Source organism: the organism of the source record quoted next, unplaced genomic scaffold, assembly GCF_019419815.1.
Source record: "Pyrus x bretschneideri cultivar Hongxiangsu unplaced genomic scaffold, Pyrus_bretschneideri_v1 Contig32, whole genome shotgun sequence".
In the NCBI taxonomy this organism is placed as follows: Eukaryota; Viridiplantae; Streptophyta; class Magnoliopsida; order Rosales; family Rosaceae; genus Pyrus; species Pyrus x bretschneideri.
In genome coordinates this window covers 2,020,183-2,162,345 of record NW_025999635.1, presented here as the reverse complement: position 1 = coordinate 2,162,345, position 142,163 = coordinate 2,020,183, and the positions used below count along the sequence as shown (strand labels likewise).

Here is a 142,163-nt window from a genome sequence, read left to right as displayed (position 1 = left end):
AAAATAAAATTTTCACTCCCCTCCCTCTTCGACTACTCTCCTCCATTCCCGACCCACCTCACTTCCCCACCCCTTTCCTCCTAAACCACAGTGGCGCCAATACCATTTTCCCAACCGCAACTATGGTCGCCGCCGCACCTCCACCGCCTCTGCCACCTACCCCAGCCCCAGATTTCTTCAACGACGTACCCCTGGGCTCAACCCCAATATGCTACATGACTTAATGAAGAAATGAAGGGACAGAAGTTTGAATTATAGATCTACCAAGAACCATGAATTTTTCTATCTAAATCAGAACGAAGAAGGTACAACAGATCCATACAAATTCGCCAAGAAAATCCACCCTACGTATATTTATATGACAAAAACTTCAAATTTATTATACCATCTTCGCCTTGTGCGCGATCTAATTACGATGTGGGGGAGGTAGATAGGTTCAACCGCGAGCGGCAACGACGGCTGGGGATGTGCCGACAGCGACATGGGGTGCGACATTGTTGAGGAAGGAAAGGAAGCCAGTGGAGGCGGAAGGCTCTTGCTCGTCGAGGAAGAGGTCCTCAGGAACCTTAAAGGTGCCGTGCACAAAGACAACTACGCCACCGACGGCAAGAGCGGAGATGAGGACGGATCTGATAGATGTGAGGAAGACGACGAAAACAGAGAGGCGATGAGGCCCCAGAAGTTTTGGGTTTCGGAGAACGTGTGGCCGAAGATGACGAGGGGCTGATCAGAGGTGCGGCAGCAGCAGTGGTTGCGGTTGGGGAAAATGGTACTGCGCCACCGTGGTGTAGGAGGAAGGGGCTGGGTTACATAGAGGACCTGTTCGTGAAGGAGGACTATAGGAGGAAGGGGTTGGGGAAGTGAGGGAGAGGTGGGTTGGGAATGGAGGAGAATGGAGTCGAAGAGAAGGGAAGAGAAAAAAATTTTGATTTTGATATATTTTTTTTTTTTTTGAAGTTTTAAAAATTTTAAATATCCATGTAGAACCATATTGACAGATAGCTTCCGGTTATTGCCCACATGAGTATCACGTCACAAGATAACAGCTAATTTAATAACAACCTTAACAGAGATATGAAGTTGTTCCAAAATTACGACCTTAGGTACTACTCTGGAATAAAAAAACTTGATGTATCAAATGTTGAAAATCTAGAAACTTTAGAGTAGTAAATTAAGATTAATCCTTATTTTTAAATATAAAAAATTTGAAATGCACATGAAAATTTTGGAATGACAATACAATTTAAAAAAAAGTATGAGATAAAAATTATCAGTAATTCTCTTGCAAAAGTGCTTAGGAATTCCTTATTATTTTTGTCTAAATTTTATGTTTATTTTCTTATTCAGACAATAACGCTTTTGCTAGAAATGAAAAACAAAAAAATTTCAAAAAAATTCAAGAGCTTTCTGCATATTCACTTGCAGCTGCGTTTTCTAGAAGCACTGGTACTTCCTCAAAAACCTCAGAACATCTAATTTCATAAAGCACTTTTATCTATTTTAGTCAAACACTATAAAAAGTGCTTTATTTAGTTCGTTGAATTCACTTTCAACACTCCCATAAGACATAAGGAGTTTAAATATTGTTAAACACAGCCTTAATCATACTCACTCTCAACTGATCAATACAAGAGTCTGGCGTAGATATTTTAAAATATAATGAAGGTTTCATGTTGAATATGATATTGGAAAGGATAAAAATAGGATTAGATACCATAAAGAGCAGGATGCTTCACCGATACAATTAATAGAAGGATAATTTTACATATGCACACTACGAAAATTTAACAACTATAACTTAGAACCTGAATAGATTAACAAAAACCAAAGGAGAAGAACCAAACTAGTAGAAAATTTGCCTTTTTCTAGATGTGCATTGTAGCGTGAAACCAATGATTTATCCCCTTGCCTCTGTCTCACACTCACGTGATTGTGAGAGATAGAGACAAAGGAATAAATTTCCGATTACACTCAAAGTTTTTCTCCTGGTTGACCTATGCTAATATTGGACCAGCTCCCGCAATTTTCTGAAAGCTAATTAGTATAAATCCCATGTAGCAGTCTCATTTGGCCATGGATTGTTTCCCAAGTTGTCTTGCTCCATGCTTTCAAGAAATCTTTTTAAAGGATCTGGTGTAGAGTGATCCCCAAATAAGCTCACCTCTTCCCATTCCTGTAAAGGAGGCATCTCTATATCCATCTCACCGTTAAAACCTTGGTTGGCAGCTGCACTTCCTATTTGTGGAAATATTGGTGATTCTGGTAATTGATTCTGGATATGTTGTGTGTCAACAGCATCATGTTGTGAAAATACTTGCAACTGGTCAACGAATGTGTTGCTATTACCTGGATGGAAAGTTGCAAAATCAATCATTTGGCTCCCAAGAGTTTCGATCTCCTCTTGTAAGTACGCGACCTGCGAGGAAGGACTGATGGGTAAATGGCCTACACAAATTTATGTATTGACATGTGTAAGTGAGAAGTTTGGAGTAGGTTAGCAGCATGGAAACCTGTTGTTGGAGTGCATAGATTTGCGAGACACATCCATACACAGGATCACGCATTCGAGCTAGCGCTTCATACGACATGGTGATGGCAGCATCACTTCGATTCTGCACCGGTAAGTGTAGTAGCAGCTTGGACACATTGCTTGCACCAAACACTTTGTGTACTGCTGCAAAGTGGTCTGCAGCTTGGTCGTAGCAGAAGTAAGGAGCGAAAATGCATTCGCTTGTGCATTTTCGCCGTAGGAATTTGCATGCTCCACATGAAGAGCCTAATCCTGCCATAGTCCTAAGCTTTTAGTACCAAACCTGTGACAAGGGTTTTTTCAGGTGGTACCAGAAATTGACTGGTGCATATCCAAAGTTTAGATTTAGTCTTTATAGCCATCACTCGAAAGGGTTTGAAGTATTCTTTTTGTACAGAGGACATCCTCATTTTAGTGAAAGCTATTGTTCTTTTGGGTCTCCTTTATGGGGTACATCATCAATCTCAAATTGGGTAAGCATTCCCTGATTAATTAATGCCTCTAAATTATTAAGGGTCCTTGTTCTTAATTAAATAATCTTCACGAATGAGTCCAATATTTGATGGAAGACCTAATCATTATCATCATAAGTTAGGCTCAAAAAATGAGAGAGCATAGCTCTAATTAGTACATTATTCTTGACTATCTAGTAGAGACAAGTACAATAGCCATACATTTCTTTCTCATATATGGAAAGTATATCTTGCGCAAAATAAACTTATGGGTTCTATAGATGTACCTTAATCAATCTTGTTTATGTAGCAATTGTGGATTATGACGGTTGGTTCAGTAGATCTATTCTCTTGTATTTGAGTTTAATTCATATCGAATTGTAAATGGAAAAAAAACACCTTATTAGTCAAAATTTGAGGGTTGCCAATATCAAATTGAACTACTTTGCTATAAGCTTCATTAATGTAATTAAACTATATTTTACTCTACTAAAAGTTCATTAGTATACTAGATGGCCATGGAATTCTCCTCTATTCCACTTACTAGGGCAACCATTCGACGAGTCGATAAGCCAGTGCATGAGGAATTCATGGAAAACACTGTGTTGCAAATTATAATATACCTTGAGCCAAAATCAAACGATGGGGTTGGTGGATTCTGCTGTGTCATTCTTCCTTAACTAATGAGATTAGAGTTCACATTCTTATTAATTCACCCTATTTTCCTAGCTTAGAGATTGGATGTAGAACCTGTGACTCATGGCGTCTCTACTTGTCGTTATGCTCCATTATTAACCTTGTTTTAAATCCATAATGCACGTCTTAATTAGGTCCCCATGTTTATATTTTAATCCTACATTATCAGGTTGGCTGTTGGCCACTTAATCCGGCCGGGTCGCTGCTAAGACGACTGTTCTTGTCTCTGGAACACCAAAAAAGCTTCAAAAATAGCAAGCTGCCAATCCCCCCACAAACCCTAGCTATCTCCTGTTTGACAATGAGTTGTAATAAGTGCTTAAATTTCTTCTTCGGGCTCTAGGTTATAAAAGCAGAAATATTCGGGCAAATAAGAGAGTGAGTTGGAGGCGACAAAATGCTATTTTCAGCAAAACGCATAAACTTTTCTGCTTTCTGTCATTTCACATATCACAAATGTGAAAATTCCTTTTGGAATCGAGTGAGAATTAATTGATGCATGCGAAAGGAATGTATGAGGGGGATGGTGGGGGCGGTAGCTTTCCGTTTTCGAGTTTCGAGTTTAACGATGAAAGTGTCCTTCCCTATCATGGCGTCCTTTACAGTTTTACCCAGCTGCAATGCTAGTAGCTAGGGTTTGTTAGCTTCGTTCGCATTTTTTGGTGCTCTGTTTGTACTTGTTTGTTACCAATACCAACAGGGTTGCTGCATGTGAATCCTTTTCACTTGTGTTCTTGATAAAATTTTGAGCTGTCATCAACTGAAGTAATTGAATACAGTTTCTCATTTAAATGCTACACATCACACTGCTGAATCTTGAGAGAGTTTAAGAGTTTTTAATCATAAGGAAGAAGATTTAGTTAAAAGAATCATGGGAGTTGTTAACCAAAAAAAAATAAAAAAGAATCATGGGAGTTGAAGTATGTGGTTTTGTGAGTCATCAGGATTAAGAGGTGTGATTTTCGCTTTTTTTTATGTTTTAATTTTAATTTTTATATAAAACAATATTCTACACCAAATTAATCTAAACTACGGAAAAAAAAAAAAAATCAAAATTTGGGTAGATCGGGGAGCGCTTTGATTACCCCAGGTCTTTGCTCCAGTCTTTCTATATATTAATTTGCTGGCTTTTCTTTCTTGCCCTACATATTCAACAGCAAATGGTTTCAGGGAGACATGAACCTAATATTAAGAAATGTTTTTAACAACGTTTCCGTTTCGTATGACATACCATCTTAATAATTAGGTGGCCAGTTATCCAACGGGAGGAGCTCGATGCTTGCTTTTGATATTAACCAATTATATATCGACACGTGCTTATTCTTTTTAAAAAGATATAAATAAATAAATTCAGAATAAGAGTTTGAATGTAATTAGAAGTTTCTACAAATGAGGAGTCTTTTATCTTTTTTTCCTTTTAAAAGGACCAATCTATACTTATATTAGTATTATGACTGACACACAAAGGTTGTCTCTTTTATATTCCCAATTAATTTACAGGATTAGAATGGAACATAGGGTTTCTCATGTTGTGTTCATGGGTGAAATAGTCTATATATGTCTTCATATGATTGAAGAGTTTTACTTGTGCAATTTAGTGGTGTGTCGTGTTATAAAGAGTTAAAGGTTGTATATAAAAGCATGCCTAAGCGTTAACTAATTAACAACTTAATATGGTGCTAACTGTTCGATTAGGTCTCCTCTACAAATTGAACTTATGATCCGTTCATTTTTTAGTGCTCATTCATATTATTCTTACTGAAATTGGAAATCATTTGATCTTTTAATTATTATTGTTTTTTAGGGAAACAAATGCAAATTCAGTTATCAAACAGATGCGTTTGTCTAGAGAGAGAGAGAGAGAGAGAGAGAGAGAGAGGGGGGGGGGGGTCTGGATGATAGAAAGGGGACCTAGTTATTAATTAGGGGCTTTTAGATCCAGGTCCAAAAATGTAGAGTGTTTTTAGGAGTGAGTCCAGTTATCTAATTATTTGTTTTTATTTCTTTTATACTCATTTTATATTTTCTAAAAATATTAAAAATCAATTAAAATCTTCTAATATTATGCATTTTCCAACTCCAAAAGAATATATTTAATATCTTATAACAAAAAAACTAATATACTAACATAAATTTATCTACAAAACATTCTACCCTAACTCAAGTAACAAATATATGAATGTATATAATACCTATACGTGAGATATGAAACCTAATTAAAATGTAGAATAAACATAACATACCTACAAGTAAGACACATTAATCTGTGACAGGTTGATTATAAAAAAAGAATTTGTCATATAGGTAGATAAATATAATTAACCTGTGATATAGGTTGATTATAAAAATTAAAAATAAAATCTATAAATGGGGTTTAAAGTAGGAGGAAGAACGAGAAATAACAAAAAGATAAATAAAAAGAAATAAGCAAAGAGATAATTGGGAAGAAATTTGATTTTTATAATAAATCTTATCATCGAACAGATAACTATTGATAATTAAATAATTAAATATAACAAATTGGACTTATTTTAATAAACTGGACTATTCCTACAATTGGCTCAAAAAATTGGACTTATATCAAGTTTCCCCTATTAATTATCATTGTAAATTGTATTGTTTATTTATTTATCAAGTCCAGTTAAATAACTCATCTTCAATTTTAATGAAATTTTGCAGGATGATCTTTCATTGATAGCGTAAAACTTGTCAGTTCAAATTGTAAAAAATATTGTGAAACGAGTTTAAATGAGTGATTAGCACCATATTAAATTACTAACTAGTTTGAAGAGTACCTTGTAATTTTGTTTTGTTACAAATGCTATTCTACAGTAATATACACTAAGAAGAGGAGAAGCTTTGAACTGAAGAAGTAACGAATAAAGAGGAAGCTTCTCTAACTTCCAGTACCAAAGCAATCCATTACTTATACTAGTTTGATAAGTTTTACTTTCACAATCAAATTGTATTATGTCGGGTTAACAAGTGGAATGGTTGATAGGCTTAAGATATGGGCCGGGCCAGGACTCTAAGAGGTTACAATCAGTGTACATTTCTGAGGCCAAGACTGTGGCTCAAGGGAACAAAATAACCAGCCCAATGTAATCTTATCTTGCCCTTGGATTCTCTAAACATTTTGATTTACTGATTTTTGTGCCCTGGCATAATATATACATTTTTGTTAAAATTCTTCCACAAATCCAATTTATTTATAAGGAAATGAAAATTGTTGCTAGTCACAAACATTTTATTCATGGTTCACCTTATCTCTTCATGCATCTTCATTCAAGAAAACAACAAAATAAAACCCCACAATAATAGACATGGGTTTTTCCAGTTTCTTCCATTCTCAATTCTGTGGCCAATAAATTGTCTGATTTTTATTTTTTGTCACAAAAAAAATTGCCTAATTTTTGGTGGAGAAGAAGAGAGCTTAAAAACTAACCTCAGGTCCTCAAGCACCAAGAAACGAGTCAAATGACTGAGTTTCCAAGCACTCTTTGTTTGACACGTGGCATCAATGCAATCTTCATTCTATGGTCTCAAACCATTCAACAAGCAAATCCAAACGATGTCAAATTCTGTACACTCGGCAACACTATAAAGGCAAACCAGTTCTCATTTCTTTTCCGCTCAAAACACAACAGCATACTGTGCTTGCAGGCAACCAGGAGTGCCCCCCCTCTGTCACTCACACTAGAACACAACCGTCCGATCCGCGAGAGATCATGGCCACTGCTGTCTCTACCATTGGATCTGTCAACAGAGCACCGGTATTACGCCTTTCCCACCCTTTTTATGCCTTAACTTTTTTGTGTGTGTTGTATGCACAATCATCAGGTGCTGAGAAGCTAAACAGTAGTAATTGTCATTAATTATATATTCGTTACCTACTTAGGGTAATGTTTTGTCACACTTATGTTTTCAAGTCTTCTAGATAAATACTTAAATTATTTATCCAAACTACATATACAACCAAGAATCAACCTAATAAATAGTTCATATTCATAGTTTTGGGAAACAGAAGTTATCATACCTATGTGAGTTTGGGAAACAATTTGTGAGTTTTGGAAGGTAATCACTACAAAACTAAAGGAAAACTAATCGTTGCACTTTTAATGAAGCTGAACCTGAATGGCTCTAGCAGCAGTGCTTTAGTTCCAATCTCAACCTTTTTGGGAAGCAGCTTGAAGAAAGTGAACTCAAGGTTCACCAACTCCAAGGTTTCCTCTGGAAGCCTCAGGATTGTCGCGAGTGTGGACGAAGATAAGCAGACCGACAAGGACAAATGGAAAGGCCTTGCCTTCGACACCTCCGACGACCAACAAGACATCACAAGAGGAAAGGGTATGGTGGACTCCCTCTTCCAGGCACCTCAAGGAACAGGAACTCACTTTGCCATCATGAGCTCTTATGAATACATCAGCACGGGGCTTCGCCAGTAAGTTCAGAGATCATATATATTCTTATGAATATTTCACGGTTCCAAATCCACGACCAATATAATTGTTTCTAAGTTTCGGATTATTACAGTTAACAAGATGGTAACGAGATGGTTCTTGAATAGGTACAACTTTGACAACAACATGGACGGTTATTATATTGCTCCCGCTTTTATGGACAAGCTTGTTGTTCACATCACCAAGAACTTCATGACCCTTCCTAACATCAAGGTAGATATCACTATCAAAGATTTAACTATGAGTTTCTTCCATAATTATATTAATTGCAGGAATTTAACTTAAATCATCACTTAACTTTGTTTGCAGGTTCCTCTCATCTTGGGTATTTGGGGAGGCAAAGGTCAGGGCAAGTCTTTCCAGTGTGAGCTTGTCTTTGCCAAGATGGGAATCAGGTCAGTTCATTTGTCACACGTGCTTTATGTCACTCAATTTAAATTGTTCATGTATTAAGACTTGAATGTCACACATTGAAAAGCTAAGTAACTAAAGGTTAGCTATTTCTTTTTTCAGTTTTCAGATTTTGCATGTTTCAACTTTTTTTTTTTTATTTGAACAGAAAACTCCTTTATTTTCTTTAGTAACTTTTTTAGAACTGAAATGTTTTTTTGGTAATTGAATACTACTTTTGTGAGTTTTCATATTTTAGTTTGATTTTGGTTTTCAAATATAATTTCTTTGAAAACTTAGAACTGAAAAATAGTTGCCAGTTTGGCAGTTTATGGTCACTTTGGTCAGATAATAAGCGCGCTTCTTGCTCAACCTAGCTTTTTGATGATATTTTTTCAGCCCTATCATGATGAGTGCCGGAGAATTGGAAAGTGGAAACGCAGGAGAACCCGCGAAGCTGATCAGGCAAAGGTACCGTGAAGCAGCCGACATTATCAGGAAGGGTAAAATGTGTGCACTCTTCATCAACGATCTTGATGCAGGAGCTGGTCGGCTTGGTGGAACCACCCAATACACTGTCAACAACCAAATGGTGAATGCCACCCTCATGAACATTGCTGATAACCCGACAAACGTCCAGCTTCCAGGTATGTACAACAAGGAGGAGAACCCCCGTGTCCCAATCATTGTCACCGGTAACGATTTCTCAACATTGTACGCTCCTCTCATCCGTGACGGCCGTATGGAGAAATTCTACTGGGCTCCCACCCGCGAAGATCGTATTGGAGTCTGCATTGGGATCTTCAGGAGCGACAATGTTGCTAAGGAAGACATTGTCAAGCTTGTTGACACCTTCCCAGGCCAATCTATTGGTATGCTAAATGTTTTCGTGTACCTTAATTAAATAGTCTGACATCCTGACATGTTAGGTAATTAGATAGTCATTCTGACACGATGTCATAATTTTGCAGATTTCTTTGGTGCCTTGAGGGCTAGGGTTTATGATGATGAAGTGAGGAAGTGGATTACGGGTGTTGGCGTGGATAGCATTGGGAAGAAGCTTGTGAACTCAAAGGAAGGACCCCCAACTTTCGAGCAGCCGAAGATGACCATCGAAAAGCTCCTCGAGTACGGAAGCATGCTTGTCCAAGAGCAAGAGAATGTGAAGAGAGTTCAATTGGCTGATAAGTACTTGAGCGAGGCTGCTCTTGGTGATGCTAACTCAGATGCTATGAATACAGGAACTTTCTACGGTTAGATCCTTGATATTTAGAGAGCTCCTGTGGGAGGTTTGGATCCATTAACTTGATTTGGTAAATTTACAAAATGTATTAGGGCCCACGAAAAAATATATGTATTAACGGTTTTGTAATTGTCCTTGTGTAGGCCAAGCAGCGCAGCAAGTGAATGTTCCAGTTCCTGAAGGTTTTTCAGTGATCCAACAGCAGAAAACTTTGATCCAATGGCTAAAAGTGATGATGGAAGTTGCTTGTACACATTTTAAGTCGTTTTCTTTTAGGTTATAATTGAGGGGAGGGTGGAAGGAGAGAAGCACTTTGTAAGGATGTTAAGGGTAAAAGTAAAAAAAAAAATTTTGTCTTCCTATGTCGGATTGGTGTCATGTAATCTTGTATTGTAATGTACACTACGCAATCTTAGTAGGCGCTCTTCTTCTTTCTTCCCGTCAGTTGTTTTAGGTAGTTCAGTTAGTCATGTTGTGCTGCTTATCTGAGTTTATCTCCGTCGTTTCTCCCATGGAAGTCTCTTCCTTTTGTTAATGTGAACCCAAATGCGAAAATATACATTTAACTATTTCACACCATCGTACATTTATATTTAAAAACTTAGCATGTAAGACCATATGATTGATACAAGCAAGGTTTAATTTTCGGAAAGATCGAAATTGGGGAATTATATTTCCTTTTTTTATCAGAAGGGAAATCTAATTCCAGTCCAAACTATCGCAAAGGAATTTTCTCTCAATTTAAAAATGAGAAATTTTATTTGAACCTATTTAACCTATTTCTATATCCAACTTAAACTTTAAATGTGAAATATTTTTATTATCCTATTGCATAATTACCATCAAGTACAAGATAAAATTAACAAAAAAAAAACAAGATTTATTAATAAACTCACAATCAATAACTAAACTCTAACCATTATGTAACTTTTAACATGCGTTTTGTTCTGGTAAAAACCCTAAGATGCTTTCATAAAGAAAAAATAAGCTCTTTTTGACGGTTGGAGAGTGATTTTGAAAATTTTAATCCTCCAACTAAAATATAAATTTGTCACATCCCAGACCGACTCCGCCGTAGTACGATATTGTCCGCTTTGGGCCCCGACCATGCCTTTACGGTTTTGTTTCTGGGAACTCACGTGAGAACTTCCCAGTGGGTCACCCATCCCTGGGATTGCTCTCGCCCGAACTTGTTTAACTTTGGAGTTCCGATAGAATCCGAAGCCCTTGAGTTTTCAAAAAGCCTCGTGCTATAGGATCACCCCCTCTTCGTTGGTCAATGTGGGGATGTTACAATCCACCCCCCTTAGGGGCTCGATGTCCTCGTCAGCACACTCGCACCACACGGCAGAGTGGCTCTGATACCAAATTGTCACATCCCAGACCGACTCCGTCGTAGCACGATATTGTCCGTTTTGGGCCTCGACCATACCCTTATGGTTTTGTTTCTGGGAACTCACGTGAGAACTTCCCAGTGGGTCACTCATCCCTAGGATTGCTCTCGCTCGAACTTGCTTAACTTTAGAGTTCCGATGGAATCGGAAGCCAGTGAGTTTTCAAAAATCCTCGTGCTATAGGATCACCCCCTCTTCATTGGTCAATGTGGGGATGTTACAATCCACCCCCCTTAGGGGCTCAATGTCCTCGTCGACACACTCGCACCACACGGCAGAGTGGCTCTGAAACCAAATTGTCACATCCAAGACCGGCTTCGCCGTAGCATGATATGGTTCACTTTGGGCCCCGACCATGCCCTCACGGTTTTATTTCTAGAAACTCACGTGAGAACTTCTCAATGGGTCACCCATCCCTGGGATTGCTCTCGCCCGAACTTGCTTAACTTTGGAGTTCCGATAGAATTTGAAGCCAGTGAGTTTTCAAAAAATCTCGTGCTATAGGATCACCCCCTCTTCATTGGTCAATGTGGGGATGTTACAATCCACCCCTCTTAGGAGCTCGATGTCCTCGTCAGCACACTCGTACCACACGGTAGAGTGGCTCTGAAACCAAATTGTCACATCCTAAACCGACTTCGCTGTAGCATGATATGGTCCACTTTCGGCCCCGACCATGCCCTCACGGTTTTATTTCTGGAAACTCACGCGAGAACTTCCCAATGGGTCACCTATCCTGGGATTGCTCTCGCCCAAACTCGCTTAACTTTGGAGTTCCGATGGAATCCGAAGCCAATGAGTTCCCAAAAGGCCTCGTGCTATAGGAGGTGGACATGTACATATAAGGCACATCACCCCCTCTCTGTTAATTGATGTGAGATGTTACAAAATTTATTTATGCGAGAGTTGAATTATTGATTTATTGATCGATATGCCATATACTAACATTCTGACTATTAGCTGTATAAGTTTATCAAGTATTTGTTGTTCCTTTTGGATACCATTTACTAAGTCTTCTACTTCTTAATTTACCTATAACCATAACATACTGCTTTTGTTATTGGATTACATATCAAATTGCTACTCCTTAATTCGAGAGTCACAATTTAGATAATAGACAACATTGATTGGCTAAGTTCCTCATGTTTGCGTTCATATAATATCTTACTGATAATATTAGTCTTTGCTTTGCAATCTAAATTCTAATTAGCCAAACCACCAACAGCTACGTTCTTTGCATCATTGTTTTTTGCATGTTTTCCAGCTCTTTTCATTTCATTTTGGTTTTTTATGTTTTAAATGGTTGAAAGATAAATTTACATATTTAAATTGGGTTGTGAGGACAATTCAGGCAATAAATTTGGGTCTAAAGATATATCGAAAGTTTAATTAAAAATAATATGGGTGTAAAGAGTAAGCTGAGTGTAGAAATAGATTCAATGGGTTAAAATAAAATTTTCCTTTAAAAATTTTCAATTTTTAACATCTATTACGAGAGATTTTTTAGTATGACCAGTACATAAGATGATACACCACATGTCACTATACAAATAGTGGGAAATGTATGCTAAAAAGTTAATAACTTAAAAAATAAAATTTTCCACCGCTTCTATTAAAACACGTGGTGTACCACTTGTATTTCTGTTACAATAAAAAAGTTCTCATCTGTCACATCCCGGCCCGGGCCCCCACCACAACCCGGGCCCGATCCACCACCGTAGCACTATATTGTCCGCTTTGGGCCATGACCACGCCCTCACGGTTTTGTTTCTGGGAACTCACACAAGAACTTCCCGATGGGTCACCCATCCTGGGAGTGCTCTCGTGCGCTACTCGCTTAACTTCGGAGTTCCTATGGAACCCGAAGCCAGTGAGCTCTCAAAAGGCCTCGTGCTAGGTAGGGATGGGAATATACATTTAAGGATCACTCCCCTGGGCGATGTGGGATGTCACATCATCTATTATGATTAAAAAAATTCTGAAATTTGTTAGAAAATGTTAAAACTTCCAAGTTTAAGATTTTTTTTTAAAGTAATTTAAAGTAGAATATACTGAAGATTTCGAAATCTCCAACTTATATGTAAAAAGCCGAGGAGGTAGCAGCTCACATTTTGGGCCTTAGGTATATGTCATGATTATGGTTTAAAGCCGATGAAGTAACCCATTATATATTGTCTTGGCAAAAAGAGATGCATTTGAAAAATTGACTTTCAAGGCAAACTTTCTTTACTGAGACGTGTTCTATGAATTTTAATTAACTTCGTGTTTCACGTGGTATGTTATTTTATTTAACACTACAATTTTAAATTCATCTGAAACGCGCACATCATGTTCAAATTAGTTATGCTGCTACTTGGCTCTCAAATCAAATGGGTATTATATATATTGAGAAACAAGTCATGAGCAGGCAACTGTGTGACTTTTGTCAAACAAGGCCATATAATAATAAATAATATCGCAAGAGAACAACCCGCAGTTACGAGCAGCTGTTGACTTAGGCAACCATGGAAAATGAATTTTGCACTCTTATTTTACTTACACATGTTTTTATATTTTATTTAACCTTATTATCGATAGAGTATTTTTTAAAGAAAAGTTAAAGAGCAAAAACAAGAGAATGATGCAAAATGAAGAAAAATAAAATAAATGAAAGTATGAAAATCACACAATCTAATTAAATCATATTTTGGAAAACCGATGAGAAGTTGTCCCAGCAGTTTTGTTAGACGCATAAGTGTGTTCTAATTAAAGTTGGTCTAAATGTGGCGATTTTCATTCTTATTAGTACATGCGCACATGCAAAGTGTGTTTGAAATATTTTACTTTTATTTTTAAATTTTGAAGGGGAGAGAATGTGGGAGTGGGAGAAAGAGAGAGAGGTTTTTTTTTTTTTTTAATTAGACATGATACAATCATTTTTAAGTGAGGCTTAAACAAAAAACAACAAAATTTAGTTTTGTGAAATTACATTACTATACTTAACTTTTTTGTTGATAAAAATATTTTTTTTCACCTTCTTTTGGTTGACAAATAAGGTTTCATTAATATGTAGTTTAGATTTTATTCATTTGTGATTGTTATTGGCAATCCAGAAATTTCATTTTGCACTACAAATTTTCTATAATTAGAAAGAAGAATACTTAGTGAGAAGTACATAAGTAGAATGAAAATTTTGAAGTGCTAATGACAGTTCTTTTTTGGTTTAGTAATTAAGTAAACAAAAAAGTCTCAAAACATAAAACAAATGAACGAATGCAAATAGATAAAAAGAGAACACGAAAAATCTTTACTATATTTCTTGCTCAAAGAAGTTAAGAGTGAATCGCAGTTGATCGAGTGTCCACTTTGAAATATGAACCATACTCCGCTATGAACTATATATAGAGTTAATGGGGTTGATCGAGTGAATCACTTATCAATTGACCAGTGGCTGAGCTGCTTTGCCTAGCCAGATCTGTGACGTCTCCTCCGGTGGATGCTATGGATACCTCTAAAAGCGGTGTAGTTGGCACCACGGTGTCGACTTGATTAGTGGTTTCCTTCACGGAGTAGTTAACTTTGTTTAATGTTTTGTGTTGTGTCGCTTCAATGAGTGCTGTGACCTTGCTATTACATAGGTGGTGGAGTGTGGTCTCGATGCTTTAGCAGTGGTTTATGTCTGCATTCGGTGCCTAATTTAACGCGTCTATCGTCTTGAGTGATCGATTATACCATTTGCTTATAGTTCTTTTGTGTGGTACGTACCCATGTAGAGGTTTTATCTCATTTGTTGATTATGGAATTTCTCTCCAGACCAAGAAATTGGTCACCAAAGAATATGCACGCATTTGACAACTCTAATAAATTTGATTTGTGTTATGAAAGCTCTATATCGTTAGAAAACTACATACACAGTTTTAACAAAACATATATAATCTCTAACAGATTATTTAATCGTCTGGGTGACTTCAGATGCCATCATAGCCGTAAGCATACAGTGGTTGAGCTCATTGGTCGTATTAACTTTTGTTAAAGTAGTATTCAATCTAGTAATCCAATTACGACCATGGCACTGAAAATGCAAAATGAAAATAAAATGTGATTTCAAATGGAAACACTGCAGACGTATGTCGAGAAGAAACGAAAAGATTCCCCAGCATTTTCTTGAATTCATTATGAATACGATTGAAGTTTGTTTAGCCATTTTCCTCACAACTTGCGTTAATTGGACCTTATCTCCATATCCATGACGAATTAGTTTGGTACGGGACAATAAGGGTATCTACCTTCTGGATGGACCTATCCTATGGAGTTCCATTCTTTTTGGGTCTCCTTGACGAGAGAGGAATCGGGAGGATCCTCGCTGGATCCTCTTTGTAAGAATTCTGGGATTTTTCAATCACATCCGTTTATCGTACATCGTGCGGTCAGTTTTCGTCTAGTACTGTTTATATTCAAATTTAAATAAAAAAATTTACAATGATTTCTAAGGCCATCTCCAACCGAAGGGTCCAGAGGGCCAAAAATAGTTCGAAAACCGTCTCCAACCGAGGGTCAGGCCAAAGGGCTCGTGGGCCCCACTGGACAAAAAAGGGCCAAAGGGCCAACTAGCCCGGGGCTAGGCCAGAATTTGAAAACCAAGGGTAACTAGTTGACGTTAGCTAGCTGTTTTTTTTTTTTTTAATTATTATTTTTTTTAATATAAATTTTATTTATTTATTTATTTATTTACACAAAATTTGTTTTAAAAATTGTAAAAAATCTTTTTTTCCCTTTAACTTCCTAAACCATTAAACATTACCTAACATTAAGTAACTTGAAACAACATTAAACAATATTAAACAACATTAAATAACATTAAACAACATAAAAATTATATAACATAAAATAAAACATTTAACAACATAAAACTTAAACATCATTTTTAAAAACATTTAACAATATAAAACTTAAACACCTACTTCATGCTTCTTTTGGCCTAAAGATGTGCAACAAGATCCTGTTGTAGGTACTTGTTTGTGGCACGGGAATGTATCATTCTATAGCGCCTCATGTACTCATTTAAAGAGATACTACCAGTTCTAGGATTGAAAGGAAAATTAGGCCCATCATATATTTTGAACGAGCCCTTCTTGACCTATTTGGATCGTCTTGGTCGTCATCGGACTCTCCATCAATATACCCATCTCACTCATCCTCCACAATCATATTGTGTAATATAATGCAAGACATCATGATGGAGTCCAAATTTTCTCGACCTTACCCTTTTCCCGGTTCGCTGATGATTTTCCACTATGCTTGTAGAATACTGAAAACTCTCTTGACATCTGTTCGGTATGCCTCTTGGTGTAAGGTAAACAACTTTTCGGCGTCATTCGTAGGGTTTGGAATTGCTTGGACAAGTGTCGCCCACTTTGGGTAGATGTTATCTGCCAAGTAATACCCTATATTGTACTGACGACCGTTGATGTAGTAGTCAAGTTAAGGTGCTTTACCTTCCATGAGGCTATTGAAGATGGGTGAATGCCTAAGAACTGTAATGTCATTTTGGGATCCAGATATTCCAAAGAAAGCATGCCAGATCAATGTGTCATACGAGGCAACCGCCTTTAACACAACAGTGGGCTTTCTTGACCTTCCGTTGAAGCCTCATTGCCATCCAGTGGGACAATTCTTCCAATCCCAATGCATGCAGCCTAATGACCCTATCATGCCTGGAAACCTATGATCTTCAACTTTGCAAATGAGCCGATCCAGATCTATAAGATCCCACATCGCCCAGGGGAGTGATCCTTATATGTATATTCTCATCTCTACCTAGCACGAGGCCTTTTGGGAGCTCACTGGCTTCGGGTTCCATTGAAACTTCGAAGTTAAGCGAGTAGCGCGCGAGAGCAATCTCATGATGGGTGACCCACTAGGAAGTTTTCATGTAAGTTCCTAGAAACAAAATCGTGAGGGCGTGATCGGGGCCCAAAGTAGACAATATGGTGCTACGATGGTAGAGCATGCCCGAGATGTGGTGGACCTCGGGCCAGGATGTGACAAGATCTTCTTGATTTGGCTCGCGGAGGTGCTCGTCTTTGTAAAGCTGAACAATTGTGTCACATAATTCAGCAAGAGTATCAAGCCATGTAGACTCAGACATACCATGGGTTTCATCCATCGAATCAGCTGGGGAGCCATAGACCATTATTCGGAGTGCAACAATAACCTTCTGATAAGATGTGAAACCAGGGCGGCCTACTTTGTCCTTCTTTTGTCGAAAGTATGGATTGACCTGCTAGACATCACGAAGTAAACACTCGTAGACATGACACCTTATCCAGAAGTGACGTCTGAAATCCTCTTCTGTGTACACCGAGTTGGGGTTGAAGTAGTTGTTCATCAGATTAACATGCATCATTGCTATGTTTCGTGGTTTGTAAGAGCGACCAACAACAGAGCCACCCCATTGAGGTTGTTCCTCAGTTGGCTAATACACCATGGCCGCAGCTATGGCTGCCACATATTGTGTGTTGCGCCATGCTTCATTTTCTTCATCAAACTCCTCATCTTCTCGTTTCATCTGCGCCCATTTTTCTTCTAATTTGGAATTGGATGAGGACACTCAGTTGGAATTTGAAGAGGATCCAAAGTTGGAATTCATTGCAAACTTGAATTGAAAGAGATTGAATTCAAAGGTGTGTGAATTATAACCCAATATCCACCCTATTTATAGCAAAAAAAAAAAATTCAAATCCAACGGCTAGCTGACGTCAGCGTGCAACGGCTAGCTTACGTCACTTAGCCGTTGAATTTGAATTTAAGTTGTAGTTTTTAAATAATAATTTATATTTGGCCTTATGGCCCTTTGGCCTCGGTTGGAGATGAATTTTTGTGACAGGGCTAAAACGAGCCTTATGACCTTTTGGCCCTCGGTTGGAGATGGTAAGAAATATGGTCTTGTACTGTTCATTAGAATATTAATTTCTTGGAGGGCCAGAGGGCTAAAACGAGCCTTCTGGTCAGCCTTCGGTTGGAGATGGCCTAACCGCATGATGTACGATGAACGGATGTGATTTGAGGATCTCTAGGATCCTCACGAAGAAGATCTCCGGGATCCTCACAAAGAGGATCCTCTCTCCACCGTGACCTATCCTAGTTTTTTTTTTTTTTTTTTTAACAATCATTATTATCTACACTAAAGGGAGAAGGCTAGCCTTACAATGAGCTAGCAATAATATGGTTCAAATTCGCCTTTAGCAAGAATCGAACTAAGACCTCTTACTTACCAGTGAAGAGGAATACTATTAGATTGTAGTACTAAGTGGCTTGACCTGTCCTAGTTGAGAATAAAGAGAATAATTGATCTTCTATTCATTTTTTTTTCTTTGTTTACAATGTTAAAGGGTTTTTGTTTGATAAAATAGAGAATTATTCGATAGTAAACATTCAGAGTAAGGCTGTATATAGAATGCATAACACTCACCCTCAACCTCTTTTAAATATAGAGAATTAACAGATCTGACACATTAAGTGAGACTAATATGATTAGATGGATGATATGAAAAATAAACTATTATAGATTGATTTATCATTCTAAAATGATTTTTATGATTTCACCTCAGATTTGGTTTAGTTTTTGTATTTAAGCATCAGGATTGGTCTAATGACTTTTAATTTCTGTTTTGTTGAGAGAGGATCGAGTTTAAATCAGACCCGACGACCAGGACTAGGTTATGCTCCAACTAACCCATGCATATTAGAAAACATTTCTAATAATCAACCTAACCTAGCCTAATCTCATCAGTAATCTTATGACCTAAAAGACTCAGACAACTATTCTAATATCTGTAATTGGATCCGTATCTAGTCGAAATCTTATAGACGACACTCGTTAAAAAAGAAAAGAAAAAGTACTTGTTGACCCTAAAAATTACAAAGCCTATGTGGCGTGCAGACCGAGTAACTAACAAGCTAACTACGTCATTCGGTTGAATGCGGGGCGTGCTAACTTGTCGACCGAGCTCGGCCGAGGAGTAAAATTTGTTGATGTTGCGTTAAGCGCGTTGCTATCTTCTTTATCTTGCGACTACGGTTGAGGAAGGAACGAGTCTCGGCCTTTGGATTCTCGAGCCTGAAGACAAGGTTGCTAGTTCTGCGAAGTTCAATATCAAATTTGGTTCTCAGAGTGCCGAATATAGTAACTTGGTAACACCTCACTTTGCCGAGAAGGCTAATGAGATGACCTTTGCCAATAAGGATTCGAAAATCCTTCTCTACCGAGACTTGGATAGATAACCAGTCGGCCTTGACGCAGTGCTGTTTATCCAAACTGAAGGTGCTTCACGGCCGGCTGATTTTACGGCAACAGTGTTGTTTATCCAAACTGAAGGTGTTTGTCGGTTGCCTTCACAGTGCTATTTATCCAAATTGAAGATGTGTCGGCGGAAAAAGAAAATAAAAAAATCTCAAGGTGTTTGAGAGGTTTGCGCAGGGCAATTGTGTGTTGAATTGGAGGTCTCTTCCATGTTGCAGGACCTCTTGTATTTATAGTGAAGTCTCTACTTGCAGCCTGATGGTATTTGTAGAATTCAATTGCAACTAAAACCCTTTGATAAGCCAATCCCTTTGCTAATAATTATCACAACCTGAATTGGTGCTAGTCATGCAGCATATTCGAAACGCCTAATGCCAACCACGTGCAATAGAACTCTCATTAATTTCAAACCCTCCATGCTGCTTGGCGGCTAAATCCTCCACGTATGTGAATTATGTATGTCGTAAACACCTGCAATTTAATTGCAATGCCAACCCCTGAAAGCCTTATCACATCCCATTAATGTTACCAAGCCTAGGCTACCTAGGCTTCCTATCTTAGCACCTTTAAACTTATCCATCCATGCATGCATCCTGACACTTCTTTCTTGAATACCAGCTTTGCAGCATATCCACACGTCCACACACATCCCAACTCAATTTAAACTATACCGCTTGCTTCGGGATATAATTCGCACCCTATTTACCTGGTTGAAAAAGATGCTAGGATAATTCATATTAAAAGATAATTATTATGATAAAAACCATAATATTATCCTTTAATAATGACAAAAATTATCTTCACTTTTCCATCCGACGATTAAGAGCTATATTCACTCAACGGCCTTGATTGCACGGACCGATAGTGTAAATTTTGGGTCCAAACAGTACTCAATTAGATTATCAAAGCAAAGAATCCTAGCTATTTTCCAACCTCACATTGCATATATCACTTTCGGTTCTGTTGGGGCATTGATTCAAACCAAACCATAACACTTTTCAATATGAATCACAAATAACATGTGGTTGAAATTGGGTGGTATAAAATCATACCAACATATATAGCAACTGAGCTCAAGTGCAATGCCAATGAATTCCTACATGCATGCATGTATCCACCAAATCTTAACCCTAGATACAAATAGGTCAAGAAACATTGAATAGATGTTCCACCTGGGCAACTATCGTCTCTAATGGGTCGTTGTTGGCTTGGCCACCTATTGTTCTTTTTGCTTTGCTGGGCATGAATATTACATATCGCTGTATGTACATTTATATATGCAGATTTTGTCTTCGTTTTATCTGTACGAATCTTTCTTATTTGTTTTTATGAATAAATTTAGAAGGCATATTTGCCCTAGTGGTTTCAATGTCATGCGGCCTACCTAAATCATTATTGGATGTGACATGACATCAATATTCCATGTGTTTTTAGTACTTAAAGATCAATTAATTTAAATTGTCAAATATGTGTCTGCACTGAATTAGTGTAAATAATAACAAATATTCGATTAATATTATTACGATGTTGCACGTCTAAATGCTATCAAACCACACATGCTCTAACCCTAATTTGCATAAGACCAAAACTGATATCCTCTTCTTTTTTTCTCTCTCGTAAAACTTACAAAAGCCGTTGAGAATCTCTAATTGAACTATATATCCTTATTTTGTACACAAAAATACGAAAACAATTGCTTTATTACTTTGATTTATTCCAACACAAATAAAAGAGCACGCGCGATAGTGCGCCACCATCACCATGAAATATATAAACATGTGAAACAAACGTTTGTGGTTTTCCTTTTATTTAATTTGAGAGTTGACAAAGATCAAACATCGTTTTGTGAATTTGTAAGGGAAGAGGATACTCTTCAGATTCACTTTGTGTGAATTCTAAGGATTTTCATATTCTAACTGTTTATTATACATCGTGCGGTCAGTTTTCTTTAGATACTATTTGTGTTTAATTTTAAATAAAAAAAGGAAAATTAATGAAAATGGCTTGAAAACTTTGAATTTTAACGATAAAGACAAAATAAAGATTAAAGTGAATAGTATCAGGATCGACTTTTTAGGGTAAAAATGTGGTTTTTCGTTAAAGTTCCCATAAAAAAAAAGTCAAATGATTTCTAACTGCACGATACACTATAAATGACTAAGATGTGGAGATCCCTAGGATCCCCACAAAGTAGATATGGATGGGATCCAATTCCATTTGTAAGTTGTCGTATTGCAGTTGGACAGTTCAATTACCGCCCATTGATCAACAGGAACATCAATCACCCAATAAAGAAATAAAGAAAGAGTAATGTTAGGTAGATCAAAAATTTTAATCAAATTTGTAGAGTAAATAATGTTTTACCGATAAAAAAATAAGTACGTTAATTAATACTTAATTAAAAATTCAAATCATTAATAATCACATTATTTGTTTGTCAAATTTTGACTTAAGAATTTGATCTTCTTAACATACTCATATAGAAATTGGTCATGTGTCAATGATTCCATGCAGCTTGCCTAGGTTTCAGTGGTGGTCGACTTTATGATATCGTAATTTGGCAACTTAATGACCTCCATGATAAAGTTATAGATAAAGTTTTCACCCGAGTAATGATGAATTTGTACCTACTCTTTTGGTATATACCAAGTTACAATCAAGCTTGTGGGAGAACAATTCAAAAAATAATAATAACTGAATTTTGTTAATAAAATATAATTTCAGCATACAGTGAAAACTATAACAAAAAATTACAAAAAATGATACTAACTTGATACTGATCAGAATACAACTATCTAATCCTACAATTTACACATTCTAATCTTGAAATTATTATAAACGTAAAAGCAGTTAAACTTACGTGTCATGTAACACAAAGTTAAATGTGAATTGTGAATTATGCACATATAACCTTAGTTGCATGAATGAACTCTCTAAATCATGTGTGCTTAACTCACCATGTAAGTAATTTTTTTTTTCAAAAAAATTACCATAGATTAGTAATAATATGATTCAAATTCGATAATGTCAAAAATTAAACTTGAGACATTTCTTATGTAAAGAAGAATATCACTAGACTGTTATACAAGTAACTAAATTATTATAAAGTCCAAAGCAACCAAATTTACCCGATCCACGCAACACAAAGTCAAATGTTAGCAACCAATTGAACACAAAATCTCATGTGAATCAAAGTTCTGGAAAGCGAATCAATGCGTGGTTCCAAATCCAAACCATCAAATGGCCTAAAGTGGCACAGTAGCCTGCAATCCTACTCACTCAGTCATCTCATACATCGAAATCAAATACCGGAGATATGCCTTTATCCCAACAACCCACCAACCCCAAAAATCCCCTGCTTCCTTCTCTTTCCCTTCCCTCCCCCACAACCTTCCAAGCAAACCACTAAAAAAATCGAATTATTGAAAACAATTTCAAGCACACCGACACTATATCAAGGTAATTCAGCACAATATACTGAAAACTCCATTGCCATCTGCTTAACCAAAACCCAGCAAAGACTCGAACTTTACTTCCTATGGTATTCCAAAGATTCATACTTTGCTGGGTTTTCCTCCTCTTCCTCCCAAACCCAGCAAAAACCCAGCTCGACCAAGAGCTCAACTTCAACGGCTTCAATGGCGTCTCCAACAGCAGCAACATGAGCTTAAACGGCGTCGCATCAATCGAGCCCAACGGCATGCTAAAGCTCACAAACGACACTCTCAGAGTCCTCGGCCACGCCTTCTACTCCGCCCCAGTCCGATTCAAAAACTCTACCGACGGCAAAGCCTTTTCCTTCTCCACCTCCTTCGTCTTCACCATCGTCCCGGAGTACCCAAAGCTCGGCGGCCACGGCCTTGCCTTCATAATCTCGCCGTCGAAGTCGCTCCCGGGATCCCTTCCCAGCCAGTACCTCGGCATCCTCAACGCCACCGTCGTCGGCAACTTCTCCAACCACATCTTTGCCGTCGAATTCGACACAGTCCAGGACTTCGAATTCGGGGACATCAACGACAACCATGTCGGAATCGATATCAACAGCCTGGCTTCCAACAAATCGACCCCGGCCGGGTTTTTCAGCAGTGGAAATTCAACGAAAGAGAACCTCAATCTCAAGAGTGGGCTGCCGATCCAGGCCTGGGTCGATTACGATTCGGTGAAAAATAAAGTCACTGTCATGCTTTCACCCGATTCGATCAAACCCAGATCCCCGATTTTAACATTCGATGTCGATCTTTCACCGATTTTGGAAGATTTTATGTACGTTGGGTTCTCTGCTTCGACCGGGATGCTCGCCAGCTCCCACTACGTCTGCGGTTGGAGCTTTAAGATGAACGGAGAAGCCAAATCTCTGGATTTAGATGCTCTGCCTAAACTTCCCGGCCCGAAAAAGAAGCATTCATTAGCGTTGATCGTTGGCGTTTCACTTTCTGTTCTTGTTTTCTTTATCTTGGCCGCCGGATTGGGCTTCTACATTGTTCACAGGATCAAGAACGCCGAGGTGATCGAGCCGTGGGAGCTCGACATTGGGCCTCATAGATTCAGGTACAACGACCTGAAGCAGGCCACCAGAGGGTTCAGGGATAAAGAGGTGATCGGGTTTGGTGGATTTGGTAAGGTTTACAAAGGGACACTGCCGAATTCGGAAACCCAAGTGGCGGTTAAGCGAATTTCGAACGAGTCGAGGCAGGGTCTGCAGGAATTCGTGTCGGAAATCGCCACCATTGGCCGTCTCAGGCACAGGAATTTAGTGCAGTTGTTGGGGTGGTGTCGCCGGCGCGGAGATTTGTTACTTGTGTATGATTTCATGCCTAATGGGAGCTTGGATAAGTACTTATTTGAGAAGCCAAAAGCAATTTTGAGCTGGGAACAGAGGTTCAAGATAGCTCAAAATGTAGCTTCTGGCTTATTGTATTTGCATGAAGGTTGGGAGCAAACTGTGATTCATAGGGACATAAAAGCAGGAAACGTACTTTTGGATTCTGAGATGAATGGAAGGCTTGGAGATTTCGGTCTTGCTAAATTGTATGAGCATGGAGCAAACCCTACAACAACTAGGGTTGTTGGGACACTGGGTTACCTCGCTCCCGAGTTGACTCGGACCGGAAAACCAACTCCGAGCTCGGATGTGTTTGCTCTTGGTGCTCTGCTGCTGGAGCTGGTGTGTGGGAGGAGACCCATTGAGCCAAAAGCCCTGCCGGAGGAGCTGATGTTGGTTGATTGGGTTTGGGAGAAGTGGAAGGCTGGTGCAATTCTTGAAGTTGTGGACCCCAGATTGGGGGCTGAGTTTGATGATCTGGAGGCTGTGGTGGTGCTGAAGCTAGGGCTGATGTGCTCAAATAATACCCCCAAGGCAAGGCCCACAATGAGGCAGGTGGTGAGGTACTTGGAGGGTGAGGCAGCGCTGCCGGACGCAGTGGCGTCTCCCGGGGCTTATGATGGGAGGAAGGGTGGTGAGTTTGAGGATTATGTGCATTCTTATCCCACATCATCAGGTTGTGAGAAGGCAAGTGCTTGGTCTTGTGATGATGCGGATGTTGATTTTGAAGGCGGTTCTAGCTCGCCTCCCTCGGTATCTGGTAGTCGTAGAGGTGGTAGTGACAGGTGCCCAAGCTAGCAGGGATTCTAGCGTGTAATGGGGGATTTATCCGCCCTGTCTCTATATCTTACATCAAGTCAGAGATAGAGGCAGGACAGAAAATTCCCATCTACGCTCAAGTTTTTTCTATGTAGGCGTGACAATCCCCTTTTTTTCCCTATGTATTTTGCTTGTTTTTCTTTTGTATGATTATAGTTGTGTTAGTATTTCTGTGTTGATGTATGTAAACTTGATTTTTGTGACACACCTTGTTGGCTTATTTCCTGCTGAGATCCCAAGTCTCCAAGTGGGCCCTCTTGGCCACCCGTGACCTTGGCTTTTTAGAGATAACTTGTAAATATGTTCTGGTAAATGATGTTTCTTTGACCTGCATTTATATCCTCCTCTTTCATCTTTGAAATTCATTGTGTTTATACAAGTCTTCACATCATTGATTATATCTTATTTGACGTCGACGACGAGGTTCTGTATTCGATTCTTATTTGAGGTTCTATGTTAGATTGTAACTTCCCTCAATTTCAGTGGTATAAAATATAATAAATAAATAAAATAGAACATAGAACACATGAGAAGAGCTTGCATGCTTGATGTCATGAAACATTAGAACATATAAAACCAGTACAAATTCATGTACTATCCGAAAATTAACTTTAGGCTTTTTTTTTTAAATTTTAAAAAATTAACTTTAAAAAAAATTATGTAGACTATCCGAAATTAATTTTATGACCATTTTAACCTAAAAATATTTAAATTCCGTTAAACATTGAAAAATCACTAAACCGACACATGAAACTTATGAAACACTATAGAAGAATATGAAACACATGATAGAAATGTATAAACATAAGATACACGAGCAAACACATGGTTTTGGAAGATGGTAGAAAGAAAAATTGGAAGAATTATAGGAGAAAAGTGAGTTTTGTGTGGATGTTTCAATAAATATATAAGTAGTTATAGAGTTTTTAGGTGAATTTTGAGTTAAATAATTTTTTATAATTATTTTAACAGTTGAATTTAAATTTGGGCCATTAGAATTTTTTTTGTTATTTTCTTTTTTACCTTTAGATTTGATCATATTCGATCTCAGTCGTTGAACTCAATAAATTTATAAATATAAAACCAAAATATTAACTAAATTAAATGTGGATCGTTGGATAACCAACAACCCATTGAATGTCAACCAAAAGAGTTGTTGGGCTCAATTCTATTGGCAGACAAGTGGGAGACAAAGTCATGTGGGTGAGGGCTCCACCACTAATCTTGGCTTAAATCCTGACCTAAATTTTGCTTTTTTGTAGGTTTTAGGTTTTAAGTCCAAATTAGAACTTGGATTGAAATGGATTGGAGGGAGAATAGGCGGGGAATTATAGGTTTTAGGCTATGGGTTGGAGTTAACCTAATAGAATAGCTCCCCAACCTATTTGTAAGGCATCTGTTGGAATTATTAAGTAATTATTGTCTAATGGTAAGGAAAGATCTGGTAGGTTTTTTATTTTTTCTTTGATTCTTTTGACGTGGGCTATATCTTCATGATTGAATTTGATATTTCTTGTACTACTAGTTTTCTGATATAAGCTACTAGTTTCTCTTGACAAATTTTGAATAAAAGGCCTTGCATGGTTTAGTTTTCCTAAAAAACTTTGTAATAATTTTTTATCTGCAATCATCAAGAACCTTGCAACAGAGCCATCAATAACATTAGCCCACCCATTTTGCTGCAAACGTCCCTGCTTCCCATGTCCTTTTGGTTCAGGAACTCCATGTAAACTACCACATAAAAATGAGGAAGCCGCAGTGGAATGGAACTCACTACCTGATTCGAGTTGTATCTAAGCCGAACTTCTGCGATTTCAGGCTATTCCAACCGCTCCTGTTCCCAGGCGATTTCTCGCCACATGCTTTATTATCGACGACCATGATGTTTTGATCTCGATGATCTAGAAGTAATAGATCTAGAGACCATAAGTTAAAATCTAATTGCAAAAAACTGACGTCAATAATATGAAATCAAAGAAATTATAGACGTTAATTCTTTTTTAATTGCTATCCAATTCACTCAAGCATTTACGGTGAAGAACTTTTAGAGGCAGAGCCTCTACTATGAAATCACATCCTCATATTTCACTATTTAAATACTGTATTTTGTAAATTTATGGCGTAGAAATTTTTTCAAAATTTGAAAAAGGATGAAAATGTCTCTATTGGGCTATGTGGAGTTTTATGTGGACGTATATTATCCTTTCATGTTTTGCCACACTTATTGGCATATTCCGATAGTACGTGTTGATACAAACGCGTAAGAACAAGCAAGATGTAATTGGGAGCCTACGGGCTTTACCTTTGTTGTACAATTGTATATTTGTGACAAACAGCAACCCCCTCCTCCACCGCCCCCCTGCGCGCGCGTTGTAAATATTGTTCATTTCAATACTAGTATTCATTTGTGTCTCTTGTTTATATCTCCTCGCGCCCCTGCACCTGGTCATCACGCGTTGATCTTGGATGAATGTTGGGATCGGGGCGTGACATCTGAAGTCTCCAATTTTTTTCTTTTGAATTGTCTCCAATTTTGAACAAACGCAAAAGATCAAACAGGTTTTAGAATATGGTTGTAATTCGGTTTTATTATGAGGATACTTCGGTTTGTTCAAGGTGATTTCCGATTTATTTGAAAGATATTATAAAACTTGACATTTGTGAAATTAGAGTACAAAATTTTGGCTATAAACAATAAAAACTCTAGCAATAGTGTATATTAAATATATATTATTGTATTATTATTCTATATAAGTAAAAAAATTAAGTTTTATTTATTTTTATTATGAGAGTTTCTTCTTATCATTATACATGTACTGTTGTCCAAAATTCAAATCAAGTAGTATAGTATTAGTATAGATAAAAAGCCATATGGTCAATTTTAGAGTCAACACGTAACAATGATTTTATTCTCTCTCATACAGTTATACTCATAAATGTTTTATCCTCTTAAAAATCAGATTAAACCATATTAAAAAACAAAAATATCGAAGTACTTGAAAAAACCAAACACATTAACACATTCATAATAATTAAAACCATTTTGTATTATGATTCACGAGGTTTGGTGGCAACTAACCATTAGGTCCTCCAACACAAATTTCAAATCCCCGTTCTCTACTTCACACAACTGGCGCGAACCAATGACCCGCCCACAATTACCATTCAAATGAGTCACGAACAAAACGAAAAAATGCAGATCAACCGACTCTTTATTCCACAATTACCATTCAATTGACCCATCCACATTTGCCGTTAAAAATGCGTCACGAACAAAACGAAAAACTGATTTTATTGAAATTAAAGGTCAAATTTTAGCTATATTTGGTAAAAAATCGACACTGAGTGTACCCACCTGATCCAGCGCAATTAATATACTGAAAACTCCATTGCCATCTGCTTAACAAAAACCCAGCAAAGACTCCAGCATTCCTTCGTATGGCATTCCGAAGATTAACACTTTGCTGGGTTTTCCTCCTCTTTCTCCCAAACCCAGCAAAAACCCAGCTCGACCAAGAACTCTACTTCAACGGCTTCAATGGTGTCGCCACCAGCAGCAACATAAGCTTAAACGGCGTCGCATCAATCGAGCCCAACGGCATGCTAAAGCTCACAAACGACACTCTCAGAGTCATCGGCCACGCCTTCTACTCCGCCCCATTTCGATTCAAAAACTCCACCGACGGCAAAGCCTTTTCCTTCTCCACCTCCTTCGTCTTCACCATCGTCCCTGAGTACCCAAAGCTCGGCGGCCACGGCCTTGCCTTCATAATCTCGCCGTCGAAATCGCTCCCGGGATCCCTGCCCAGCCAGTACCTCGGCATCTTCAACGCCACCGTCGTCAGTAACTTGGCCAACCGCATCTTCGCCGTCGAATTCGACACCGTCCAGTGCTTCGAATTCGGGGACATCAACGACTACCATGTCGGAATCGATATCAACAGCCTGGCCTCCAACAAATCAACCCCGGCCGGGTATTTCACCGGTGGAAATTCGACGAAAGAGGACCTCAATCTCAAGAGTGGGCTGCCGATCCAGGCCTGGGTCGATTACGATTCGTTGAAAAATCAGGTCACTGTCATGCTTTCACCGCATTCGATCAAACCCAGATCCCCGATTTTAACATTCGATGTCGATCTTTCTCCAATTTTGGAAGATTTTATGTACATTGGGTTCTCTGCTTCGACCGGGTTGCTCGCCAGCTCCCAGTACGTCTCCGGTTGGAGCTTTAAGATGAACGGAGAAGCCAAGTCTCTGGATTTAGAAGCTTTGCCTAAACTTCCCGGCCCGAAAAAGAAGCAATCGTCAGTGTTGATCATTGGCGTTTCTGTTTCCGTTATTGTTTTTTTTATCTTGGCCGTCGGATTGGGGCTCTACATTGTTCAGAGGATCAACAACGCGGAGGTGATCGAGCCGTGGGAGCTCGACATTGGGCCCCATATATTCAGATACAGCGAGCTCAAGCAGGCCACCAGAGGGTTCAGGGATAAAGAGATGATCGGGTTTGGTGGATCTGGTAAGGTTTACAAAGGGACATTGCCGAATTCAGAAACCCAAGTGGCGGTTAAGCGAATTTCGAACGAGTCGGGGCAGGGTCTGCAGGAATTCGCGTCGGAAATTGCCACCATTGGCCGTCTCAGGCACAGGAATTTAGTGCAGTTGTTGGGGTGGTGTCGCCGGCGCGGAGATTTGTTGCTTGTGTATGATTTTATGCCTAATGGGAGCTTAGATAAGTACTTATTTGAGAGGCCAAAAGCAATTTTGAGCTGGGAACAGAGGTTCAAGATAGCTCAAAATGTAGCTTCTGGCTTATTGTATTTGCATGAAGGTTGGGAGCAAACTGTGATTCATAGGGACATAAAAGCAGGAAACGTGCTTTTGGATTCTGAGATGAATGGAAGGCTTGGAGATTTCGGTCTTGCTAAATTGTATGAGCATGGAGCAAACCCTACAACAACTAGGGTTGTTGGGACACTGGGTTACCTTGCTCCCGAGTTGACTTGGACCGGAAAACCGACTCCGAGCTCGGATGTGTTTGCTCTTGGTGCTCTGCTGCTGGAGCTGGTGTGTGGGAGGAGACCCATTGAGCCAAAAGCCCTGCTGGAGGAGCTGATATTGGTTGATTGGGTTTGGGAGAAGTGGAAGGCTGGTGCAATTCTTGAAGTTGTGGACCCCAGATTGGGGGCCGAGTTTGATGATCTGGAGGCTGTGGTGGTGCTGAAGCTAGGGCTGATGTGCTCAAATAATACCCCCAAGGCAAGGCCCACAATGAGGCAGGTGGTGAGGTACTTGGAGGGTGAGGCAGCGCTGCCGGATGGAGTGGCGTCTCCCGGGGCTTATGATGGGAAGAAGGGTGGTGAGTTTGAGGATTATGTGCATTCGTATCCCACATCATCAGGTTGTGAGAAGGCAACTGCTTGGCCTTGTGATGATGCGGATGTTGATTTTGAAGGCGGTTCTAGGTCACCTCCTTCAGTATCTGGTAGTCGTAGTCGTAGATATGGTAGTGTCAGGTACCCAAGCTAGCGGGGATTCTAGCGTGTAATGGGGGATTTATCTGCCCTGTCTCTTTCCCTCACATCAAGTCAGAGATGGAGACAGGATGGAAGATTCCCAGCTACGCTCAAGTTTTTTCTATGTAGCAGTAACAATCCCCTCTTTTTCCCTTTTGTATTTTGCTTGTTTCTCTTTCTTTTGTATGATTATAGTTGTGTTAGTATTTTTGCGTTGATGTACGTGAACTTGATTTTTGTGACACACCTTGTTGGATTATATCTTACTTGACGTTAACGATAAGGTTTTGTATTCGATTCTCGTTTGAGGTTTTGTATTAGATTGTAACTTCCTTTAATTTCAGTGGTATAAAATCTCTTATATATAAAGCCAGAGCCCTAATTTGGGGTCATGGCTTCAACAAAAATATTTGGACAAAATTGCCCCTCAACCAAAAAAATCCAAAAGCAGCCCAATATAATATATCAAATACTGTAGGGATAATTTGGTTATCATAAAATATAATATAAATATAAGTGGAAAAAGAATAAAAAAAATAGAAGGATGAGTGAAAGTTGATAGTGCCCACGTGAAGTGGAAAGAAAAATATAATAAAAAGGCAAATCATAAATATTGTGTTCAAAACATCTTAAGAGATGCGTAGTGTCGGTAATAAATTAGTAAAGTTATTTTATTTTTTATTTTTTTAAATTAGTACCTTACAATAGGCTAGCAATAATGTGATTTAATCAGATGTTGTGAACAGTGATTTTGGTGTCATCAAGCCGTTCAAAACATCTTAAGAGGCGTGTAATGCCGGTTATAAAAAAAGTCTTTCACATGCTGATAATAATGTGAAGAAATTAGTTGTCAAATGATTGTTTATTTTTTTATTTTTTTTTTAACAAACGATATTATCTACACTAAGGTGAAGGGTGTAATACCCCGTATTTAAAAAAAAATGGTTATATAAATGTGTGTGCACTTACTTATATCTATTTCAAATGTGATGATTTTTTTTTTTGAATTTCGTTTTATATATTACTAGCTATGCGCGACTTACATGTTTTGAATGTATTTATATGCATAAATTAACAAAAGAAAAGTCAAATATTTGAAGTAAATAAATCATTTTAGATCATGCTAAAAGTAACCTATCATAAACCAATTAAAGCAGCTGAATTCACATAATAAAATCGGTCTCTATAGAATTTACATTAAGAATAGAGAAAATAATGTTTAATAAACAATTGATTGAATCACATTATTGCTAGCCATTGTGAGACTAAGCTCACCCCCTCATTCTTAGTGTAGATAATATCGTTTGTTAAAAAAAAAAAAAAACAATCATTTGACAATTAATTTAATCACATTATTATTCACGTGCGAAATACCTTTTTTATAACCGGCATTACACGCTTCTTAGGATGTTTTGAACGTGTTTAAAAATAGAGAAAATAATATTTAATAAACAAGTGATCGAATCACATTATTGCTAGCCCGTTGTGAGGCTAAGTCCACCCACTCCCCTTAGTGTAGATAATATAGTTTGTTACATAAAAAAAAAAACAATCATTTGACAACTTATTCAATCACATTATTATCCGCGTGTGAAAGACCTTTTTTATATCACGTGGGCACTATCAACTTTGTCATTTGTTTATTATTTTCTCTCTTCCCTTTCATTTTTTTATTCTTTACACATGAGACAAAAACTTTGGTGTCACCCACTCTGACAAAAGAATTGGACCAAAATGCCCCTCAGCCAAAAAAATTCAAAGCCTACCCAAAATCATATTTCAAATTATGCAAGGGTAAATTGGTAATTTGGCTATCAAAAATCTGATCCCCACTGTGATGCACTGTTCATCACACCTCCGGCTTTATATATAATAGATAAGTCCAAGAACTTGTATTTTTGACATGTAAGTTAGTAGGGATTCTTTCACTACAAAAATATATTTTTGTGCCTAACAAGTACTTTCATACTGAAATGTCTCCAACTAGAGAGGTTTCTATTTTTTTTTTTTGGCATCCTCGTCATAATTTTGTAACTTTGTCCAATAACTATATATCTTATATGTGTGTGTGTGTGTGTATATATGCATTAGTTTGATTGTTAGGGTTTCTACTTACCCTTTTCGTGCCAATAGCAACTAAGTTACCCTTGCTAGCCTTTTTGATCTTTAATTAGTGAAGTGTAAAAGGGTTAGAGAGTTAAGCTCCGAGAGGTGGGAATTTTCTAGTAGAGTTAGCTTGATTTTCTCCTAAGAATGAGGTGGAAGTTGGTAATTAATAGAAGCTAATAATTAGGGTGAAGAGGTGGAGTCTATAGCATGTATATGTTAGTCTATTTGCATGTAGGTGGCAACACTTTGAGGTATTAAAAGTGCTTACTCATCAACCTATAAGAATCTTAATCATTAGGATGATATTCACCACTCTAAAGAGAGGAAGATGACAACTTACTGTAGTTAGAACATTTTACGTGGCCTTTGATGATTACATCCATCTTGCATGATATTCATTAGTTCTTGATTAACTTAACACATGTCTCTTTGCCATTTGAAAACATCCTATTGTCAATGATTAACATCACATTTGGTGTGTTTCTATTGGAACACATATTAGGGCTAATGATTAGCTTAACATTTGTTGTTTTTCCATTGGACCACATATCATGGCTAATGATGAGAACAACACTTGGTGTCTTGCTATTGGAACACATGTGCCATGACTCATGAAGAAAAGAAGCAAACAAGGTTAATCTATACGTATAGAGCTTCAAAGGGAAGGAATTCAAGGGAAGAAACATAATCACTCACTGTATAAAGGAAGGAGGAGGAGAGAGCAAAGAAGGGGGGAAGAAAAGAGAGCAAAACCGTCCTTCTCATATCACTTTTCTTATATATTTTTGTCAAGGCTTTTAAGTCATTATCATGTATTTGTAAATCCTCATTACCTAGTGAAATACAAATACAAACACAACCGTAGTGGATGTAGCCAAATTGGTGAACCACTTAAATCTCCGTATTCCTTTGTTTAATTGCAATAAATTTGAGTTGAGTAAACCATTTATTAATAAAACGCTGCATTTTTAATAGAAACTTAATGGAAAAGGAGGATTGACTCAAGGAGGAATTGGTAACATATTGCTTATCATTTACATTAAAGATTATTACTTTGTTGTTAATATTACGATTATATTACTCTTGTCGCTAACAATTTGATTAGTGTTGCAGATGTTTTAAAGCATATGATTATTAATATCCTTGTTACATGGCATGTACATAAGCATTCTTGTAAAGTAGGAAAAAGAGTTAAGTTGTGTTTGAGATGTTAGGATATTCAAGGGCTGAAGTTTGCCTTGAATATAAAATAATGAACCTTGTATATGTCAGGCGTCGGGGAAAGGGCTTGAGTACACAACCGGTTGATTATAAAATAATGAAATCATGTATATGTCAGGCATCGGGGGAAGGGCTTGAATATACAATTGGGCGTCGGGGGAAGTGCCTGTATAATAAAGTGGAAACTGAGAATTTAATTACAAAAAATTGGGTTTAAGGGATGAACGGGAGTTAACTCATATTCTAAGATATTTGGAGCCAAGCAGTATAGGCATGGTATGGGATGTGCAGGCTTGGGTACCTTAGTTATGGGTTGACGGGTTTAGAAGGGAGTGAGTACATTCATGCATCTCATTGCATACATTTTATGTATTTGTAAGAGCTACTCATTTCAATTATTATTTTAGTTGGTACTTTTGTTATGAATTAATTTTGTATACTAATATTTTATTTCCGTTGCGTATTCAATAAATTATATGTGGTAAACTCAAGCTTTTATTATGTAAGATTTGTTATATGATGTATTGTGTAATCGTTATAATTTAATTTAATTTTCCACCATATCTTGGTTGTAGAATTTATTTCTATAGCTAAGATGTGGCTCACACCCTAACTCATGAATAGTCTTTATTCTCGGGTCGGATCGTGACAGAGGGGGGTGGGCTTAGTCTCTTAATGGGTTAGTAATAATGTGATTCAATCAGTTGTTCATTCAATATTATTTTTTCTATTTTTAAACATGTTCAAAGCATCTTAAGAGGCATGTAATGCAGGTTATAAAAAGGTCTTTCACACGCGGATAATAATGTGATTAAATTAGTTGTCAAATGCTTGTTTTTTTTTTTTTTTAACAAATGATATTATCTACACTAAGGGGGGGAGACGGTAGGCTTAACTTCACAATAGGCTAGCAATAATATGATTCAATCAATTGTTCATTAAATATTATTCTCTCTATTCTTATTGTAAATTCTATAGAGACCGATTTTATTATATGAATTCAACTGCTTTAACTGGTTTATGAGGGGTTTCTTCTAGCATGATCTAAGATTATTTATTTATTTCAAATCTTTGACTTTCCTTTTGTCAATTTACACATATAAATATATTTAAAACGTGTAAGTCACGCATAGCACGCTGTGCGCACGTGCATGAAGGCTAGTATATAAATAAATAAAATAGAATATAAAAAACATGAGAAGAGCTTTCACGCTTAATGTCATGAAACATTAGAACATATAAAACCAGTACAAATTCATCTCTTTATTTCTGAATACTTTTACATAACATCATCTGTGAAAACCAGGTCACTGGATGGGAACACATAAATCTTTCTAACAAGATTTAAATTGCTACAAACCATCTGCTCCTTCTTCTAATTAATAAAGAAAGGGATCCTTGGATCATCATTCTTAGGATTATACTTTCTTGCAGGTAACCTGACCACCCGCCTTTATGTCAGCTGTCGAGAGGTCAACAAATGCGATACTCTAACACATGTTGGAGCGGGTTTGTCTACAGTAGGTAGACCTGACAATTTCTTTACGACCTGTTAACACAACACAACACAACAATTACACGAAAATAACAGGTTTTGAATCAACACAATAACTAATGGTCATTATTGGGCCACCCATTAAGAACTCGTTAATGACGGGTTTACACACGAGTAACCTGTGGGTAACCCGTTTCGATCCATTAAAAAATTTATTTTGATGATTTTAAAGTTAAAGCTGCTAAAAAACTTACCATAGAATACAATAGCATAGAAGTTTTTATCATTTATAGTCAAAACTTAACCTCTAAATTCATAAATGTTGGTTTTTACATTATCTTTCAACTATAGCCAAAGGAGTGTGCTATCCACACACCCCTTGATAATTTCTATCCGTTGATCTTCTTTAATTCATCCGATCCGACGACCAAAAATTAAAAAGGTGTGTAAGAAGTAAAATGGGATGTGTGGATATCACACCCCTAGTCAAAAATCTGATCCAACTGACATAAATACCCTCAAAATTAAAACCCCTGTTATTTGAGATTGCCACCCTAAAATTCCATAATCTAAACTAGTCATTCAACTAGATTTTTCTTTTAAACTTTCCACTAGCATATCCATAGAGTCCTTCTGTGTTAACTGGTGAGTTTGGACCATCCTTTGCTAATAGAAAACTCCCCATCCTATTTCCAAGGCATCTGTTTGAATTATCAAGTAATCATTTGTCTCATGGTAAGGAAAGATCTTGTATGTTTTTTTTCTTTGATTCTTTTGACGAGGGCAATATCTTCATCATTGAATTTGATATTTCTCTTAACAGATTTTGAGTAAAAGGCCTTGCATAGTTTAGTTTTCTTAAAAAACTTTGTAATAATTTTTTATCTTCTAATTTATGTGGCATTTCTAACATTCCTTTACTAATATGAGGTGTTAGCTTAATTCTCCCACTGGATAAGGATCCTCTCCGGATAAATTATACCGAATCCCCATGATCAAAACATCCTGGCCGTCAGTAATAAATCGTGTGTAAAAATCAATCCCTCACTTCAACACTTTTTCTCCTTCCCTTTTCCTCTGCAATCATCAAGAACCCTGCAGTTTTGAAATCCTCAACAATCATCAATGGATCTACCATCAAATGAACCCTCTCTCTTCTCCTCTGGAAGCTGCTGCAAACACCCTTGCTTCCCAATAACATTAGCCCACCCATTCTGCTGCAAACGCCCTTGCTTCCCATATCCTTCTGGTTCAGGAACTCCATAGAAACTACCACATGAAAACGAGGAAGCCTCGGTGGAATGGAACTCCCTACCTGATTCGAGTTGTATCTAAAGCTGAACTTCGGCAATTTCAGGCGATTCCAACCGCTCCCTCTCCCAGGTGATTTTTGGGGCCACACGGTTTATTATCTACGACCATGATGTTTTGATCCCGAGGATCTAGAAGTAATAGATCTAGAGACGATTTGAAGACCGTAAGTTAAAACCTAATTGCAAAAAACTAACGCCAATAATATGAAATCAAAGAAATTATGGACGTTAATCCTATTTTTAATTGCTATCCAAATCGCTCAAGCATTTACGGTTGAGATTTGGGAAGTTGTAGAGGCGGAGCCTCTGCTATCAAATCTCGTCCTCTAATTTTACTATTTAAATACTGCATTCCGTATTGTAGTACTTTGATGCGTTTATATTTACGGTGTAAAATTTTTTTTGAAATTTGAAAAAGGACGAAAATATTTTTGTTGGGCTATGCGCAGTTTTACGTGGACGCATTTGATCTTTTCATGTTTTGCCACACTTCTTGGCATATTCGGATTGACACGCCCCAATCTCGATATCCCTAAATATTAAGGTAGGTATGTGCTGGCTGACACTCGAGGGTGACGAAGCCATTTTAAACACACATATAACTAAAACATTAATTAGAAAGAGATACACAAATGCAGAATCGTGTTCAGAGTATACAGCTAATTAAGAATAATGTGAAAGAATTATTATGGAAAGGTATGATCTAAGGAATGGAACCTACACAGAGGAGGCTCGAAGATGCCTAAGCAGAAATGCCTTGGCATCGGAATTGTGTGCCTCGATTCTAACTCTTGAGGAGACGCGAAACCGAAAAGGTGAGTGGACCAAAGTTTATAATAATATTGATAATACGAAAACTATTTTATTTCTGAACATGCTAATCCCTTATTTTGAAAATACATATAATACTACATAATAGGTTTTTCTGAAAACTTTAACATACCATGAAATGTGTTCGTAAAACATGTACATGTAAAATGATGCTCAATAATGGTGCTATCACTGCCAGAAGGCAAATCCGTAAATCTCATCAATAATGTACTCTCTAGGGGTATCATAGTCTCCTGAAGGCAATATATGTCCATCACCAAAGGTGAAGCTGTATGACACTGGGTTACCCAATGAAGAAACATCGTAAGCCCCATCATCTGTAGATGAAGATGTACAACTCCGGTTTACACAAGAGAAGAAAATATATACATCACACACTGACACTGGTTTTGATAATGAAACGCTATCCGACACTGCTTTCAGCAGTGAAGCTGGGGGTATGGCATAAATATCATCAACTCCTCATTTGCCCGAAGGTGAAGTTATACGACACTCGGTTACGCCAATGAAGAAACTTGGTAGGCCCCATCACCCGAAGGTGAAGCTATACGACTCCGAGTTACGCCGGAGAAGAAATATACATCACATATCCTCAACTGTGTCCTATGGCCATAGACATCTACTTACCCATATTGTGTGGATGTGTTATATGATAACCCACTAGATACGTACTGAAAACATATCTCAAAAATCTCATATCAAAATCCGGAGCTCTAAGCTCAAAACCTTATCTCATCAATCCATGATAGCACATACTCATAAATCCGTAAAATAAGTCATATTCGTAAATCCCTAGAAAATCCAATCATTCATAATCTTTTGTAAAACGTAATTTCGAAGAGTCCTAAATATCTCGTAAAAGCATTTAAATAAATCATAAGTTCTTCAAAAAGCATGAATGTAGAAATCCATAAAACATATTAGAAACATGTTCATTTCATGTAATATGCAATGCATGCAAACCTAATATTTTATAAAACCATGCAAGTTAAGAAGGGATCCACTCACAGATATTTTGTTGCCCAGGAAATGCCCGAGCTAGTGAGGATGAAGTCACTTCCCACCGATGCACCTAACCATAATTTGAGATCATTTAGTAAAACTATACCTAAACGATAAAATTTGGAAAAACGGACAACGAATTCGGATTCGGCACGTCGAAAGACCTCGGGGACCTCGAGTTTCCCCCATGTGTCGCCACACGAGCCGCCACGAGGAAAGAGAGAGGGAGTGGAAGTAAGGTGGTCCAAAACTTTTAATTTAAAAAAAAAAAAAAAGGTAAATATCAGTTTACTACCCTCAAGTTTCATGGTTTTCAACATTTAGTACATGAAGTTTTTTTTCATCCTAGAGTCATACCTAAAGTGTTAATTTTGGGATAGTCTCATACATCCGTTAGTCTGGCTGTTAAGTCTTTTGTTAACTGATGACATGGTGCCCATGTGGACAATGACTGGACGCCACGTGTCCATGTGGAAATTCAAAATTCAAAAAAAAAAATTTCCCACCCAAATTTAAAATATTAAAATAATATATATATATATATATATATATATATTTTTTAAACCAAGACCCTTCATCTTCCCCAATTCGATTTCAAAGTTCTCACCTCCACTCTCACATTCTTCCTCCTCCTCCTCCTCTTATTAATATCCAGCTTCCACACTTCCCTCGCCGGTGGTGGTGAGGGTGGTGTTGTGAAATCCTCGCGACACGTTGAAGGCGGCGGGCAGCTCAAAGAGTCGATCTGGTGGAGCCGGATTCTGCAAAAACACATAACGGCGTCTCGAAATTCCATATGGAATTGTTCCACCGCAGGCATGCTCGAAATTCCATATGGAATGCCAAATCTAACATAAACATATGGAAAACACGACATGAATGCCAAACCTAACAACAGGTATGCTCGAAATTCCATATGGAATTGTTCCACCGCAACCAATTGACATCTGAGGCACTGGAGGGAGCATTCCAAATGAATTTGTAGTAGCCTAGCAGGTACTAGTTGTACCATTTGTATTGCTGGTACTGGTTGTACAGCTGCAGGGCTTTAAGCAGCAGGAAATTGTCCATTGTTAATATTAAGAGGCTTATTTTGGTTATGCCCCTTAAAACTTTATTTTGATCTCATTTTACCCTTTGTAACTCAAAAATTACTATTTTACTCCGTAACTCAAAATTCTTTTCACTTTGAATTATGAACTATCTGTTCTCCCTGAAACTTATATACCGTCTCCAAAAACATATGTGGGACCCAACACCTAATAAGACAATGCCACAAGTCCAATAAATTTGATTATAAATCTCTATTATGCGTTAACGTTCAACAATCAGAAAATATTAAATTTAAAAGAAATTAAAGAGATGAAAAAAATAAAAAATAAATTGATTAGCCTGGCGCACTCATATCAAATCGACATAAGAAATTAATAGATCTAAGTCAATGTGGAGTGAATTTTGATTTTTATGGAGATGACTTTCAAGTTTCAGGGGGTAAATGGAATCAAAATCGAGTTCAAAAGGGCAAAGTGAAGCGAACTTTGATTTTTAAGGAGTAAAGTGACAATTTTTTAGTTACAAGAAGTAAAGTGAGATTAAAAACGGGTTCCAGAAGATGTAGCTAAAAATAAGTCATATTAAGATATATCAAATGGTCATTACGGGTTCATTTCTTAACCAAATTTTGCCCATAATATATCAAAATGAAGCTAGGAAAGTGTAGAATAAGATTATACTTATTTGGAAACCCAATGGTTGCTGGATATGATCGAAAAATGGCCTGAAAAGTTACTGGTCCGCGGAAAAACTAAGGAACTCGCCTGAAAAAAGGAAAACTTTAGACGTCCATAACTTTGTCAATTCTTAACCAAAATCAACGATCTATACATGAAAATTCATCCACTCAACGAGAGGAATCCAAATATGGTGGTTAGAGACCTCACCTTGGCTGGAATAGACGAGAAATTGGCCGGGAAAGTCGCGGCTTCAATGGAGGATGTAGGACTTGCAATTGGACTCTGATTTTCAAAAACCCTAGGTTGGATTCATGTTTCTAGGGATGCTAGGAGTGTTTTGATGGTGTCTATGTTGCAGAGGGAAGAGGGAGACACGGCGAGAGAAAGAGAAGGAGAAGCTAAGAAAGAATGTTTGATTGATGAGTAAAATAAAATAAGGAGAATGATTAATCGGTAGGTATGGTGGGTGAGAATGATTGATTTTTAAAGTTAGAAAGATTACTGTAGCAACATTATTCACTTTACAAATTTTCCCCAAATGAATAATGAAAATACTATAGTAACCCAACCGTTTTTCTTCATATGAATAGTAATTCATTTGATTTTTCTTCATATGAATAGTAATTCATCTGATTTTTCTTTGGATGAATAGTAACGAACTATTAAATTAAAAGCCGAATAACAACGTCCATGTCAGGTTCCACTTTGCCAACATGGGGATAATCGTCATTTTACATACTTGGGAAGGAAATGACATAGAAAATTAGAGATGGGTCGTCACGGTGAGAATCCTAGAGATCCGTAAATCGTGTCTGTTTATCGTACATCGTGCGATCAGTTTTTGTCAGGTACTATTTGTGTTTAATTTTAAATAAAAATATTTAAAATAATTTCTAATCGCATGATACACAATTCACGAATCTCTGGACGAGGATGCATCGAGCAGGAAGAAGACCAAGTCGAGCAATACAAGGACGCAATCAAGCAAGACGAGGATGCGAGCAACGATGGTATTAGCAGTCCGCTGGTTTTCGGAGTGCCTTGCTAAGACCGTTTAGCGATGAATTTAGTCAGGGCAAGTCCACCCTTATCCCATTAAAATTAGTCCCCCTAGAAAACAAACAACATACCACACTAATCTTTAATCTAGTCTAGTGAGGGCTAGTGGGGCCAAAGAAACATCCTCTTAATGGGTACGGAGAGAAAACATTCCAGGAGCCCACATAAGTTGAAAACATTTAAGTCTTTCGAAGTTTATTTTGTTTTGTTTTGTTTTTTTTTTTTTTTGAGAGATTTTGAAGTTTATTTTAAAACATACATGATATTTTTAAAATTAAAGGTGAAATTTTAGTTATATTTGGTACCGCTCTCCATTGCCATCTGCTTAATAAAGACCCAGCAAAGAATCGACCTCTACTTCCTATGGGATTCCAAAGCCTCTGCTGGGTTTTCCTCCTCTTCCTCCCAAACCCAGCAGAAACCCAGCTTGACCAAGAGCTCAACTTCAACGGCTTCAATGGCGTCTCCAACAGCAGCAACATGAGCTTAAACGGCGTCGCATCAATCGAGCCCAACGGCATGCTAAAGCTCACAAACGACACTCTCAGAGTCCTCGGCCACGCCTTCTACTCCGCCCCAGTCCGATTCAAAAGCTCTACCGACGGCAAAGCCTCTTCCTTCTCCACCTCCTTCGTCTTCACCATCGTCCCACAGTACCCAAAGCTCGGCGGCCACGGCCTTGCCTTCATAATCTCGCCGTCGAAATCGCTCCCGGGATCCCTCCCCAGCCAGTACCTGGGCATCCTCAACGCCACCGTCGTCGGCAACTTCTCCAACCACATCTTTGCCGTCGAATTCGACACAGTCCAGGACTTCGGATTCGGGGACATCAACGACAACCATGTCGGAATCGATATCAACAGCCTGGTTTCCAACAAATCGACCCCAGCCGGGTTTTTCAGCGGTGGAAATTCGACGAAGGAGAACCTCAAGCTCAAGAGTGGGCTGCCGATCCAGGCCTGGGTCGACTACGATTCGGTGAAAAATCAAGTCACTGTCATGCTTTCACCCGATTCAATCAAACCCAAATCCCCGATTTTAACATTCGATGTCGATCTTTCTCCAATTTTGAAAGATTTTATGTACGTTGGGTTCTCTGCTTCGACCGGGTTGCTCGCCAGCTCCCACTACGTCTCCGGTTGGAGCTTTAAGATGAACGGAGAAGCCAAATCTCTGGATTTAAAAGCTCTGCCTAAACTTCCCGGCCCGAAAAAAAAGCATTCATCAGCGTTGATCGTTGGTGTTTCTCTTTCTGCTCTTGTTTTCTTTATCTTGGCCGCCGGATTGGGCTTCTACATTGTTCACAGGATCAAGAACGCCGAGGTGATCGAGCAGTGGGAGCTCGACATCGGGCCTCATAGATTCAGGTACAACGACCTGAAGCGGGCCACCAGAGGGTTCAGGGATAGAGAGGTGATCGGGTTTGGTGGATTTGGTAAGGTTTACAAAGGGACACTGCCGAATTCGGAAACGCAAGTGGCGGTTAAGCGAATTTCGAACGAGTCGAGGCAGGGTCTGCAGGAATTCGTATCGGAAATCGCCACCATTGGCCGTCTCAGGCACAGGAATTTAGTACAGTTGTTGGGGTGGTGTCGGCGGCGCGGAGATTTGCTGCTTGTGTATGATTTTATGCCTAATGGGAGCTTGGATAAATATTTATTTGAGAAGCCAAAAGCAATTTTGAGCTGGGAACAGAGGTTCAAGATAGCTCAAAATATAGCTTCTGGCTTATTGTATTTGCACGAAGGTTGGGAGCAGACTGTGATTCATAGGGACATAAAAGCAGGAAACGTGCTTTTGGATTCTGAGATGAATGGACGGCTTGGAGATTTCGGTCTTGCTAAATTGTATGAGCATGGAGCAAACCCTACAACAACTAGGGTTGCTGGGACACTGGGCTACCTCGCTCCGGAGTTGACTCGGACCGGAAAACCGACTCCGAGCTCGGATGTGTTTGCTCTTGGTGCTCTCCTGCTGGAGCTGGTGTGTGGGAGGAGACCCATTGAACCAAAAGCCCAGCCGGAGGAGCTGATTTTGGTTGATTGGGTTTGGGAGAAGTGGATGGCCGGTTTAATTCTTGAAGTTGTGGACCACAGATTGGGGGGTGAGTTTGATGATCTGGAGGCCGTCGTGGTGCTGAAGCTAGGGCTGATGTGTTCGAATAATTCCCCCAGGGCAAGGCCCACAATGAGGCAGGTGGTGAGGTACTTGGAGGGTGAGGCGGCGCTGCCTGACGCAGTGGCGTCTCCCGGGGCTTATGATGGCAAGAATGGTGGCAGCGATGGCGGTGGAACGGGTGGTGAGTTTTGAGGATTATGTGCATTCCTATGAAGATATGGATACGGCAATACGATACGACATAACATGGTGATACGAAAAATCTCTAAAATGTAGGATACATTGGAACATATCTTGAGAACACAAGAATTCGAATTCATCATCCAAATTCATTTGATAAATCTAATTCCCTTGATATATATCGAAGAAGTGTGAGAGTTTTATTCAAAGTTTCAATTAGAGGTTAGTTCTTCATATTCATTAGATTTCAAAATAAAGTTTTGTCTCTTATTAATTTTTTTTTCTTTTAATTTCTGATTTGAAAGTGTGGAAGTATCCTAAAAGCATGATTCATGTATCTCACATGTGGAATATGTGTATCCATCAAGTCAAACTTAACCATAATACATATCAGACGAGTATCTAACAATATCGGATGCGAGATACGTGATCAAAGTGAAGTATCCGTTCATCATAAGTGCATTCTTATCCCACCGTTCACCATAGCTACATGTTTTGATGAGTTAGAGACTAATGGTCATTGATTTTCAGTTGAGGCATCATTGTTCCAAGTGGATTAAAGCTATGGGACCATCGCTGAAATTTTGTCTTTAATTCAAACAAGATTTATTATCATTTTCTCTAAATATCATAAGGCAGTTGAAATATTCAATATTTTCAAGTTAAAAAAGACATCTTTTTCAAAAATTCTATAATGCACTGGTGTATCAGATGTTGAACTTAGCTAAATAATTTTGACAATATCATGATGTAGGACAGCCATTCTGATTAGGATTTATTTATCCTATTAGCAAAACAACTTAAACTGTTGCAGTATTTATTATGCCATATATGTCCCCAGGTGTATACGCCTCTCGCTGCCTCTCTCCTCCTGTGAAAGGGGTACTTGCACATATAAAACTAGCTTAAGTTTTAGAATTCGTCATCGAACTAAAAATCCCCATCGACATGTGACATGCACATGAACTTCAAAGTTGAAATAAGCCATCAAACTCTTTCTTTTAAAGCCGCGATCCATCCTTTGCCGCAACGGACTCTAAAGAGATGATAAGAGAGAGAATCCAAGTCGTCGCTACATTCAAAAACTCTAATTAACGAATTTTAAATTTGAGGACGAATTCTAAACTAATGACCAAGTTCAGGAACCAAGTATATATTTTACTCTAATTTTTAAATTTACCCAAGATTAGAGTGAACAATTTCATCTCTCTATTTCCTAATACTTATACATTTCATCTGTGATAACAAGTCACTGGATGAGGACTAAAATGGAAAATTATATCTTGCTAACAACATTTTAATTGCTACAAACTATCTGCTTCTAATTATCACCATGTAACAACCCGTCCCGATTTTATCGGAACGAAATGAGTATTTTCGTGAAATTTGCATCTTGGGCTAGATCTTTTTCTTTTAAAATTGTTTTTGTGTGTTAAATGGTGTGCCCAAGCAACCCACCTGTGATCCTTGTCCCCCTGGCCCCTCTCCCCTCTTTTCTTTTTGGACCCGTGAGTCCCCACTCCCCTTCCTTTTTATTTTTTTGAAAAAGCTTTCTTTCTCTCTCTAAACTCCCTCTCGGCTCTCTCGATCTCAACCTCATTCGAGGGCTTTTCTCACCAACAAACAACACCACAACAACATCAACATCTCCACTAACACCCTAAACATCTCCATTAACACCCTAGTGAGCTTATAATCGAAAGAGAACACCCCGAACCCCTTCCTTCCTCTCAGCCTACACTATTCACCAAAGTTCTCCGGCTAGTTTTCTCCTCCTCCGGCGAAGGTAAGCCTTGAACCTCGTCCAATAGTTGTAGATCATGTCTTAGTGTATGTTTGGAAGTGGTTTTAAGAAGTTTTATCGATGTTTGGACGTAGGAACCTCACGGGGGAAATCTTCCCCAATTTTGGTCAGCGTGCAAGGTATCAATCTCTTCATCTCGCTGAGTAGTACAACTTTTCTTTTTGTTTCACCGAATGAGTCACAATAATATCACCATATTTGCTCCATGCACTGCCTTCCACCGAATATACATAACTTTTTCTTTATTTTGTCTTGTAATTCAGTGAAAACCAATCACCATCAAATCTCTCTGCCTATCTGTCCCAAGAAAGAATGTAGCATGGTGCCAAATGGCCACCAGGAAGTGGCCTACATGTTAACACTTCCTAACCCTACCGAAGCTATTTAAATATCCTGACTCTTGGATTTGACAGCCGAACTTCCAATATAAAACCCCATGGCCGACTCTTATACACACACACACACACACATACTTTGATAGTCCTCTAATCCCCCACTTTTCTTTTCTTTTGGACAAAGGAAAGTGAGGAAACCGCTTTATTGAAAAAGTGTGCAACCACCAGTCCCAACTTCTGTCAAGTGGAAAATCTAAGCAGGAGAATTCGCCACTTGTCCCTTGCATGCACATGCATACATGCCACTTGTCCCTTGCATGCACATGCATACATGTATGCATTCTATTTAATGTAGAAAATGAGAGAGCTGTCGCATCTCTCAACTACCGAGGTCGAGAAAAATGGCAGCTTGGCCTATCACCAATCAAGGTCAACAATTGGAGCAAATAATGGTCACCGACGACTAATAATGTTGCCCCCTTGTTTTCTTATGCATTGGCCTAAAAGGCCAAATGGTTAAGAAAATAATGTACTCTTTTTCTTTTTTTTTTTTTTTTTTTTTTTAACAAAAGGAAATGAAAACGGCTAAGTCATAATTAGGAGGATCTTGTCTTGAATGATCAATGAATGATTCGATGCCGCATTAAGGGCTATGTTTTTCTTTTGGGTCTTTTTTTCTGTTTTTCTTTTGGTTCCAAGTTTTTTATTGATTGTTATCTGTGAAACAGGAATTTAAGGGCTATGTTTTCAAGAGATCATGGGAGGTTACGACAAGCAAGGTTTCCCCATGAAGCAGGGAGTGTTGACCCCTGGCCGTGTTCGCCTCTTGCCCCACAGAGGTTGTTTTAAACTTATGCATTTATATCAGTATATTAGTTAGATATGAATAATATGAATTCTCTTTATGAATAGATGACTCCTTAATTGTGTTTCCTCTTTATGAATATATATGAAGTTAGTCCTACGCTTAAGGAGAAAAGAAAATTTTCGATTACATTTTGTACTGTCCCAGTCCTACTTTATTAATGGAATCCTTGTAACGGGAATACACGTCATTTTCTTTTGATGTTGTTGGCTACCTTGTGTATATAACGTTTGCAACTTGACACTAGGAGGTCTTTCACCAATAAGAAGGGAGCAACCACAACCATCAACAAGATCAAGGGACCGAAGAGGCCAACAATCTTCATAAACTTTAAACTTTTCATTTTGCTTTTGGTTCGTAACGTAATTTATTTTGAAACTTTGGTTTGTAACTAATTTTTTTGCTTTTGGGTTTGTTACTTCATTTATTTTGAAACCTTGGCTTGTAATTAATTTTTTTGCTTTTGGATTTGTAACTTAATTTATTTTTGTTGCATGCATGTGTAGTAGAATAGGCAGATCAAATTGGCTATTGTGAGTAGGGGATATATGCAATGATTTTGGTTTGATTTTATTTCTACAGAATAACTTGATCACTTCATTCATGCTTGGGAACTATAGATATGCAGAGTGGCTGCACACTGCACAGCAGCACAGACAAGTTATTATAGCCCAAAAACTGAAAAGCCCAAAATTATTTCGGGATTCCTGAAAATTTGGTTTAGGATCAGTCTTGAAATTGGGAATTCTGAAAATTTTGGTTTGGGAATCGAGACAACGTTTTTGGTTCAGTATCCCATATCGAACCAGTCCTAGCCGCATAGGACGTTCCTTGGCCCAGTATATAAGACCTTGATTTAAACAAGCCTGGTGTGAATTGATCTACTCGATGTCCCACTAGGCGTGCCACATGGGATGTTCCTCGGCCCCCTTTATTTTCTTAAGCATCGGCTGAGCAGCCGAATGGTTAAGAAATTTTTTTTTTTTTTTTTAGCAAACAAAAATAAAAGTGGCCAAACCATGAGGAGGAGGCCAACGATGCTTTATTACAAGCCGAAATCTTTTTATAAATTTTCACTTTGAGTTTTTCCAAGGCCGAATAGAAGATCATCTTCAAATATGTTCGACTAGACGAAAGATTTTTTTATCATCGGGCGTCGAATGTGTTGAACAATTATTATGCCCCCCCAGGCATAATAATTTCGCTAATTTCGGCTTTTAACTCAAATAACTTAGTCGAACAGGATTTCTCCATATCGGCTTTATCACAATAATCATATCGATTGGCGTGGTTTTTCTGACTAGGCCTATGTCTCCAATGACTATATCAATTGATGTGGTTTTTTCATCTAAAACCGTGTATCGGTCCTGTTCGTCATTGGAACACTCATCTGACGAATCATGTTTTGAGTCGATTTTTGGCTCAGAAACTTGAACTTTTCCTTCTAGGCCACCACACTTTCAGTTTCGACCGAGACAACAGGTGGCCTAGGTATTTCTTCAGCCGTCTTGACAATTTTCCTAGGCAGAAATTTGATTGTGGCCGGAATAGAAAATTGCTCCCATCTTCTATGCCACTTCTCAAACAGTTTTGCTCTCTCCTTGTGGCAATTTTCCAATTGCTTTAGGAGCTCGTACAATCGGCTACGTGGAGCCGAATTGACGTCTTGATATATCATATGAACTTCACAGTTTTAGCACAAGGGTCCTACTAGCGTGCCAAAATGTTGACCCTAAAAACTATCAAGCCTACGTGGCACGCAGACCGAGTAATTAATAAACTAACTACGTCCTTCAATTGTGTGCAGGGAGTGCCAACTCGTCGGCCGAGCTCGACCTAGGAGTAAAATGTGTTGACATCGCGTTGAGTGCACTGTTGACTTCTTGATCTTGCGACTGCGGCAAAGGAAAGAACATGTCTTGGCCTTCGAGTTCTAGAGCCTAAAGACAAGGCTGCTAGTTCTACGAAGTTCAATATCAAATTCGGCTTTCAATGTACCGAATGTAATAACCTGTGACACCTCATTTCACCGAGAAAGCTAATGAGATGACCTCTACCAATAAGGATTCGAAAATCCCTCTCGACCGAGACTTGGATAGATAATCAGTCGGCCTCGACGCAATGTTATTTATCCAAACTGAAGGTGCTCCGTCGACGGTTGATTCTACAGCAACAGTGCTGTTTATCCAAACCGAAGGTGTCACCGATTGCCTTCACAGTGCTGTTTATCCAAACTGAAAATGTGTTGGTGGAAAATCTCAAGGTTGTTGAGAGATTTCGCGTAGAGCGAGAGCTTGCGCAAGGCAGTTTGTGTGTTGAATTGGAGGGGGTCTTAATGTTGTTTGCGACTCTGTATTTATAGTGGCTGTATTTTGCTTAGCACAGCCTGATAACTTTGTAAAGTCCAATCGCCTCTCTAACTTTGTAGAATATCACCTGCTATGTTGATTCTGAACCATTAGATTGTGTGGAACCGCCTTAGCCATCCAATATCCCCCAATTTTCCTTGAAAATATAAAGATATCTTTCCACATGCATGGCCTGACCAAACGAATGCGACTTATTCCAACTAAAACTTCTCTTTTTCCACCATGTCGGTCTAGGTACAACCATACATACATAATAAATTACCTTTAATCGCAATATAATCTGATACTTTAAAGACCACCTTCCATCAAACTTATCATTTGACAGACTTCATGATAAGACAAAAGCATATGCCATCCAACTTTTGCACGGCATCAGTCAAACACCCATTCAATCTCATCTGTACCTCTTTGTTCTCTTATCTGACGAACATTTAATTTGCACGCAAATTGTTGTTTAACCAGATAAGAGTCCCAAAGCTTGAGATATAGTTTGCATCTCATCTATCTTGTATCAAGATAATTCACCATCAAAGGATAATATCATGATTAAAACCATAATATATCCTTCGATAATAATTATCTTAACTATTCTGCTATCCAACGGTTGAGAGCTAGGTTCATCAACGGCCTTGATTGCACGAGCCAATAGTGTAAAATCGGGTTCAAACAGGTTCAAATACAAAAAACAGAATACAACGATGAAAGTTCCGTTTCTGTTCCTAGAAAGGTAATTTCGGCGTCATAGTTACACCAAATACACCCAAAAGAACAAAGAGCTTCCATCTTTACCGGGATTAAACAAAATCGAAGGCTTGAGTTGATCTAATACATAAAAATGCTTATAAATTACGAAATACCACTTGAATTGGAACAACAATATTTATCCGACTTAGCATGCACGAATTAGAAATAGCAAAACAATCGAAAAGATTAGTCCCTCGCCAGGAAGCAGAGTGTCTCTAGCCCTAATTGCCATCTTCCTCCAAAAATCTCCAGCAGCACTCCTGTACAAATTTAGCTCTTTGATGATTTTATCTTGGACATTTGTATCAGGAACCAATCTCTCGATGCAGTCAAATGTACCCGAGACAATATCACCATGGATATCTCCTTCGATACTGTAAATATTTTGGTTAAGGTAGAAGCCTGCAGCATGAAGAGGAGAACGCCACAGCTGTTCCCATCGTTGATCTATGATATTCCAGTATACCATGTACTCCTCCCTCTTAACGACTTCTTTCTTAATTGTTTCTTTTGCTCGATACATTCCAGCATACACGTATCCCATTGCAGGCCTCTTCTCACTACCAACCATTCTCAAAACTCGCAAGAGAGGATCTGTTCGACGAATAATCAAGATGCATGAGGACCAAAATGACTGATTACTAATAAGGTCCAACATCTCCAGTACCCCCGGTTCCTTTGAATATAGGGAGTCCATCCACTCCTGCGAAGTAACCATACCTGTAAGTAGTGTTTTAGATCAACCAGTCTTTTTAATGTTGTAAAGTTTGTAGCGAGGCGAGTGGCGCCTGGTTCTACCATATCATTGCCAAAAGTAGACCTTCTGACCATATTCAACACTGCACTATGATTGTACACAAACTTTGTAATGGATCTTGCTTGTTCAATGACCGTATTTATCCACTCAACATTACCAAAATCTTCGAGTATTAAATCTAAGCACCGAGCTGCACACGGAGTCCAATATAGCGTAGGGAAGAATGAGAAGAAGAGGTTCATACCAATTTGGAGCTGTGTCGTGGCCGCAGTTGGTCGGAAAACGGCCTGCAAGTCTCGGGTTCTCGCGTGAAAACTAGGAAAGCCTTCCCGGAGTTACATCTGAATCCCCACGTCACCACATCAACCATTCGTGGAATAAATGTGATCGTACACAACGAAAGGAAGAAAAAAGAAGGTGTCCCGACGCTTACCTCGTCGACGATGATGGAAGCTCGCTGGAGTTCGTCGGGGTAAGGAAATGAACAATGGCCTCTGCCACTGTGGAGTGCCATGGCCTTGGCCTGGGTTCGAGATCGTGACTGGGAAGGTCTTAAGGTGGTGGTGGTGGCGAAGGAGCTCGCTAGAACGGCGAGTTGTGGTGGTGGTACGGTCTCTGTTTGCAGAGAATGAAATAGAGAAGTAGTTGAGAAAGATTGAGAGTGACAGCCTTACGAGGAGAGAAATGAGAGAACAGAGGGAAACCGGGAGAGAGAGCCGGGGACCAAAAACAGAGGTGGGCCCCACCGGCACACCAAACAAGTGCAAAAAGCAAACATGACAAAAATATCTCTCCTACTTGAAATTACCAATTTACTTTTGCTCCAAAATCTGTAAAATTCGGGACAGATGGTTACATGGATCCTCTAAAATATCATGTTTCCAAACAGAAAATATGAAAAAATAAAATTTGATGAGAATAATCGAGCGTAAATGTAAACGATAATTAACGGTTAAATTTTGATTTATAATTATATAATTATAGTTGCAATTTCGAAATTGAACCCTTCATGAAAGTTGTAAAACTTGTCATTACGAGCTTTTATATATTTTTTTAATATTTTTCACATTTCTACATTAATTAACATATATGTAATACTTGAAAGTCAAATGTCACATCCCGGCCCGGGTGGGACGACTTCCCGGGCCCGCTCCACCACCGTAGCACGATATTGTCCGCTTTGGGCCCCGACCACGCCCTCACGGTTTTGTTTTTTGAAACTCACACGAGAACTTCCCGATGGGTCACCCATCCTGGGAGTGCTCTCGCGCGCTACTCGCTTAACTTCAGAGTTCCCATGGAACCCGAAGCCAGTGAGCTCCCAAAAGGCCTCGTGCTAGGTAGGGATGGGAATATACATTTAAGGATCACCCCTGGGCGATGTGGGATGTCACAATCCACCCCCCTTAGGGGCCCGACGTCCTCGTCGGCACACTTCCGGCCAGAGACTGGCTCTGATACCAAATTGTCACATCCCGGCCCGGGTGGGACGACTTCCCGGGCCCGCTCCACCACCGTAGCACGATATTGTTCGCTTTGGACCCCGTCCACACCCTCACGGTTTTGTTTTTGGAAACTCACACTAGAACTTCCCGATGGGTCACCCATCCTGGGAGTGCTCTCGCGCGCTACTCGCTTAACTTCGGAGTTCCCATGGAACCCGAAGCCAGTGAGCTCCCAAAAGGCCTCATGCTAGGTAGGGATGGGAATATACATTTAAGGATCACCCCTGGGCGATGTGGGATGTCACATCAAATGTTTTTTTATGTTTTGAAGTAATATTTATGTGATAATGTGGTATGTATATACTAATTTAGCATTATATTTTTCATTTGATTATTTGTTGGTTTCAAATATATTTTTTACAACGGATAACGAGTCGGTTATATTACCCGTTAATATTAACAGGACGAGTTCAGGTTGGATCATATTACTTGTTTACTTTAACTGGTATTACATGATATATCTCATTAAGATATCAAATATGATACGAAAATTATATGAACACAAAAAATACGACATGAATGCCAAATCTAACAGCAGGCATGCTCGAAATTCCATATGGAATTGTTCCACCGCAACCAATTGACATCTGAGGCCTCTCTAGAGGGAGCATTCAGAATGGATTTGCAGCAGCCTAGCAGGTACTATTTGTATTCCTGGTACTCATTGTATAGCTACAGGGCTTTGAACAGCAGGAAATTGTCCATTGTTAATATTAAGAGGCTTATTTTTACTTTCTAACCTCAAAATTTTTTCCATTTTGACTTATGAATTATCTCTTCTCTCTGAAACTTATATGACGCCTCATAAAACATATGTGGGACCAAAGACGATGTCACAAGTCCAATAAATTTGATTATAAATCTCTATTATGAGTTAACATTCAACAATTAGAGAATATTAAATTTAAAATAAATTAAAGAGATGAAAAAAAAAATTAAAAAAGAAATTGATTAGCCTGGCGCACTTATATCAAACCCACATAAGAAATTAATAGATTTAAGGCAATGTGGAGCGAATTTTGATTTTATAGAGACGACTTTTAAGTTTCAGGGGGTAAATGGGATCAAAACTGAGTTCAAAAGGGCAAAGTGAAGTGAACTTTGATTTTTAAGGAATAAAGTGGCAATTTTTGAGTTACAAAGAGTAAAGTAAGATTAAAATCAAGTTTCAAAAGATGTAGCTAAAAATAAGTCATATTAAGATATAAATAAATTTGAAAAGAGACGTGCGTCGCGACGCCTCTAATTCATGGTACACTTCTTTGTGTTTTTGTGTGAAAATGATTGTTAAGGTCTTACCTAGGGTTTACTCTACAAAGTACAAAGAGAATTATCACTTCACCAATACCTGAACGGTTTTAAAAAATACAAATCTAATCATTTTGTAAGATAAATGATGTGATTGAAAATGATTGAATTAGTACTTAAATGTTAATTAACATACTTATTTATTATTTATAACACATCATTTAATTTACAAATTTAATTAAAATTTTGATCTCTTGTTACTTTCACATTTTCTGATGTAAAAATTTGATCTGAAGTCTATTAATTTAATTCAAACCATTTTCTAGATTGACGAGGTGAGGTGATAGCTCACCATTGGGTCCTCCATCACAAATTCAATCCAGTCCTCTACTCCAGAGGTAGATTCTCTCGTCACGTAAGCTCTCTCTTTTTTCTTTCTCTTCTACTTGAATGGTTACGATTAAATCATATTAACATTTCATATTAATTTTTTTATAAAAACACTAAAATAAAAAACGAAGTTTGAGAGGAGATAAGAAAAGATGATGAGAGTTCTCTCTTTTTTCTTTCTCATCTACTTGAATGGTTACGATTAAATCATATTAACATTTTATATTAATTTTTTTTATAAAAACACTAAGATAAAAAACGAAGTTTGAGAGGAGATAAGAAAAGATGATGAGAATAAAAGATAAGAGAATCCCACTCCACACGTGCTAACCCAATGACCCGCCGAAAAATAAGAACTGTTGGCCCACCGACTGTTTTATTCCGCAAACCCAATTGAGCCGCCCCCAGGTGCCGTTAAAAATACGTCACGAACAAAACGAAAAACTGTTATTTCTACACATTGGATTGGAAAATGTGGAAATAATCAAGATCTAAAACTCTAAAAGTAAAAAAAAAAAGCATAAAAAATAAAAAATAAAAAATAAAGAATATAAAAATGGAAAGTGTTATTAATGCTTTAAAAATCTCATTCTACATTGTATTTTTTTCTAAATATAGAAAGTTTAAAATATATAATGAGAAATTTGAAATGCCAATAAAAATTCTGATAAAAATTTCCAAGTGCATATGTAAATTTACAATTACTAATTTACTGGGTACGGAGAGAAAACATCACAGGAGCTCACAGCCTCACAGAAGTTGAAGGCATTTAAGTCTTCTGAAGTTTTTTATTATTTTTTCCTTAGAGATTTTGAACAGTTTTATATTTTTAACAAAGATATTATATACCAAAGGAGAAGTGGTTAGGTTAACCTTTACAATTAGTTAACAATAATATAATTTAAATTTATCTCTGAAAAGAATCAAATGTAAGACCTCTCATTTACAAATCAATGGAAATACCATTAGACTGTAGTATTAAGTACTCGACACTGTATCGTACTAATCCAGCTCAGTTAATATATTGAACTCCATTGTCATGTGCTTAATGAGAGATTTTTTAATATAATTAGTACAAAAGTACATTACATGTAATTAATGATGATATATGTATGTTATAAAATTAATAACTTAAAAAATAAAATATTTCACCATTCTTATTAAAATATATGATGTACCATTTATGTTCCTACCGCAGTTAAAAAATTTCTCGTGCTTAATAAAGACTCAGCAAGGACTCGACCTTGACTTCCTATGGCATACCAAATGTTCGTTCTTTACTGGGGTTTCCTCCTCTTCCTCGCAAACCCAGCAAAATCCCAGCTCGACCAAGAGCTCTACTTCAACGACTTCTATGACGTCGCCTACAGCAGCAACTTGAGCTTAAACGGCGTCGCGGCAATCACGTCCAACGGCATGCTCAAGCTCACAGACGACACTCCCAGAGTCCTCGGCCACGCCTTCTACTCTGCCCCAGTCCGATTCAAAAACTCCACCGACGGCAAAGCCTTTTCCTTCTCCACCTCCTTCGTCTTCACTATCGTTCCGGAGTACCCAAAGCTCGGCGGCCACGGCCTTGCCTTCATAATCTCGCCTTCGAAATCGCTCCCGGGATCCCTCCCCAGCCAGTACCTCGGCATCCTCAACGCCACCGTCGTCGGCAACTTCTCCAACCACATCTTTGCCGTCGAATTCGACACAGTCCAAGACTTCGAATTCGGGGACATCAACGACAACCATGTCGGAATCGATATCAACAGCCTGGTTTCCAACAAATCGACCCCAGCCGGGTTTTTCAGCGGTGGAAATTCGACGAAGGAGGACCTCAAGCTCAAGAGTGGGCTGCCGATCCAGGCCTGGGTAGACTACGATTCGGTGAAAAATCAAGTCACTGTCATGCTTTCACCCGATTCAATCAAACCCAAATCCCCGATTTTAACATTCGATGTCGATCTTTCTCCAATTTTGAAAGATTTTATGTACGTTGGGTTCTCTGCTTCGACCGGGTTGCTCGCCAGCTCCCACTACGTCTCCGGTTGGAGCTTTAAGATGAACGGAGAAGCCAAATCTCTGGATTTAGAAGCTCTGCCTAAACTTCCCGGCCCGAAAAAGAAGCATTCATCAGCGTTGATCGTTGGCGTTTCTCTTTCTGTTCTTGTTTTCTTTATCTTGGCCGCCGGATTGGGCTTCTACATTGTTCACAGGATCAAGAACGCCGAGGTGATCGAGCCGTGGGAGCTCGACATTGGGCCTCATAGATTCAGATACAATGAGCTGAAGCAGGCCACCAGAGGGTTCAGGGATAAAGAGGTGATCGGGTTTGGTGGATTTGGTAAAGTTTACAAAGGGACACTGCGGAATTCGGAAACGCAAGTGGCGGTTAAACGAATTTCGCACGAGTCGAGGCAGGGTCTGCAGGAATTCGTGTCGGAAATTGCTACCATTGGCCGTCTCAGGCACAGGAATTTAGTGCAGTTGTTGGGGTGGTGTCGCCGGCGCGGAGATTTGTTGCTTGTGTATGATTTTATGCCTAATGGGAGCTTGGATAAATATTTATTTGAGAACCCAAAAGCAATTTTGAGCTGGGAACAGAGGTTCAAGATTGCTCAAAATGTAGCTTCTGGCTTATTGTATTTGCACGAAGGTTGGGAGCAGACTGTGATTCATAGGGACATAAAAGCAGGAAACGTGCTTTTGGATTCTGAGATGAATGGAAGGCTTGGAGATTTCGGTCTTGCTAAATTGTATGAGCATGGAGCAAACCCTACAACAACTAGGGTTGTTGGGACACTGGGTTACCTCGCTCCGGAGTTGACTCGGACCGGAAAACCGACTCCGAGCTCGGATGTGTTTGCTCTTGGTGCTCTCCTGCTGGAGCTGGTGTGTGGGAGAAGACCCATTGAACAAAAAGCCCTGCCGGAGGAGGTGATATTGGTTGATTGGGTTTGGGAGAAGTGGAAAGCTGGTGCAATTCTTGAAGTTGTGGACCCCAGATTGGGGGATGAGTTTGATGATCTGGAGGCTGTGGTGGTGCTGAAGCTAGGGCTGATGTGCTCAAATAATTCCCCCAAGGCAAGGCCCACAATGAGGCAGGTGGTGAGGTACTTGGAGGGTGAGGCAGCGTTGCCGGACACGGTGGCGTCTCCCGGGGCTTATGATGGGAAGAAGGGTGTTGAGTTCGAGGATTATGTGCATTCTTATCCCACATCATCAGGTTTTGTGAAGGCAAGTGATTGGTCCTGTGATAATGCGGATGTTGATTTCGACGGCTGTTCTGGCTCGCCTCCCTTAGTATCTGGTAGTCGTGGATGTGGTAGTGACAGGTACCCAAGCTAGCGAGGATTCTAGTGTGTAATGGGGGATTTATCCGCCATGTCTCTATCTCTCACATCAAGTCAGAGATAGAGGCAGGGCGGAAAATTCCCAGCTACGCTCAAGTTTTTCCTATGTAGGAGTGACAATCCCCTCTTTTTCCCTTTTGTATTTTGCTTGTTTGTCCTTTCTTTTGTATGTTTATAGTTATATTAGTATTTCTGCGTTGATGTATGTAAATTTGATTTTTGTGACACACCTTGTTGGCTTGCGACTTGTAAATATATTCCGGTAAATGATGTTTCTTTGACCTGCATTTATATCTTCCTTTTTCATCTTTGAAATTCATTGTGTTTATACAAGTTTTCGCATCATTGATTATATCTTACTTGACATCGACAACGACGAGGTTCTGTATTTGATTCTCGTTTGAGGTTCTATGTTAGATTGTAACTTTCAGTGGTATAAAATATATAAATAAATAAAAATAGAAAATAAAAAACATGAGAAGAGCTTGCACGCTTAATGTCATGAAACATTAGAACATATAAAACCAATACAAATTCATCTCCTTATTTCTAAATACTTTTACATAACATCATCTGTGAAATCCAAGTCACTGGATGGGAACATATCAATCTTTCTAACAACATTTAAATTGCTACAAACTATCTGCTCCTTCTAAATAATAAAGAAAGGGATCCTTGGATCATCGTTCTTAGGCTTATAGTTTCTTGCAGGTAACCTGACCACCCACTTGTGTTAGATGTCGAGAGGTCAACAAATGTGATGCTCTAACACACGCAGGAGCGGGTTTGTCTACAGTTGGACTTGATAATTTCTTACACAACTTGTTAACATAACACAAAAATGACATGAAAATAACGGGTTTCAAGTTAACACAATAACTAATAGTCGTTATCAGGGTGCCTGGTAAGAACTCGTTAATGATGGGTTTACACGCAAGTAACTCATGGATAACCCATTTCGATCCGTTAAAAAAATTATTTTGATGATTTTAAAGTTAAGGTACTAAAAAAAAAAACTTACTATGAAATACAATAGCATAGAAGTTTTTATCATTTATAGTCAAAACTAGAAAGTTTTGGCCGCACGTTGTTGCGGGATTAGAAATTATGTGAAAAATTATGTTTCAAAGGTATAAACACATCAACATATATCACATCTAATTAAATTATTGCAACAACATATTGACATGCTTAATATGGAAATTCATAAACTATTTGACAATACAAAACCAAGCAATCGCTAAACATGAGAAATGGATCTTAGAAAGTATAAATCCTACCTCATATATATTAACACAATTAACAAATTCTCAGTGCATGATCACAAAAAGGTATAGAAAAGTAATTCAATTTCTAAATTACAAAAAATGGAAAAGATAAAAAAATGGTCTAAGTTCTCAGTTCTCATCATATCAAAAATTATGATATCGTTTTAACATGAACTTGGGTTGATTTCGGTTACCACCATTAATAAAGCTTGTGATTTCAACCTGTGCAAGCAAACGACTGAATTAGATGCAAGTCGACTTCGATTTAAGCAAATCAAAAAAGAAATGACGATCAAACTAACCTCTCTTCTTCCAATATGTAAAAGCTATCCTTGTTTTGCCTTTGTGAACAGTGCCCTTTTCACTCTCTACACACAAAAAGAATGAACTCAAAATGCTCAGCAACATTATAAAACTTAATAAATTATACGTATAAAATACTATATATGTATTTGGACATAACGTATAAAAATTTACTAACAGAATCAATTTCATATCCCGACTCGGGCGGGACTACTTCCCGGGCCCGACTCCACCGTAGCACGATATTGTCCGCTTTGAACCCTCAGCACACTCTCACGGTTTTGTTTCTGGAAACTCACACGAGAACTTCCCAGTGGGTTACCCATCATGGGAGTGCTCTCGCACGCTACTCGCTTTACTTCGGAGTTCCAACGGAACCCGAAGCTAGTGAGCTCCCAAAAAGTCTCATGCTAGGTAGGGATGAGAATATACATTTAAGGATCACTCCCCTGAACGATGTAGGATGTCACAATCCACCCCCCTTAGGGGCCCGATGTCCTCGTCGGCACACCACTGCCAGGGTTAGGCTCTGATACCAATTTGTCACATCCCGGCCCAGGACAGATCACTTCTCGGGCCCGACTTCACCGTAGCACGATATTGTCTGCTTTGGGCTTACCATTCCCTCACGGTTTTATTTTTGGGAACTCACACGAGAACTTCCCAGTGGGTCACCCATCATAGAAGTGCTCTCGCGCGCTACTCGCTTAACTTCGAAGTTCCAACAGAACCTGAAGCCAGTGAGCTCCCAAAAAGCCTTGTGCTAGGTAAGGATGGAAATATACATTTAATGATTACTCCCCTGAACGATGTAGGATGTCACAATCAAGCTTAAATTTAACAAAAGAAGTAATTATGAATTGAAATCAAATGATATTATAGTTGTTAAAAAAAATTACCTGACCAATTTTTACAAATAGCATCATAAATTGTTAAAAAAATAAGAAAAATCTAAATACTCAAACATGTAATTCAATTAAGAGAGGTGCATATTCCTAACCTTGCACAGTTAAAATTGCATTTTGTTTGAGGGGGAGAAAAATGATCAGATAAAAAAGGGAAATTTGCAAAGAAAACTCATTTCGAAATTCAAATATACAGTTCTAAACACAGAATATTCAAATCACAAAATTATCAACCCCAAATCGGCCGGAAAACTCACCAGGGATCGCAGCTTTTTCTGGACTTAAAATTTTCTTCGAATTGGGACCAGTTTTTTTTTTTTTTTTTTTTTTTTTTTTTTTCTGATTTGAATTTCTGGGTTGTCTCCCAATCTCAAAAGTATTTTGAACCAACCAGAAAAACCAATCGAAGTGTACAAAAACTGAATAAAAAGCTTGAGTAAGGCAGTAGTACATAATTAAGGAAGCATGATTGCCATAAGAGATATTCAACAAAAGTAGTGTGATCGTAAACTTTACAGAAGTATCTCAACATGTAGCATCTGCATACCTTCGCTTTCTTCAGACTCCTTTCCTTAAATTCATTTTAATTTTCATCAAATTCACGAACCTATGCAAGCCAAACAGTGTTGTTGGTGCTTTAAGAGAGAGAGAGACAGAGAAGGTAATGTTTCCGAGAGGAAAGACGAAATGGAAGCAAAAGTGGAGTTTGTTTTGAAGCAGACCCAATTCAGCTAACCTTCACGATGATCGACAGGTGGACAGCGGGGGTAAACACGTAATTTCATTGTGCTGACTACAAAAAAAACAATGGGCCACGGTGATCAAAAGAGGGGCATTTCGGTCAAATCACTGTTAATAAACAGTGTTCATCAACTGAATTTTAGTATATATAATTTAACCCCTAAATTCATAAATGTCAGTTTTTACATTATCTTTCAAATATAGCCAAAAATCTAATCAAATTGACATAAATACCCTCAAAATTAAAGCTCATGTTATTTGAGATTGTCACCCTAAAATTCCATTATCTCAACCAGCCATTCCCCTAGATTTTTCTTTAAACTTTCCACTAGCATATTCACACGGTATTTCGGTGTTAACTAGTGAGTCTGGAGCATCATTTGCTAACAGAATAGCTCCCCAACCTATTCCCAAGTCATCTGTTTGAATTATTAAGTAATCATTGTCTAATAGTAAGGAAAGATCTGGTATGTTTTTTATTTTTTTTCTTTGATTCTTTTGACGAGGGCAATCTCTTCATGATTGAATTTGATATTTCATGTATTACCAATTTTTTTTTTTATAAGCTACTAATGTGACAATCCGTCCTTACTTTTACAATTTTATTAATTTTAAATAGGCAAATTGACAACCATGCTCTAGAGATGAGATTGTTGACTTTCATTGACCATCAGTTCATGACTTGTACAAGCTACTATTTTATTGTAGTCTCGAAGTACTCGACAATAGGAATGCGTAGGCGTAAGCCAAATCGAAATCGGAATTGCGATGAAGATTTTAAGAAACTACAAATCTGAAAAGTATTTTTGCAAAAAATACCTATTTATTATTTTATATATTTCTCATAATTATTATATTATTATTTTGAGATTATTTTGTTATTAAATTATTATTTTAATATTATTTGAGAGTTGTTTTAAATATTTTATTAATTTATATTGACCTGTGGGGCCCACACCTCATTTCTTTACCCCTCCCGTGTCACCCTATCTCTCGGGACACCGTCTCTCTTTTTCGACACATCACATGTCCTTATATAAATGGTGGGTTATATGTGTTAAAAGGTTAATAATTTAAAAATTAAAATTTTTCATCATTGACATAAAAACACGTAGTGTACCATCTGTATTTCCGTTACAATTAAAGATTTCTCCTCTTTTTAAAATCTCACTTATCCTACTCCTCCTCTAGATAACTGCCGCCTTACCTTTCCTCTCCTACTCCATCTCTCCCTCTCCCGTGAGACCTCCTTCTTTTCTTCCTCAGTGAAATCCAGCGACGCCTGGAACCACTGCAACTCGCACCTCGCCTGCGAGCCACGTCACCATCACCCCCATCTAGTCTCATCTCTCTATTTCCGAGCCTAGGACCCAAACTCGAACAACTTCCAGACCTCGCACCGGAGACCAAATGAAATGGAGAACTCCGGCGAAGGTGAGCCTCGAAACTAACCTAAACCTTCTTGGACAACGTTTTAGAGTAGATTAGGGTAATTCTGAGATGTTTTGGTGATGCTTTGACACAGGAACCAAGACGAGGGAAAGTTGCCTAGTTTCCTACGAGAAACCCGGCGACTTCGTGCCGTTTTCCGGCCAATCCCGGCCATGGACAATCCCCTATTGGTATATTTCTTTTCCTCTCCTTTCGAGCTTCAAATTGGTATATTACACTGTTTGTTTTAGTTGAGTTTCTAAGCTAGGTGAAGCCTGGAAAATTTCCCGGCCCATTGTCCCCAGACTCCGGCGGTCGGCCGGAGAAGAAAAGAGAAAAAAATGAAAAAAAAAAAAGGGGGGGGCCCTTAAGCCCAAAAAGCCCGCCCCATATTCTTTTGGTCCAAACCTTAGGCCAACTGGCCCAAAGCCTTGGGCCGTTACCTGACCTAGTCCAATTCTAAAATGGGCCTAAAATATTTTAGAATATTCTTGGTGTTGACGTTTTTCCGATTTTCTCGGAAAACCCTCCTAGGTTAATTTCGATGTCCCAAGTGCGTTTTTTACATCCATTTAGTGAAATTATACAGTTTTAACGTAGTTGACCATCAGGGCATCTTGGTTGACTTTTTACAAAATTTGCCGGGTACCCTCCTTAACGTATTTCGATGCCCTGATTTCAAATCCACCATCCGTTTTTCGAAATTTGACCATTTTAAGATAGTTCCTTTATTAGCCGTACTTTGTACGAAAATGCGTAATTACATCAATACGTTATATTTACCTAAATGGTTTCGTTTCTAGGTGAAACGCTTCTCAAAGACTCTCGATGCTACAAGGCGGGTTCGACTCAACAACATGATCTATGAGTGGGTCTTTTCTTTGATATATATATATTGCTTAGTTTTCATATATACAATTAATAGTAAATTCTCTACATGATTGCCATGATTAAACTTAGGTTTATAAGAAATGCCTTATTGTTGGGAAATAATGAAATAATCCTACGGGATGCACATGTAAGATTACTATAAGAGGATGCCTTAATTATATTTATGGTCATGAATAGTATGATATTGACTAGAATTGTTGAATGGTTGTGGCATGATTATAATTATGTTATTTGCTCATCATTTGCTACACCGGTGTTGGTACTTGCCCAAGCCAGGGCCAGTCTTTCACGTGGATGTGCACATCGCACTGTATGCTCACTTTGGATCCATTGTAGGTGCCAATCCTATCATACAAGTTGCAATAGGTAACTTTGACTCATATGTACCGCGCATAACGCCAGTCTTCACGTAATTATAGTACTAGAGCGTATATCATTGTTACGCCCAGTCTCATGAGTTCATGCAGAGGTATCGATGACGTGGTTATGTATTCGATTCTCATTCGAGATTGTGTTAGATTGTCACTTCCCACAATTTCAGTGATATATAAAAGTATATAAATAAATAAGAGAACTGTTATTAGCACTCCAAAAATCTTATTCTACACTCCTTACAAGTGTATTTTTCTTTCTAATTATAGAAAGTTTGGAGTGTCAAATGAGATTTTAGGAGTGCTAATAACAATTCCCATAAATAAAAAGGAAAATGAAAATGGCTTGAAAACTTTGAGTTTTAATGATAAGGACAAAATAAAGAGTAAAGTGAATAGTACTAGGATTGACTTTTTAGTATAAAATTGTGGTTTTTCGTTAGAGTGAACAGTATCGTGGGTTTTTCGTTAAAACTCTCTAAATAAAATAAAACACAAAAAATATGAGAAGAAGCTTGCACACTTAATTTCATGAAATATTAGAACATATAAAACCAGTCTAATACCAATTAAATATTTACCCAAGATAAAAGTAAACAAATTCATCTTTTTATTTCTGAATACTTTTACATTTCATCATCTGTGAAAACCAGGTCACCGGACGGGAACATATCAATCTTTCTAACAAGATTTAAATTGCTACAAACTATCTGCTGCTTCTTCTAATTAATAAAGAAAGGGATCCTTGGACCATCATTCTTTGGATTATAATTTCTTGAAGGTAACCTGACCACCCGCCTTTTTGTCAGGTGTCGAGAGCTCAACAAATGTGATACTCTAACGGGCGCAGCAGCGGGTTGTCTACAACAGGCTTGCTCGAAATTCCATATTGAATCATTTCACCGCAACCGATTGACATCTGAGGCACTAGAGGGAGCGTTCCAAATGGATTTGTAGCGGGTACTAGTTGTAATGGTTGTACAGCTGCAGGGCTTTGAGTAGCAGGAAACTGTCCATAGTTATTCTGAATTGGCAGAGATGAGAAAGGCACGGAAACAGAAGGCGAAGCTGCTTCATTAAAACCCATTTGGCTGCTTGTACTGTCATCTGGCACTGTCGGTGCAGCTGAAGGAGCAGTGGGATTGAATTTGAAAGTTGTACTAGTGGAAGCCGGATCAAAGCTTGACGGATTAGAGATCAATGGAGGTAGATTGAATGTGGAAGTTGCATATGTAGAAGCCGGAGCAAAGCTTGACAGATTAGAGATCGATGGAGATGAGGTTTGTCTAAAAACTGAAGAAGTGCCCTTATCTCCCAATTGATGATAATACTCCCAACGGATTTGCTCGTGACTTTTTTCTTCATATCCTGGCATTGCTGATATCGACAACACTTTTTCAGAAACCTCCCAGCGGATTTCTTCGTGACTTTTTTCCTTATATGCTGGCATTGCTGATATTGACACCAATTTCCCGCCACCATTAGATTCACGAGTTGCAACATATGGCACAGCCACCATACTGCTCCCGCATTGTTGGTCCATAAATGCAGCTGTGCTCCTAAATATTGTTGATTGAGCTCCAGTTGAAGTCCCACTCCTTGTTAACGAGCCAAATACACCAGTTGAAGTTCCACTCCTTGTTTGCGAGCCAAATACACCGGTTGACGTTCTACCGCTTGTTTGCGGGCCAAATACACCGGTTGAAGTTCCTTTGAAGATAGAACTCCCAGTTTGCCAGCCCATTGCTGTTTGCATGCCAAATCCACCAGTTGAAGTTCCTCCAAACTGAGAACTCCCTGTTTGCGAACCAAATACACCAGTTGGAGTTCCTCCAAATATGGACCTCCCTGTTTGGCCGCCAATTGCAGTTTGCATGCCCAATACACCAGTTGAGGTCCTTCCAAACACAGAACTCCCCGTTTGCGTGCCAAATACACCAGTAGAAGTTCCTCCAAATTGCGAGCCAAAACCAAAAGGCATGGGAGCAAAACGATTGTTACTTGCGCTGCAAGTCTGCCCAAATTCCGACAAGGACCCAAACGGGCTGCTAGATGACTGCCCAAAAGGACTAGAAGAAGAACCCAACATCTTTTTCACGATAAGGAGGAAGTAACCGGCGTAGTTGGTGGAGGTTCTGAGTGAGTTTTAAGATGGAGAAAAAAGAGAGGGGCTCGTTCGTTGTTGTTGCAACGATGTCACAATCGGGACAAGGCAATAGGCATTTATACGAGTGGGGAGGCGCGTCGCGTACAAGTAAGCAGGGAGGCGCGTAGCGTTATAAGTGAAAAGTAAACTGGTGTCTTTCTCGTCGTAGGCCGCCGATACTGACTGAGTGGGTTATTGTAGCGTAAAGTAAGATTGTAATGTGAATAATGAAGGGCAGTAAAGTTATATTTTTTTTTTTTCAATTAAAATCTTTGCAATGAAATTTTAATTTATAGTCCTTCAACTTTAACTTAATCTAATTGAAGCAGTTATGATCTTTTTCGTTAACTCTATCAGAACTTTCATTAAAACGAGTAACGTTGGAAGAATCATTTCTCCAATTGAGTTAAGTTGAGGGACTATTTTGTAAATATTTTTATTTAGTTTCTCATTTTGCACTTTGATTTAGTCTCACATACTTAGCAAGTGACTTATTTTGATAGAAATTTTAACGAAGTTGGAGAAAATCCATAACTGCACATTTTAATAAGTTAAGGACTAATGATCATGGATTTTTAGTTGAGATCATAAGACAGCTACAATATTCAATATTTTCATGTTGAAAAAGACGTCGTATTTTTCAAAAATTCTATAATGCACGCTGAACATAGCTAAATAATTTTGACAATATCGTTGATGTATGACAACCATTCTGATTAGGATTTATTTATCCTATTAGCAAAACAATTAGATTAATGAATCTAAAAAATTAAATTGTTGCAGTATTTATTATGCCATATGTGTCACCGGGTGTATACGCCTCTCACTGCCTCTCCCCTCGTGTGAAGTTTTAGAATTCGTCATCGAACTAAAAATCCCCATCGACATGTGACATGCACATGAGCTTCAAAGTTGAAATAAGCCATCGAACTCTTTCTTTTAAAGCCGCGATCCGCCCTTTGCCGTAAGGGAATCCAAGGGGATGAGAGGAGAGATAATCCAAGTCGTCATTGCATTCAATAACTCTAATTAACGAATTTTAAATTCGAGGACGGATTCTAAACTAATGTCCAAGTTCAGAAACCAAGTATATTTTACTCTAATTTTTAAATTTACCCAAGATTAGAGTAAACAATTTCATCTCTCTATTTCCTCATACTTTTACATTTCATCTGTGATTAACAAGTCACTGGATGAGGACTAAAATGGAAAATTACATCTTTCTCACAACATTTTAATTGCTACAAACTATCTGCTTCTAATTATCACCTACAATGCACTGCTCTCCAAATTGAAAACTACCTTTGTGGACATCTACTTCACTACATCTTCCTCTGCTCGGTTGCAAAGAACAAGGCGATGATTCGTAGCCACAGGTCCTTGATATCGATAACTGACTCGTGGATAAGGCTCTAACGATTTTCTACGTTGTCTTCAACATTTTCCTCTTCACCGTCTTTCGCTCTACTAAAGATCTCATAATCGTCAAATCCTGCATATATCGACCAAGGTTAATCAGTGTACATTGTGATTAAGAACAAAGCTCAATTTGGTTTTTAGCATGTATCCACATCCGAGTAGAAAATTACCAGAGCCCAAGTCATCGGCTTCATCATTTGACGGCCCTAGAAGCATTGTGCTTACAGAGTTTGAATCGAGTTCCATCCAGTCGGAACTCCCATTGTCATCTAAGCACATGTCCTTCCCGGTAACCCAGTCTTCGGTCATGCTAATGTTTTCAAATGATATGGGATCCATAACATCTTGTCCGATGTTCTTACCAACCCTGTGCGAAAACAAAAATTGTTATTAGCAAAAGGAAAGGAATTTCTCCCCATTATATTTAAACAGCCATTCCTAATTCCATACAGTATTGCTTTGTGCTTACATTTGTTTCAGTCGCAAGTTATAATGAACAAAGATGAGGTCACTGACACGTTGACGCTCAAGGCAGTTCCTTGTGTTGTGTGCTTTCCCAAAAGGAATTTCATTTCGCCTGCAGCCAATCGAACTGCAAGTTTGACTGAGAATTCGGATTGCCAAGCGTGTCAAATTTGGGCAACCTCCTCCATATGTTGACCACCATTCAGCTAAGAGAAGTACATTGTGGATAAAATTAGCTAAGTGTGAGAAAGAGGTTCAAATACAAAAAACAGAACACAACGATGAAAAGTTCAGTTTCTGTTCCTAGAAAGGTAACTTCGGCATCATAGTTACACCAAATACACCCAAAAGATCAAAGAGCTTCCATCTTTACCAGGATTCAACAAAATCAAAGGCTTGAGTTGATCTAATACATAAAAATGCTTATAAATTACTAAATACCACTTGAATTGGAACATAAACATTTATCTGACTTAGCATGCATGAATGCATATCGAATGGCTTATTCGCATGTGCTAGTACTTATGGCATTGCTAGCTAATTCATGACACAGAAGTTAGAAATAACAAAGCAATCGAAAAGATTAGTCCCTCACCAGGAAGCAGAGTGTCTCTAGCCCTAATTGCCATCTTCCTCCGAAAATCTCCAGCAGCACTCTTGTACAAATTTAGCTCTTTGATGATTTTATCTTGGACATTTGTATCAGGAACCAATCTCTCGATGCAATCAAATGTACCCGAGACAATATAACTATGCATATCTCCTTCGATACTGTAAAATATTTTGGGGTTAAGGTAGAAGCCTGCAGCATGAATAGGAGAATGCCACAGCTGTTCCCATCGTTGATCTATGATATTCCAGTATACCATGTACTCCTCCCTCTTAACGAGTTCTTTCTTAATTGTTTCTTTTGCCCGATACATTCCAGCATACACGTATCCCATTGCAGGCCTCTTCTCACTACCAACCATTCTCAAAACTCGCAAGAGAGGATCTGTCAGACGAACAATCAACATGCATGAGGACCAAAATGACTGATTACTAATAATGTCCAACATCTCCAGTCCCCCCGGTTCCTTTGAATATAGGGAGTCCATCAACTCCTGGGAAGTAGCCATAACCTGTAAGCAGTGTTTTAGATCAACCAGTCGTTTTAATGTTGTAAAGTTTGTAGCAGAACGAGTGGCGCCTGGTTCTACTATATCATTGCCAAAAGTAGACCTTCTGACCATATTCAACACTGCACTATAATTGTACACAAACTTTGTAATGGATCTTGCTTGTTCAATGACCGTATTTATCCACTCAATATTACCAAAATCTTCGAGTATTAAATCTAAGCTCCGAGCTGCACATGGAGTCCAATATAGTGTAGGGAAAGTATCAGTCAACCTTCTCCCCGCAGCCATATATTGCTCTTCACTACAAGTAATCACTTGCAGCACATCTTTTACTCCAACTTCCTCTACCACTCTCCTAAGCAATTCGTAAAGCGCATCCGGGGAATTTATAATGTCTGATGCATCAACAGATTCCCAAAAAACTGTTCCTTCAGGACAGTACACCAAAAAACTTAGCAAAACCTTACCTGACTCTGTGTTCCACTGATCGACCAAGACTGAACAACCCGTTCTTCCCCACGTTTCCCTATGTTTATCAATACTGTTCCTCACTTCTTCAACCGAATTCTTCAATATCCAACTACGAATATCATGGTATGTAGGAGGCACAACCCCTGAACCACCCGAAGCAATTGCATCAATCATCGGTTGGAAATACGCAGAGTTCACTGCATGTGGAGGCGCCCCAATATCATACAAAAACCTTCCAATTGCCTCGTGAACAAAATTGTTCACCTTTGGAGAACCTAAAGCAGCACTATTACTAACAACAAGAGCACTATCTCCTGCATAAGAACTTTTGCCTCTCCCCCTTTTCCTTCTCCCCAAACTCATCCCACTTGTCATTCCTTCTTGATTCTCCAACAACCCCGAATTGTGCTCAAGTGCCTCGGGAACTCCAATCAACTGACCCCCATTACTTACATCACTCTGAACAGCAATCGGTTCTGCCTCACCATGAGGTGAGGGATTAATGTTAGTAATCTCCTCATCAAGCTTCTGCCTATTCCTCTTCTTCAGCACAACCCCATCTAAACTCTGCTGCATTTGAGCCCGAACATCAGGCGGAACTCTCAGACAAGTTGACGCATTACCTTTCTGACCGGCAAGGTGTTCCTTAATCCTATGAATCCCACCACCCTTAAACAATTTGTTACAATATATGCACTTCAGCTGAACCCTCTCCCCAATCTTAAACATTTGACAGTGTTTCCATGCCGGGTCGTGTTTTTGTGACGTTATCGGCACGGGCTCCATTACCAGACCAGAAGCCATGACCAAAACCTCAGAGAATTAACTAGTTTTTGCAAAAAGGCCAAACCCCATTACAACAAAGACATGAACTTTCTTCTTTAATTCGAATTAAACCTAGTAATTAACAGAAACCCAGTAAACCCAGCATCCAAATTGTTCAAATAATCCACTAAATTTAATTAATTGAATTAAAATTAAGAGTGAGAGAGGAGGAGGAGGAGAGAGAAAGAGAGCTTACATGTTTCTCGTTTGAATGCTTTCTGATAACAGAGAGGAAGGGAAACAGAACCGAGTTAGGGTGGTTAGAAGGAGATTATAAAACCGTGGGCGACGCGACCGGATGGACCGGTTAGGGTTGGGTTCAACCGGTTATTTTGTCCATTATTTAGTTTTTTGGTTTTTTTTAACCGAGTGGCCCGCTCAGGTTTAGTTGAGGCGGTTTTAGATAACGAGAAACCGAACCTTCCTGTTGTCTGGCTGACGAGCCGTGATTGTACTTGAAACTCGAGTCGGCCGCCGCCCGGAAAATGAGTGAACCGGAGATTCATGGTAGTTAAACTAACAGAATTAAGGCATGTTTATTTACGTTAAGAGTTTCGGAATTATTCTGATATGAACTTCTTTGCATTTATTAAAACACGGGTGTTGAAATTATTTCAGTTAATAACTTCCTAAGTATTTACGAAAACGTATGGAATTAAAAAAAAAATAGTGGATTCCACATTATCATTAATAATCTAGTTCTTCAAATTAATTTGTTAATCCCTTATCAATTATCTTGTTTCGCTTTTCAATTCATGATTTTCACATTTTAAGCAAGTAAAATGCCGAAGCTCATCTAGTTACGAAGTCTTATCTGTTTCATACCATGTACTTGCTACATGTGACAAAAAAGAAAATGATTTTGCACTCATGTTTTTTTATCATGTAGTTTTTTTTTTTGTTGCAATTTTAGGATTAAACAAATCAAAGAATTAATGAATACAAACAAAGAAAGCAGAAAGCGAAACTTTTGACTGTAAAAAGTCACTATCAAAAATGAATTCACTTGTTTCATGTAATTTTTTTCTCAAAACCTTCCTGGGACATATTCATATACATTTTCCCAAAAATCATCTCAAACAAAACCTAGAGTAATCAATATTGGTTTCAAGTGTGCTTTCTTGTGCTGTCAAATTCTCTTCCACCTTTTTCACTTAGGCAATCCTCTTTTTCTATAGACAACGTTCATGAGAGGCTCATAGATCCAATCCACATGAATAAAACTAAACTGCTTTAATTTAAGTGAAAAATTGCAGACGCAATGTCCTAACCAACTGGTCTAACCTATGCAATTTGCAAACCGCCATTACATGTGCAGTTGTTCTTAAAGCTACCACTCCCTTCCATGATGGCGAGGACGAAGGAAACCCCCTTTTCACTTTTCCACACTATGTAAATAGAAGAGCCTCCCAGTTACCAACTCACATCTCCATTACTCATGAACAAATGCCAATCTCACATCAAATCTTCTTCCTCCTCTCCTTTCTCATTTCCCTCTCCTTCACAGGTAATCAAGTACTCTCTCCTTTTTTACTCGAAAAATTTTGGTTACATCGGAGAGAATCGAACGCTGAACATTCCTTATTTGTTGGTTTCTATAAAACTTAGGTTGACAAATAGCATTGTTGTTTGCGGATGGGACTCAACTCATCGTAGTGAACAACTGCAAGGAACGCGGCTTCCACCTCTCGAGCGGTGAGCAACAAGTCCTTAACATCCCCGAAAACTGGTCGGGCAGGCTATAGGGGGGAGGCAAGGCTGCTGCTTTGATGAAAAAACTGGCAAAGGCATATGCCAAACAGGTGATTGCGCCGGCCTCTTACAATGCTGGGGACTCGGCGGAGTCCCTCCAGCCACACCCTTTGAAATGATGCTGCATCTTTTTAAGGCTATTTGTCCTAGAGCTTATAGTTATGCCTTTGATGATTATACAGGGCTTAAGATTTGTACGGCTCCTAGGTATGTCATAACGTTTTGCCCTCCTAAATATGGTTGATTTGAGCAGACCAAACTCTAGGGCAAAATTCTGGGTAGGTTTGGTGGGTTTTTCTTGTATTGTTGGCAATTTGGCACTAATTGTCTGTGCTATGTATTACTTTGCTGCTTTGGTATCATGGTTGCAGTTATATCATTTGGTTAACTAGAATCCATTGCGGCTATGGAACAGACGTTCGTTCTTTCTTGATATGCCATTCTCGATAAATAAACACATGAAAATATTTCCGCAATTGTTTTTTCTTGCCATACACTCTTTATTCTAACCGTTGATTGAATACATCAAAGAAGAATCAATCAACCCAAGCAATGAAGAATGCATTAAGGAGAAGACCGGAATGCGGAAATCAGTTCCCTGAACATATAAGCCTCAGTTAAAGGCTAAGATCTTCGGGAGAACAGACATGAAGCTCAAAAACATTCACGATGCCGTTCAACAAGCACGACCGCTACGAGTCACCAATTTGAGCTTCATCATGTGCTCGAAATATCGAGAGAAACAGCGAAAGGTAAAATTTGAAATATCGTAACAGCATGACATAATGAATCTGAATAGAATCTCAACTCACAAATTGTCCGAAAAAAAGGTTCCTTAATTAGAAAATAATCCATACGTTAAGAAAATTTATGGAGGACTCCACCTGGTAAAACATTTGTACAGTCACGACCACAAATTCTACTACCGCCTCGCTTTTTACACCCTTCAAACTTGTACACTAATTTATCTCCTCTGCAGGGGCCTCAGGTGCGTTCACCGTCTGCGCCGTGACTACTCTAAGGTATATCCTCAAACTAAAAATGTACAGTTTTAAGTACAACCAATGATCTTTATTTTCATCGCGCCTTATCCATCTCAATACATAGACGTAGCCTTTACTTGACATGAAAGAAATAGAGGGGCTCATATTATCCTCAGTTAGCTGTACAACTTCGTCCCCGTACCCCATCTAAGCAGCAGAAGCCTGGGGAGCCAGAATGCTAATCCTCCTCTCTGCAAAAGATTCAGCGCCTTGTTAGCGATTTGAGGCAACCAGGTTTGTTACACCAGTAGCAAGTCCAAGGCTTGAAGCCGGAATAACAATACATATTAGGCTAGAAAATCATATTATTCATATTGGAAACGACAACCAACTTCTTGCATTGCAAGAAAACCCAAACGATGAATCAGAACTACTTTTGTGTATCATGTGTTAAAGCATCACTATGAGATGTACGATTGATATGAAATGACAAAGGAGAAAGGGCGAAAAAGTACCCCCAGCAGCAACAAGTTTCTCTACACGGGCAACTATATGCTTCCCATAAGTATACTTCTTCAGGGCATTCAGGTGAACCTTAATTCGGTTAAGGATTAGTTCAAGTTGCTGATCGTCACAAGTTTCCAACACTTTCTGTACAACATAGTTTGCGAACTGATCCTTCATCATCGCCTAAATTCAAACAGAACAAGAATAAGAAGGCATATTAAAAGACCCTAGTCCATGCATATACCCGTCTTCAAAACCAATGCCTGGCAAATCATTTTCCTAGAGCCATAGTATTTGGAAAATTTGATACTAACAAAACGAAAAACCTTCACAATTTAAAAAGTTTGTGTTCGTCGAACTCATTTGAAAAGTAGTCAATGTTAATCAAAAACGAAAATGATACATGCATTAATAAATTCAAGCTTGCAATAGTCGTACTAGCACATTGTTGAATATTATATACTAAAGACACGATTCAAATACTTTGTCAAAACAGCTCGATGCATCAAAAAAGCAATTGATTTGCAAAGATGAGGCAAACTGTCATTGAGAATGTTAAGGTAAAAGTTAACTGTTACATGTCAAAGATAATACGTGAAAGTAAACCCAATGAGCTCACTAGTATTCAAATGAATTCACGAGTTCAACCTAAGTAACCATCGTTTCAGGTAACAGCATAATCATAATAAAAGTAATCATAACAGCTTCGGAAGTTATAGAAAAGTTACTTCAAACTGTAAAGAGTATTTTCATAAAACCCCCAAAAGTTAGAGACATCAACTCTTTTCAGTAATTTGAAAGGGTTCGCACTTAGTTCAGGAACACATCTATGCAAACTTGACCAGAGTAAAATATATTTGAAGATGGCACATTGAGACAAGTAAAGAATTAAAGAAAGAAAATTATACTATAACAAAAGAATACATTCACCAACAGTGCACACCAAAAACTTCATAGTAAGTAGCAAACCTGAAGGGGCTCATTTTCGTCAGTGGTACCAAGCATCTCAGTTACAAGGGCCTGGCGTTCAGCAAGAGTTCCAAAACTTAAACACTTTTCTATGACATTTGACGCAAACTTCTGCTGGCTCATTTGAACGATTTGCCCAGTTAGTTCCTTAATTATACATGACCGTTCATGTGGCTTTCCATGTTCCAGCACATGCTGTAAAAGTAAATACAATCAGTTAACTGAGTTCAATGTAAACAAAGAATAAAACATATAGTTTACTGTATACAGCAAAGGCTACGTATTGTTGTTTCCAAATTAAACCACAATTTAAAGTATCCACAACTCCTTTGCGGGTTCCATGAAAAGAAAGTTCATGAATCTAGTTATTACATGCACGTCTTTGAAGTAAACATCATGCTATCAGCTTATGGGACATTTATTTGTTTTTACGGTTTCTGAGTTAGCTTTTGCAAGCCTATTCTGAAATGTAAAGAAAGTAAAGTTTACAAAGCACAAAGGACCAAAGGTATAAAAGAGGTACTCAATTCTTCTTAAAAAATTGTATGTCATCAACCTGACATAATGGCTCTGGTGCAAAACCAGAGGCAGGGAGGTAACTCTCCGAGTAACAGTTCAATGATGTGATTACGTTCAATCAACAACAGTGTCTACCATATTATACTTCCACAGATCATCACAAAATATAATATTTATCTTTTGACTTATTGCAAGTGCAAACAAAACCGTATTCAGTTAATAAATTACATCAGGAAACAATCAGGTATGGGTGCATAAACTCATTCAATAAGCCAAGTAAGGTGTATAAACAGAGCTCAAAGAAAATAAGTATGAAAACATTAAATTGGTGGTGGAGGGGTGGAGCGGAGCTGAAATCATCTTATTCCTCAATTCTATCCAATCCCTCCATCTAAATGAGATCATGTATAAACAACAGAGAAAACTGAAGATACATATTGGTGTGAGACTAAATAACTGACAATGTAACATTAGTAACAACCGTTGTAACCCCACCAATTTTTTAACAACCAACTAAACGCATAAGCAATTTAAAACAGAGAGCTATATTTGACACTAACATCAAGAGTCCCTTTACACTCCAAATCCAGGCTAAATTGAAGTGTGACTGATGAAAAGGCATGAATCACACCCATATGATGAACATAATGGACAGCTAAAAGTCGCATTATAAGCATGAAAACAGAAGTTGATTAATTGGTTTAAGTGAAGTCACAAGTGCATGAAGAGCCAACAAAATTGAGCTTAAGATGAGACTAGGATGTGCAGAGAAAAATCAAAATTGAACATCTATACTGTATAAAATAAGAACCAAAATAACATCCAACAAAGAAAATTAGTTGATTACATTAAGAGGTCCGTTTGATACTTAAACAACAGATTCCATTAAACCACTGTGGAATTATTTCCTTTAACAATAAGAAGGTAGAGTGACAAAAGTTTCTTAGAAATGAAACAAACCTGGACAACATAATTTCCATATTGGTCTTGTGCCAAAATGCAAACAGACTGCAAAATCTCATCCATCATTATTTGCTGCGTTTTGGGTTCATGGCAGTGCTCCAAAACTCTCTGTTAAATCAAAGTTACTATACCATTTAGTTGCATTCATAACCATTTATCTTCAACATATCAACATATCAACATATATGATTAATAGGCAGACGCAAAATGAATGCGAGTCAGAAAATGGTGAGGTTCTTAACCTGTATGACACGACAACCATACGGATGAGTAGACAGTGTCACGACTTGGTCATAAAAAGTTGAAACAACAAACTGGATGGCATCTTCAGGTACACATTCAATACACTTCTGGACAACATGGTTGCCATTTTGATCACGAACACAACGCATAACATGACCATCCAGTTCAGCTACCATTTTAGTCTGCTGGTCCAGCTCAACAACTTCTATAGCCTGAAAGCACATGAAAGCCAAGTTTGATGGTGATATGATAAACATCATTGACCATTGATATTTTCCCTGAAAACTAAAAAAGAAAAAAAAATCTACATGATTATGAAAGTAAGAAACATATGTTTCTCTCTAAAATCTTCGATGATTTATATCTACTAGGTCGTACTCCAATTCCCAGGTAGTACAAGAACAATGAGCTAAACCGTTGTGGCTCAAGAAATTCAAACTTGAGAAAACCTAAAATTAAATGGTGTTTTCTTAAGAGACTGAAAAGTTGTTCGTTTTATAGACAAATAATTTCCCAAGGATACCCCGAAACATATTCTATTAGATATGTATCCTGTCTCCTGCAACACATACAATATGTAGAAGGTAATCCTTCTGAGTTCGTATGAAAGCCAATGGTAAAACATGCAAGGAATATCAATATGGAAAATTAATTACTGTGTTCAGTCAGCTAACTGTACATACCTTCTGAATCACTCGACATCCATACATTTGAAGGCTAAGGGTCAGCACATGCCCAGTGAGCTGGTCTGCAAGTTCTCTTATTTGTGCTGGAGTTCCATGCTCAAAAAACTGAACCAAAGTGCAAAAGTCAGACATAGAAGAAAAACTGCAACACTTATTTTCCGCCACTTAACCACTGCATATCATGATCATGCTAAGGCACAAGGATACATAAAATTGCACATAAAGGCAAATCAATCTAAAGGGGAAAAGGTACCTTCTGAATCACATAATTACCAAACACATCGGTCATAAGAGATAGTGCTTGGGGCATAATTTCATCAAAAACCATGTTCTTCTCTTCAATTGTGGCAGTTTCAAGTTTCTGTTGAATAAACCGACTTCCATACTGGTCGGCACTGTTCAAGGTATTATATGAGTGAATTAAGTTGTGGATATCTGGAACACATAAGGGCACAAAGATTTAAAGAAACAGTGACAAATATTTACCTGAACTCAACAACATGCCCTGCAATCTCTGAAAGTTCAAAACATTTAGTCTTGTTGCTTTTGAACTCATCTAGTAAAGAGGAGGCAAAACTTTCATCCAAATTTCCACCATTTTCGGAGTGCCAAGCTCCCATCAGACCTCCACCCATGTTCCTCAACCCAGAAGAAAAACGCAAGTTCCGCTCACCATGCCTGGCAGGACTACCAGGTCCAACAGGAGAGTTTGGAAGAAGGGGACCACCCAATGGTGTTCCAGAATAAGACATCCCATGCACATATGATGGATTTCCATAATAACCATGATTCAAGCTACCAGACCTGCCAATGTAGGGAGCACCAAATTGTGATTTTTGGGGCGAAAGCAATTGCCCCAAATAAGCTTTTTGCAAACCAAGTAAATCCATGTACGTATTACCCATGCCTTCCCTATCTTTTGTGGGATCATTAAGGGCTGCAAGCTGTGCAGCTGCATATTCATTTGATCTCAAGTACTGAACATACAATGGGTCCATCATGGGAACCTGAAGAGCACTCCCACCACCGTGATTTCCAAGCCTAATATTCTGCAATTCAGTAGCCGCAGCCAACAGATTTGGTCCTAAAGACATCCCTCCAAAAGCTCCAGAGTCCAAGCCACCCATTGCAGATGCAGCAGCAGCATTTTCAAATAAGGGTGGTAAACTACCATTACCAAGTGGACTACCCATCATTGATGGAGATGAAGGACCACCAGAATAGCCATAGTTAGGAAATGAGGTATTGTCTACATTCTGATAGTGGGAGTGTGAGCTTCCTCGGCCATTAAGAGCTGGCACAGGTCCTCTTAAGTATGAGTTACCAGAAGATACAGCAGGATTATTAATATCAACTAGATCGTCAGACATATAAGAAGGGCTGTTCAGATCCCTACCAAATCCACTGCCTCTTCCCATATTCTGATAAGAATTGTTAGAAGATTGGGAAGCAGAATGCAGATGAAAATTCCCAGAATCAGACTTATTCAAGTACGAATTTTGTTTAATATGGTTCCAATCACCTTGCATGTCATAAAGGTTATGGTGATTATCAATTTCATGTTGCATTTGTGAGCGTGCACGATTCTTCTCATCAATCCTACCATTTGTTGACAGGTTCATACCAGATAATGCAGCTGCCAGATCTGCAGACTCATTCACATCAAGCGAGGCACCATTGAATGAGTTTTGACCATTGCCAATTTTTTTATCCATGGAGGAAACCCTTCCAACTGGTGGAATTCGAGGACTAGGAGCCCTAGCTACAAGCTGAGGGTCTGGTGTGTTGCTTCTCGACAATGAAGCACCCAGAGCAGAAGCATATGTATGAGAACTAGATGAACCGCCGTTCTGAACAGCTGACATTCCCTGTAAATGAGCAAACTGGGTATCTGAAGCTTCAACACCATCATCAAAAGCATTCCGGCTAGCTGGACGAGAAGGGTGCCTTGAGCCATTTGTATTATGTATATCATCCTGCATTGAAATATCAAGAGTTTTAGACAGCAGATCTTATAAACAAATTCAAATTTTATTTTGCAAAAGTTGTCGCAGGCAATGAAATTTAACCAGGAAAAACAAGCGTACAACAAAAAGACCACAGGAGCAAATCTGCCAACAAACCAAGAAAATACATCGAAATACCTTAAGCAGAAACAGTTTCCATTCCAATTAACTTTACATTTTACTGGTGCAACATTTATGCAAAGAGTTAAAATTATAGTTAATAGGCAAGATAAAAGAATTACTGAAAAACAAATTCCACTTTTCAATATCAGTGTCTAGTGTCTACAGCAGATAAGTTGATAATTATTAAAAAAAAAAAAAAAAAACTGAACCAGTGTCAGGAGAACTAGTTCAATTTCTCATGCCAGCGAACACCTCCATATCATGGAATTAGTCTCATCAGCTAACAATTCAGAGAAACCACTGTCAAAGGCACTAAACATTGACTTGTTCCACTTCATTAGGATAATCGAAAGGTGCACCCTACTTAGAGGAGCTGAGCTAGATATCGAGTAAATCATATAATGATAAACACAAAATATAAGCGAGAAATCAACGAAGAAACGTAAAGATCAAACCTTTGTAAAACACAAAATTAGAGAAGAAATCTAATCACATAATACTCCAGTAAGCTTAAGCTTATCACACGAAAATTATCATGAATACATAAAATACTTCCAAACGCAAACAAACATTGTATATTCAAGATAACAAGCTATCATATAAACCAATTCAAAAAACAAACTTTACAAACACTTCACCTGAATAATCTCTGCAATACTCTTCTGCCTACTCCCAAGTCCCAACCCCGGCAACCCAATCAACCCATCACCGCCCCACTCTGCCGCACCCTTCCTCGCCGGCACACCATTCTCCTCCTTCCCTCCAATCCCCGGCTGCACAGAAAAAAGTGACCCTTCACCGCCACTCCTACCCCCTATCCTCCTATCTCCAACTGCCGAAGCTCCACCTCCACCTCCACCTCCACCTCCACCTCCGCCTTGCAACCGCTGGGAAAAACGCCAGTCCTCCTTCGAAAGCAGCGGCGGCGGAAGCCGTGGATTGAGATTACCATTGGAATAGTAGTAATTCACATAAGCTGGATCAGCGAGAAGCTCCTCTTCAGTTGCAAACCCCTTGGTGCCGTTTTTCGTGAAACCCGACAGCGCAGACGCCTCAAACAAGCCTCCGACAGCGTTCAACGAGCCTTCCACGGTGGGCGGCGCCGACCCACTCCTGTATATGTTCAGCTCCTTCTCCCGCTCACTTGCTTCATGCTGCCGCCTCTGTTCACGACTCAACATACTCAAATCTTCGCTGTAATCACCACTCTTTAACATCGATCGCATTGACATTTCAGACATCATCTTTGAATAAGTATCGGTGACCATATCATACAATCAACAACCAAATCAAAGAAAAACCACTGAAAACTGAACAAAGATTGAGACTTTCAGGTCGGGTTTAGCTTAAAACTGCTAAAAACAGATGGGATTGCTACAAAACTTTGGATAATGCGATTTTCTCGATCAAAAACTACGAACCCATTCTTAAAATTGCACTGAAAGTGAAAAGATTGTTCTTTCCGTAACGTCAAAGATTGGATTTTTGTACTGAGTGAGACGAGGATCGGAAGCTTAGATGATCAAAAATATGGAGACAGACATTTTTTTTTTTTTAACAAAGGTGAGAATGGAGAAGGGAGGGGGAGACAGTGAAGTAAGAAAGAGGGCAATGATAAGCAAGAGCAGTGTAGGAATCTGAGCCGTTGGATACGAGGAATGACGGCCAGGATTTGGTTCCCGCAAAGAGGTCTTTAGGGTTCTGTTTCATCGACTAACTGCAGCTCCTCCTGCCAGTTTTGTTTGGGATTAATTCATTCATTTAATTCAAGGTCTTAATAGGCATGTTATTTAATTCAAGGAAATGTCAAATCTTTAGAAGAGATTGCGTTATGCTTCTACATATGTATATGAGTAAACTAATTCTCAGTTTTTCGGATGGAAATTTGAATCATATTATTATTAACTTATTATAAAGTTTAGTCAATTTTTATTATTTAGTGTAGGTATCATTTGCTAAAAAAAAATGTAAATTTGATTCCTAGTTTTTGCATCTGGCATATAATTTCATTCTTTTTTGGAGTGATGATCTAAATAGGAAATTTTTTTTTTTAAATACAACGATAAATTTTACATTAAGTGGAGGAAGAAATTCGATTAAGCCACACATTTGCATAGGAAATTTCATTAGCTAATTTTTTTTTTTCTCAATTAGTAGAATTATATGTGCGCACTCGTATAGACAGTGAAGGCGGATTCGTGACATCATTTTTTTTTATAGAATTTTTATACACATTTTCGTGAAACACATTCTGTAATGTATTTTAAACTATCTTTTTTTATAGAACACCATTCATAAATCATCCTTACAAAAAATCAAACAAATCCAAACTATTAAGGCATTTATTTGTAGTGAAGAAATGGACGAGTATAGTTCTACAAAGAAACCCTAAACTAGTAATCCAACGGTCATATGATTCCAAATTTAGGTAATTTAGTGCACGTGATCTTTGAGGAAATATTTAAAAGATAGACAGTTTGGATCATTGAAACACATTACAAAGTATGCCCACAAAAATATGTCTCAAAAATTATGTAAAAAGGTGATATCACGAATTCGTCCCTATAAATAGCAAATTAAAAATAATTAGCAAATTGCATGGTACAATTGTTACGAGGGTTAGAGAAGGACCCAAAACAGTACTGCAATTCAAGTTCACAGGTAGAGATGCACTATAAGAAGTAACTTCCATTCATCTGCTCCTGCAAATAAATTCTTGCCATGACGAGTCAATTTGAATGGTGTATTTAAGCTTACGGCTTTACCTTACCAAACCATCTCAACAGTTCTGTACTAACTTTTAACTAGTTGCATAACTTTTGTGCACAAATATACGTATGCTAAACTAATCTCGGTTTAATATTTTGTGGTAAAAAAATGTGATGTTCCTAGCATTATAATTACGTTTAAGTTTCCGAGCTTAAAATGTTTGAACGCAACACATCTCAGGAATCATCCTAGACTGACTTTGAGAACCCAGCTAAACGTAGCTGCTTGGTTGAAAGTGTGATGCCTATTTGCGGTAAGAGCAGCTAAAATCTCATTCATGAGGACTGGTCAATTACTCATCGAAGGACATGTTTGGCACATTCATAATAGTGGGAGAGATTAATTAGGCAACAATTAATAAGGTGATCAATATAGGGCTGCAAGAATTCTTTAATACACACGCTAGTAACCCTTTTTTCTTATTACAATTGTCACATTTGTCTGTGTTAACCTCATACTTTCTCTAATTAAATAGACTTAGTGTCGCCATACCAACTACTTATGAGTGATTGTCTTTCTATAATCACTCAGATGAAAGATTAAAAATTTAGTCTTTTTTTCAACATCAAAAAGATAAGTACTGCCAAATGGAGAACTAGGTATTTGATACGACAATGGTGTCACTTTTACAATCACCTCATCAATGTCTTCCAAGATTTTTCTAGTTTTTTTCCTAATTAATATAAGGTAGATCAAATTTCAGACAATATTTACAAATCATGCGATGTGTCATTAATAAGAAGCAAGTACACTAATCAACACTTAAGTAATAATCTTATCATCAATGACCACGTCATATGATTTACAAAATATGTTTTAAATTGATCCATCTCGTTAACATTACCCTTAATTTTTTTGGGGCTTTTGGATCTAGGTCCAAAAACATAGGTAGTTTTTGGGACTAAATCCAATTATCCAATTACATATTTTGATATCAATTTTGCCCCTTCAGTTAAAAATATTTAAATTCTTTAATTTTTTTAACATTTATTCAGTTTTTAAATTTTGAATATTTAAATACCCAAACTAAAATATTATCTAGTAACTACCTACTATTTATGAAGAAAACAAAACCGATATAATCTAGTAACTACCTACCTATTTTATAGGAAGAAAAATGCTTTATACCTACAAAGCAAATATAATCTACCTGCAAAACAAAAATAAACTACATATTGTATTGGAAGAAAAATGCTAGGAACCTACATGGCGGAACATAGAAATATAAATATGATATAATATACCTCCATTAGAGGAACGAATTTAGAGGGAAGAACACAAAAATATCACCCATGAAAAGAAAAGACAAAAAAGAGGAGGATTGAGGTGATTATATGGCTATAACTAAAATATCAACCATTAAAGAAACGGACTGGGGGTTGAGGTGATTATATGGCTATAACTAATCCTACAATTAAGGGATTAGTTAAACGACAAATAATCTCATAATTAAGAAATTTTGTGTATTTATAACAATTCGTAAGCCTAAGGGGTAAATATGGTACAAACCACAAATAAGCACACGTGGAATCTTAATTATTGGACCTATTTCAATGAAGTGGACTAATTCTACTAATGGCTCACAAAATTGGATCTATATCAAGTTATCCCAATTTTTTTTCCTAGTTGGAATGAAAGAATCTCAACTCGACTCGACCAATCGAATATAAAAACACAACTAAATTTTAGCATCAACAAAATATAAAATGGAATGATGTTATTTTAAACTTTCACTAATACTGCGACCCACTAAAACCCAGAGAATATAATTTTATGCTCTGAATGCAACTTAGAACCCTAGCAGCCACTTACCAGTACCACCAAGACCCCAAAAACCCAAACCATATGGCCAACCAAAGATGCCTTTTTATTTTCTCTTCTTTTAAAATCCAGAAAAAGCACCGATCAAAAAGAAAAAAAATACAGAAGGTGATAATGTTAGTTAAGTGGTCATGTCAGCAAAGAGTTTGTTTACATTTACATATTAATATTTATGCAAATAGCAGTGGACGACGATGATTTTGCAGACGTGTGAGTCACTTGACTTCATTCAACGTATCGTATAATATTCTCTGTGTTTGGGAGGGTCACGTGACTTGTCTGTGCTTCCTTCTACGTGAATCATTAATATGTGCTGCTCCACCTCCACCGCTCCACGTACCTTCTTATCAAATAAACTATTATTCTGTCTGCAGTTCATGGGTTAAAACCCTAATTATACTTTAAACATGACAACCCAGAAAAAAAAAAATATATATATATATATATATGTGTGTGTGTGTGTAAGAGAAGAAAATTAAAGTAGGTGTTTATATAAAAAATAAAAAATAAATATTGTGTAGCATGGTTCCTTTATGGGGCATTTTGATATAGATGCCTCAAATTTGAATTTTTTTAATCGAACATCTATAACTTTTAAACTTTTTATCAAACATTCTTTTACTAATTTTTAATTAAAAATTATGATTTTATTGTATTTAATTAACCAACTAGTTCAGAAAATAATATCACAAATATTCTAAAATCACCACAAACATCATATCTTATCTTATCATAATTCATTCAAAATGAATTTTTCTTATTCAAATAATTTGTTGTTTTAATTTCTAAAAACACATAAACATCCTATTAACATACAATTATGAAATATAACATGCACATATATTAAATATAACGTACCAAACAGATATATTAAATATAACGTACCAATCATTTGGTACGTTATATAAATTTAATCTAAGTACGTATTAGTATTTTGGTACATTATAAAATATTGTTTTTGGTACGTTATGCAATTCTTTATTTAGTACGTACCAAGTTATTAGTACGATGTATCATCCTTATTTTGGTACATACAAAACTTATGGTACGTTATGTGTAAGTTGTGTAACCCAAAAAACTACATCTCAATTTTAATTATAAACGACACTTGTTTTTTTATAATCTATATAAAATGTTGAGTTGGAAATTGGAAAAACTATATTTCATCCAATTAATCTTGAACCCCACTAGATATAATTGAATCCTTAAATTGAGGAAGGGATGAGATTCCATAAAAATAGCAATAAATTAATGAATATTATTGAGTGCTTTTTTTTTTTTACATAGAAATGGATTTAAAAGAATTTATAAAATACTTAAATTAAGAATATACCTTAAATATAAAGTTTAATTAAAAGTAAGAGCACTTTAATCAAAAGTTGAAAAGTAACAGATGTTTAATTTAGAAAAATCTAAAATAAGGCATTTGTTTAAGCAGAAAGGAAAAGAGAAAAACAGTTTAATTATTGGGCAGAAGACTGTTTACTACCCTCATGTTTCGTGGTTTTCAACATTTAGTACATCAAGTTTTTTTCATCCCAGAGTCATACCTAAAGTGTAAATTTTGAGATAGTCTTATATATCCGTTAGTCAAACTGTTCAATCTCCCGTTAACTGTAACGTGGCGCCTATGTTAACAATGACTGGGCAGCACATGTCATCCACGTGGAAATTAAAAATAAATTATTTATAAAATAAATTAATTAATTAAAACTTTTTTAAAAATTAAAAAAAATTTGACCCAAACACTCCCGTCTCCTACCTCACACCCGGTCCCCAACCCCTTTCTCCCTTCTCTCCTCTGCAACTGCACCCACCCTTCCTTCTCTCTTTTGCAACTCGCACCCACCCTCCTTTCCCTCATCTTCATCGTCGGCTCCATCCATCAGCGATCATCCTCTTTGTCTTCGCGTCTCCTTCCATAGTAAAGCCCAGCAAACCCTAATTTTCTAACAATCAAATCAAACGATGCAAGAGGCTAGGCAATGGTGATGCGTGTAGGATCAATGTGCGTTTTGCTTGTTTTACGGGGGCTTGGAATCCTTGTTGGAGGAAAGCATCAGGCGGTTCATGGCATCGTCCAAACCGGCAACCTCCCATGACTCCGAGATCCTCTGCCACATAGCCCTCCATAGCCTATCGATCGGTCCCTCTTTCACTCACTCTCTCTCTCTATCCGGGTAAGTCAAATACGCACAATCGAAAGGATAAAGGGGAAAGAAAATCGAGGCTAGGGTTTGAGGAAGGGATGCGAACAATTCATCAAATGATGTGTGTGTCCTGTGAGGCCGAGACTGAAACCCCAATGAGATTTTGGGGTTTGGATTTCATGTTAGATTAGGTGTTAATCTAGGGTTTTAGAATGAGAAATGGAGAGAGAGAGAGAGAGAGAGAGACAATGAATGGAATTGCAGAGGAAGGGAGCGATAGGGTTTGACGATGGATTCTGTGTGTTTCTACGATTATTCGTCTTCGCCTTGATTTCAGTGGCCATGGCTGCGGGTTAAAAACAGCGAAAGGAGAAACTTCTCCTTTGTTGGTGTTAATGCTGCTTGACTGCCATGATTGGATTGCTGCGAGTTGCAAAGTAAAGAAGGGAGGTTGAGTACGGGTTACGGATGAGAAAAGGGATAGAGGGGGTTGGGGGTGTGAGGTAGGAGACGAGTGGGTGTTTGGGTCAAATTTTTTTTTTTTTTTAATTTTAAATTTTTTTTAATTTTAATATACACGTGACGTCCAGTCATTGTCCACGTGGGCGCCACATCATCAGTTAACAGAGTTTCTAACGGAATACTTAACGAATGTATGAAAGTGTCCTAAAATTATGACTTTAGATACCAGACTGGGACGGAAAAAACTTCATGTACCAAATGTTGAAAACCAATAAATTTTAGGGTAGTAAACAGAGTTTAACCCTTAATTATTTATCTTATCTTTTATATTCCAAACTCATATGCAGATGTACAGATATTTTAATAAAGAAATCAAAGGAATGGATTTATATATATATATATACATGAAAGGGTGAGGCATAACCTCAAAAATTGGCAAAGCGGAATTCATGGCTAGCCATATGTCTGCCATAAGTATCTTATGATGCTTTATCCTTATTAGGGCAACTGCATACGGTAATGATATTTTCATTGCTTAACTTACAGTCAATGTATATATATAGTATATAGTTATATTATGTGCTCTTGCATCTCTCATCTTGTCTCCAGTAAATACTTTTAATTATAAATGAGAGCTTCGAACTATGAGTATGTCTCTTAAACTACTTATACTCTCCATTCTACCACATCTCATTCCTCGTATAACCCTAGTAGTTTAAACTGTTGTCGTTAATCATTTAGCTAGATTTTCAACTTGCGCACAGGACTCAAGCAAGATATCAACCAAGGTAGAAGATCTGTTGATGTGAAAGTGATCTTTGTTGATTTGAAAGGTCGGTGAAACATTGAAAGGAAAAGTAATGACCTAGTTAGTTCACAGTCGGCAGTGAACAAATGCCAAAGACTTTTGATTTTTGATTTTTTTGGAAAAACAAAAATATCCATTCACTTGTGGACACGATTTACGAAAAGAATCCGAAAAGAATTTTATTGGATTTGCTACTAACAAAAAGAAGTAAGGATTCGATCAAGTAGGTTACCCTTCAATGTAACCGAAACTATACATGCTACCAATGACGCTGTTACATGGAGAAGTTTGTCCACCACCATAACTACATTTAACACTTTATGAATAGTGATTCTTTTTGAAGAGCGATTATTTCCGGATTCATTTTATTCCTAAGGATCCCCGCATTTTAGTCATTCATTATATTTCGTTTGCTCAGTTTTCGTCAGGTACTATTTATGTTTAATTTTAAATAAATAATTTAAATAATTTTTAATTGCACGATGAATGATAAAGATGTAAGAATTCTTATGATCCTCATCATTTCAATCCGGATAGAATCCAATTCCGTTCTATTGGATGTCAGTTTCGTTTAGGTCATCATATCAACTTGTATGCTCCTGCACAACCCAAAAAATCTAAGCCCATTCAACATTTTGGTGGGTTGGGATGAAGGTTTTCCTCTTGAAGGCCTGATCTATCAATGTTGGGCCTATTTTGGGTGGGAAATTGAACTTAATTATATGCTACCACTTCTTCACGCTAATCGAAACGCACCTACAGGCCGGAAAATGTACGTCGGTACGTGTATCGGTGTAAGCCGGAGCATGTGACTAGCTGGTGAGAACTCAAAAGTAAGAAACCCAAATTGAAATTGGGTTCGAGATTAGTGATTTTGTAGTATGCTCTGCCTATATATATATATATATACAGACCTTTTATGGAGAGGGATCTCCATTTTGGAAGGAAAAAAAAAAAGGAATAAATTGTAGAAATGGTCCATTAATTTTAACTCAATTGAAGCAATGGTCTATCAACTAAAAATCTATTACCATTGGTCTCTCAACTTATCAAAACGTGCAGCTATGATCCCTCAACTAAAAATTCATTACAATTGGTCCCTCAACTTTAATCCAACTGGAGAAATGGTCCATCAAATTTAACCCAATTGTCGCAATGGTCCTTTCAAAATAACTCATTTTGACAAAATTCTAACAAAGTTGACGAAAATGACCATAGCTACATGTTTTGATAAGTTAAGGAACCCTAATTGTAGCAATGATCCTTCTAACATAACTTATTTTGACAAAATTTTGACGCAAATGATCATAGCTACACATTTTAATGAGTTGAGGGACCAATAGTAATGTACTTTTAATTGAGGGATCATTGCTCCAATTTGATTAAAGTTGAGGGACCATTACTACAATTTACTCAAAAAAAAAAAAGGAGATTAATATGGGACTCGCTTCACATCGAACTTCAACAATTTGGACAGTATATGTTATAAATTTCGATTCATAGGTCATCCTTGCAAAAATTTAATACAATCCAAATCCATTTGCCCATTCAATTGTCACAATGAAATTTTCAATCCGAAACATTTGATTATTCAATAGTCACAATGAAATTTTAATGTTTCTTAGACAATAACGTTCATAAATTTCATTGAGCTCAATTAGATGCTTCAATATTTACGATTTGGCTAATATTTTGCAAGGATAATTTATGAGGTGCAACTTGAAAACTAGATGGTTTAGATTGTTGAAGTTCTGTGTCGTTTGGGCCCACAACTAATCCTTATTTTCTAAAAAAATGGAGATCCCTTCTGTTAAAGACTGTGTGTGTATATATATAATGATGAAACTGAAATGTTGGTTTTCATCATCTATTCAAACCAACCTTACCAAACTTGGAGCAGAAATTTTCCGTGTCAATCTGATAAAGCAAATTAACAGCATACTTGATCGCACGAAAGCCGGAAACGGCAAATGGCTGGCTTGGTTAATTTCTAACCTACTTTGAATTGATTCTTCTTGCAAGCTTTGCTAATTGCTTTACCTATATGCAAGTGGCTAGCTTGATTTGAGGATCAATATAACAAGTGATTTGAGTTCTGTGTATCCTCCTCCTTTGAATTCTATAGGACATTTGTTAGGTATGACCTACGCGAATTTGATATATTTTCCTGATTTATTACTATCCTATTTGAGTTATTGACACATTAATCAACACAAAAACTTGATATTGAAGATTTGACGTTTGCAAAACAATTTCCAAGGATATGAATCCTCTTGTTTTTACTTGACTTTTAACCTAAGTTATCTTTCCTTAATTTGCAAGTTCATCCATAAACCTGTTTAAACTAGATCATAGAAGAAAAATTTTGGGTTGGGGACACAAGCAGGCAATGAAAGTGAAATATTGTCAAAACGAAAGTACATGAGATATTCAATTAATTTGTTGTTTTTTTGTAATTTTGTATTGGGTACGAATGAGAATCTTTACTTTTGTGAAATACGTACATATGACGTTTTGCTAGTATCCTCTTCCATTTTATAAGATGATTATATATTATAAACCTACAGCTGGGGGATCTTTGTAGTATGTCCAAGTAAACTGTATTACGAAATCTCCAATTTTGACAGCAAAGAAAACACATCAATCATGAGTGCCAGTTTGTAAATAAGAGAATGCAAAAAGGAAATTAGTACAATGTGATCATATTCTTAATGGGAAAAATCTGTTAAGAACAAGGAAAAGCCATATAAAACTATATACATCAAAATCTAAAACGTGGAAAAACCAAAAGATCGAAATAATCGAAACCGATATCTGCCAAAAATTTCCTCATCAACCAGCTATTGGCATGGACTCGTATGCACCCCGTGCAACATGAACGTGGGGTGGCCACTGTTACAGAAACTTTCTGCAAGCCTTATATACGAAGATTGATTGAATAACATGTTCACTAGTAACGTTGTAACATGTTGAAGTCAGTGACCTAAAGGCACCAAGTCAGACCTGCTATTAGGTGTGTACAGATGGACTTTTGTATCGCAAATTAAACGTCCACGTCACCAAAGTTGCTGGGGTTAAGTAATCCATATTTTCTGTGGATTTATGTGGCGTATGATACTTTTTCCTTTGCAGTTACATCCACCTCAAAAACCCAAAAGCTGAGGGTCGAATTAGAGGGAGAAAGTTTGATCTTAGAAAATTTTATAAAGTAATTAGGGTTGTTGTAAACTGATAAACCGATCCATTCCTTCATTCTTCTAACCAGTCGTCAAATAATCATAATCCTAAGACAAATATAGTACTTATAACCACATAATCCTTGTCTTAATTAATCCCAAACCGAGAAAAACAAGAATCCGTAGAAAACAAATGCAAACCCATACTAGCTCAATGGAGTCTATTGTTTCGGAGCTCGAAGGAACACTTCTAAGGGATCCTGACCCCTTCTCTTACTTCATGTTGGTAGCATTTGAGGCGTCAGGTTTGATACGGTTTGCCGTGTTGTTAATGATGTGGCCGGTGATCCGGTTTCTGGAGATGATAGGTATGGAGGAAGCCGGGCTTAAACTGATGACTTTTGTTGCTGTTTTTGGTGTTCCGAAATCAGAGATTGAGTCCGTGTCTCGTGCAGTGTTGCCAAAGTTTTATGTGGATGATTTGGATATGGAGGCTTGGAAAGTGTTTAGCTCATATGATAAGAGGGTTGTGGTGACTAAGATGCCAAGGATTATGGTGGAGAGGTTTGTGAAGGAGCATTTGAGAGCTGATGAAGTTATTGGCAGTGAGCTTCTTGTAAACCGATTTGGGTTTGCCACCGGCTTTGTTAAAGGTGAAGTTGACATATACAGTCGAGTGGCCAAGCTGTTTGTGGATGAGGAACAACCGACATTAGGGTTGGGAAGGCCTTCATCATCCGGTTCTTCATTTGTATCCTTATGCAAGGTGCGTGCATATTTGAAATGAATAGTATTATTAACTAATGACGTGATACATAATATATACATATTGGATCTGAACCATTTGTTCTATTCATTATCAACACATACCATAATGATGCAGACTTACTAATTTAGTAAATTATCTTGGTGTGGTACTATTATCAACACATACCATAACGATGCATACTTACTAATTTAGTAAATTATCTTGGTGTGGTACTAATGAAGTAAATTATGCATGCTTGGCTTGTTACTGCAGGAACAAATCCACCCACCATTTATGATCACCAACAAAAAGCATGATGAACAGCAAGTCCTCCGACCACTCCCGGTGATCTTCCACGACGGCCGGCTAGTCAAGCGGCCTACGCCCTCAACCGCCCTCTTAATCCTCCTATGGATGCCCCTAGGCATCTCACTTGCCTTCATTCGCCTATTCATGGGATTGATATTGCCAATGAGGGCTATACCCTACACGTCTCAACTATTTGGTGGTAAAGTCATTGTGAAAGGCAGACCACCACCGCCCTTCTCCGGTGGAAACTCGGGCGTGCTATTCGTCTGCACTCACCGAACCCTAATGGACCCCGTTGTACTCTCCACCGTACTCAAACGTAGGATTCCAGCAGTCACATACTCTATCTCTCGACTATCAGAGCTCCTATCCCCAATCCCCACCGTTCGATTAACTCGTGTTCGGCACGTCGATGCTGAGAGAATCAAGCTTGAACTAACCAAAGGGGACTTGGTGGTTTGCCCCGAAGGAACGACGTGCCGTGAACCTTTTCTTTTGAGGTTTAGTGCACTCTTTGCTGAGCTTACAAACCGAATCGTCCCGGTGGCCATGAACTACAGGGTAGGGTTTTTCCATGCAACGACAGCAAGGGGCTGGAAAGCTTTGGATCCCATATTCTTCTTCATGAACCCTAGGCCAGTTTACGAAGTTACGTTCTTGAACCAGTTGCCTGTGGAAGCCACGTGTTCATCTGGGAAAAGCCCTCATGATGTTGCGAATTACGTGCAGAGGATCTTGGCCTCCACGTTAGGGTTTGAGTGCACCAACTTCACAAGGAAGGACAAGTACAAAGTGCTTGCTGGAAACGATGGGACCGTTTCGTATACTTCGTTTGGCGATCAGTTTAGGAAGATGGTGAGTATCTTTAACCCTAAGACGATGAAAGAATAAGATGAACTTCTTTGTTTTGTGGACTGCCGTGTGTTGACGTATGAAGTAATATTAGTTTAGTTGGGGTAAATTAATTTGTATTTGGTTAATTAATTATTATTTCTTGAATTGTTGAATAAAGTATATGATTGTAAATGCCGATGATTTTGATTGCAACTGATTTTGGGACTTTGAATTGCTAATTAATCAAAACGAAAATGATAGAAAGATCATTTTTCTATATCATATTTTGTAACCAAACGATGCAGTTGTTGATGGTTGGATTTCATTTTCAACGATTTTAAGGAATAATCCAACCATCAACCATCACATTACATAGTCTGCAAATATGATATAAAAGACAGTCTCTAGGGTTAAATTAACTATATTCTTAATTTGGGTTTGTTTGTTTTACTATTGTTTTGATTTGTGATTGATGATCAAATGATGATGACTTATTTTGGAGGATTTATAGAGTGGGCCAGACCTTGGGCCGTAATATTGGTAGCTGGTATTTGATTTTTTAGGCTTAGTCCGAACCTAAAATAATTTTCGTATTTTTTGTCACCATTCTTTTTTAATTGAAAATATTAAAGATTTGAACAAACAAAAGAGCATCTGACCCTATCAAAATTGACATTGTCAAAACAAATATTATTGACTAACATACAAAACGATATTTTATTTATTTATTTGTCGTAAAAAATTAAAGTAATTTTTTTGTTGAAATATTTGCTTTCTAGTGACAAAGAATACAAAATGAATAATGAATGGAAGCAAACGCAGCGTTTAATGGAAAGAAGACAAAGAGGCATGCGATGTGACGAAATGATGATGACGTGTTGGACAACGAACCAGTTCAAATGATGACTCAGCTCCTTAGCCGTAACCACGTTGCATCTTAGGCCGAGCCGCCACTCACTCGGAGCTCGCTCCAGTTGGATTGCATATTAGCAATAGATCAGAAAGTATAGAAATATAGACGAATTTTTAAAACAAACGATATTATCAACATTAAAATAAGAAGAGTGGGCTTAGTTTTGTAATGAGTTAGTAATAATGTGATTTTATTCTTGCCAAAATAGTGGGCTTTGCCTTGCATTGGCCTAATAATAATATGATTCAAATTTGCATTTGACGAGAATCGAACCTTAGGATATTTCACTTAAAATAAAGAGAAATATCATCAAGTCGTAGTATTTAGTGAAAAATACGTAATAATTTTTGTATATGTTTTTATGTTTGAACTGAAATAAATGTTTCTATTCTTTATAAGTGTTTTATTATATGTTTTATTTTGGTTTTTTTCTCCACAAAATAAAATAAAAGTCAGCAACATACACTACCAAAACACTGTGCTATTCTATAAAAAAATAAATAAAAACGTTGTGCTATATTAATAGTTAGTAACCATTTTGGTGTATTTTAATGGGGCATGCCCAAAAGTCAAACAAATTTAATGGGGCATACAACAATTTTCACATAAAAATAATATATCAATACGGAAAAAAAATATACCAATGCGGAAAAAAAATAAAGTAAACCATTTTTGGTGTATTTTGAAAAGATTTCACGTGCGGCAAGCAACCCAATGTTTAAGGAAAATAACAAAAAGAAATTAAAATTTTTAATTTTAAATAAAAGTATTCAACCAATTTTATTTAATAGTTAGGACTAGGGGTGCAACTCCGGTGAGTTGGGCGGGTTGTGTCACATCCCGGCTCGGGGCGGATCACTTCCCGGGCCCGCTCCACCACCGTAGCACGATATTGTCCGCTTTGGGCTTACCATTCCCTCACGGTTTTATTTTTGGGAACTCACGAGCAACTTCCCAGTGGGTCACCCATCATAGGATTGCTCTAGCCCATTTCTCGCTTAACTTCAGAGTTTCTACTGAACTCGAAGCCAATGAGCTCCCAAAAGGCCTCGTGCTAGGTAGGGATAAGAAGATACATATAAGGATCACTCCCCTGGGCGATGTGGGATGTCACAATCCACCTCCCTTAGGGGCCCGACTTCCTCGTCGGCACACACGCGACCAGGGTTAGGCTCTGATACCAAATGTCACATCCCGGCCCGGGGCGGAACCACTTCTCGGGCTCGACTCCACTACCGTAGCACGATATTGTCCGCTTTGGGTCCCGACCATGCCCTCACGGTTTTGTTTCTGGGAACTCACACGAGAACTTCCCGATGGGTCACCCATCTTGGAAGTGCTCTCGCGCGCTACTTGCTTAACTTCAGAGTTCCTACGAAACCCGAAGGCAGTGAGCTCCCAAAAGGCTTCGTGCTAGGTAGGGATAGGAATATACATTTAAGGATCACTCCTCTGGACGATGTGGGATGTTACAATCCACCCCCTTTAGGGGCCCGACATCCTCGTCGACACACACGCGACCAGGGTTAGGCTTTGATACCAAATTGTCACATCCCGACCCGGGCGGGACCACTTCCCGGGCCCGCTCCACCACCGTAGCACGATATTGTCCGCTTTGGGCTTACCATTCCTTCACGGTTTTGTTTTTGGGAACTCACGAGCAACTTCCCAATGGGTCACCCATCATGAGATTGCTCTAGCCCCCTTCTCACTTAACTTCGGAGTTCCGATGGAACCCGAAGCCAGTGAGCTCCCAAAAGGCCTCGTGCTAGGTAGGAATAGGAATATACATTTAAGGATCACTCCCCTGGGCGATGTGGGATGTTACAGGTTGGAAGATCAATTCAATCATAACCCAACTTTTACAATTCAGACTCGCATTCCGGTTGGGTTTCATTTTGGTTCATTTGGTTACTTGGGTTGGGTTCGGGTTGCCCAACTTTTTCAAGTTTAATCTTGTAATAACTTAGTTTCCAAGAATTCCTAAAAAAATTAAGTCAAGTAGCATCAAGGCTAGCTAACTTTAATTTAATAAATCCATCTACTATAAAGCTTTAGGATTTAGAGACTACAAATATGGGCTAACTAATCAAAGCCTCTTATTTCCTAAAAACTTAAATAATTATAAAGGGTAATTTATTAAAAAGAATATTATAAAGTGCATTGGTTTTTGGACTTGGCTCACTTGGGTGTAGTATGATCATTAATTGATATGGGTTACAATCTGGTTAGATTGGGTTTGGTTAGTCGGGTTAGGTTGGGTTGGGGATGGATGGGCAAATAATGAACCCAACTCAACCCAATTAATGAACGGGTTGAAATTGGGTTGGGTTCGGGCATGTTATAACTCAAAAAAACCCACTTATTCGGGTTTAAAGTCGAGTTGGACATGGGTAGTTTCGGATTGGCCCAACCCAAATTGCATCCTTAGTTAGGACGAAAAAATAAATATCACATTTCACACACCGTAGTTAATGGAGCGTTGCCATCTGCCACATTGATTTTAGCCCCAAATCCAGATCCATGGTAAATACCATTAAAAATGGATGCAGAGTAGCATAATCATATCAACATATTCTAAATTAACCTCAACTATTAAAATAATTTGGTGAATTATAACTGTTATGACAGTAATTGTTCACAATTTACTATTTAAATGGATAGTATCTGCCACAAGTACACTCTCAAACCCAAATTCAAATGCATGTAAATGATCTTATAAGAGAAATTACAAAATGAGTAACAAATGGATCTTACAAGAGAAATTTAACACATTTCAATTTACCTAACTCTATTCTGTGTACTCCAACTGAAATTACACTTTTCAACCTAAAAAAAAAACTGAAAAAACTCCTTTTCCCCATAAATAGAATAACAATAGAAAAATAAATTTAAAAAAAAATCCCAGTTAAGAAAAGTCTCCCCACGTCAGCCAGTTTACTGTTTAGAACAATGTGAAGCTTTCAAGCCTATAGATTTCGTGCCGGCTCGGCGCAGGCCTCTATTCCCGCGGCTTCTGAAACTCCGTTCCGTTTCATCCTCGAAATGCGCCGTCTCCTCCAAAATTCGACCGACTGATATCTAACGCTGACTAAACGTCGTTACGTGTCAGTAACTTGCGAGAGTTCTCACCGCGCGGTTTTGCCGTTACTACCTCCATAAATCTTTCTGTCTTCGTTTTCTCAACACGCAAAATATCAAATTTGACCTTCCCCAAAAAAAGAAACCTTTACAAAACTTTCTCTCGGGGTTTTTGTCCATTTTCCCGTCTCCCAAACAATAATTTACGATTGGGAAGATTCGCATTTTCTCGGATCGAATTTCGTTCCGATTCCGACTTTCAACGGCGGAGTTTTGTTTTCCGATTGAGGGAGCGTTGATTAATTCTCTGCATGTCCGCGGCGACTCCGTCTTACTGGTGCTACAGTTGCAGGCGCTTCGTTAGGGTTTTCAACGACGCCGAAATCTCCACCGCCTCCGCCCTATCCTCCTCAGTGGTGTGCTCGGACTGCGAGAGTGGCTTTGTTGAGGAGATAGACAACCCGACCACCTCCGGAAACGTGGACTCGCGCCGCGGCAGGAGGTTTTCAGCTGCCGCGATGTACATGATTGGAGCCAACAACCGCTCGGTTTCCCGTCCGGATCATACTGCTTCTGTTCCGTCCGCCCCCCGAAGAGTTAGACGAAACAACGGTGACCGCTCGCCGTTCAATCCGGTAATCGTCCTCCGCGGAACAACGGCCGAAGGAGCCGTCACCACCGAGGAAGGCCGCGGATATGAGCTCTTTTACGACGATGGTAGCGGCTCTGGGCTCCGATCCTTGCCTACAACCATGTCCGAATTTCTACTCGGGTCTGGGTTCGACCGCCTACTCGAACAGCTATCGCAGTTCGAAATCAATGGAATGGGGCGATGCGAGCAGAGACCGGCGTCGAAGTCGGCGATTGAGTCAATGCCGACGATCAAGCTCGATGAGGCTCACATAACGGCGGAGCATCACTGCGCCGTTTGTAAAGAACCGTTCGAAGTTAACACCGAAGCTCAGGAAATGCCCTGCAAGCATATATACCACTCCGATTGTATACAGCCGTGGCTTGCGCTCCGGAATTCATGTCCGGTATGCAGGCACGAGCTACCGGCCGATTCGACGCCCGCTACGGGTCAGGGTCGAGGTCAGGAGGAGGACGAAAACGCGGGTCTGACAATCTGGAGGCTGCCAGGGGGCGGATTCGCGGTGGGGAGATTTAGCGGAGGGAGAAGAGGCGCTGAGAGAGAGCTGCCGGTAGTGTATACGGAGATGGACGGCGGGTTTAGCGGCGGCGGAGCTGCGAGGAGGATTTCGTGGTCAAGAAATGGACGAAGAGGGAGACAGAGCGGTGGGTTGAGGAGATTTTTCATGAATCTGTTTGGCTGCTTCAGCGGGGGTGTGTCGTCGTCGGCGAGTTCGAGTTCGGGTTCGGAGATGAGGGTGGGGACGCCGACGCCGCCACCATCGACGGGTCGTAGAAGAGTGAGGTTTATGGAATTGGAACCGACGGAGACATCGACGCCGAGGGGGCGGAGGACTTGGTCTACGGAGGTGAATAGCGGGATTGTGAGATGGTGACACGTGGAAAGTGTATGCCATATGCTTTTTTTGTCCGGGGAATTATGCTTATACGATAATGAGAGGATCTAAATTCAATTCTCGTTAAATGTAAATTTAACCTTATTATTGCTAGTACATTGTAATGTCAAACTTCCCGCCTCCCCTTTATGAAGTTTCTCGTCACCTAATAGAGGCAGTAGTCCCCTTTAGTGTAGGTGGTCGTCGCCTAATAGAGGCAGTAATTGGGGCCACGGGAGCTACTTGTGTAATATTGTTTGTTAAAAAAAAATATATATATATATATATATCATTTAAATGTACTGACTTGTCGGTTCAATAATTCACCCTTTTTCTAATTCAAAAGGTTTGTGAATGCATATCAATTTCAATTTCAGAATCGAAAATTTGAATTCCATATACTCGTGACGAATTTGGTATTTGTGAAATTGGATTATTTCATTTCAAAATTATGGGAGTTGTACCAAGAGAAGAAAAAAAAAATGTCATCCCATGGCTCTCTCTGCAACCATAAAATTTTATAGTTCTCAATTCTTTTGTGGGAGTAATATATTTAAGAGAGTTGTAATTGAAAAAGATAGTTACATATTTAAGTACAAAGTCAACAAGTCAATAATTAAGTGTGTATCAAAATTGATGCAACTTTTGAAATTTCAGATCGGATTCAAATTATTAATTGCATTTCAATTCCTATCCAAATTGCTTTCTTGTATTTTTGTATTTTTTTGAATTTTAAAACTATCGATTTTGGATTCCAATCGGATGAAATGTTTTCAGAATTATTTGGAGTCGAAATTAGTTTGTACCCCTAAATGTATGTCACACTACAGTTCTTGCATTGCTTAGAGGAAACTAATTGCTTGGAATCACAATAACGAATCATTCCGAAATAATGCTTTTGTCGAGTTCACATCGGACTGTTGTTTTTTCTTCTTGTATTTGCCATTTGGTGTGTGATCCATATGAGTCACGAAAATTGAGTGTACGTTTGCCAGATGCCAATAAATTCCAAATGGACAGTGACAGAGGAAAAAAGACAAGGCTTTCAGTATCCAAGTTAGAAATACAAGGTATCTTTCTACTGTTTAGGCTAGCTGGGTTTACAGCCTTTTCTGTACCCCCTCTCTTTTGGGTCGGAGAAATGTCGACAGATGCATCCTCCTTTCTCTCTCTCTCTCTCTCTCTCTCTCCTTCAATCGCGTAAACTCACTTCAAGTTATGTCATGAATGATTGCAATACCATGTAACCGATGACGTTTTATGACAAATATTTGTTGAATAGTTAGAGTAAGTTTTGAACATGCGATAACATTTAACAGAGTGACGATGTCAATGAGATTATACATTGGTTTTGAAAGAAAATCTCTCATGCAATGCACTCTAGTTTCTAGTTCTTGATGGGCAATTTCGGCATTCGAATGGATATGACATGCGAATACATTTGAATTATTAGATCAATAAACGGTTCTGACAGTGTTCGTATGTGAACGTTGCCAAACCCTATTTAGACAAGTACCTTGCTAGCATAGTTGACTACGAAGCCAATACACAAAATGGTCGTCTAGAGTTGCGAAGAAGCAAAGCATAGAACATGCCGGGTGTACCTTTTTGGTGCCAACAGTGTCTCGACCGAAACCGGTAAATATCTTGAAGGGATTTGGAACACGATTTGATTCGATCCTCATCTGATTTAATTGATTTGTTTCAGTTCTTTCTTTCACGCAAAATACGAACCGCACAACATGAAAGCTAGATGCCAAGAAAACATTTAGAACCATACATTTTGAGTTAGAGAGTCCATGAATTTTACCAGATGTTTTTTTTGTAGATAGGAGTAGACAGATTAGTGTTACATAAAAAGTTCCATGCAACTGGTGGCATTTATTTTTACTTTGAATGAGAGGTCCTAGGCTCGAATATTGTGGATAATGAATTCGATACCAAATTAAGTTGCATATTGTGTGGCTTAGCCGAACTCCCCCCTCTCTTAGTGTCAAAATATCGATGTATTAAAAAAATATTAAAGTTCTAGAGAGACAAGTCATGGTGACCCTAATAGCATCGATATTGTCCTCACTTAATCACCTGTGCAATTAATAAGTGTAGGTTTTTATGCAAAAGATCTCGATGCAATTAAAAGATGAACCATTTGATATAAGTTGTGATTTGTTATGTAAGATGGCATGGGACTCTTTGCTTTATTCAACACGTCGGACCACTTTGGAGTTGGCCAAACGTGGAGCTACGTCGGTCATGTTTGGAAGTGAACCCGATAATTTGGGCAAGATCTGAAAGCCCTCTCTAACACTATGTTAAAATTTCAGAGAGACAGACCGCAGTCCACTACTAATAGTATCGATATTGTCCACACTTAATTGCTCATGAGGTTTTTATATAAAAGACTTCAACACAATTAAAAGTAGAACTATAATTTGTTTTGTAAGATAATCGATGTTGGACCTTTTGTTTTATTCAACACATGAATACCTGAGAGGTTCAAATTTTCCCAATATCTTGCCTTCACTTATCTGTTCTTTACTGCTATAGAAATTGGCCCAAGAGTATTGCCCACGTCGACCCATAACCTTTATCCTTTCTCATACCCCAAAAGTAGATGGTTAGCCCATCTGCCCTCAACCCTTTCTCGATTTGTGACCCTCCAATATTATGCAAGGTTGATTGGGACAAGTCAAGACACGGATTTGAGTCTGTTCCATCGAGCTCCATGTTACAACTAAAATAGTTCGCAATATTTATAGAACTTTGATGAAAATTTTTTGGTATTATTTACTTTAACGGAAAATTATATTTTTATATTAAAAAATTAATTATGATATTATTCATTTTACTCTTCATTTTGTCATTGTCGTTAAAATTCAAAGTTTTCAAGTTTTTTTTCATTAGTTTTCCTTAATATTTATTGGTGCATCCCAATACCGGCTATAAAAATAAACATGTTAATCACTCTTAAATAATAATTTAATAATTAACATTCACATCACTTGATTTACAAAATTTAATTAACAAAATTTGATTTCTCAAGCATTACTCTCGAAAAAGTTCAATCCACCTAATCCATTAAACGACTTTTTAATTTTATATTATTTATTTTCTCAATATTTAAAGACATAGTTCGAATCTCATTTTCATGCTATACGAAACAAAAATGTTCATTCCACAAATTTATTTTGGATTCGATTTATGTTACTGGTAAATCAAGCAATAATGATTATGAAGAGGCTAAAATGCATCTTCAAATCTTTCTAATTTCTGAAAAACGAAGACACTAGCCAGTCTTTTTTTTTGAAAAAAATAAAAATGAAACATACATGGCACACTGCAATATTTAAAAGCTGTAGGTTGAAGACGGTGGAGATCATATGGTCGGGCTAATTACTTTGTCAAAGTCGTGGCTATATGCAGGTTGATGTGGGTATTTAATTAATTTTAAGTTGGGCCAAATATTTTTAACCTAATTTCAACAACCCCATAAAAATATATATAGTGGGCAAACGCTCTACACTTTCATTATTTATGTAACACTATTTCTGCCATGCAACACAACACTTCATGATGATGCGATTTAATGAAAAATAAAAAAAAGAAGATATTTTTAATAAATGTTACTTTACCTTTCAGTCATTGACTAGGTTTTTGTTTGTTTGTCTTTTTTTTTCTTCTTATCTTGTTCCGAGAAATATTTTTCAGTAGAAGTTTAAATTTAAAATTAATTAAAAATAATGAGAGAGATTCTGATGTAGGAGTCACACTTTTAATACGTCCATTCACGTATGAGTGAGATGACGTTATACTTAGCTTGGACAACCTATTCTAAGTCATAAAAAATATTCGAGATTTCACCCTAAAATTTACATTGCAAAGTAAACCCATGAAATTTTTTTTTAACTTTCTGTCGTAAGATTTACTATCAACACAACATACAGCTGAGACTGGGTAACAAAACTTGGAGAAAGAACAAAATAAGTCGGTGCCGATTGTCAAACCGCGTTTGCACAACAGAGTCTCTGAAAGAATCCAACTCACGTCACGTACGTATATAAAAACTTTGCATGCAACTTACCTTCCCTCTCCGGTCCCTTGAGTTTGTGAGATTGATTGAGAAAGCACACCCGATTCATTTGTTTGTTATATTGACTTCAATCTCCTCCAACTCTCTGGTCTTGTTAAAGCTAATCATCATTATTCAATCATAAAACTACTATCTTTAGTGACATCAAATCCAGTAGAATAATCAAAAGCATTTTTCACATATGTAGACTTAACCTTCTTTTTCTTAAAAAATGGATACTAGAAGCTTGTATCCTCATAATATAAATGTTAAAATTTAATTTTTGTGGAAAGAGTTAATTTTTTGTCGGATACATGTTATTCAGTAGCTATACGTTCAATATCATGTAAAAAATTAAACCGTCATGTTTTCTAGTTTAACATCATAACATGCAAGATAATTATGGGAAATGAAAAGTTGGATCATAGTGAAGTTCCCCTAAAATTTTCTCACTTTGTATACCAAAATTTCCACCAATTACGTGTGCCAAATCTTTGTCCCACTGTCTGGGAATAAAGGCGTCGGAGACTTTTAAAATATTTCCAGACCAACTTGTCCATGCATGCTAATAATGTTTGGTTTTTGGCCATTAATTCTACCAAGAAAACTTCAAACCCTAGAAAGTCAGGGCTCTTTTATTGGCATTGACAATGCAGATGGTCCCTTAGGGTAACCAAGCTAATGGACGCACTCAGGGACATGTGGTTGGCCATGCAAGCTTGAGTGCTTGAGTGATAATATATAAGGAAAACTAATGAAAAAGGTTTGAAAACTTTGAGTTTTAACAATAAAGACAAAATAAATGATAAAGTGAATAGTACTAGGATTGACTTTTTAGTGTAAAAATGTGGTTTTTCGTTAAAGTGAACAGTACCAGAAACTTTTCGTTAAAGTTCCCTAATATATATGCATGTAACTTGAAAGCCTTCAAACTATTAGGTCTAAAAGATTATCACCACAGGCTCGCAGCTATATCTTTCTTGTGAGACATTTAGTTTTGTCACTGCTCCTGTCAAAGCATGCCTAGGTATTGTGATTTCATCAGAGAACCCACACGATTCCATTTCAGTCTCTATCTTGTGATTTCATCAGAGAACCCACACGATTCCATTTCAGTCTCTATCTGTTTGGTATTAGGTGTGCTTCAAATTTATTTGAAGATTTTATCCTTGTCCGAACCAGCAAATTAGTTAAGTGGTATTCAAGCTTTTAGACGAGATTAGAGTGCATGAGCTATCACTCTTTATTTGGTGGATAATTGGGTACTCCAATCATTGATCAATTCTCGATAAATACAGAATTTTGGATTATTTAGACTCTACATTTGAGCGAAACTAGATTTATCTAGAATGAAAAACATTTTGCCACCAAAGATTGTAGAACATAAGAATAAATCGGAATGAAACTGCTAGTATTAGTGACTCAAATTGAATTTAGACGAAACAAGATTAACAATTTAACAGTATAATTTATCGTGTTATAGTTTGCATTTAAATTCTAAATTTGAATATTAAGACAATGATTGACGAGGGTCTAAATGATAGAAGTTACATTGACTGAATGAAAAACATGGTATATGGTAAGTCAAGATTGGCATGCAATAAAGCATTTCTGATTAAAGTAAAAGGTTTTGAGTGACATTTGGACTGATACAAGTAGTTGCGGTAGCTGCCTTCAAGACCAAAGTCAAGAGTTTACATGTATGCCGAAATTTTCAACATTAATGTTAATGCCGGTGGCAGTATAATATTGTTGAGCTTAAAAACAACTAAGCCTATTTGTTGCGTATGTCGAATAACTAATTAGTTAACTATGTCTTTCGATTGAATACGTGACGTGCCAACTGGTAAAACCTCACTCGCTGAGAAAAAAAAATGGGTTCGACTGTATGGACACAAATATTCAAGAGTTAAATAAGTGCATTGAATCGGTGTTAAATAAGTGCATTGAATTGGTAACAGGATGTATGGACATAAATATTCAAAAGAGTTAAATGTCTTGATTATAAATGTAGTTCAGTTGTTGGAGTGCCGAAATCTAAATGCACTTGTGAATATCCAATCATAAAATGGGGTTGACTTTAATGTATCGAACAATGTAACTTGGTAAAAGCTCACTCGCTGAGAGACTAATAAGATGACCCATTTCAACAAGGACTAAGAGATCCCTTGTTGACAAATTTGGATAGATAGTCAACCGAACTTGGAGCAGTGCTGTTAATCCAAACTGTAAGGCACATATCAATCACCTGACGATACAGTTCCAGTGTTATTTATCCAAACTGTAAGATGTCGTCGTTTTTCAACTACAATGTTGTTTATCTAAACTAGAAGATATGCTTGACGAAGTTAGGAATGTCGGTGTTATCTCAAAGATGAGAGGGTTTTGCATAAAGCAATAAATTGCGCAGGGCAGATATGTGTGTTATGTTGAAGGTCCAACAAATGTTGTAGAACCTCTTCAATTTATAGGAATGATTTTCACATTATTACAACATGCCGTAGTAGCTTCCTATCTGTGTTGTACTTCCTCGGCACCAAACCATCCTGACCTCTGCTAACACGCCCTAACCCCAATACTCCCAAATACCAGGGTAGGCACGTGCTGGCCGACACCCGAGGGTGATGAAGCCATTAAAAACATGCATACCGATAAAATATTTAATTAGAAATATATAAACCGATGCAGAATCATGTTCAGAGCATACAACTATTAAGAATAATATGGAAGGAATTATTATGAAAAGGTACGAACAAAAAAATGATACCTATACTGAGAAGACTCAAGAATATCTATGTTCTAGTCTTGACGCCACGATTATGTGCCTCGAATCTAAATCCTGAAAGGGGTGCAAAATAGAAAAGGTGAGCGGACCAAAGTTTATAATATTAGTACTAATAATAGGAAAACATTTTATTTTTTGAACATAATAACCCCCCGTTTTGAAAACATATATATATATATATATATATATATAATACTACATAGTAGGTTTTATGAAAACCCTAGCATGGAATGAAAAATGTTTGTAAAATCGATACGTATAAAACCATGCTTAAAAATGCTGAAAACGTCACCCGAAGGCGAATCTGTAAATCTTATCAGTAAAGTAATCAACTAAGGGTATCATAATCGCTCGAAGGCAGTACCTGTCTATCACTCGAAGGTGAAGCTGAATAACCTATCTATCACCCGAAGGTGAAGCTAAATAACCTGTCCATCAGCCGTAGGTGAAGCTGTATAAAATAGCATACATCCACACCAACACTAGCCTCAGTTAGTGAAGTTGTCTGATACCTCTTTCGGCAGTGAAGCTGGGGGTATATATAATATATCATATCTCACTCTTCCATCATCTGTGTCTTATGGCCATAAACAATACCCATGGTGTGCGGATGTGCCGTATGATAAACCACTAGGTAACTATTGAAAACATAACTCAAAACATCGTATCAAAACATCGAGGTTCAAAAGCTCAACCCTCGTTTCATAAATCATATAAAACCGTGAAAGCTATCCAACTCAAATCATTCTCATAAATCACATTCCATAATATTTCATAGGGTATAAAAACAATAGTATTAAACATTTTCTAGGTGTAAAACCAATAGTTTATAACGTTTCCTAAAACGTAAATTAAATAAATCATAATATAGAAATCCATAAAATATAAATCATATTCAAATCACAAACTATGCCATGTATGCTAGGTAATATTTATAAAAATATATAGGTAAAGAAGGGGTCTACTCACTAGTTTTCCATTGCCCAAAAGCCGCTCGAACTATCGAGGATGTGATCACTTCCGCCAACGTGCCTAAACACAATTAGGAACCTTTTAGTAAAACTATACTAAAACGCTATAATTTTGGAAAACGGATGGCAGATTCAGATTTTCCACATCGAGGAACCTCAGGTTTTCCTCCACGTGCCGCCCCGACTTGTCGGAAGATCCAACATCTCCAAAAATTTCTAAATTTGACAAGAATAAAGATCTCGATGAGAGGAACAACTTTCATACTTGCGACCAAGGCCAATTTGGCCAGAAAAAAACTTAATTTCATGAAAACCCGTCGAAACCCTAGATTTGGGTGTGCTTTGATTCGACCTCAATTCAAACTCTGACACCCCTAAACTTGTTTGGGCTTTGTTCCTAGGTTCAAGGTGAGTGGTTTGATGGTGGTAATGGTTGACAATGCTTTCATGATGGGCGAATCTCCTCCGTGACACCTTCGGAACCCACAAGTTCTGTTCTTCCTCAAACAGGGTCAATCTAGGTGGGGTTTTGGATGGAAATGAATGAGGGAAGGTTGGGTAGGTGTTTGGTAGTGGGGGTAGGCCGTGAATCGCCGGGAAAATGGACAGGAAACCCGTTGAAAATTGTTGCAGATGCAGGTTGGGTTGAGGGGAGGAACCGGGTCAAGGGTGATCCGGTGCTCCTCCACTCTCTCCTTTCCCATCCTTTCTTCTTTCCCCATTGGTCACTTTCTCTTTCCCTTCTTTCTGATCGGGTGTCCTGCCCCTCCTTTCTCTCATTTATATTTCATCTCCACCATTTAAAATTATAAAAACTATCATTTTTGGAGATATGTCTTTACATCTGCGTAAAGCTCGGCCACTCCTACTAGACTTAAGACTTTGAATCTAGCCCTCTTTCATGTTTAATTCATCATAGATCTTGATCAACTATGAACAATGATTAGCGGAATATTACGAACATTATGATTGTTCAATGATTAGCCGGTTATTACGAACCTTATCATTGTTCATTCTAATCCTTAACAATCTCACTCACTTTTGGACTCAATCAGATCCAATCTTGATCCCTAACGAATCAAATACTAATTAGGACTCGACTATCTCTTCCTGAGCTAGACATTAAGAATAGATGTGGATATTGGCAGTCTTCATTTTGGGCCAAACTCAAAGTTGTACTCGGACCATGTCTAATATTTTGGGTCCAAACAAATACATGTTTAATAGTTAATCAAATAATTGTCTACTAATAAGGTTTAAGAGTCGAGTTTCACCACTCAGTACTACAGTTTGGTGGTATTCCTCTTTATTTGGAAGTGAGTGGTCTTAGGTTTGAATCTCGTGGATACAAATTCGATACCAAATTAGGTTGCCCATTGTGTAGCTTAGCCGAACTTCCCTTTCGCTTAGTGTAAAAATACTGATGTATTAAAAAAAAAAAAAAAAGGGTCGAGACTCAAATTAATAACGACTAATGCTAGAGATATAAAAAAAAAATGCTAGAGAGATCATCTGTCGTTATTGAACCCATGTAAAAAACACCCTATTTGTGTTTGTATAAAACACTCTATCTGTGTTTGTATTCATTCACTCACTAATATAATGAGTATCGTACTATTTCTGAAAAAGCAGTAAAAAAATACAAAATAAATGTAAATTAAAAAAAAAAATCATTGACTCATGGAAATAAAATTCTAAAATTAGCGCAATATACTTTGTAAAAAAAAAAAATAGTGCAATTTACACTAAAAATTGAAGGAAATCAGAGCATAATTGAGGTGATGCTTTCTCCACAAGGAGATTTGATTTGCAACTTTATTTACGAACAAGATTGTTATGGAGTAGTAATAGATGAATAATTATTTTCAATTTTAATCCTCTTTTTGGGTTGTTGGATTCGAAGCTTAATCAACGAGAAAGAAAAGAATTAAGCACAGTCCAGCCACTAATATATATATTCATGTCTCGTAACCAACAAGCAAATAGAAAAGCATATGAAAAAACAGCAGCTGTCTAATTTTACAGAATATAATTCGACCTTTAAATTGTTTACCAAGCAAAAGAAAGTAGAAGAGCAAAAACCAAGCTGTCAATCGTATAACTATTATGTGCTTGAGGGATGTTTGAATATAAAATTTTTATGAGAGCTTAAACGGAATATGAATGAAAGCATCTGACCGGCTCTAGAGATGAATATTGGAAGAGCTTACCAAATACATTATTGATCTCAGGCAGCTAAACCGGACGGAGAAGAGCTAAAAATAAATAAAAGTAGTACATTTAAAGATTATTAGATTGTAAGTAAAGGAATGATATTCCCTTTAACGTGAATATATGTTGGCTTCGAGCTCTATCTTGGCCGGGATCCTGCTCTTGAGGAGGTGGAAACAAAAATGTAATAACTAAAGGGGTATGATATCCACACACCTCATTTTACTTTTCACACATCTTTTTAATTTTCGGCCGTCGGATCAGATGAATTGAAGAAGATCAGCAGACATAAATTATCAAGAGGTGTGTGAGAAGTAAAATAAGGTGTGCAGATAGCACACCCTAACTAAAAATACAAAACATCCATTTTAACTCCTAACATATAATATCGGTTATATAAGTAAATGCTCTTAATTGTTTAATATTACAAAAGTTAGCGCTCTTAAGAACTTGATTAATTACAAACCCATTGCAATAAAATCAAAACTTTTGATTGCGTAACATCTCTTTTATTTTCTTAGCCATCTCACTTTTATTTGGTAGAAATACATAATCATGAGATTTGCATGTAATAAGTATCTTAAACCAAATTTTGTGAGAGAGAGAGAGAGAGAGAGCACCTACAAGACACCACACTCACACACACTGGCAAGCAGAAATTTACCAAGTGTGCCCGAAATACGAATGATATATTACATGTTATTATATAAGTGAAATAAAGTTTTCTTTGTTAAGTAAGCTTCAGTGTATAATGCTATGCGGTGTACTCTACCCGTATTCTGGCTACGTTGGAAAATGTCTCCTCACGCGGACCTTTCGCCCCATTCACACGCACACCTACAACAAATACAAAGACCCCGCCGCAAACTCTCTCTCAAACTCCCCTGCAACACCAACACGTTCAAATCCCAATTCCAACAAAAAAAAAAAAAAAACATACATTCCGTTCGAATTCAGTTCCCCGATTCGTAATTTCAGCAGAACAATGCCCATTCTCCTCGCCCTCCTCCTTCTTCAACTCCTCACCACCCTCTGTTTCTCTGCACCAAAACCAGAAACTCTAATCCTGCCCCTCAAAACACAGACCCTCCCACAGGGGTCCCTCCCAAAATCCACCAACAAGCTCTCCTTCCACCACAACGTCACCCTCACAATCTCCCTCTCCGTCGGCTCTCCGCCGCAGCAAGTCACCATGGTCCTCGACACAGGCAGCGAGCTTTCGTGGCTTCGTTGCAAAAAAGCCCCCAACTTCAACCTTGTCTTCAACCCACTCGCCTCCAAGTCCTACTACCCAGTCCCCTGCTCCTCCCCCGTATGCCGGAACCGAACCCGCGACTTCCCCATACCCGTTTCCTGCGACCCGAAAAAGCTCTGCCACTCCATTCTCTCCTACGCCGACGCCTCCTCCATCGAAGGTAACCTCGCACGGGAAACTTTCAATCTCGGGTCGTCCGCCCAACCCGGTACCATATTCGGCTGCATGGATTCCGGGTCCAGTTCGAACGCTGATGAGGACTCCAAGACAACCGGGTTAATGGGCATGAACCGCGGTTCATTATCCTTTGTTACACAGATGGGATTTCCGAAATTTTCCTACTGCATATCGGGTCGCGACTCGTCTGGTGTTTTGCTTTTCGGGGAAGCGAAGTTCGATTGGCTCAAACCGTTAAATTACACCCCACTGGTTCATATTTCAACCCCATTGCCGTACTTCGACCGGGTAGCGTACACGGTCCAGCTGGAGGGGATCCGGGTTGGAGGGAAGGTGTTACTGCTCCCGAAGTCCGTTTTCGTACCGGACCATTCCGGGGCAGGTCAAACAATGGTCGACTCGGGAACCCAGTTCACGTTCCTACTCGGTCCGGTTTACACCGCGCTGAAAAAGGAATTCACTCAGCAGACCAAACCGGTGCTTAACCTTTTGAACGACCCGAATTTTGTGTTCCAAGGAGCGATGGATTTGTGTTTCCAAGTCCCGACGAACCGGCCGAGTCTGCCCGCGTTGCCGACAATAACACTGATGTTTCGGGGGGCCGAGATGAGCGTATCGGGGGAAAGGCTGCTGTATCGGGTGCCGGGAATGGTGAGGGGCGGGAATCAGGTGTATTGCTTCACATATGGGAACTCTGACTTGCTGGGCATACAGGCGTCTGTGATTGGTCACTATCATCAGCAGAACGTGTGGATGGAGTTTGATTTGGAAAATTCTAGGGTGGGAGTGGCTGAGGTTAGGTGTGAACTTGCAAGTCAAAAGCTTGGTCTCTAGGTGCTTAAGTGGGACCCCTGCTGGGTCTGAGCTGGCAAATCTTTGGTGGGGTCTATTTTCGGAGAATAACTTACACTTCGACTATGTTATTGTAAATGTATCTCAAATTAATAACGCATTATAACAAAAAAATAGTTGTTATTGTGCTATTGGTTTAAATACTGTTGCAGTTTGTACCTTACGTTATTAGTTTAGAATACTAGACGTAGGGAAGTCTTTCTCATAGAATGGACCATGATGGGGCCAACATGGTGTTGGTACTGGATAGGTGGCCCATTTTGTTCAGATATTATGTGGTCATATGTGGATAATTTGAGTAATTACCAAAAATTAGGGTGGGGTACTGTTTTTGGTTTTCGAATAGTTTAATTTTACTATTTTAGTAATTTTAATTTTAAATTTTTGTTAACTGTGAGATTCTCTGAATCTCAGTTGGGGTAATTGAGTTTTTTTTTAGTGACGGCAGGAGGGTGCAGTGTCCATTTCCCAAGATTCCAACTCCAATGGTGATTTTGGATAGTCTGTGGGACCCAGGTGGATGATGAAGGGTAGATTAGACAAGTGGGTTATGTTGTTTCGTTTTCATGTCATATTTATTATCTTAACGAATTATGTCGTGTCAAATTCGATATCCTTATGGATTCTTAAGAGATGATTCTGTAACGACTGACTTGTTAACGGTTTATCTTTTTGTGTCAGCTTAATAGGCTATACTTGAAATTATCATGCCTAATGTTAGACTTGGCAAATAGATCGTGTTTGTGTCATTTACATATAATATCTATTATTTTAACGTGTGATCTGATAATGACATGACTAATTAAAAAATTAATTCAAATTTATTATTTTTGTATCGTTTCGTGTCGAGTTAACAGTTAATTTAAAAAAATTTCACGCCTGCACAAAGATGCTGATCTATCAGGATTCATGGAATTGCACAATTTGCCTTCCAACTTTGAGTGCCCCAATGTAAAACATTAGCTGATTTGATTTGTAGTATAGAAGCATACATCAATTTTCGCACTTCAATTTCTTTGGCTGAATTGTGGTTTTGTAATTATGCAATGGCAATTCTATATGAAGACTTACATGGAACGTGATTGCCTTTGTCGTGGCGTCCAGATCTAATAATATCATATTATGTGTAAGTTAGATTTTTATATAATATGTTATTGGATTGAAACGGCACGTGATGATGAACCTATTACATTGAACTTGCTCTCCCTAATAAACAACCTAATTACTTATTATTTTCTTTTTATATACAATGATATATCTACGTATGAAGATAATGGAATAAATTAGTTGAGAACTCACTATTCTCGAAAATAAGACTTGAAATCTTTTTACTTACCAATGAAATGATTACTATTAAATTGTATTACTAAGAGCATCGTCAGTAGAATCTCTAAATAGGAATAACCACCGTGTAACATAAGTGTAAAACAAATATAAGGACAAAATGAATCTCCAACAGATCAGAAAGAATGATGTGCTTAAGACAAGATACTAATTGTGGAATCTTGAAAGAGAGATATTTTTTAGTGTGCTGGAACACGACCCAGTACACCAAAAACGTGTATATTTGCACTCACTAAGCCTCATTAGACTAGACTGGCATAGCTAAGAATATTAATTCGTGTTTGTTGCAAGTCAGGACTGAGTTTAATAGGACTACCTCGGACTCGTTCCGACTAAACTCTTCACTAGTTAGGCTTAGCGAGGCCGGGGCAAAAAGGATGGGATTGCAAAGACCAACGCTTTGCATCATCATCATGCTGAGGCTTCAACTTCCTCTGTCGTCTTCCACATATCTCCAACCCATCGCCATTAAGCTTTTCTTCTCCGACCGTCGCGTCCTTCTCAAGGCCGTTAAGCACTCCGCCGGGAAGATGCGTCCGCAAGTTTGTCATTGATTGGCAGAGATCAATAGAAATCAATTGCAAATCCGACGATCCGAGCCTCTACAAATTGAAAAAAAAATTGGGATTTTTCTGGGTTTGATCTGGAGAGAAAATAAATTAAAAGAAGAGAAATATGGGTTTTAATTGAAGAGAAAGCAAATGAAAATAAGAGAAAGTTTATGGTTTTGATTATTAGTGGGAGAAAATCTGGGCTTGAGATGTACAAAATGCAAACCAGAGAAGAAAAGTGGAGGGAATGGGGAGAGAGTCAAATACAAAAAGTGTGTATTAATAATAACAAAATATTAATAAAATGAGTTTAAAATGACAAAAAAAGTATTTTAACCCTAAAATAATTTAATCCGTCATTTAGTATGATACTGCATCAAATATTTGAGTATCTTTATACTACTTAGTCCATGTTAAACCAATCCAGCTTGATTCTTAAAGTTAGTTTAGTCCGAAATAATTCGACGCAATAAACACATTCCAAGTGTAATGACACTATATTAAAAGTTTAAATTTATTTTCATTCGATTATATTGTAGTACTTGACGTAACAGCCCAGCCCAGGTTCCAAGTGGAAAAACAGAGTACAAACGGCGTCGTGACGAAACAGTAATTGAACTAATCTCTTTATTAGACTAACCAAACAGTCCGACAGACAAAACAATAAGCTTTATCAGACTAACCAAACAGAGTACACGAGGCAAAACGCGTCCGAGTCGACTCAAATCTCTGCACGCTCCAACTCGCTCCCTTTCTTCCACCGAAGAAACGTTTGCATGGCGTTTTCGTGAAACGCCGCCGGTTCTTGTAATCTGAACAATCCAAAGTCGTTTCTTCCCGGCAAGTCTTTAATCTCCTCGCATTTCTCAGTCTCCTCGTAATCTCTGATCGTTTTAATTTTCTTGATCATAAATTATGAAAGGCTTCGTCCAATCTGCCTCTGTAATTCTTAATCTCTCACAGCAATCAATTGCGACCTGAATTACTGTTTTTTTCTTCTTTCTTAAAAGATTTTTTTTTTTTTTTTTTTTGTTAATTGTATAGTTTAGGGAATGTGATTTGGGGATTAGGGATTTGTTGATTTGTGATTTGCGGATTAGGGTTTTGTTGATATGTGATTTTTTTATCAGGAATTTGAAGTTAATTGGATCTTAGTTGTTTCAGTCGTGAGTTTTTACTGCAAGTCAATTGGGAATCTTGAGTTAGGTTTTTTGCATCAAACTAGCTTCTTTTTGTTTTTGAATTAAGAGCATTACTGAATGTATGTTTACATATTTTTTTTGCGTGTTTCAGTTCAGTGAACTGGAAAGTCAGTGAGTTCATAGTTTCAGCAGAGGGCTTTTGAACTCAACAATCATGAGTTTTGTGTTCCGGGGCACCAGAGCGGATATCGAAAGTGGGTTCCCGGAATTCATACCAGGGCGGCGTGCAATGGTACATTTCTTGTCTTTCACAAGTTTTGTATATGGTCTTGGCTATAGTTGTTAGTTTCTATTGCATTTGGCTCTAATTTTACCTTATTCCTTAAGAATAAGGGTGGAGGTTTCAGTTTCATGGTTTAATCGATGGCCAGTGTGTATGCAATTTGAGCTGTTTTTCGCAGTTGCTAATCCCCTTTGGGCCTAATTTCACCTTCTCCCCCCCTTGAGAGCAAGGGCGGAGAGTGAGTTATGGGGTTTAATTTATGGCGAGTGTCTGTGTAAATTATCTAGGGAAACAAGGGGCAAAGTTATTAGTGTAATTTGTATTGATATTGGCTGTTTTGTATCAGCGTGTTCATCCACCACGCTCTGTCAATTCCAACTCACTTGCTTTTCTTGTCACAGGTACTTATAATCCTATCCTTTGTCTTTTTAGTCTTGTAATTATGTTAGTTGGTTCTAATTTTTGTTTATATGTTGGCAAATTGCCAGTTCTCTTGCTGTTCATGATACTGAACTCACACCAGATGTCACCGAATTTTCTGGTATTGTCTTTCTAGCATGTGTAAATTGTTTTGCTACTTTTACTGGTCAAGGTTGCTGTTCGTTAGATTGTTATATGAGAAATTTAAACATCCTTGTGCATGTAGCTGTGGCTAGTTCTTGGTGTCTTTTTGATGGCTACAACATTAAGGATGTATGCAACCTGTCAACAACTTCAAGCTCAAGCACAGGCTCATGCAGCGTCAGCCAGTGGCCTTCTTGGCCATACTGAATTGCGGTTGCGTATGCCACCATCAATTAGCTTAGCAACAAGAGGGCGCCTTCAAGGCCTCAGACTTCAGCTTGCACTTCTTGACCGGGAATTTGATGACCTAGGTTGGTAGTTATATCCCGTCTAAAATGATTTTTATATCTTGAAACCCAATACATGGCTATCAATATTTTTAATTAGCCAAACCATAGATTTTTCTCTTAACGTTGTTTACATGCCTTTACTTTTATGCTAAATACTCTTCTGTTGCATACCAGATTACGAAACTTTGCGAGCTCTGGATTCCGATAATGTTCCAGCAGCTTCTTCTATGAGTGAGGAAGAGATAAATGCTCTTCCAGTCCATAAATACAAGGCTGTGGGTCCTCAAAAGTAAGTTCTCTATTTGTTTATTTTTTATTTTTGTTGAGTGACTGAGATAGACCAACAGAGTTGACAGATTTTAGGGGCAAATGAAAAAAGAATTGAATCATAGTTGTTTAGCCTTTGCATTTTGAATACGTTTGTTTTATAATAGTTTTGTTTTGTATGCAGTGGCGCTTCGTCGATGCAACAAGCTTCATCTTCAGTACCTTCTGAGGTATTGGCTATATATTGTCCCTGTTTCCTTTTGTATTTTTCACCCTTTTGCAACCCTTCAAAAGTAAAGATGTTCCTGCATTTCAATTTGTATGAGTACAGACAGAAGAAACTTGCGCTACATTATTATCTCATATGATATGATAGCATTGCATTTATTCTGTACCGTCATATATTTCTAATCTATTTTGCAGAAGAAGCAAGAAACTGTCGATACTGTTGGCAGCACAAAAGCAATGGAAGATGAACTGACTTGTAGCGTTTGCCTGGAGCAAGTTACTGTGGGAGAACTAATCCGCAGCCTTCCGTGCTTGCATCAGGTTCGGTTCTCTTTTCAGACATTTTTTTCCATCTTCCTGTAATTTTCAGTTGTGAGTTTTAGGGAGTTTTTGCTACACTAAAATGTTTGCAAAGAAATTCTTGTGATGCTGAGTCGAAATGTGTGATTGATTCCAACTACAAAATGCATCTAGTTCCTCTCGACCCAGCACACACTCACACATGCACACACATTCCCTAACCAGACACTCTGCGACACTAACGTAAATTGTCAACCGAAAACGCATCATCCGAAGAGTTGATCTCTAGCTAATTGGACTCGAGGAGCCTTTTTTTTATTATCGTGTTTTTTCGCTGTTGCTTTGCTGCAGTTCCATGCTAGTTGCATTGATCCATGGCTGAAGCAGCAGGGAACCTGCCCGGTGTGTAAATTCCGAGCAGGATCAGGGTTGCATGAAAATGGACAAGGAGGGTACCCACCTGCATAGTTGGGATTTGGATCTTCTCTTGAGCCCAAGGTGAGGATCCTCCTGACCAAGGAGTGTGGACCGTTGGATGAAAATCCAACGGCTATAATTATTATAATTTTAAAGGGACCCCCTTATTTGTAATCCAATGGCCCACACTTCTTGATCAGGAGGATCCAAATCTAGGCACATGATGGATCCGATTCAAAGATTATGCCCAGCATTGGCATTGCTGTAATTATCTTGATATATAGGCATTGGAATGGCTGAATATTATGCCTTCAAAACAACCAAGTTGTGTATATTTTGAATAGCACTCCAAAAGTTTTCTGCCTTTGGGCAAACTCGTTGCGAGGGACGTTGTTGAAGTTAGTGTGCCTTACTTGGACAACAATCGAAGTTTCCAGTCTAACATGCGTCCCTCGGTGAACCGACCGGGGCTGATTTATTGATCCAAAACATGTTTGGCTCAAATTTATAGCACACACTAAACTAGGGAAAAGGGTCATCGTTTGTTCAGTCGGACTCACGAACTAAAGTAATTTATTGAATCTACTTGATTAGAAGGATCAACCTCGTTCAAACATGCGAGTCTGCGACTAGGTGCTATTTTGCTTTTCCTTTTCCCTTTCCTCCGCCCTTCTTGGCATCCAACTTGGGTTGAATACGAGCGGCAGCCGCAGCTTTCGCCTCTTCTCTCTTCTTCTTCTCTTCCTCTTTGTTTGCAGCAGCTAACTCCCTCTGTTTCTTCAGCTCTCTGTTGTGAGTAACAATGAAAAATTCAATCAAACCTACCGTTGATGAAAAAGTTGGTAGATCTCGACGGAAGCAACAAAAAGTGTAAAGATGATGGTAAGACTCGCAGTATATCTCTGGAATATAAGTCGCGGAGAAGATGAAAGTGGATAGCTTACTCTACCCTAGCCCTTTCCTCTGAAGCACTACGCAAACTTAATCCCTTCCGCGGATTGCAAGCAACCAACTCCACCTCAAATACAAGGGTTGCACTGCAGGATTCATTTGTAACATACAATGCATTAGTTCCAAGGACATTGTAAAGAGACCATTTGTGACAAGAAAATCGAGTTAATTGACGAAGCAAATCGAAGCAGACTGTTACAAGCACTTGGATGCAACCATAAACCAGAATACTCGATGCACAAATTGGCATGTACTCGCGTGTGAAGGCTTCCTGGCGAAGTCTTGCCCCCCGGAGTTTATGTACTTTTCTTTCCAGCATGCATCCGGAAATTTTACATCTATTCAACATATATCTAGGTTTAAAGTTAGGATATCAAAGATCACCAACCAAATAACTCTTATATCATAAACTAAGATGTAATAGTTGCCAATAAGCGTATACCATCCATGTTTGGGGAAGAATTAAGTCTGGACAGTGCTGTTTTGGTACATCGATGCGTAAATATATCTTTAAGTTAACAGAAGTACTAGCATTCCTAATTTCCTAGTGTCCATTAAAAACAATTTCGACATAAAAATAGAACAATGACATTGTGAATGCAAATTTTTGCATTCTCCTTCTTTGACAAAATTGCACCTACAAAACAATCAACATCTTTGGTCAAGGTCAAAAGCCTCACACTCCCACGATGAATTTTTGGGGGGGGGGGGGGGGGGCTTTGGCCGAAGAACCTCCGATGCTAAAGTTAGAATTTAGAGAGAAAAGTGCTTGGAGAGTTTTGGGAGTTTTACAAGAGTGTGTAACTTAGCTTTTTAGAGAAAATGGGGTCCAATTTATAGAGCATGGCCGGCCCTCTTTGGGAGATAGTGGCCGGCCTTTGGGTGTTTTTTGGGGTGTAATGGGTGAGTTATTTGGCAATTAATGGATTAATTAGGTAATGAATCCATTAATTGGCCAATTAACTCAATTTATATAGAATGTTTTGAAGGTTATGGAGTAAATACCTTGTAGGGAATATAAGATGAGGATAGATGAAATAATTTTGAATTTGTTACCTATTTTGGACACTTTTGGCTTGGTTGAGGGATGCTTGCCCGTTGCTCGCGCGTAGGAAACTTGGTGTGCCTCGAGAGTAATTTTGTCTTTTTCATCTAAAAATCCACGCGTCGCCTATTGATTATTTTTGGCTTCACAGACATTACTCTGGTGGAATATCTGGTGGAGAACCCGCACGACCATAGGCATGTTCCGGCTTGCAAGTGATCTTAGCAATCTCCCCAACCTGATGCAACCAACAAAAGAGAAAACATGTAACAGGACACTTTTAACACTTCCAAAATTTCCTTGAAGATAAGCGTATTTTTCGACCTTCATGGTTTTCACGGCAATATCCCAAGCCACGGCATCATAGTCAATACCATCAACGAGCGGCATTATAGTCAACTTAACCAGAAAATACTGTCACAAAACCAACAACAAATAAACACAATCAGCCACGGCATTATAGTCAATTCCCGTCGTTTTGGTGTAGTCGGGTGGTATAGTCGGGAGCTTCGGTGGCCATGGGCGTTTTGGTGTAGATTGTGCTCTACGCAGAAACTTGGCGCTTTTATACTTCGATGTTTTTATGATAATGAAATCCCACACGCACGTGTAGTGCACGATATCAGATTTACCAGTAATAAAGAAAATTTAAGATTACTGAATAATTTTAAAATGACCGAATTGAAACGACGGAATTTTATTTTTAGGATTTGTGAATTTCTTTGTTTGATTAACATAAAAAAAATAACAGAATTTGAATACATAATTCGTTATTTTAAACTCTCACGGGTAGAAATTTAGAAATGACACATGTTTACATGGAATTTAAACTTGGGAATTGGTGGTCCTAAATTCCAAGTTCTTTGTCCATGCGAAAATTCTAAATTCTATGTTTATGAATCCAAATAAAGGAATTGGTGTATGTCAATTCATAAATTCTGACTTTTATTAAATTTTCAAGTTTATTTATCTTATCCAAACATTTAGTTAGGGAAATCAAGAATTTTCAATAGGTGGATTAATATGTGTGAAATCATTTCTCTAATAGATAATATAAAAAAATAATAATAAAAATCAATCATTAGATTTTAAGCGAATCCACACCATTCCCTCTACATTATTTAACACACTAATGCTATCATTTTTCAAAAAACATAAAGAACAAGCTATATGATTTATTTACGCTATGAATAATTGATATTAAACTTGTCATCTATAAAACTAAACATAAACTTATCAGTAAAGAAAAATATCAATTAGATATATATCGACTATAATATATCGAAAATGAACACAAATAGAGCATTTGAGTCCACACTATGCGTAGAATGAAAAAGCCCAAAACCTACACAAAATGGTGCGTCAATTTCTTTAATTTTTCAAAGGTCATACAAAATAGCGTACAAATAAAACATGACCACTGGCCCATTAATAGCCATTGGGCTCCAGTTAAAAACTAAAAGGCCGGCCCTTTTACACATATTTCGCCCCGAAAAGCCCGTCCTTTTGAGTTCACATGAAAATCTCGAACATTGATGACGTGGACGCTGCATGAAGCATGCAACGACAGGGACCCACGTAGGAGTTCAGTTTCCGCGTGATTGTAGAGAAATTTTTTTATTGCGATGGGAACACAGATGATATATCACGTATTTTTATGTAAGTGGTGGGAAGTTTTATTTTTTAAGTTATTAACTTTTTAACACACATATTCTAATATTTGTATAATAACACATAATGTACCATCTTATATGCCGATCATGTTAAAAAATCTCTCGTGATCGTGGGGTCCTAAAGGAAGCTCCACGTGAGCAATGGTCCAAAATGGCAGAGAGTGTTTTGGATGATTATTTGTTGACAGGGTGCCACCTGTTGATTAACTTATGTTTCGATTAAATTCCAGGGATGGGGATCCACAGAGCTTATCATGTCGTTCGACGTGTCCGTGATGTGACCGTTGACTAGACACAGCTCCACTCCAGAATGTTCTACTTCTTCTGCCAGCGCATCAACCAAAGCCATGCCAATTGCTGATAATTGCAATTTTGGTAAATAATTCGCGTGCTTAGATTAGAAAGGATAATCAACAATGTTGGTTAGAACGTCTTCAATGGAGATGACTAAAGATTCAAAAGTTAAAAATGATTAATGTGTTAAAAAATTTATCTCTAATGAAATGACTATACTATAATTCAATAGAGCTAATCAACTGAGCATCAAGGTGACCAAGTGTAGCCACCTCCTAACCCCTTTTGTGGTTCAGCTCATCTGCTGTAATAATTAGTTCAAATTTAATGTTTAGATTGGAAAACATTTTATGGTAGTTTGATTAAATTAACCAGTAAATTTAAAGTATAAACTTAAAACTAATAATTATTGAGTAGACTATGTTGAGCCCCTTCGGTTGGAGATGATATATGTGTCACATCCCGACGCGAGACGGATCACTTCCTAGGCCTGCTCCACCATCGTAGCATGATATTGTCCGCTTTGGGTCCCGACCACGCCTTCACGGTTTTGTTTCTGGGAACTCACACGAGAACTTCCCAATAGGTCACCCATCCTGGGAGTGCTCTCGTGCGCTACTCACTTTACTTCGGAGTTCCCATAAAACCCGAAGCCAATGAGCTTCCAAAAGACCTCGTTCTAGGTAGAGATGAGAATGTATACTAATTCGACAAAAGACTAGCCGAAATTTTCCTACTGCATATCGGGTCGCGACTCGTCTGGTGTTTTGCTTTTCGGGGAAGCGAAGTTCGATTGGCTCAAACCGTTAAATTACACCCCACTGGTTCATATTTCAACCCCATTGCCGTACTTCGACCGGGTAGCGTACACGGTCCAGCTGGAGGGGATCCGGGTTGGAGGGAAGGTGTTACTGCTCCCGAAGTCCGTTTTCGTACCGGACCATTCCGGGGCAGGTCAAACAATGGTCGACTCGGGAACCCAGTTCACGTTCCTACTCGGTCCGGTTTACACGGCGCTGAAAAAGGAATTCACTCAGCAGACAAAACCGGTGCTTAACCTTTTGAACGATCCGAATTTTGTGTTCCAAGGAGCGATGGATTTGTGTTTCCAAGTCCCGACGAACCGGCCGAGTCTACCCGCGTTGCCGATAGTAACACTGATGTTTCGGGGGGCCGAGATGAGCGTATCGGGGGAAAGGCTGCTGTATCGGGTGCCGGGAATGGTGAGAGGCGGGAATCAGGTGTATTGCTTCACATATGGGAACTCTGACTTGCTGGGCATACAGGCGTTTGTGATTGGTCACTATCATCAGCAGAACGTGTGGATGGAGTTTGATTTGGAAAATTCTAGGGTGGGAGTGGCTGAGGTTAGGTGTGAACTTGCAAGTCAAAAGCTTGGTCTCTAGGTGCTTAAGTGGGACCCTCTGCTGGGTCTGAGCTGGCAAATCTTTGGTGGGGTCTATTTCTGGAAAATAACTTACACTTTGACCATGTTATTGTAAAGATATCTCAAATTAATAACGCAGCATAACAAAAAATAATTAAAATTTGTTGTTGCATTATTGGTTTAAATATTGTTGCAGTTTGTACCTTGTGTTATTAGTTTAGAATACTATCCTACGTAAGTTTTTCTCATAGAATGGACCATGATGGGGCCAACATGGTGTTGGTACTGGATAGGTGGCCCATTTTGTTCAGATATTATGTGGTCATATGTGGATAATTTGGATAATTACCAAAAATTAGGGGGGTACTGTTTTTGGTTTTCGAATAGTTTAATTTTACTATTTTAGTAATTTTAATTTTAAATTTTTGTTAACAGTGAGATTCTCTGAATCTCAGTTGTGGTAATTGAGTTTTTTTTAGTGACGGCAGGAGGGTGCAGTGTCCATTTCCCAAGATTCCAACTCCAATGGTGATTTTGGATTGTCTGTGGGACCCAGGTGGATGATGAAGGGTAGATTAGACAAGTGGGTCATGTTGTTTCGTATCATATTTATTATTTTAACGAATTATATCGTGTCAAATTCGATATCTTTATGAATTTTTAAGAGATGGTTATGTAACGACCGACTCGTTAACGGTTTATCTTTTTGTGTTAGCTTAATAGGCTATACTTGAAATTATCATGCCTAATGTTAGACTTGGTAAATAGATCGTGTTTGTGTCATTTACATATAATATTTATTATTTTAACATGTAATCTGATAATGATCTGACTAATTAACAAATTAATTCAAGTTTGTTATTTTTGTATCGTTTCGTGTTGAGTTAACAGTTAATTTAAAAAAATTTCACGCCTGCACAAAGATGCTGATCTATCAGGATTCATGGAATTGCACAATTTGCTTTCTAACTTTGAGTGCCCCAATGTAAAACATTAGCTTATTTGATTTGTAGTATAGAATCATACATCAATTTTCGCACTTCAATTTCTTTGGCTGAATTGTGATTTGGTAATTATGCAATGGCAATTCTATATGAAGACTTACATGGAACGTGATTGCCTCCGTTGTGGCGTCCATATCTAATAACATCATATTATGTGTAAGTTAGTTTTTCATATAATATGTTATTGAATTGAGACGGCACGTGATGATGAACCTATTACATTGAACTTGCTCTCCCTAATAAACAACCTAATTACTTATTATTTTCTTTTTATATACAATGATATATCTACGTATGAAGATGATGGAATAAATTAGTTGAGAATTCACTATTCTCGAAAATAAGACTTGAAATCTTTTTACTTACCAATGAAATGATTACTATTAAATTGTACTATTAAGAGCATCGCCACTAGAATCTCTAAATAAGAATAACCACCGTGTAACATAAGTGTAAAACAAATATAAGGACAAAATGAATCTCCAACAGATCAGAAAGAATGGTGTGCTTAAGACAAGATACTGATTGTGGAATCTTGAAAGAGATATATTTTTTAGTGTGCTGAAACACGACCCAGTACACCAAAGGCGTGTATGTTTGCACTCGCTAAGCCTCACTGGACTAGACTGTCGTAGCTAAGAATATTAATCCGTGTTTGGTGCAAGCCAGGACTGAGTTTAATAGGACTACCTCAGACTCGTTCTGACTAAACTCTTCACTAGTTAGGCTTAGCGAGGCCGGGGCAAAAAGGATGGGATTGCAAAGACCAACGCTTCGCACCATCATCATGCTGAGGCTTCAACTTCCTCTGTCGTCTTCCACATATCTCCAACCCACCACCATTAAGCTTTTCTTCTCCGACCGTCGCGTCCTTCTCAAGGCCGTTAAACACTCCGCCGGGAAGATGCGTCCGCAAGTTTGCCATTGATTGGCAGAGATCAAAAGAAATCAATTTGCAAATCCGACGATCCGAGCCTCTGCAAATTGAAAAAAAAAATTGGGATGTTTCTGGGTTTGATCTGGAGAGAAAATAAATTAAAAGAAGAGAGATATGGGCGCCTTCAAGGCCTAACCGGACACTCTGCGACACTCACGCAAATTGTCAACTGAAAACGCATCATCCGAAGAGTTGATCTCTAGCTAATTGGACTTGAGGAGTCTTTTTTTTATTATCGTGTTTTTTCGCTGTTGCTTTGCTGCAGTTCCATGCTAGTTGCATTGATCCTTGGCTGAAGCAGCAGGGAACCTGCCCGGTGTGTAAATTCCGAGCAGGATCAGGGTTGCATGAAAATGGACAAGGAGGGTACCCACCTACATAGTTAGGCGGGATTTGGATCCTCTCCTGAGCCCAAGGTGAGGGTCCTGACCAAGGAGTGTGGACCGTTAGATGAAAATCCAACGGTTATAATTATTATAATTTTAAAGGGACTCCCTTATTTGTAATCCAATGACCCACCCTTCTTGATCAGGAGGATCCAAATCCAGGCACATGATGGATCCGATTCAAAGATTATGCCCAGCATTGGCATTGCTGTAATTATCTTGATATATAGGCATTGGAATGGCTGAATATTATGCCCTCAAAACAACCAAGTTGTGTATATTTTGAATAGCACTTTCTGCCTTTGGGCAAACTCGTTGCGAGGGACGTTGTTGAAGTTAGTGTGCCTTACTTGGACAACAATCGAAGTTTCCAGTCTAACATGCGTCCCTCGGTGAACCGACCGGGGCCGATTTATTGATCCAAAACATGTTTGGCTCAAGTTTATAGCACACACTAAACTAGGGAAAAGGGTCATCGTTTGTTCAGTCGGACTCACGAACTAAAGTAATTTATTGAATCGACTTGGTTAGAAGGATCAACCTCGTTCAAACATGCGAGTCTGCGACTAAGTGCTATTTTGCTTTTCCTTTTCCCTCTCCTCCGCCCTTCTTGGCATCCAACTTGGCTTGAATACGAGCGGCAGCCGCAGCTTTTGCCTCTTCTCTCTTCTTCTTCTCTTCCTCTTTGTTTGCAGCAGCTAACTCCCTCTGTTTCTTCAGCTCTCTGTTGTGAGTAACAACGAAAAATTCAATCAAACCTACCGTTGATGAAAAAGTTGGTAGATCTCGACGGAAGCAACAAAAAGTGTAAAGATGATGGTAAGACTCGCTGTATATCTCTGGAATATAAGTCGCGGAGAAGATGAAAGTAGATAGCTTACTCTAGCCTAGCCCTTTCCTCTGAAGCACTACCCAAACTTAATCCCTTCCGCGGATTGCAAGCAACTAACTCCACCTCAAATACAAGGGTTGCACTGCAGGATTCATTTGTAACATACAATGCATTAGTTCCAAGGACATTGTAAAGAGACCATTTGTGACAAGAAAATCGAGATAATTGACCAAGCAAATTGAAGCAGACTGTTACAAGCACTTGGATGCAATCATAAACCAGAATACTCAATGCACAAATTGGCATGTGCTCGCGTGTGAAGGCTTCCTGGCGAAGTCTTACCACCCGGAGTTTATGTACTTTTCTTTCCAGCATGCATCCGGAAATTTTACATCTATTCAACATATATCTAGGTGTAAAGTTAGGAAATCAAAGATCACCAACCAAATAACTCTTATATCATAAACTAAGATGCAATAGTTGCTAATAAGCATATACCATCCATGTCTGGGGAAGAATTTAGTCTGGACAGTGTTGTTTTGGTCATTGTATTAAAAGCGTGAGGCGTGGGCGAGGTGTCCCAGGGATAGCCCAGCCTAGGCGTGAGACGAAGCCTCATGGGACTTAAATTTTTTAATATATACACTAAGCATACACACATATTAAAATAAAAATTATTAATCAATAATCACCCTGTACACACACATATATTGTAAATATATATATATATATATATATTATAATATATTATATATATATTATAGAGGATGAAAAACACAATGAGTATACATATAACAATGCACGCAGACAGCAAGGAAGATGTATGAGGCAGTTAAAACCCTACCCAAAATTTGGGTTTAGGAGAGAGGAAAAACAAAAAAAAACCCCGAGGCGGCTCCAGCGGCGCCTTCCGCTCACTCCCTCAAAACAGAGGCGGCAACCCTTATGCCTAGCCTTAGAGGACGGGTGAGCCTTTTCAAACATTGGTTTTGGTACATTGATGCGTAAATATATCTTTAAGTTAACAGAGCTAGTAGCACTCCCAGTGTCTATTAAAAACAATTTCGACATAAAAATAGAACAATGACATTACTCTGGTGGAATATCTGGTGGAGAACCCGCACTACCATAGGCATATACCGGCTTGCAAGTGATCTTAGTAATCTCCCCAACCTGATGCAACCAACAAAAGAGAAAACATGTAACAGGACACTTTTAGCACTTCCAAAATTTCCTGGAAGATAAGCGTATTTCTCGACCTTCATGGTTTTCACTGCAATATCCCAAGCCTTGATCACACTGCCTTTCCCAACCTCGAATGAGAAAATCGTATTATCTTCGTGCGTCGTGTCAAAGACTTCGCCGGTTTCCTCAAGAATGCCTCCATAGCAAATAAACACAATCAGCTGCGGCATTATAGTCAGTACCATCAACGAGCGGAAGGTCTTGGGTCGGGGCAGCTGCATCTGGTTTTGCATGCCTTCCAATTTTCTTGAGAACACCGCCATCCCCAGATAAATCAATTGCATCAGTCATGGCTGCCGCACTTGCAATCTTCAACTTTCTGGTCATGTCATATACAAATATCAATCCATGGTATGATAAAATGGATATGAAAAATCCCAAAATATAAGTAAATTTACCACATCATTACTGAGCATAAAAAAAAAACTCCAAAAAGGTTTTCCCTTTGGAATTAAATTACCATTAACTAGTGATTAATTGCAAGGCATTCATCAAAAGTCCAAAAGCACTAAAATTAGTTCTTCTAAACAGATATTAACAAGCAACTGAATCTGAACCAATCAAATTAGGGTTTTTAACTACAATCCACCAATTTTACTGCAAAAATTCATAGAAAAATAAAGATTGACGTTTGGGAGTGAGAGTGTGAGAGAGTTGGAGTTGGACTGACCCGTTTCGACTTCCGTATAGGAGCTTCGAAAACGGAGCGGAGCAATTGGGTTGTCGGGTTGAAACGGGGACGATAAATCGGGTGGTATAGTCGGGAGCTTCGGTGGCCATGGGCGTTTTGGTGTAGATTGTGCTCGACGCAGAAACTTGGCGCTTTTGTACGTCGATGTTTTTATGATAATGAAATCCCACGCGCACGTGTAGCGTACGATATCAAATTTGCCAGTAATAAAGAAAATTTAAGATTACTGATTAATTTTAAAATAATGGAATTGAAACGACATGATTTTATTTTTAGGATTTATGAATTTTTTTGTTTGATTAACATAAAAAAAATAATAGAATTTGAATACATAATTCTTTATTTTAAACTCTCTCATAGAAATTTAGAAATGACACTTGTTTACATGAAATTTAAACTTGGGAATTGGTGGTCCTAAATTCCAAGTTCTTTGTCCATGCAAAAATTCTAAATTCTATGTTTATGAATCCAAATAAAGGAATTGGTGTATGTCAATTTGTAAATTCTAGCTTTTATTAAATTTTCAAGTTTATTTATCTCATCCAAACATTTAGTTAGGGAAATCAAGAATTTTCAATAGGTGGGTTAATCTGTGTGAAATCATTTCTCTAATAGATAATAAAAAATAATAATAATAAAAATCAATAATTAGATTTTAAGCGAATCCACATCATTCTCTCTCCATTATTTAATACACTAATGCTATCATTTTTCAAAAACCATATAAAACAAGCTATATGATTTATTTACGCTATGAATAATTGATATGAAACTCCTCATCTACAAAACTAAACATAAAATTATAAATAAAAAGAAATATCACTTAGATATATATATCGACTCTAACATATCGAAAATGAACACAAATAGAGCATTTGAGTCCACACTCTGCGTAGAAAGAAAAAGCCCAAAACCTACACAAAATGGCGCGTTAATTTCTTTAAATTTTCAAAGGCCACGCAAAGTAGCGTACAAATGAAACATGACCACTGGCCCATTAATAGCCTTTGGGCTCCAGTTGAAAACTAAAAGGCCGGCCCTTTTACCCATATTTCGGCCCGAAAAGCCCGTCCTTTTCAGTTCACTTGAAAATCTCGAACATTGATGATGTGGACGCTGCATGAAGCATGCAACGACAGGGATCCAATTAGGAGTACAGTTCCCGCGTGATCTTGAAGAAATTTTTTATTATGACGGAAATATAAGTGGTAAACCACGTATTTTTATGTAAGTGGTAGAAAATTTTATTTTTTAAGTTATTAAATTTTTAATACATATATTTTACTATTTATATAGTAATACGTAATACAACACCTTATTGAAAAATCCCTCGTGATCGTGGGGTCCTTAATGAAGCTCCACGTGAGCAATGGTCCAAAATGGCAGAGCGTGATTTGGATGATTATTTATTGACAGGGTGCCACCTGTTGTTTAACTTATGTTTCGATTAAATTCCAGGGATGGGGATCCAGAGAGCTTATCATGTCGTTCGACGTGTCCGTGATGTGACCGTTGACTAGACGCAGCACCACTCTAGAATGTTCTACTTCTTCTGCCAGCGCATCAACCAAAGCCATGCCAATTGCTGATAATTGCAATTTTGGTAAATAATTCGCGTGCTTAGATTAGAAAGGATAATCAACAATGTTGGTAAGAACGTTTCAATGAAGATGACTAAAGATTCAAAAGTTAAATATGATTGATGTGTTAAAAAATTCATCTCCAATAAAATGGCTATACTATAATTCAATAGAGCTTATCAGATTATTATTTGCATGATTGGGCATCAGAGTAACCAAGTGTAGCCACCTCCTAACCCCTTTTTGTGGTTCAACTCCTCTGCTGTAATAATTGGTTCAAATTTAATGATTAGATTTGAAAACATCTTATGGTAGTTTGATTAAATTAACCAGTAAATTTAAAGTATAAACTTCAAACTAATAATTATTGAGCGGACTATGTTTAGCCCCTTCGGTTAGAGATGATATATGTATATGACCTAACACTGCTTATTTAAAAATAATTTCTTGTAGGGCTATAATTCTAGATAAGATTATATTTAGCTCTTCGGTTAGAGATGACCAAACTTTATGCCCCATATTTTCACTTGATGTTGCAATAGTAATTCAATGCATGTTATTTTGTTTTTCAAAAGGCACACAGAGCTTGTTTAAAAATGTTTTTAAAATGTTTGAAATTACTTTTGGTAAAAATATTTTTGAAACCAATCTTTAGTTAAAAAAAAAACAAGTAAATCCTAGAAAAATACTTAAAGTACCTCCTAAAAAAAGTACACATAACTTGTGCTTCTTGCAAAAAAAATATTTTCTCTAAAAACGTTTTCAATCATTTAAATGTATTTCTAAGCTAGCACATAGTGACTAACACATGTTGCATAATTTATGTTAAGGTAAAGATATAAACTACTGACTGATCAACATGTATTCTATAGTGTGTGCAAGAAAAGAAAATGGTAGTCGATATTATTTTCTCTCCCAAGTGTTATACTAGAGGAAGTACTTAGTATGGTTTCTATGGAAATGGATCATCTCGGAATCCCTTCCATTAAGTCCATCAAGGTTATAAATTCAGACCTTTAAAATTTGATCCAACGGTTAAAATTATTATAACTTTTAAAGTGAACCTCAATTTGTAGCCATTAGATCAAATTTCAAAGGCTCGGATTTGTGGCTTTGGTGGACTTGATGGAAGGGATCTAGAGAGGATCCCTTTTCGGTTTCTATGTTGGGGCCACAAAGCATGGAAAAATCTTTATCGGTGCCCCCAAAGAAATGGATAAGAGTTGGTCAGTGTCTGTAATTGCAAAGTGTCAATAATCTCTCGTACAAGCTTCCTAACTCTGGACCCCAGTTTTTAATGCATGGTGGACTCACAATACATACATTCATTAACTTATGCATAAGCAATTGTACTTAACAAATTTTACAACTGTTATATCTATCATGCATTACATTTAACATGATGTTACTAATCGAGTTCGTACTGACTCTCAGTGGCTAAATCAAGCAAATCGTACAATGTATAAATCGGTTATAACTACTCACATGCATACAACGACTTCTGCTAACATAACTCTAGCTTTTGATATCATGTAGTTTTCTTTTCACATTAATTAAACAATACTTCAACATCAAGTGTGTGTGGGAAAACTACAGTTAAGGATCATTTTGTTTAAGACATCCAAAAATCCACTAACATTTCTAATCATCCAAAGGAAAAAGTGGGTTAAGATTTGTGTGAAGATTTGATTCGCACTTTTTCCTTGATGAATCTATTGGGTCCTTGGATTACCTCTCCAAAGTCCACTGCGAGATCCTTTTTTCTCCCTTTTTTTGTTCGTTTTCGAATCCTTTGGCACGCCAAGCTTAATCCCAATGATTAACAGTCAAAACCCTAATCAAGCATGATCTTTTGAGTTGATGTTTGTTTGATTGCCTCTAATTAAAGTGCATAAAAGGGATCACGTTTTAGCAAAGCAAAGCTTTCTCCTTGACCTACTCAACCAATTGATGTATAAATTATACAAAACCCATAGAAAATAACAATAAGTAAAAGATATAAAAGGAGAAAAATAAGAAGGAGATAGAGATACAGAGGAAAAGAAAAGCCTACGAAATAGCAAAAAGGCATACGGAAAGAATCGTGGGAAGCGGTAATGCACGAGTTATGATTAGGCTTACTGTTTTACAAAACCCTACCTCAAAATATAAAGTTGAGAAATGCTAGCTAAAGAGAATCTGTTAAGAGTGAGACTCTTTATGGATTCTGACACAGAAATTAACGTTAATATATGAGATGACAAATAATTCATGAAGAGTTTCTTAGCATTTCTCTTCAATCTTTGCGTTAAAAAAAAATTGAATAAGCAATAATGTGTTTCAAATTCGCATTTGACGAGAATCGAACCTAAAACTTCTCACTTAAGAGTGAAGAAGAATACCACTAGAACGTATTACTAAGTGACACATAATTAACACAACATAATATCATTAACATGACATAGTTAATGGAACATTTAACCCTATACCTACTACTTATATATATATATATATATATGTAAATTTTGTAAGTCGGTAAGTAATGGAGCCAAAAAGAAACAGACTAGACCTGAACAGCACCTGAACCGCCCAAACCAAATTGAACAAATCATTTAAAACTAAGGCTCATTTGAAGGCGTTTTTAAAATGATTAAAAACATTATTGGTGAAAATATTTATAAAATTCAGGTGGATTTTGGAAAAACATTTTCAATGTTTTTTATAAGAAGTACGTATATAATGCTTCTTTCAAGAACTTAAAAATGGTTTTAAAACCCAAAATCATTTTTGTCAAAGACGATTCAATTATTTTAAACACACTTTAACAAACCCTTAATTAGCTTGTTTTGGTTTAGCTTCCTCAATGCTTAATTTTTACTGAATCAATCGAACCAATTATCGTTGTGTTATCGTTTATTCCTCCTCAACTTTAGCATAAACTCGATCAAATTTAGACAGCGCACTCCCACAAAAGTTTAGGAACACAAGGAAAAACAACATTTGTGCTTTTTTAAAAAGGAAAATTACGGATTATCTACTTGGAGCAATATTCGTGCTCTTTTTTCTTTCTTTCTTATCAAGGAAAGACGTTGAGCGTAAATCATGTGTAGATGTTGCTGCTGCCGTGTCAGCCAGTATGCCAACTTGCCACTCCCTTCCATGTCATTTCTCGAGAGATTTATCAATGTGCTCGAATACCAATAATTAGTTCTTTCTTTTTCAAGTTTTCACATCTCACGAACACTAAAAATTCTAGTATGCATCGATGCATTTTGTGACATTATAATTTTCAGTTATTATATCTTTATGGTTAAACGCTATCTACAAATTTAATAGCCGAAAATCTTAATATACAAAAAAATATCGGAACATACTAGAAAATGATCTCAAACTCGAATCAGGTATTTAAAAGTACCTTTTGGCAAATTATTATTAATGTCACATTACTTATTTTAGTAATTTCGAGCTTTAAGATTTCAAAAAGCTTTCATTTTTTTTCAAGAAAAACTAATGAAAAATGCTTGAAAACTTTGAGTTTTAACGATAAAGACAAAATAAAGGGTAAAGTGAATAGTACCATGATTAATTTTTTAGTATTAAAATGTAATTTTTCGTTAAAGTAAATAGTACCTTGAACTTTTCGTTAAAGTTTTTTTTTTTTTTTTAACGAACGGTCAAATCCATGACGACATCACAATCACCATCTAAATGAAACTTTCAATATAAAAAGAGATTTTTCAGTGTGATTAGAACACAGAATAATACTATGAACAAAATCAGCTGTAAACTTTTGCGTTGGCGAAAATGCCCCCTCAGAGCACTCCCACCGTTGCATTTAGCTCGGGGGACCGGCTCCAGAACAAAGGCCCGAGGGCCGGTGGACGGCGTCCAGCGTGACGCAGGCCGGGGGACGGGGGAGGCCCGAGGGCCAGGCCCGTGAGGGATTGCCAGCCCTTGAGCCCGAGGTGGGAGTGACGCAAGGCTGACGCCAGGATGGCGTCAGCGTAATATTTTATTTTTTTTGTGTCAGGCGCGTGCACCCCACCCGCGCGTGGGGGCGCGTCCTGACACGTTAATCAGAAAAAAAAAAAGGTTTGTCTGTTACCGTTGGGAAGCCACGTGGCTTCCCACGGTACGTTAGATCCTAACGGTCACTTAATGTGGACCGTTAGATCTCAACGGTAAAAAAAATTCAAACTGTCAGATTTAATATCCACCGTTCGATCTGAGATCAACGGTGGATATTAAAATGCTTTAAAAATTAAAAAATAAATGAAAAAATAGTTTTAAAAATCTGAAAAGTTACCGGTGTGACACGTGGCACAATCTGGAGCGTTGGAATTCAAATTTTTTTATATCCAACGGCAGAGATTAATTAATTGAATAAAAATTTAAAAAAAATTGTAAAAAATTCAAAAAAATTCAAAAAAATATCTGAAAAATCTGAAAAAAATTGTAAAAAAAATTGTTTTTACTTTTCTATAAATACCTTCTCATTATCATCTACCTTCACAACAATTTCATATTTTCTCAACTACTTTCAATCACATTCCTTTCTTTGTCTCAAAGTTTGAATCCATTTTTTTTCAACAAAATGACCACTGGTGCAGGTACGAATTGGTCGCTTATTGAAGATGTTGCGTTGTGTACTAGCTGGGTTGAAGTTACTCATAGTTCGCTTACGGGTAATGAGATGCAGTTGCGAGAAATGTGGAGTCTTATTCATACAAATTTTCTTGAGAAAATTGGTGGGCACCGACAACGATTAAAAATCTTATCCGATATTACATTTAAAATTATTTTGTATTAATTTTATAAATAAAAAAAATACTAATATTTTATTGCCTATTGCCAGGGCTATAGAAGTGTAACGGTGGAGATGCAAAATCTATTGCCAGGCTACTTACTGTTCATTAAGGGCAATTACTGTTCATTAGGTGGATTGAATAGTGTATTGCCAGGGGGGAGGGCTCCAACGCTGGAGTTGCTCTCACATGCATGGTAATCAGACTCCCTCACATGTCGAGCAGAGCAGTTTGGGAATCTGGATACCGAAATATATACAAACGATGAAGCCAGGGTTAAGGTTCCAAGATTACCCCTGTCCAGCTATACCAGATTAGTGGTCAAAGTGGTCCTCCACTGGTCAAACGCCTAAAATATCTAGGACAAATGGGTCATTTTGGTTGCAGAAGCATTGGAGGTAGAAGTGACAGGCTGATTGCATTATGCTTCGCTTTGGTTGCACACAACTTTTTTTACCATATTTTGTACGACATTGAAATTGTAATGCAAGAAAAGGGCATCTTTTGTGTATTATGATAAACAACTTGAACAGTTGGGTAGATCAGTGTGCTCGTTTTCTTGCTTTTGAATTTGAAACTTCTTTCGACATTTGAGCTCGAAGTTGTATCTCTATAAATTAGAGTAACTTACAATTGAACATCATATTGTAAGAAGAAAAATAAGAAAATGGTTTTCAAACCACGTTTTTCTCTTCCGTTTCGTTATCCTCAAGCATGACAATTAAGAGAAACGAGTGTCGAAGAAGAAAATAGAAGTGTGAAAACCACTGTCTTTCCTTCAAGTTGCGCAATTTTATATTAATCCCTAACATCCATGATTCACATTAAAAATTAGGAAAATACAAATTTAATGAATTATTAATCCTACTTGTGTCAGCCAAGCTCACCAGATCCACAATTGCATCAGCTGCAAGGCTGCAACACAGTTGAAGGGAATCTCTCCATCTCTTTGTGCTAAATAAAATATTTCAACCATTGCCCCATCTCTTCAATCTCAAAATTCAAGACCAACAGATTAACCAAACCATTAAAAAACAAAACACAAGAATTTAACCATAAATAGCTAAAGCAAATTTAATAATTTAAAAAGGAGGAGGGAAGAATAAGAATTAGACCTCAATAGCTCTATTTTCATTGAAATATTTCTCATAATTCTCAGATAGTAGCAGTGAAATTAACATCAAGAACCCATCTCATCTCCTTTGTCTGGAGATTCAGAGGCCCAAAAAAAGAAAATTCAAAATCTAAATTCTTAACCCCCATTACAAATACAAATAAAAACAGAGCAAAATTTTATGTACAAGTATAAATCTTTCTCCTCGTGCTCTTTCCTCAAGAACAAAAGCTGATTGTGAACTGGGTTTTTCTGCAGCAATCAAACCCCAAAAAGATCTAACAAAAACAGAGGCAAAAGATTGCAACTTTCTCTCTCCTCTGTTTTTTTTTTCAGTTTATGAATCGCTGTAGTCGTGCCAGCAGATGAGCATGGTGACGCAGCGCCTCACGATGTAGAACCGAGCTCTCTGCTCCTTCACCAACCTCGCACACTTTCTGGAAAACGCGCACCGTCGATTGGACTGCGATGAATTCTTCATCAGATGAATGGAAGATGATGAACGGCTCGATCTCGACAACCCTCCTTTCTTCGACAGCTTCCACTTCTCGTCGAAGTAAAAAGGAGGCGGGTGGTGATGAGAAGCACTTGCAGTAGAAGCACTGCCGCCAGCTGCAGGTACAGAAACAGAAGCCATTTCTCTAAAAAGCTGGTATCTTTTGTGCCTTTGATTACTTGGGTTTCTAGAGAGAGGGAGAGAGAAAGAAGATCACAAGTGAAAAATCAGTGGGTTTGCGAGTAAGTTTGGGAAAGGAATGGTGAGTGAGATTGGTATTTAAAGGGAGATGGAGGAAAGAAAACGAGGAGGTTGCTGATGAGAGTGGCAGTGGGTATCACCTGGGCCTTCTGTGCCTCGAGAGGCCCACAATTATTGTTTTTAATTTTATATCTAAATTATAAAATTGGGAGGCTTTATAATATATGTATAGATATTCATACATATATATATATATATATATTTTACGTAAAACGATATATTTCACATTAAAGGAATAATAGTTTGGTTAAGCTACACAATAGATAATCTAATTTGATATCAAATTTGTCATCTACGAGATTTAAATCTAAAACATTTTACTTACAAATAAAAAGGAATATCATCATACCATAGTAAGTAGTTATTTTGATTGTTTGTTAGGAAGATAATATTATGGTAATGTGGTGGGTTCCCAAAGCAAACGTCATGGAGTAGTCTTTAGGTCAGTGAAACAGAGGGGGAGAGGGGAACTTAAATGCACCAAATCTCACTTAGCTTGTCATAGTGAATATCTAGGTTTGGGGAAAATAAGATCTTTGTGGAGCTTCAAAGCTAAAAAGAGCTATGAAGGAATGGGTGAGGGAGAAAGGAAAAGGTATTTGATTTCAGAAGATCAAATTAGGCGTACGCATTTTTAAAAAGTTAACTTATTTGTCAGAAATGTGAAGATTTTACAATTTGATGATGTTTTTATTGAGACGGTTATTCAAATTTGAGTGTAAGAAAACAAGGACATTTATTTGGCTACGTAAGACTTTTTAACTAAGAAAACAAGCACATTTATTTGGCCACGTAAGACTTCTTAACTATGAAAACAAGCACATTTATTTGGCTACGTATAAGACTTTTTAGTTAAAATGGTTTTTGATATTGTCATAACTCCTTATTTTGGTTCCTGATATTTAAAATTAATAGAACTGGTCCTTGAGTTTTTCCGCCGTCAATCATTTGATCATTCTGTGAAAATCTTAGTGAACTAAGGAAAAATATCAAAACTATCCTCAATTTTATCAAATCATTTTGGCCCATTATTGCTTAAATTGAGTGTATTTTTCTCATTTTGATCTTTTTATATAACAGAGATTTTTACGAATTGACCAAAATGATTGATAGTGGACAAACTCAAGGATTACTTCTATCAATTTCAAATCTCAGGAACCTAAGTGAAAAGTTATGTCAATCTCAGGAATCACTTTGTCTAAAATGCCTGCTGCATGATACATATACGAAAAAAGTGAAGACTCCTCAAATTTTCATGATATGTATAATGTATAAATAATTGAGAGAATGTATACAAAGAAACAGTATTCATGTGTATATGTATGGTTGTGTCTACTGTTATGAAATTTTCTAATGAAGAAAATTATATAGTGCGAAACAACAAAGTCTATCCCTCACTTAATGGGTTATGGAATCCCTAATAATTTGTGAATTTGACACCATTTATGCCATATTATGGGATCCACAAAAATCTGAGATCCCCCAACATCTTTATTGCCAAAGACAGATGCATTTTTGGGTTCATTCACGTACTAAATTCAAGATCCAAAACTTCATATGAGTTAAATGTATTCCTTCTTAAATTAAACTAGTTTAAAATATCGTTTTGCCAAAATTCATAATTTAAAACATACAAAAGAACGACGGACAATCCCAACACCAAGCCGACTGAGCTTCTACATGAAGAGAATGCACCTATCAAAGAGTATCCGAGAAATTCTATCCAACCGCTACAAGCGTATCTGCAACAAAGTTTACCCGCAAATTGATATGCATATGCATAATTAAGGGGGTTAAAGTAAACTAAAATGCTTGTGTGGGGATGTGACATTACGTGAGACTTGGGGGGCCGCCCTTTCCTTCTGTATGGCTGGATAAACCGAAAAAAGGGATTTGAGATCACCTGTAGTGACATATCATAAGGTCAGGTCTGATGAATCAGCGGATCCTTCTTAACCGCATGCGGGAAAAAGTTGATTGAACGCGGCAATCTTGTGTTCGAGTGGCTTCAGTACGCACCGGCATGCACCTACTCATTTGCTTCACTTTTAACTCTCTACGATCCAGCTACAACTTTCTTTGTATTTCTAGAACTCTCCTTGCATTATTGTAACTTAACTCTTCACGTATACAAGAAAAGAAAAAAGAATTATTCGTGTTGTGCGAGTTTTCTACGCGCGTATGCTATTATGTAGTAAAAATATTTTTAATGTTTACTATATACCACTATCAAATTGTATGAAAGGAAATCAAAATTGGGTGGGGAGACTATTTTAGTCTTAGGAACGAGCATGAGTTTAAATTCAGGACGCAATTAGTTGAAAATGACTACGTTATTCTAGATAAATATATCAATGCAGGCTTGTTCTATACTATTATTCGATAAATTATCATATGTGAAATTTATATTACAAGGGAAATTTGTATTATGTCTATAGCTTAAAGAGGAATATATTGGGGCCTAAAAGTGGGATACAAACTTAACTTAATTTTTAAAATTTTTTTATGTAGTCAATCTCTTGAACTACTTTACCTTATATCTGCAATAATACACATTTATATTAGTTGATGATTTTATGAATTCATTAATTTACAAATTACATCTCAATTTCTTAGTAGTAACATTTTTTTTTTTTGTCAAACGATAGATTTTGTTAAATTAGATGTTACATTAATCATCGACAAGATTTGAATCTATCTCGCCATGTAAAGGCTTAATACTTTTTTACTACTGTGATAAAAATAACCACTTGCAGTAGTAACATATTAATTTAATTTTTTTTATTTGTTAACTTATGGGAAAATGATTTGTTTTAAAATGGTCGGAGTTTTAACCCCACAAGCCCATACCTTCAAAAATTTAAGATAAGAAAATGTCCAAAGCGAATTGCGACTAGTTGTAAGGATAGGGTGTGATCACATGCTGCACATGGCGACGGTATCATGAGTGGGCCCGCCTTTTTTACGGTTTGCTTGTGCTTTCTCATGCACACGTGTCGGTTGGCCCAATAGGAGCTCTGTGTCCCCGGTCGCTCGAACCAAAAGTCCCTCCTGTGCTCTACTTTTTAGTCAAAGGTCAACGTTTTCATCTGAGAGAAGATCTGATGCCTACACGTGTACATAAAAAATGGTAAAATAGACTGGACATTTGAGATTAATTTTTGTTTATTGGCATGAAAAATTAAAATTTATAAAACCGTTTGATTCCTCCTTGGGTCGCAGCACCAAAGAAAGTAAAGAAAGCTTGATAAAAAAAAACTTTTAAAAAATAAAAAATAAAGAAAGAAAGCTCTAACTTCAATCACAGCTGCGGAACAATTCTGTAAGCTTTAATTATATATATATATATATATATATTTTTTTTTTTTCACCCAACATGCATATGCATATGGATCATAATTGAGAAAAATATATATAGATTATATACAACCACCAAATGAATTATGAAGTCAAAACTTTAAACTTTCAATTTATCTATAAAAACAAGTTGTAGATTAGATTTTGCACTAGTTTGAGAAGTGTAATCTTAAGAAAAACATATTTTGAGTTTCCAAAGTATTTGTGGCTCCGACGTTCAATTTGAATGCATAATACATTGTTTCGAAGGTATAACAAAGTGATATTTTTTCCCTAATACTAGGGCATTTTGTGCATTGTGAGATTTGTTTGATAGGTAAACTCCTAATTACCAATTTATTGAATTTCAACAATTCGGTAACTTTTTTTTTTTTTTTAATTTTATTTTTGGGTTGGGGTTTGGTAGAAGTATTTAAACATTGAAGGCTGCCCTAATGTTAGTGTACTATTTTCGTACAACAAAATCATTGTGTATTCATACATATTGGTCGAGTTCGTTTGCAAAGTTAAGTGCATGTAGACGAACGGTGTTCACATATTCATGCTGACTCTGAACTCTTGATACATCAACTTCTCATGAATAAACAGCATATATATTTCATGTCTCAGACAACCTTTCATGGCCAAAACATGAAAATCTTTAGCTGTGTTCTTGTTACATTTGCTACTGTGTATATAATATATTTTTCTTAGCCACAATTGCTTCATTTCCACTCAAAATTGTGTCTTCTATCAAACAACAAAATCTAGGACAAGCTAGGAATCCAACAACAGTGATTAATTTCTCCACGTTCAACATTCTCTAACTATTTCATGAACAAAAGGTCAACCGTTCGAACTCATTCATATTGATAAATGATGATTATCCTTGATTATTATTTACGTATATTACTCATGTACTTTGTTATTGTCCCATATTCTTTGAACTTAGAAGGATATAATTCATCGAGTTTCAGTCATAAGTTAGAATATAACTTACGACTGAAATCCAAGTTCACGAACCACAAAGAACTTTGAGAGATAATAGAACTTATGACTAAAACTCAATCAATTGGGTGTTGACAGTTTTGTTCAATATATATTGTGACACATCATGGTGGATTTGTAATGAGATGATCATTCTGATTGTTGTACATGCAAAATGAGGTGCAGGCAGAACCCTCTTTAAACATGCCATGTTCATGAAATGAGGAACAACTTGCTATAAAAATATTCCTCAAGCTTTTCTTCCATTGGATTTCATGAGTATCTTTGTATCGCTTTTCCATGAAACAGATGAACTTAACCAGTAAATAATAAGAATTGTTATATATTAATGCATGCCGCTGCTCAAAAGGGTGCTAAAATGCATGCAGTCATATATCTCCCACATGAATAAGAAGCCAATGAAAGAGTCTAGGTTCCAGAACCTAAATCAGCAGCCAGTCGAAGGGCATCTAGGATCATGGGTAGTTAGTCAATTCAACCGTAATTAGACTTCATTAATCAAGTTTTAGAATTGATTAACTCAATTTGTCCTGCTCGGTCCTTTGTCCTTTCCGTTATTATTATTATTTTTTTATTTTTAATTTAAGCTTTGGGACCACTAATTAGTAGAGAATTTATATAACCCTCTCTTCTAACTTCTCAGATGTACTTACCAGCCACAGATACTTTTGTTGTTTATGATTGAATTGTTGAACAGGTCTTGGATTCTTGTATTGAATTTTGAAGCCAATAGTAAGAAAGAAACAGTACTAACAGGGACAAGGTAGCTGCAAATTATTGAGGGAAGAGCAAGTAAAATAAAAATTTATAAAACATAATCAATATAAGTCCGTTCTTCATTAATGGACAGACATACTATAAATATCTGATTACTTGATAATATAATTAAAATTAAAAAACAAAACGCTCAACATGTTATCCATATGTTATCAACATTAATTATCGATACCAATATTGATTATTATGGATAAATTGGCCATGCTTAGAGAGAATTCTTGACCGTTGATATATAAAGAATCCACAAAACCCATATCAGAGTCTTCTATAATGTCCGAAAATTAATAACAATTATATTGCAAAACAAAGTGCAGCCAAACTAGCCACCTTTTAGCATGCCATGTTAATGGGAAGGGGAACACTAGAACTCTAAAAAATATTTATCAAGATAAATTCTTCTTATCTGTTTATTTATGTGGACCTTATGCATACCTCATCATTTGACTTGAAAATATATAACTTGGTGGCGAGGCCAGTCAAAAGTATTCTTCACGAGAAAACGCTTTGATTATGTTAAAAAGATGCCATGCACATGCGAATACTCTAAGAGCCAACTTAAGAAATGAAGGGTTGGAATCTTTGATTTTGATTAATGTCTTAATCTGCTGCCTCTTGCCCTCTAAGTTAAGCTTAATTAGCTGAGAGTTTTCTAAGTGTTATGATCCTAAGTTGTCTCCATTTCTCTTTTCAATATCAAATTAATACCTATTCTTCTGTTTAATTAGCATGTATGATCGTTCCACCACACTTCTATTCTAATTAGTGAGCAGAAACAGATTATTGTAATCTGTTCATAATTATATATATGAAATTAGTATCTTTCTGTTGTTTAGCAGTCTGCTGTACAAAATTTACAAATTGCAGACACCTCTACAATTTTAATTACCCCTCAAACAAGAAAAGTTTTGCTGTGTTTAGCTAGCCATGCAGATATGTAATACCATACGCAGAAGTGAAACTTATCTTTCTTGGTTGATTATGTGACTTAATTAATAATGACAATGCCGACGATGATTTGTTGGGATTTTGAATCTCCATGTTCGTTTGTATCTTCTCCGAGCTAAAAATCAAGCGCATGGACTCGATGTTCCTGTATAGTGTTGAGAATGAATCCCACATTGATGGGAGAAGAAATCTTGCGTAGACTTATAAGTAAGTTGGGCTACTCCCCATATTTCCAATTGGTTTTATGGTGGAACCTCAACTTCTTCATGCTATCAAAGCAGGTTGTCTCATTTGTGAAGCCCAATGGCCACACACGCTCCACATCACCCCGTTTGTGTTGTCCACGTGTTAGGCTTGAAAATTCGCCACATGTGAAGAGACGTGTTGAAAATGAATCCCACATTGATAGGAGGAGGAATTTTGCGTACGTGAGGAGGCATGTTGAGAATGAATCCCACATGAATCCCACATTGATAGGAGGAGGAATTTTGCGTACGTGAGGAGGCATGTTGAGAATGAATCTCACATTGATGGGAGGAGAAATCTTGCGTGGACTTATAAGTAAGTTGGACTACTCCACATATTGTCAATTGGTTTTATAGTGAAATCTCAATTTTCTTCATATAGATCACTAATTTTTTCTAACTTTTTAACGATAAGTTATCAATATTTGTGGACAATGTTGTGACAACCTTGTCAACGTGATTACTTGATTCATTAGTTTTCTAAAGAAGCAACTAATCTAGTTTTTAGCAATAATAGAAGTGCAATTTTTGCACTTTGCACTGCATGCAAAGCATAAGCAGGCAACGTTTTGGTGCAGTGAGCAAATAAAAGAGAGCAGATTAAACAACTGAAGCATTCGCTTGTGGGGTGAAATTGATTGCACGTACTCAACGTAGTCTCAATTTACGTGTGTACCAGACGAAACGAAAACACATTGTCTGTGTGAAGTCTGTTGAGAATAAATCATATATTGATGGGAGAATAGATCTTACATGAGTTTATAAATTGGTTTTATAATGAAACATCAACTTTGTTCATAGTATCAGAGCAGATTGTCCCATATTGTGAAGCCCAACGGCTACAAGTACTCTGTTGCACCACGTTTTTTGTGGGCATTAGTTAATTATTTGTTTATTCTCTGAAGCAGAGCGGTTTCCCTGCTCCCCTCCACGGGGCTGATTTTTCTTGAAATTCTTAGATTGATACAGTAACTGTAAGACATATATTAACACATGTATGTCTTAATACCATAATTCATAAGTTAACCAATTGAATTATCAAGAACTAAGAACAAGATATATATCTAGACCAAACATGCTCATGAGAAAACACTGAAAGTTTGCATAATAACTAACCTGCAGAACCCGAGATCGAAGACAGCGCCATTGCAGCACTTCGAATAGGCTTAACCTTCTCCTCTTTAACAAAGCACAAGTACTCACCGAACAATAGGTATTCGGATCAATATCAAAATTGAGCAGACCTTTGCAAGAGCAGTGGCTAAACATATATATAGCAGTGTTCCAAGAATTCTCCTATTAGAATTCGTATGGAACTCAAACAGCTAAATCATATCACAATACGAATTAAATGGACTCCTGATATTGAGTCAAATCCCATATAGAATTGGTATACCACACTCTCTCATAATTCCATAACAAAACAGGATTTACCAAAAGCTTATCAACAGGACTTTTCCAAACAAGAATTTATACAATCTGGCTCTAGATGTTTGTCTCATACTCATACTCTTACATTCTCCCACTTGAGTATGAAATATGACTAACAGCCCTTATAAATCATGGAAGTGATCACCGAGTCCAAGTTAACCAAAAGCTCATTATCACATACAATCTTACCTAAGCATTTTAAAGCATGGAACTGCCCAGTTTCTTCTGTTCATTACAGAATTAACCCAGCAATCACTACACACCCAATCTGCAATTTGTAAGTATGTGAACTAATATTTACAGTAATGTTAAAACACATTACTCCCACTCATATAAGCCAATCTTAGCACAACAAGACCATGATCACAATTGATAACCAAAATTTTATCAATGCCAATAGTATGATCAATAGTCCCGAAAGTATGCTTCAACAAAATCACAAAATGATTTTCTAGCAAACCAAAACATCTTATATATAAAATTTGTTTTCCAGCACAAGTTAATTCCATATGGAAAAACTGAAAAACCCTTCAAAAACAACTAACAATAATAGCTAACATTAAACTACCTGAGAAGATTAAACTCAACCAAAATAAAAACTAACTCAGTTTTGTAGAACTGTAACTTCAATGCCAATGCACAGCGATGAACCGTTTAAACTGCAACCTTCTTGATTCACTCCCACTTGTCAAGAGACTCTAACACTCCCATTCAAACAACATGTCCTTTAAAAACATTATTGGGGAGTGCTTTAGTCAGAGGATCCGCAATCATCAAGTTGGTTGACAAAAACTGAATTTCGATTTCCCCTTTCTTTACCATTTCTCTAACTTTAAAGAACTTCACATCCATCAATCTTAAAGCTGAAGTTCTTTTGTTATTCTTTGAGAAAAACACTGCTGCGGAATTGTCACAGAACATTTTTAAAGGCCTCTTCACAGAATCAACAATCTTCATATCAGCAACAAAATTTCTAAGCCAAACTGCTTGTTTCATTCCCTCAAAACATGCTACAAACTCAGCTTCCATTGTAGAAGTTGAAACAATTGTCTGTTTAGCACTTTTCCATGAAACAGCACCGCCTTTCATCATGAAGATATAACCTCCAGTTGACTTCCGTTCATCCAAATCTCCAGCAAGATCTGAATCAGTATAGCCAGTGATCTCAAGACAATCCTCTCTACCATACATCAGCATGAATTCTTTTGTTCTCTGCAAATATCTCAGAACTTTCTTCGCAGCTATCCAATGAGATTCACCTGGATTTGATTGAAATCTTCCCAGCAAACCAACTATGAATGCCAAGTCAGG

General features: G+C 37.7%; 17 protein-coding genes and 1 long non-coding RNA gene across 29 annotated transcripts; 9 read left to right on the top strand and 9 right to left on the bottom strand.

Moving 5' to 3' along the window:
• Positions 1-2,038: 2,038 nt before the first annotated feature.
• Positions 2,039-2,789, bottom strand: LOC103937331 (LOB domain-containing protein 33-like). Its single transcript, XM_009347274.1, has 2 exons — positions 2,511-2,789; positions 2,039-2,416 (listed from the first exon to the last, which is right to left on the bottom strand). The coding sequence occupies exons 1-2, from the start codon at positions 2,787-2,789 to the stop codon at positions 2,039-2,041; spliced, it is 657 nt and encodes a 218-aa protein (XP_009345549.1).
• A 4,366-nt stretch (positions 2,790-7,155) lies between these two features.
• Positions 7,156-10,210, top strand: LOC103935705 (ribulose bisphosphate carboxylase/oxygenase activase, chloroplastic). Its single transcript, XM_009345517.3, is given in 8 exon segments — positions 7,156-7,451; positions 7,803-8,119; positions 8,246-8,351; positions 8,448-8,533; positions 8,928-9,400; positions 9,500-9,781; positions 9,915-9,955; positions 9,958-10,210. Coding segments are annotated over 8 exon segments (1,617 nt in total). The 5' UTR covers positions 7,156-7,214; the 3' UTR covers positions 10,033-10,210.
• Positions 10,211-22,650: 12,440 nt separating this feature from the next.
• On the top strand, positions 22,651-25,420 carry LOC103935692 (L-type lectin-domain containing receptor kinase S.4-like). The gene has a single exon (XM_048590633.1). It carries the CDS (start codon positions 22,985-22,987, stop codon positions 25,064-25,066), a length of 2,082 nt encoding a protein of 693 aa, XP_048446590.1. The 5' UTR covers positions 22,651-22,984; the 3' UTR covers positions 25,067-25,420.
• A 2,721-nt stretch (positions 25,421-28,141) lies between these two features.
• On the top strand, positions 28,142-30,844 carry LOC125480130 (L-type lectin-domain containing receptor kinase S.4-like). Its single transcript, XM_048590471.1, has one exon. The coding sequence runs from the start codon at positions 28,526-28,528 to the stop codon at positions 30,611-30,613; it is 2,088 nt and encodes a 695-aa protein (XP_048446428.1). The 5' UTR covers positions 28,142-28,525; the 3' UTR covers positions 30,614-30,844.
• A 4,325-nt stretch (positions 30,845-35,169) lies between these two features.
• On the bottom strand, positions 35,170-40,759 carry LOC125480136. Of its 5 annotated transcripts, none has more exons than XM_048590481.1 (5): positions 40,512-40,758; positions 40,305-40,388; positions 39,179-39,617; positions 38,578-38,641; positions 35,170-35,479 (listed from the first exon to the last, which is right to left on the bottom strand). In XM_048590481.1, the coding sequence occupies exons 3-5, from the start codon at positions 39,581-39,583 to the stop codon at positions 35,421-35,423; spliced, it is 528 nt and encodes a 175-aa protein (XP_048446438.1). In that variant the 5' UTR covers positions 39,584-39,617; positions 40,305-40,388; positions 40,512-40,758; the 3' UTR covers positions 35,170-35,420. The 5 variants fall into 5 exon arrangements, 4 of the variants coding, with proteins under 4 accessions (XP_048446438.1, XP_048446440.1, XP_048446437.1 ...); XM_048590483.1 differs by having other exon boundaries at positions 39,179-39,419; XM_048590480.1 differs by having other exon boundaries at positions 39,179-40,388; positions 40,512-40,759.
• A 753-nt stretch (positions 40,760-41,512) lies between these two features.
• Positions 41,513-43,840, top strand: LOC103937321 (L-type lectin-domain containing receptor kinase S.4). Its single transcript, XM_048590843.1, has one exon. It carries the CDS (start codon positions 41,727-41,729, stop codon positions 43,671-43,673), a length of 1,947 nt encoding a protein of 648 aa, XP_048446800.1. The 5' UTR covers positions 41,513-41,726; the 3' UTR covers positions 43,674-43,840.
• Positions 43,841-49,681: 5,841 nt separating this feature from the next.
• Positions 49,682-51,086, bottom strand: LOC125480246. The gene is made up of 3 exons (XM_048590845.1): positions 50,969-51,086; positions 50,780-50,876; positions 49,682-50,481 (listed from the first exon to the last, which is right to left on the bottom strand). The coding sequence occupies exon 3, from the start codon at positions 50,473-50,475 to the stop codon at positions 49,924-49,926; it is 552 nt and encodes a 183-aa protein (XP_048446802.1). The 5' UTR covers positions 50,476-50,481; positions 50,780-50,876; positions 50,969-51,086; the 3' UTR covers positions 49,682-49,923.
• A 3,782-nt stretch (positions 51,087-54,868) lies between these two features.
• On the top strand, positions 54,869-57,032 carry LOC103937312 (L-type lectin-domain containing receptor kinase S.4-like). The gene has a single exon (XM_009347253.3). The coding sequence runs from the start codon at positions 54,933-54,935 to the stop codon at positions 57,012-57,014; it is 2,082 nt and encodes a 693-aa protein (XP_009345528.2). The 5' UTR covers positions 54,869-54,932; the 3' UTR covers positions 57,015-57,032.
• Positions 57,033-58,266: 1,234 nt separating this feature from the next.
• LOC103935680 lies at positions 58,267-60,202 on the bottom strand. Its single transcript, XR_001952293.2, has 3 exons — positions 60,043-60,202; positions 58,590-58,655; positions 58,267-58,509 (listed from the first exon to the last, which is right to left on the bottom strand). It is a non-coding gene; the product is annotated as an uncharacterized LOC103935680 (long non-coding RNA).
• A 3,314-nt stretch (positions 60,203-63,516) lies between these two features.
• On the bottom strand, positions 63,517-65,490 carry LOC125480238 (nuclear pore complex protein NUP98A-like). The gene has a single exon (XM_048590834.1). It carries the CDS (start codon positions 65,016-65,018, stop codon positions 63,750-63,752), a length of 1,269 nt encoding a protein of 422 aa, XP_048446791.1. The 5' UTR covers positions 65,019-65,490; the 3' UTR covers positions 63,517-63,749.
• Positions 65,491-66,150: 660 nt separating this feature from the next.
• LOC103935661 lies at positions 66,151-69,625 on the bottom strand. 2 transcript variants are annotated; one of them, XM_009345471.3, is made up of 5 exons: positions 69,573-69,625; positions 67,555-69,448; positions 66,964-67,165; positions 66,665-66,861; positions 66,151-66,567 (listed from the first exon to the last, which is right to left on the bottom strand). In XM_009345471.3, the coding sequence occupies exons 2-5, from the start codon at positions 69,353-69,355 to the stop codon at positions 66,488-66,490; spliced, it is 2,280 nt and encodes a 759-aa protein (XP_009343746.2). In that variant the 5' UTR covers positions 69,356-69,448; positions 69,573-69,625; the 3' UTR covers positions 66,151-66,487. The 2 variants fall into 2 exon arrangements, with proteins under 2 accessions (XP_009343746.2, XP_009343742.2); XM_009345467.3 differs by having other exon boundaries at positions 67,555-69,620.
• Positions 69,626-71,943: 2,318 nt separating this feature from the next.
• LOC103935649 (pumilio homolog 2) lies at positions 71,944-79,786 on the bottom strand. Its single transcript, XM_009345448.3, has 9 exons — positions 78,766-79,786; positions 76,485-77,974; positions 76,252-76,393; positions 75,996-76,103; positions 75,312-75,524; positions 75,067-75,177; positions 73,588-73,782; positions 72,627-72,801; positions 71,944-72,362 (listed from the first exon to the last, which is right to left on the bottom strand). Exons 1-9 carry the CDS (start codon positions 79,393-79,395, stop codon positions 72,319-72,321), a joined length of 3,108 nt encoding a protein of 1,035 aa, XP_009343723.1. The 5' UTR covers positions 79,396-79,786; the 3' UTR covers positions 71,944-72,318.
• A 9,497-nt stretch (positions 79,787-89,283) lies between these two features.
• On the top strand, positions 89,284-92,373 carry LOC103935642 (glycerol-3-phosphate acyltransferase 5-like). Of its 2 annotated transcripts, XM_048590475.1 has the most exons (3): positions 89,284-90,079; positions 90,335-91,225; positions 91,984-92,373. In XM_048590475.1, exons 1-3 carry the CDS (start codon positions 89,507-89,509, stop codon positions 91,984-91,986), a joined length of 1,467 nt encoding a protein of 488 aa, XP_048446432.1. In that variant the 5' UTR covers positions 89,284-89,506; the 3' UTR covers positions 91,987-92,373. The 2 variants fall into 2 exon arrangements, with proteins under 2 accessions (XP_048446432.1, XP_009343712.1); XM_009345437.3 differs by lacking the exon at positions 91,984-92,373 and having other exon boundaries at positions 89,285-90,079; positions 90,335-91,396.
• Positions 92,374-94,787: 2,414 nt separating this feature from the next.
• LOC103935623 (probable E3 ubiquitin-protein ligase RHC2A) lies at positions 94,788-97,026 on the top strand. Its single transcript, XM_009345416.3, has one exon. It carries the CDS (start codon positions 95,510-95,512, stop codon positions 96,722-96,724), a length of 1,215 nt encoding a protein of 404 aa, XP_009343691.2. The 5' UTR covers positions 94,788-95,509; the 3' UTR covers positions 96,725-97,026.
• A 10,643-nt stretch (positions 97,027-107,669) lies between these two features.
• Positions 107,670-120,028, top strand: LOC125480177 (aspartic proteinase PCS1-like). Of its 3 annotated transcripts, none has more exons than XM_048590680.1 (2): positions 107,931-108,353; positions 119,127-120,028. In XM_048590680.1, the coding sequence occupies exons 1-2, from the start codon at positions 107,953-107,955 to the stop codon at positions 119,797-119,799; spliced, it is 1,074 nt and encodes a 357-aa protein (XP_048446637.1). In that variant the 5' UTR covers positions 107,931-107,952; the 3' UTR covers positions 119,800-120,028. The 3 variants fall into 3 exon arrangements, with proteins under 3 accessions (XP_048446635.1, XP_048446637.1, XP_048446636.1); XM_048590679.1 differs by having other exon boundaries at positions 107,931-108,382; positions 119,156-120,028; XM_048590678.1 differs by lacking the exon at positions 119,127-120,028 and having other exon boundaries at positions 107,670-109,175.
• On the top strand, positions 111,589-114,828 carry LOC103935588 (E3 ubiquitin-protein ligase SDIR1). Of its 2 annotated transcripts, none has more exons than XM_009345359.2 (9): positions 111,589-111,779; positions 112,233-112,373; positions 112,711-112,765; positions 112,853-112,905; positions 113,011-113,239; positions 113,393-113,507; positions 113,670-113,715; positions 113,909-114,034; positions 114,365-114,828. In XM_009345359.2, the coding sequence occupies exons 2-9, from the start codon at positions 112,296-112,298 to the stop codon at positions 114,479-114,481; spliced, it is 819 nt and encodes a 272-aa protein (XP_009343634.1). In that variant the 5' UTR covers positions 111,589-111,779; positions 112,233-112,295; the 3' UTR covers positions 114,482-114,828. The 2 variants fall into 2 exon arrangements, with proteins under 2 accessions (XP_009343634.1, XP_048446638.1); XM_048590681.1 differs by lacking the exon at positions 111,589-111,779 and adding an exon at positions 112,069-112,140.
• Positions 120,029-121,223: 1,195 nt separating the features above from the next.
• Positions 121,224-125,020, bottom strand: LOC103935613 (peptidyl-prolyl cis-trans isomerase FKBP20-1-like). Of its 3 annotated transcripts, none has more exons than XM_048590807.1 (6): positions 124,855-125,020; positions 124,199-124,503; positions 124,033-124,112; positions 122,989-123,081; positions 122,649-122,831; positions 121,224-121,761 (listed from the first exon to the last, which is right to left on the bottom strand). In XM_048590807.1, exons 2-5 carry the CDS (start codon positions 124,466-124,468, stop codon positions 122,681-122,683), a joined length of 594 nt encoding a protein of 197 aa, XP_048446764.1. In that variant the 5' UTR covers positions 124,469-124,503; positions 124,855-125,020; the 3' UTR covers positions 121,224-121,761; positions 122,649-122,680. The 3 variants fall into 3 exon arrangements, with proteins under 3 accessions (XP_048446764.1, XP_048446766.1, XP_048446765.1); XM_048590809.1 differs by lacking the exon at positions 121,224-121,761 and having other exon boundaries at positions 122,435-122,831; positions 124,199-124,332; positions 124,367-124,503; XM_048590808.1 differs by lacking the exon at positions 121,224-121,761 and having other exon boundaries at positions 122,435-122,831; positions 124,199-124,477.
• Positions 125,021-132,348: 7,328 nt separating this feature from the next.
• Positions 132,349-133,114, bottom strand: LOC125480188 (small polypeptide DEVIL 11-like). The gene has a single exon (XM_048590746.1). It carries the CDS (start codon positions 132,988-132,990, stop codon positions 132,691-132,693), a length of 300 nt encoding a protein of 99 aa, XP_048446703.1. The 5' UTR covers positions 132,991-133,114; the 3' UTR covers positions 132,349-132,690.
• Between the last annotated feature and the right edge of the window lie 9,049 nt (positions 133,115-142,163).

Coding starts and splice junctions, on each gene's coding strand:
- LOC103937331 (XM_009347274.1), bottom strand. CDS start 2,789: ATGGCAGGATTAGGCTCTTCATGTGGAGCATGCAAATTCCTACGGCGA. Junction 2,417..2,510: donor TCTATGCACTCCAACAACAG/GTTTCCATGCTG, acceptor CCTTCCTCGCAG/GTCGCGTACTTACAAGAGGA.
- LOC103935692 (XM_048590633.1), top strand. CDS start 22,985: ATGGTATTCCAAAGATTCATACTTTGCTGGGTTTTCCTCCTCTTCCTC.
- LOC125480130 (XM_048590471.1), top strand. CDS start 28,526: ATGGCATTCCGAAGATTAACACTTTGCTGGGTTTTCCTCCTCTTTCTC.
- LOC125480136 (XM_048590480.1), bottom strand. CDS start 39,583: ATGGTACAACTAGTACCTGCTAGGCTACTACAAATTCATTTGGAATGC. Junction 38,642..39,178: donor GGAAGAATGTGAGAGTGGAG/GTGAGAACTTTG, acceptor AATTATGGTTAG/GTGCATCGGTGGGAAGTGAC. Junction 35,480..38,577: donor TCCTGGGCAACAAAATATCT/GTGAGTGGATCC, acceptor TTGTGTTAACAG/GTCGTAAAGAAATTGTCAGG.
- LOC103937321 (XM_048590843.1), top strand. CDS start 41,727: ATGGGATTCCAAAGCCTCTGCTGGGTTTTCCTCCTCTTCCTCCCAAAC.
- LOC125480246 (XM_048590845.1), bottom strand. CDS start 50,475: ATGGACTCCCTATATTCAAAGGAACCGGGGGTACTGGAGATGTTGGAC.
- LOC103937312 (XM_009347253.3), top strand. CDS start 54,933: ATGGCATACCAAATGTTCGTTCTTTACTGGGGTTTCCTCCTCTTCCTC.
- LOC125480238 (XM_048590834.1), bottom strand. CDS start 65,018: ATGTTGGGTTCTTCTTCTAGTCCTTTTGGGCAGTCATCTAGCAGCCCG.
- LOC103935661 (XM_009345471.3), bottom strand. CDS start 69,355: ATGGCTTCTGGTCTGGTAATGGAGCCCGTGCCGATAACGTCACAAAAA. Junction 67,166..67,554: donor TAGAGACACTCTGCTTCCTG/GTGAGGGACTAA, acceptor TACTTCTCTTAG/CTGAATGGTGGTCAACATAT. Junction 66,862..66,963: donor AACTTGCGACTGAAACAAAT/GTAAGCACAAAG, acceptor GTTTTCGCACAG/GGTTGGTAAGAACATCGGAC.
- LOC103935649 (XM_009345448.3), bottom strand. CDS start 79,395: ATGGTCACCGATACTTATTCAAAGATGATGTCTGAAATGTCAATGCGA. Junction 77,975..78,765: donor GTATTGCAGAGATTATTCAG/GTGAAGTGTTTG, acceptor ATTTCAATGCAG/GATGATATACATAATACAAA. Junction 73,783..75,066: donor ATGGAAATTATGTTGTCCAG/GTTTGTTTCATT, acceptor TTACTTTTACAG/CATGTGCTGGAACATGGAAA.
- LOC103935642 (XM_009345437.3), top strand. CDS start 89,507: ATGCAAACCCATACTAGCTCAATGGAGTCTATTGTTTCGGAGCTCGAA. Junction 90,080..90,334: donor CATTTGTATCCTTATGCAAG/GTGCGTGCATAT, acceptor TTGTTACTGCAG/GAACAAATCCACCCACCATT.
- LOC103935623 (XM_009345416.3), top strand. CDS start 95,510: ATGTCCGCGGCGACTCCGTCTTACTGGTGCTACAGTTGCAGGCGCTTC.
- LOC125480177 (XM_048590678.1), top strand. CDS start 107,746: ATGCCCATTCTCCTCGCCCTCCTCCTTCTTCAACTCCTCACCACCCTC.
- LOC103935588 (XM_009345359.2), top strand. CDS start 112,296: ATGAGTTTTGTGTTCCGGGGCACCAGAGCGGATATCGAAAGTGGGTTC. Junction 112,906..113,010: donor AGATGTCACCGAATTTTCTG/GTATTGTCTTTC, acceptor TTGTGCATGTAG/CTGTGGCTAGTTCTTGGTGT. Junction 114,035..114,364: donor GCCTTCCGTGCTTGCATCAG/GTTCGGTTCTCT, acceptor GCTTTGCTGCAG/TTCCATGCTAGTTGCATTGA.
- LOC103935613 (XM_048590809.1), bottom strand. CDS start 124,964: ATGGCCACCGAAGCTCCCGACTATACCACCCGATTTATCGTCCCCGTT. Junction 124,333..124,366: donor AGACCTTCCGCTCGTTGATG/GTACTGACTATA, acceptor TGATTGTGTTTA/TTTGCTATGGAGGCATTCTT. Junction 124,113..124,198: donor TTGCAGTGAAAACCATGAAG/GTCGAGAAATAC, acceptor TGGTTGCATCAG/GTTGGGGAGATTACTAAGAT.
- LOC125480188 (XM_048590746.1), bottom strand. CDS start 132,990: ATGGCTTCTGTTTCTGTACCTGCAGCTGGCGGCAGTGCTTCTACTGCA.